Source organism: Zootoca vivipara, chromosome 15 (assembly GCF_963506605.1).
Source record: "Zootoca vivipara chromosome 15, rZooViv1.1, whole genome shotgun sequence".
Classification (NCBI taxonomy): domain Eukaryota; kingdom Metazoa; phylum Chordata; class Lepidosauria; order Squamata; family Lacertidae; genus Zootoca; species Zootoca vivipara.
In genome coordinates this window covers 15,894,135-16,038,313 of record NC_083290.1, presented here as the reverse complement: position 1 = coordinate 16,038,313, position 144,179 = coordinate 15,894,135, and the positions used below count along the sequence as shown (strand labels likewise).

The window sequence follows — 144,179 nt, the reverse complement described above, 5'->3', positions numbered from 1 at the left end:
TATGCTCACAGGGACCAACCAGAGAAACTAGGGAGCCAAACATGAGCACCCTCCCCTCTTGTGGTTTCCAGCCAACTCGCACCTGATTAGGTTCAATCCATGGCTTCTCTAGGTAGATGCAGCAGCAAAAAAAAAAAAAAAAAGCTAATGCAATTCTAGGCTGCATCAACGGAAGTCTAGTGTCCAGATCAGAGGAAGTCCTAGTACCGCTCTATCCTGGCTTGGTCAGATTCCACATGGAGGACCATTCTTAGTTCTGGGCAGACCAGTTTAAGGATACTGACAAGCTGGAAGGTGAGCAAAGGTGGGTGACCAAGATGATTAAGGGTCTGGAAGCTGAGCTGAAGGAGTTGAGATGTTTAGCCTGGAAAAGAGGAGACTGAGATATCTGAAGGGCTGTCCCATGGAAGATGGAGCAAGCTTGTTTTCTGCTGCTCCAGAGAAGAGGACCCAAATCAATGGATTCAAATGACAAGAAAGAAGGTTCTGAACAAACATTAGGAAGAACTTTCTGACGGGAAGAGCCGTTCAGCAGTGAAACGGACTCCCTTGGAAGGTGGTGGACTCTCCTTCAACACCCATCAGAAGTTGGATTTCTGTCTGTCAGGGATTCTGCAGCTGCGATTCCTGCATTGCAGGGGGTTGGATTAGATGACCCCGCGGTCCCTCCCGACTTGACAATTATGTGATGCTCTGCCTGATACCCTGGAGAGCTCCTGCCCCTCAGAGTCTAGGCGATCCTGAGCTAGATGGACAAAAGGTATGACTCGGTGCAAGGCAGCGTCCGGTGTCCTTATGGGTCTTCCAGTCTGCTCTGTGTGGCTCTTCGCCCATTGTCCAGCCCTGCGCAAAAGACAGTTTCTGGCAAAGGACGGGCCTGACTCACAGGCATTTCTTAAGTGGCTGAACGCTGAAGTCCTTCCAAAAGCATGCAAGATATTCCTGGCTTGTGGTGCACGCAGCTCAGGCGCTGAGGTCCTTGTTCGCTGCAGATTAGCCTTAGCCGGGCAAGTATTAGAATGATAAGACTCGTAAAACTGTAGAATTGGAAGGCACCCCCAAAGGTCATCCAGGCCAACCCCCTGTGATGCAGGAATCACAGCTTAACCATAGTACTGAGGAGCAGGCTGCCAAGGCATTATGGTGGCAGGGGGTGGAGAGAAAGAGAGATGAAATGCCACCTGCCAGGATACTGGACTAGATGGGCCCCCCCTTTGACCTGATCCAGCAGGACGCTTCTTATGTTCATATAGAACCTCCAGGTCCAGAGGCAGTCTACCTCAATTCCATTTTGGCTGTGCTCTGCCTCCCCAGTTGAAGGCAGCAAAGTTTCTGAATACCAGTTGTCAGAAGCCGCAGGAGGGGAGAGGGCTCTTGTGCTCGAATCCTGCTTACAGGTTTCCCAACAGAGTTACCAGTTTGGCCCCCGTGAAAAGAGGACGCTGGACTGGATGGGCCATTGGCCTGATCCAACAAGGACCTTCTGACTTTCTTACATTCCCCTGGAAATGTGCGTATCCTGATCTGGTTTTTCAGATGACACCGATCTATGCAGAATGTATCTTTGCGTTCTGTATTCAGTATACGGCCCTGAACGGCTGTTTTTGCGTTTTGTGTCCTCAGCAGATGTTCTGCCTCCTGCCCTGGCCCACACCCTTTCCCAGATCACAGGAGCAGAGTGTGGGTCACATCCCAGACTGCCAGGACCGGGGCACGGGGCAGTCTGCTGACAATGAACCCCTCTTTCCTGCCTGATGGACACCTGTCTGTTTCCTGCCTGTAGCCAGTTGCTGATCTACAAAAGGGTGATTCTGCAGCCAGCAGTGATGTCAAACCCTACCTACCACATGCTCCCAAGTCATTACGCAGGCCAGCAGAACTGAAAGTTCTCACCCACTGTGGACCAGCCTAGGAAAGCAAAATTGTTTCTTTGAAATCCCAATGCACTTTGATGCGTGCCAAAGGCTGGAGCACCCAATCCATCCCCAAAACAGTTTACGGGGCAGGGCTAGAGAAGAAGTCAACAGAAGTCTAGTGTCCTGCTCAAGGGAAGTAATAGCCCTGCTCTGTTTTCTGCCTTGGTCAGACCACACATGGTCCTGTGTCCAGTTGTGGGCAGCCCAGTTTAAGAAGGATATTGACAAGGAAGATGCACAGAGGAAGGCAATCAGGATGATGGTGGTTTTGGAAACGTAAGCCTTTTTGAGGAATGGTTGAGGGAGTGGAGTGTGTTTAGCCGGAAGGAGATTGAGAGGTGACAAGGAAGCCATCTTCAAACATTTGAAGGGCTGTCCCACCAACGATGGAGCAATCTTGTTTTCTGCTGCTCCAGAGGACCCCAACCAATAGATTCAGATGGCTAGAAAGGAAATTCTAACTCAGGGGTCAGCAAACCGTCCCTCAGACCTTGTAGGGGGCCGGACTATATTTTGGGGGGAAATATGAACGAATTCCTATGCCCCACAAATAACACAGAGATGCATTTTAAATAAAAGGACACCTTCTATTCATGTAAAAACATGCTGATTCCCAGACCATCCGCGGGCCGGATTTAGAAGGCGATTGGGCCGCATCCGGCCCCCGGGCCTCAGTTTGCGGACCCCTGTTATAACTGAATATTAGGAACAACTTTCTGATGCCAAGAGCCTTTCAACAATCGAACCAATTGCCTCCAAAGGTGGTGGACTCTCCTCCCTTGGAGGATTTTAAACAGAGGTTGGATGGCCACCTGTCATGAATTCTGTAGCTGTGATTTCTGCATTGCAGAGGGTTGGGCTAGATGAACCTTGGGGGGGTCCCTTAGAAACGTTTTATGAATCTATTATTCTTCCCACTTGATGCCCCACCCTGACAGCCATGGATGACTCTGGACCAATCCGACCCAACACACAGAGACTGTGGGGCAGAACTTTTGCACTTGCGATATCTGGTGCACTGGTGCGGCCAGTGCAAATCTAAGCAGGGGTGATCATCGTTGGCATTGGCTGATGGGGTCAGAAGCTCATGGTCGCTTTAACAGCACGCTTGATCTCACTGAGGAACTGGCAGTCCTCATCCTGGAACAGGGAAAGGGGACTCAAAAGACAGGTCCAGCAACACTTGCAATCTGATTAGGCGGTTAATGGGGTGTCAAAGTGAAAAGGGTTGGCTGTCTCCGCCAACACACACAGGCAGGCGCTGGAAGATGTGTGCAAGGACAGTCCAGAAGCCCACTTTGCCCAGCCTGGCCACTAGGATGTCTCCAGGATGCCCACAAAGAAGGCATGAAGGGCAATATGTTCCCAACTCCCCATACAACTGGAATTAAGAGATGAACAGCTGCTGAATCTGGAGGCTTCATTTACGGGCTATAGAATATCCTCCACAAGCTTGTCTAATTTGCCATTCGTGTGTGTGTGTGTGTGAGAGAGAGAGAGAGAGAGAGAGTACAGCCTACTGTTGATATAAACTTTATTTATATATTATATATTTATAACTCTCTGAAGGAGTACTTCACTCCAAAAGTCTTGTACCAATAACTCTTGTACCAGAAGAAGAGCCTGGTGAATGAGGCCAGTGACCCACATAGCTGCCAAGTCTCCCGTATTCCCCAGGAAATCCCCGTTTTTCCAGCTGTTCCTAGCTGAAAAAATGGATTTTTTTGTTTCCCCCCAGTTTATTCTGGCGCGGCGGCCATTTTGGAACTGGGCGGAGCATGCTCAGAAGCAACTTTTTGATGCTGCTCTGCCCAGTTCCAAAATGGCTGCAGTGCGACTTCTGGCGCGGCGGTCATTTTGGAACTGGGCAAAGCAGCATCAAAAGTCACTTCTGAGCATGCTCTGCCCAGTTCCAAAATGGCGGCAGCGCTACTTCCGGTCTGCTACTTCCGCGCGGTCCCCGACAGCAACTTGGCAGGTATGGTGACCCATCTAGTCCAGCCTCCTGTTCTCACAGTGGCCAACCAGTTGCCTCTTCTGGAAAGACCACCAGCAGGACCTGTACGCAAAAGCCCCCTCCCCTCCTGTGCCTTCAAGCAACTGGTATCCCGAAGCATCTGTGCCTCCGACTGTCGAGGCAGAACATGGCCATCATAGCCTTGGTGGCCAGTGACCATTTAAGTCTAGCAACCTTCTCCTCTTTACCGTTTCAATACCAGCAACTGACCCTGCAACTTCCTGTATGCAAAGCTTCTTAATGTTCGATATTTCATTGTGTTTTTAATATTCCGTTCAGAGCCGCCCAGTGTGGCTGGGGCGACATAGAAATAATAGTAAAATGGTTGTTGTTGTTCTTATTCTAAAGCCTGTGCTCTGCAAATGGCTGGAAATCTCGCACACCGCCTAAGGAGACTACATTTTCGGGGAAAGGGGCCTTCTCTACTTCTTCCTACCAGGGACAAGCTCCAGCAACAAAGTGGACCACTGGCATGCCTAAGCCCACAGCTGTGCTGCCTCGACGAACACTGGAGATGTTGAATATCCGATTCAGAAGTGTTCCGATTTCATGGTCACCATGACTCACGAGGGCCGTCCCTCTCGGCTCCCAAAGCATGTCCTGGGACCCCTTTTCAATTTGCGCTAATTGCCCAGATTTCATCACCTCTCTGAGGTCTCCACCCAGCGGGGCGGCCTAACCAAAGCGTGTCATCCCCCCCCCTACTTGTGCAGGGCATGTGGACCCCTCCGCCACATCTCCCGTCAGCTCTGAGTGTTCCTCTTACGCCTTCATGCTCTGTAACATTTCCTTGGCAGGCTTCCCCGTCTCAGACGTTCCTCGTTTTCTGTCTCTAGCTATTTGTCCCTCAAATTCCTCCCTGGCCCGTATCGCGAGGCCTGCCCCCGCTTGCCAGAATTCACACCCTCTCCTTTTCGCTCAGGGATACCTTTCCCATTTTTAATAGCGGGGGGCTTAGCCAGTGTGGTTTTGGATTGCGCCGTCTCCAAATAATTGGGAGGCAGGGAGGGAGAGGACCTCATCCAGCACAAGATGTTGCTGGGTGAATGCTTCGAGAAGGAACTGGGAGTGGGTCGGGGGCCCCAGATCCAACCTGCAAATCTCAAGGCCACAGCCGATTGCCTTTTCATCTGAAGTAGCAGATGACAATCAGAAGAGCCCAGAAGCCGGATCAGGGCAAAGGAAGCCCACCTTGTCCTCATCTCAACCACATGCCCCAGTGGGAAGCCTGCAAATAAGACCCAGGTTGCAATAGCAACTCTCCCCAGTTGCGATTGCCTCTGGCAGTGGAGGTAGAATATAAAAACAGAAGGGGCCAGGCTACCTTCCTAAGGGGCCGGATTGAGCACAGGGGCGGCCAGTAGCTGAACCCTCATAGGAGCAATGCAATTAATTTGAACATATGTGGAGGATTAACTCATCCCTTCCCTCAAACCTACTTCCCTTACTTTTATTTAAATGTTTTGTTTTATTTAAAGCTTAAAAAAAAAAAGCCTTGCTTTTCAGCCAAAAAAAAGGCTTCTGGGGCTGCAAATAAAAAGGTCCTTGCCCTCAGGCTGACAATCTGAACAAAAGACACGGCACAAAAGGAAAAGGGGTTGAGAGGAGGAAGAAAAACTCGACGCGCTACTTCTTAGTTACAAAGTTCTTACAAGTGCCCTTTCTGGCAAGGAGGGCAGGGGGAGAAGAAAGCTGGTCGGATCCTGTTCCTGACCTCGTCGTCGAATAGAAACTTGGAAGTGCTGTCAGCATTCAAAACATATTGCAGGATTCTCCCCCCTCTGCAAACATGCAGTCCAGAGTAAGCTCCCTGAAGGTTAATCAAGGAGATTGCAGCCTTTTTTGTCCTCCAGACAGAATGATGGTCATTCCTTTGCTAGCACATAAATAAGGTAGGTGTGTGTGTGTGTGTGTGTGTGTGTGTGTGTGTGTGTGTGTGTTTTAAAATAGCACAATTCCTAAGCCCCTTTCCAGCTTCGGACTGTAAACAGGATACAGTGATACAATAAGCAATCAGCTCACCGCGTACGTTGCATGGAGACAGCTGAGAACAGAACATTAAGAAACAAAACATCGCGTCGCCTTTCTCCTTTCTCGTCGCTGCAAGCAGAGGGGCTCCAGCCCAAGCCCCAGTCAGGGGCCAACAGCCACTTGACGTCTCAAACCCTGGGCACAAAAACTGCAGGAGGCTCGCTGGCTCGCACGCCAAGGCCGTTCACCAACGGTGCACGTGCACCAAAGCAAGTTGGTTCTGTGCAGTGAACACCCAGGAAGCTCTCAGACCAGGACCACCAGCCTAGATGGCCTGAAAGGGAGAATGCTAAGGTTACCAGATTTTTCCCCCCAATGAATCCGGGGACACTTTTCAACTTCCCTACTAAATACAGTAGATGGAATTTGTCAGGGGACTGATTTGTAAATCCGGGGACTGTCCCCGGGAAACGGGGACATCTGGTAACCTTAGAATGGGCAGATTCGTGGAGGTTAACAAAGCGATCAACAACTACTAGTCCCAAGGATTGGGCTCTGCCTCCATGGTTGTAGGCAGCAATGCTTCCGAGTACCAGTTGTTGGATATCACAGGGCAGGGAGGGGGGAGTGCGCTCTTGCACACAGGTCCTGCTTGGGGGGTTTCCCAGAAGCATTCTGCATGCAAGACTCCAGCCATCATGTTTTGGCCAAGTCAGATCTTTGGGTCAATGTGGCTCCATCTCATCAGTGCTCCTGGATTTCAGGTGGGGGGGGGCGGGGTGCTGCTGGGGCATGACCCTGTGTTCCTCTGCCACTGAGCAACAACCCTTCTTCCACCCAGCCCGGCCACAAGATGAACCAGAAAGGTATCATTGCAGAGGTCACTGAGGCTGTTGATGACTCCCATTCTGTGATTCTATGATCAATCAGGAAAGAACAAGCACACACACACGCGCACACACACACACACGTTTCCCCATGGGCTAGATGAGGCATCCCTAAACTGCGGCCCTCCAGATGTTTTGACCTACAACTCCCATGATCCCTAGCTAACAGGACCAGTGGTCGGGGAAGATGGGAATTGTAGTCCAAAACATCTGGAGGGCCAAAGTTTGGGGATGCCTGGGCTAGATCAGTGTTTCCCAGAGGAGAAAGCATCTCTCCTTGGGGGACAGTGGGATTACCAGGGGGGGGCACTAAGAAGCAAGGAGGTGCCAGGGAGGGCACTGGAGGTGGGTCCCTCCAAGCATCTTGATCTCTTATTTCTGAATGACCAGGCTACAGCCTCTAGCGAAACACCTTCCTTGCTTCATATTTAAAGTTTTAACGCTCTTGTTTCAAAGCTATTTTCTTCGGTCATGTGTGTTTGTATGTACGATTCAGAGTCATCACAGGTTAGCCAATTATTGGTAGCATTGCTACTGGTTCTCTTTTAATTACTTACCATATATTTGCGGAAGGTGCAGATTTGAGCACCTCTGGCAAGTAGTTATATAGAACTATTTCATGCTACAAATTCCCTTCACCTTTATGTTTCCTCAAGAACGCATAAAAATATGTTTCCTGCCATTTCTGGTATCACTGCACCAAGTCCCTCCATTCTGTTGAATTCATTAAACTCAATAGTTTTAGCTGGGATTTGAGTAAACGTGCAACTGATTCATTACTGCTTAGTGCAGAGCTTTCCAAACTGTGTGTCGTGACACATTAGTGTGTCGGCTGCAGTGTGTAGGTGTGTCCGCACAAACGCTCCTCCCGGGGCTGGAAAGGGGTTAGTTTAACCTCCCGTTTGCTAGTAAAACTGAATTACTGTGTCACGAAATGAGGCATGTCTAAAAAAAAAGTGCGTCACCAACATGAAACATTTGGAAAGCTCTGGTTTAGTGGGTCGTGCAAGTCACTACAGTGCTACCTCGGTTTACAAACACAATTGGTTTTGGAAGTCTGTACTTAACCTGAAGCATAAAGGTAAAGGGACCCCTGACCATTAGGTCCAGTCGTGACCGACTCTGGGGTTGCGCGCTCATATCACATTATTGGCTGAGGGGCAACGGGAGCTCGCCCCGTCACAGGGATTCGAACCGCTGACCTTCTGATCAGCAAGCCCTAGGCTCAGTGGTATAACCCACAGCGCCACCTGGGTCCCTTGCAACCTGAAGCATACTTAACCTGAAATGAACTTTCCCATTGAAAGTAATGGAAAGTGGACTAATCCGTTCCAGACAGGTCTGCGGAGTACTCAACCGGAAGCGTACTTAACCCGAGGTATGAGTGTAATTGGTTCCAGAAGTCCGTACTTAACCTGAAGCGAACTTTCCCATTGAAAGTAATGGAAAATGGATTAATCTGTTCCAGACGGGTCCGCGGAGTACTTAAACTGAAAATACTCAAACCGAGGCGTACTTAAACCGAGGTATGTCTGTACTCTGAATAATACTTTTGATAGGGCAGGGTAGGTGGCACTGGGGGTGAGTTTATGGGTGGCCCCAAAATGCTTGGAAATTACTATCCTAGAGCATTCGTACACCTTGGTGTTGTTGGGCTCCGACACCGTAGCGGGGAGGTTTTTACCTGTGTTCAGAACAAAACAAGTGTGCACAAGCGCTTTGTTCCAGCAAACATGTTTTTCCTTCTCAATGGCTCATGCTTCCCCCTCTCTCTTCATCGCCATCATCACGCAGAGGGGCCAGCCAGCCACAGGGCAGAGAGATCTGGGGTGGAGCGGAGGAGATTTTAGGCAGGGAGCTGTCCAGGGCTTTGCTTACACAACAAGCTGGCCTCATCAGCCGCCCCCTTTGAGGTTTCACCTGGTCTTAATTTTCATCTTGATTACCAGGGTTCTTGTTTGTTGATCAAACCAGGGCCGGGAGTGCGGCTGGGGAGTCTCAGAGGGTCCGGCGGTAGAACGGATGGGCAATTTGGGGCAGTCGACGAAGTGTGGGGAGAGACACCTGCAATAAAAAGCCTTCCCCACCCCCTCCGCTTTTCCCACAAAGCTAGACTGCCAAATGTGCAGGCAAAGTCCTGCCCCCCCCCCCCGGTTAGCCTCTGATCGCTCATAAAAGTTTCTTTGCAAATCCTTCCTGCTTGCATATTCATTAAAGTCCCTTCTGACTCACTGGTTGGGGTGGGGGGCATATGGGAACATGCCTACTAATCCAAGACATACCAATTGCGGGCTTAACACTCCGCAAGTTCTAGTGTTATAACCAAGGGAAGAAAACACAGAGTACCACCCCATGTCTATTGTACTTCCAGTCCACCCGCCTCCGAAGTTCAGGGTGGACAAAGGTGCCCAATTTCTCTTGGTTTCTCATTTTTCCAGTCTCACGTCCAGTTCCCAACCTTTCCACATCACTTTGTGTTTTCAAAACAAATTTTTTTTTATGTCGTGTGTCAAATTGCAGCCGAAACTGGGACCTTGGGCTGAAGGATAGATAATAAATTATAACATTATTTCTATATTTAAAATTTAAAAAAATCCCCTGCATCCCCAGTCTGGTTTTATAGCAAGAGCGATGGACATCAGTGACCCACAAGCTGTTATTAATTGGACATGCAGGAGTGGTGTAGTGGTTAGAGCGTTGAACTAGGGTTCAAATCTCCACTCAGCCATGAATCTCACTGGGTGACCTTGGCCACAGTCTCAGCATGACCTATCTCACAGGGTTCAAATGCAAATCAGTTGCAGGGGGTTGGACTAGATGGCCCCTGGGGTGCCTTCCAACTCAAAAAGAAAACATCCCATGACTTAGGACCTCTTCTTCCAGTCTCAGCTAGGAATGGACAGATTGTTCAATTTCTGCAAGCCATTTCCCCTGATATAATGCCGTATTTTCAATAATGTGGGGCATTTTAAAACACTTCCCCCTGGTACGCACATTGTTTGATCAAAGAATCATAGAATCATAGAGTTGGAAGAGACCACAAGGGCCATCCAGTCCAACCCCCTGCCAAGCAGGAAACACCAACAAAGCATTCCTGACATACGGCCGTCAAGCCTTTGCTTAAAGACCTCCAAAGGAGACTCCAACACACTCCTTGGCAGCAAATTCCACTGCCGAACAGCTCTTACTGTCAGGAAGTTCTTCCGAATGTTTAGGTGGAATCTTCTTTCTTGTAGTTTGAATCCATTGCTCCGTGTCCGCTCCTCTGGAGCAGCAGAAAACAACCTTTCTCCCTCCTCTATATGACATCCTTTTATATATTTGAACATGGCTATCATATCACCCCTTAACCTTCTCTTCTCCAGGCTAAACATACCCAGCTCCCTAAGCCGTTCCTCAAAATGGCCTTTAACCATTTTGGTTGCCCTCCTCTGGACACGTTCCAGCTTTTCAGTATCCTTCTTGAACTGTGGTGCCCAGAACTGGACACAGTACTCCAGGTGAGTCTGACCAGAGCAGAATACAGTGGTACTATTACTTCCCTTGATCTAGATGCTATACTCCTATTGATTCAGCCCAGAATTGCATTGGCTTTTTTAGCTGCTACATCACACTGTTGACTCATGTCAAGTTTGTGGTCTACCAAGACTCCTAGATCCTTTTCACATGTACTGCTCTCAAACCAGGTATCACCCATCCTGTATTTGTGCCTTTCATTCCCCCCCCCAAGTGTAGTACTTTACATTTCTCCCTGTTAAAATTCATCTTGTTTGCTTTGGCCCAGTTGTCTAGTCTGCTAAGGTCATTTTGAAGTGTGATCCTGTCCTCTGGGGTATTAGCCACCCCTCCCAATTTGGTGTCATCTGCAAACTTGATCAGGATGCCCTCAAACCCATCATCCAAGTCATTGATAAAGATGTTGAATAACTGCATGTGGTACTGGATTCAAAACTTGCAAGGTTTGAAGGACAGCTGCCTTAGACTGGTCACCCCAATCTATGCCACCTCAAATCCCAACAAATGGAAGGCTGGTTGTGGTTGCTGAGAGGCAGAGGGGGAGACACCCAGCAAAAGCTCAGAGACACTCTTGTCTGTACTGCTGGCTGAGTCCCTCCTCTGGCTGACCACTGTGAGACTAGTTCAGGCATAGGGAAAAATCAGCCCTCCAGATGTTTTGGCACTACAACTCCCATCATACCTAGCTAACAGGACCAGTGGTCAGGGATGATGGGAATTGTAGTCTCAAAACATCTGGAGAGCCGAGTTTGCCTGTGCCTGGATTAGTTGGACCTCATCCAAATAGGGTTTTCCCTCATGATCCAAGTTGTCATGCAAACAACACAAGAAGGGGTCCTTTTCAGTGGTGGCTCCCCTCCTGTGGAATGCTCTCCCTGGGAAGGCTCACCTGGCACCATCATTACACATCTTGAGGCATTTTTCCATGGATGGAATGTCTTAAGGCAATGGGTTGTTTTTTTTTAAAGAGGTCTTTTATCTTTTTCTTAATGCTGGTTTGCTTTTTGCTTAAAATAGTGTAAGCGATTTTGAGTCGCCATAGCAAAAAAAAAAGTTCTATTATTCTTATTCTTATTCTTTCTGGGCATGCTTGCCTTGCTAGATGGAAGTGTGTGTGTGTGTGTGTGTGTGTGTGTGTGTGGTGTGGCCAAGAGGTAAGTGGAATCATCCTCCAAGGGTGGAGGGCATAGCTGTCAAGTTTTCCCTTTTCTCACGAGGAAGCCTATTCAGCATAAGGGAATTTCCCTTTTAAAAAGGGAAAACTTTACAGCTATTGGGGGGGGGGGGCTAAATGACCTATGAGTGACTTCAGACTCTGCCTCCATTGTCTTTTTTTAAAGCTGCAGGTATAAATTCCAGGGCTGTCAGCAGGAGATTTGCAGGCAGCCCCGTGGGGAGGCTGAGAAGGGGTCTTGACTGGGATCTCCAAGTCCCTCTGCAGAAAGAGGAGTGTTGATGGCAGACGGACATAAACCAGAGCGAGATCTCAGCTATTTTAAATCCGGGAAATCCAGGCCAGGCCCAGGCATGAGGCTTAAGCGTTGGCAGGCCTCCCTTCTGCGTTGGGACACAGTCGGGGCGTTACACCGATGGGGGGGGGGAGAAGGTGCGGATTCGAGTCGCGACGCTCCCTCCGGTGACCTATGGCTCGGCCCAGCCTACCTCGCAGCATTGTCGCTGAGGACAGTGTGCGGGGACGACGACAGGGGCCATTCCACAGACATCGACCCGAGATCTGCAAAGGGCAAAGTGGGTTTAAAATGTAACCAAGGTGACGTCTCTCCCCACCCCCCACCCCCACCCCAGGAAGCTTTCAAAGATCCAGATGATCCTTTCTCCACCAGAGTAGGGAGTTTCTGAAATCCCAGGGCCTGAGCGTGCAATTAAAAGCTGCAAGATTTTTCGCAAAAGGTAAAATTAAATACCGCTGCCCGGCCTGACATTGTGCAGAGGTGGAGATGGCCATTGTCCATGAGGGCTGAGCAACTAGCATCTCTGTGCAGAGGGGATTTTGCTGGTTTGGCCCTTTCCCTTCTCTTCCCACACACATAAATATTCTCTAAGCAGTGCTTCCTTGGACTGGGGGGGGGGGCAGAACCATCCATCAGTAGCCTTTGTCTAATCCTCTTTTAAAGCCATCTAAGTTGGTGGCCATTACTGCCTCCTGTGGGAGGGAGTTCCACAGTTTAACGATGCTCTGCATGAAGAATTCCTTTCTTCTGCCCTGAATCTTCCAACATCCCCTTTCATTGGATGACCACCAGTTCTAGGGGTAGGAGGGAGGAAAGCTTTTCTCTATCCACGTCCTCCACGCCAGGCATTATGTTATAAGCTTCTGTGAAGTCACCTCTTATTCGCCTTTTCTCTAAACCTAAAAGTCCCAAACACTGCAACCCTTTTTCATAGGGGAGTCACTTCATCTCCTTGACCGTGTCTCATTTGTGGGTGAAAATCTGCAGAGGCCGGGCAACTGAGGCAAATCCCCAGGCTAGAGATAGAATTGCTTCTTAAGGACAACAGTTTCACAGCAAACCATTATGGTTTCTGCTTATCTGCACACACAAAAAGAGAGGGAAAAGAATCCGAATTCAAAATTACAAGTGATGGGTCATGATAAGATCGAGGGGCTTCAAGTAAAACAAGGTGTAAAAGGATTAAATTGGCCTAGCTGATACTTTACTACAGAGTGGGGGGGAGTTTTTTGAATCAGAGGGCCGCATTCCATCACTGACAAGCTTTCTGGGGCCACATTGCAACAGTGGCCAGAGCCAGGCAGAACAATGGGTGCGATGCTTGCCTTTCACACAGCAGGCTACATTTCGGCTATGCAGGTTTATTTATACACAGAGAGACACATTTATTTATTTGCTGCTTAATATTTCAAATCTCTCTCTCTCTCTCTCTCTCTCTCTCTCTCTCTCTCTCTCTCTCTCTCTCTCTCTCTCTCTCTCTCCAGGCAAGCGAGAGGCAGGATCGCAGCTCAAGGACTCACACCAGCCTGTCAAAAATCAAGAAAGGTGCAGATCAGGGATGGTGAAGGGTCTGGGGAGGCTCTCAAGGGCCAGTTAAAGAGATCAGCAGGGCCATGTTCTTTCTTGCCTGAACAAGAGTTCAAGGCTTCTGAACTTTATAATATATAAAAAGGCATGTGTCATTGAGATTTTGCTTAGAATTTGGGTTCTAAGATTGTACTGGGATTCTGAACCTTACAAAGCTCAGTCGTTTCTCTCTCCCTGCGCATTTCCTGAAGGAAGTCCTCACTTAATTTGGCCTAAAGCAACAACAAAAAAAAGGAAAAAGCTGTGGCAAATGTGGATTGGCCATAGTACATCGGTAAGGGGTTTTGAGGGAAAGGGAAAAAAGAATCCCCATAAAATTAGCAGGATTTCCCTGGGTAGCCCTGAACATTTTTAATGAGCAAAGGTTCTGCATTTCAGGCTGGAGCAAAGAAATACGCAGGAAGGAATCTTGGCTTTGGGCTAAACAGCCCCAGAGAGGAGCAAGAGAGCAACAGAGTCAGGGCAGAAGCAAAGAAAATATTCTGCATGGTGCATTATTATGCGATGCCCTGCCATCAGCTGTGGTCTCTGGCCTCTATGAAAGAGCTGAGACACACACAGGACTGTCGAGAGAAAAAAGAAGAGGAGAGACGCCTCCGTGGCAACGAGGGGGGGATGGATCGGCCAGTGTTGACTTATTTATTTCTAAGGATATTTGTATACTGCTGTGTCATAAAAGGTGTATCAAAGCGGTTTACAGCAACAAAAACATAAAAGCATATAATAAAGACCATTAAACAGATAAAAACAGACGTCAATTAACCACTGTGTGAAAAGATGCATTCTTAATTGCCAGCACAGACAAAAATTGGGTTTCCAGCAGGGATTTACCTGCTGAATCGCTAGTGGCAGGGAGTTCCACAGGACTGGGCCATGGACACAGTTTCTTCTTGCTGCCAAAGGAGCCTTGCCAACTCAGGGAACAACCAATGCTGCTGCAGAAGACCTCAGTGAGTGAACTGGGATATGAGTTCAAGCAATCTCCAAGATACCCTGGGACAAAGTTGAAAAGCCCATGTACAAGTAGTTCAGTGGCAGAACATCTGCTTGGCACACCCTGGATTCAGTATCAGGCATCTCCAGGTAGGAATGTCCCCATCAGTAAGGTAAAGGTAAAGGGACCCCTGACCATTAGGTCCAGTCGTGACCGACTCTGGGGTTGCGCACTCATCTCGCATTATTGGCCGAGGGAGCCGGCGTACAGCTTCCAGGTCATGTGGCCAGCATGACAAAGCCGCTTCTGGCAAACCAGAGCAGCACATGGAAACGTCGTTTACCTTCCCGCTGTAGCGGTTCCTATTTATCTACTTGCACTTTGACGTGCTTTCGAACTGCTAGGTTGGCAGGAGCTGGGACCGAGCAACGGGAGCTCACCCCGTCACAGGGATTTGAACCGTCACAGGGATTCGAACATCAGTAGTGCCAACTAAAGCAATATATGCAAATATTCCCAATTTGCATAATTTATACAAGGTGCAGTATTCCAGGGTGGGGCAGAATGTTTACTACAGTATGACCACAGCTCAGCCCATCCCACAACTGCACACTGGCTGGAAAGGGAGATGGGGTGGGGGTGGGGAGGGCAGACGGAATTGGTGTTTGGGGAAATCAAGGAAGGAATTTGGATGTTTTTTGGGAAATGGAGCCACTCGACTCAAGAGAGGCAGATGGGAATGATTAGGCTGCCCCGACTCCCTCCCTCCTTTCCACCCCGCCAAACCTTCCTGAGCAATTCAAATCAAATGCAATGGACGAAGACTGCTCGGCTTTTTTGGGAAAGGGCTCCGATGGCACCGTCTCTAGCACTCGAGATATTTATGACCAATTGTCAGCAAGATCGCATTGATGAATCCCACATTTGATTTCTCATCACGAAGACACGGCTGTTGGATCACGAAACCGGGCTCTGTTGCCCAGGGGTGCACAGAGGACACCGGCCTCTGCTGACTTATATAATCCTAAAGCTGTAGAGTTGGAAGGGAACCCCAAGGCTCATCTAGTCCAACCCCCTGCAATGCAGGAATCACTGCTCAAGAATCCCTGACAGGTGGCCAACCAACCTCTGCTTCAAAACCTCCGAGGAAGGTTTTGTCCATTCTACTGTTGAACAGCTCTTAACTTCTGAAAGTTCTTCCTGTTTGGCCCGAATTTCCTTGACACCCTGCTCTACCTCTCTTTTAAATCAGAACCAGTGAGGGCGGTGAATGTCCTGTGTGAGTGCCTGGAGGCGGTTGGAGGATGGATGGCGGTTAACAGATTGAGGTTGAATCCTGACAAGACTGAAGTACTGTTTTTGGGAGACAGGGGGCGGGCGGATGTGGGGGACTCCTGAATGAGGTAACTGTGCCCCTGAAGGACCAGGTGCGCAGCCTGGGAGTCATTTTGGACTCACAGCTGTCCATGGAGGCGCAGGTTAATTCTGTGTCCAGGGCGGCTGTCTACCAGCTCCATCTGGTACGCAGGCTGAGACCCTACCTGCCCGCAGACTGTCTCACCAGAGTGGTGCATGCTCTGGTTATCTCTCGCTTGGACTACTGCAATGTGCTCTAATTGGGGCTACCTTTGAAGGTGACCCGGAAACTGCAACTAATCCAGAATGCGGCAGCCAGACTGGTGACTGGGAGCAGCTGCTGGGACCACATAACACCGGTCCTGAGAGATCTACATTGGCTCCCAGGACGTTTCCGAGCACAATTCAAAGTGTTGGTGCTGACCTTAAAAGCCCTAAACGGCCTCGGTCCTGTATACCTGAAGGAGCCTCTCCACCCCCATCGTTCAGCCCGGACACTGAGATCCAGCGCCGAGAGCCTTCTGGCAGTTCCCTCACTGCGAGAAGCAAAACTACAGGGAACCAGGCAGAGGGCCTTATCGGTGGTGGCACTTGCCCTGTGGAACGCCCTCCCATCAGAGGTCAGAGAGATAAACAACTACCTGACATTTAGAAAATACCCAAAGGCAGCCCTGTTTAGGGAAGTTTTTAGTCTGTGAAATTTTAATGTATTTTGATGTATGTTGGAAGCTGCCCAGAGTGGGCGGGGTATGAATAATAAATAATAAATTATTATTATTATTATTTTAGTCATTTGAGGGTTGCTATCTTTCAGTTCAGTTCTTTGCATCGGCTCTGTGCCAATGCATGGATTTTTAGCTGCGACTCCTGTGTTTAAGGGAGTTGCATTAGACAACTCCACAATTGTAGGATTCTACAACTCCAATCATGGGGAAGAACATGACGGGGAATTTTGGTTTTAGACAGAAATGTGGAAAAACCTCAAGAACTGACCTAGTTTCTTCTCTTTTCTTTTTAAAGATAATTTTTATTAAATTTTCCAAATAAACAAAAAACTGACCTAGTTTCAATGCAGGAGGCATTCAAATTCTCCCAGTCCTATCAGAAACCCTGCATGGGACCGTCATTTTACATTTGCTGCTGCTGCTGAGATGGAAATCCGACGGCTTCTTCCCATTCTGGCAAGGAAAAAATAAATAAAACAAATGCAAAGTATAAAATCTTACATAACTTCCGCAGGCCTGAATCAGGAGAAATATTTTCAGACCTTTCATCAAAGGTATTTGAACACTCCAAAATTTAAACTTAATATGTTAAGTTGGAATCAGACAAATTTTGGAGATGCGGATAGAGTAAAGCAGACCATATACTTTTGGAACTGCTCTCAAACGTTTTGGAAATATGTGCAGGCTAATATTTCGGACATGTTAGGATATCATAGAACGGTAGAGTTGGAAGGGAACCGGGAGGTGAAAGTCTAGTCCAGCCCCCTGCAGATACCCATAGAATGTAAAACACTGTACAGTGGTACCTCGCAAGACGAAATTAATTCGTTCTACGAGTCGTTTTGTATTGCGAAAAAATTGTCTTGCAAAGCGCGGTTTCCCATAGGAATGCATTGAAATTTAATTAATGCGTTCCTATGGGCAAAAAAGAAGCGCCAAAAAAAAAGAGGCGCCGACTCACCCGCCACGGCCGGAAGTCTTTAAGGCTCTGGGGAGGGGGAAGCAGGAGGAGGGCCAGGGGTCTCCTCCCGCCGCAGCCTCCACTCCTTCAGGCATCGCCGCTGTTGCCGCCAAGGGCCGCATGGTGAGCCCCGCTGCTGCTCTTGCTGGATCCTGCCAGCCTGCTGGGGAGGAGCCGCGGAGGCCGCCATGACTGCCGAGGAGGGCAAGGCCGGAGCTGCGGAGGCCCCATGAGTGCCACACCACTGCAGGAGGCAGAAGCGGTGGCCGTCACCCCCGGCCGTGACGGCGGAGTCCTAAAGGTAAGCGGAGGCGGCTTCCCTTCCCATCACGAGGCTGCTTCGTCTTGCGAAGCACGGCCATAGATGACTTCGTTTTGCGAGTCTTCAAAAAAACCGTAAAACGCTTTTGTCTTGCGATTTTTTCATCGCGCGAGGCGTCCGTCTTGCAGGGTACCACTGTACTGCTATTGGGCTCTCTGAAGGATATTATCCTGGAAAATGACCGAGAAGTAGTATTCAACCTTAAACTGCTGCAAAGATTATGATACTAAAAACTGAAGAAGGAAGTATATCTCATACTGTATGTGAATGTTTAGAGAAGATCTGGCTTATATGAAGAATGATTACATTTAGACTGTAAGACGAGCCTGCTGGATCAGAGCAATGACCCATTTAGTCCAGAATCCTGTTCTCCCAGAGGCCAACTAGATGCCCTTAATGAGATGCCCACAAGCAGGATTCGAACACAAGAGCCCTCTCCCCTCCTGTGTTTTCCAGGAACTGGTATTCAGAAGTATTGATGCCTCTGACTGTGGAGGCAAAGCACAGCAGCCATGAATAGCCATGAATTTGTCTAATTCTCTTTTAAAGCCATCCAAGTTGGTCGTCATCCCTGCCTCCTGTGGGAGCGAGTTCCATAGTTTAACAACGTGCTGCGTGAAAAAAGAACTTCCTCTCTGCTGAATCTTCCAATGTTCAGCTTCCTTGGATGCCTACGAGTTCAAGTGTTACGAGAGAGGAAGGGAAGCTCTCCACGATCCATCGTCTCCATGCCAGGCTATCATTTTATTAACTTCTATCATGTCACCTCTTACTTAATAAATTATTACAAAGGAATACATATAAACCAACCTAATAGGTCCATGGAAAAAATGTTTTGTTATTTTAATGTTTTGGAATGAGTCTAAAAATAGTGTTTTATCTCATGCTGCCTTCAATGTGTTGGAATACTGTATTTGTCCATAGATTTCTTTATTTACTTTATTGGATCTAATAAAGAGAAAGAATTTTTTAATGTTCAAAGCCAAGTTCTCCCACCTGTCATGAAAGGACATGGACTGTGCTTGGTGCGTCCCTAGTGTTTGAAGATGCTCTGAAAAAAAAATAGATTTTATTGGAGGGAGGGGTAATAGAGTTTGTTGGATGGGTGCAGAGTTTGTTATCTTGGGGGAGCCTCCTAATACAGTCACATCTTGGTTGGCAAACGCCTTGCGACTCGGAACGTTTTGGCTCCCGAATGCCGCAAACCCGGAAGTGATTGTTCTGGATTGCCAACGTTCTTTGGAACCCTAATGTCCAATTGGCTGCAGGAGCTCCCTGCAGCTAATCAGAAGCCACGCCTTGGTTCCCGAACACTTTGGAAGCTGAACGTACGTCTGGAACGGATTCCATTTGCCTTCCTATGTACCACTGTATTATGGCCATCTCCCCTCAAAAAGGATATCGTAGAGCTTGAAAAAGGTTTAGAAAAAGGCAACCAAAATTCAGAGGGGATGGAGCAACTCCCCCATGAAGAAAAGTTGAAGCGTTTGGGGCTTTTTAGTTTGGCAACAAAGGTCCGTATAGTTAAAGCTATGGTTTTCCCAGTAGTGATGTATGGAAGTGAGAGCTGGACCATAAAGAAGGCTGATCGCCAAAGAATTGATGCTTTTGAATTGTGGTGCTGGAGGAGACTCTTGAGCAGGCGTCCCCAAACTTCAGCCCTCCAGATGTTTTGGACTACATTTCCCATCATCCCTGACTGCTGATCCTGTTAGCTAGGGATCATGGGAGTTGTAGGCCAAAACATCTGGAGGGCCGCAGTTTGGGGGTGCCTGCTCTTGAGAGTCCCATGGACTGCAAGAAGATCAAACCTATCCATTCTGAAGGAAATCAGCCCTGAGTGCTCACTGGAAGGACAGATCCTGAAGCTGAGGCTCCAATACTTTGGCTACCTCATGAGAAGAGAAGACTCCCTGGAAAAGACCCTGATGTTGGGAAAGATGGAGGGCACTAGGAGAAGGGGACGACAGAGGATGAGATGGTTGGACAGTGTTCTCAAAGCTACCAACATGAGTTTGACCAAGCTGCGGGAGACAGTGGAAGTCAGAAGTGCCTGGCGTGCTATGGTCCATGGGGTCAAGAAGAGTCGGACTAAACAACAACAAGAAGTTTGGAGAAAAAGGGAGTAACAGGTGACATTTTAGAAGTTTATCAAATTATGCATGGCATAGAGAGAGAGGACAGAGAAGGTTTCCTCCCTCCGATCATAACATGGGAATTCATGGACATCTAATGAAACAAACTGCTCGAAGATTCAGGGCATATAAAACAAAGCCCTTCTGCATGTGACACATGGTTAAACTATGGAACTCCCTCCCACAGGAGCCAGGGATGGCCACCAACTTGAAAGTGGATTAGACAAATTAACAGAAGGTAAGGCCATCATAGTAGCTATGCTCTGCCTCTGAGGCAATAATGCTTCTGAATACCAGTTGCTGGAAACTGCAGGGAGGGCTTTTGTGCCCGAAAACCTTCTTCCAGGTATCCCATAATGGGCATGTGGTTGACCACTGTGAGAACAGGATGCTAGAGTAGGTGGGCTTGATCCTGCAGCCTCTTCTTATGTTCTCAAGGAGAAATAAAGCTTGATAGTGTGTGTGAACAATACGTGCCAGATCTCCAAAGCCAAACGGGAGGTGCGGGGGGAGAAATAAGATTTCAAGTGGTTCTGGGTTGGGGATGGGAATGGGACTGCTGTGCTATGGAGTATCTCTGCCCCCTCCCTGTGACCAAAAGAACCCTGCAAAGCTTATGCAAATACTTGCCTGAATTTCTACAGCTCCTAGAATGCAGCTTTTCGTCAGGTCACCTTGGAGCAGATTTTTCTCCAAGCGTCTAACCCCCCCCCCTTTCCCAAGTCCAGGATTGGTGGGGGGACAGACATGGTGCTGGGAAGCAAGCCTCCCATTGGCCAGGCAGGAAGCAGCCAGCTTTGCAGGGTTGGCGCAGGAGAAGAGGAGGGACCAGGCTCTGCAACGGCGGCGCTGGGGCCCATAACCAAAGAGCACTCACTTGCCTGGTATGTGGGCCCCAGCCAGCCTCGGAGAAGGAGCGAGCGAGGGAGAGAGAAAATGGGAAAGGAAAACAAATGCTCTTCCCTTCGACACTGCGAGGCGGCTTTTTCGCTTAAACAAAACATGATGTCAGCCATTGTTCTCGTGAGGGGAGGCCTGCCAAAGGGGGCTGGCTGCGTCCCAGGCCTCCCCAGGGCCTGTCTTGGACCCCCAGCTCAAGAGACGGAGGGCAGTTGCCAGGAAAAGCGGCTCTGCAAAACAGTGTCTCTCTTTTTGGGGAAGGGGGGGGGAGAGCTATTATTAATAACGTTTTTGTTTTGATCCGCAGAGCATCGTTGATGTGCATGAAGCTGCCGGAGTCAGACCCTTCATCCATCTAGTTCAGTGGTGTTGTCTGCACAGGCTGGCAGCAGCTCTCCAGAGTTTCAGGCATGTTGTTATTTCCAGCCCTATCTGGAGAGTCCAGGCCCTTGTGTGTGCAAAGCAGGTGCTCTACTCCAGAGCCTTTTGCCCTCTCCTTAAATATTAGGTAAACTTCTGGTCCTCATGATTCTGAATAAAGAGCTGAACTCAATAGGAACAATGGAAGCTGTCTTATACCGAATCAGGCCATCAGGCCATCTTGAACAGCACTGCATACCCTCCAACACCACAACAGCAAAATTCAGGATACCATCTTCCTAGACTCCATTTTCCCATTTTTCTCACAAGAGAACAGGGCCCATTTTGGTAATCGTCAGTTTGCGCAGTTTTGCACCGCAATTTTCCACTGGGGGGGGGACATTTTTCAGGCACAGCAGCCCAAAACATGTGTTTTGGGGTGCTGTGTTAAGGTCGCAGTCCCCCCCCCCAAGCCACATTTTCCAGGGGGAAATCACAGCACAATATTGCACGAGATTATGGTGCTCAAAATCATCATCATCATTTTTATCTTGTCATTTTCCCAGACCGGGGCTCAAGGAGACTTATACAAATTGAAACAACACAGCTAAAATGCAGAAAGCTAAAAACGTATTTAAAGTAATAATAGCTGATAAGTAATTAAACTCTACAGTAATAGAATTAAAACAATGGGAAAAACAGATCTCTTAAAATACAGGTAATAAAAACAGTAAAACACTATTAAAACTCCTTTCACTTCATTTAAAAAAAACAGTTCCCAAACACCTGTTTAGGGGGGAAGGGGGGGAATCAGCTGATGGAAGGAAGGAGTCGGTCTGGCTTCTCTAGAAAGGGAGTTGCAAAGTCTAGGAGCAGCCACCGAGAAGGCCCTGCCCCGCACCAAGCATGCCTGTGAGGGGGATGGGACTGAGAGAAGTGCCATCCCCAAAGATCTCTGAGCCCAGGCAGGTTTATATGGGAGGATACAGTCCTTCACATAACCTGGGTGGAAAAAGCACCAGCGGGTGATGATGGGCATCTACTTGGGATGACAGACAAATCTGTCCCACCTCTCTCCTTTGCACTTCCCAAACCAAGACAGTAGCCAAAGCTCACACGTTCTCAATTTTTGTGATGCAGCAATCCTCCACACACACCAAAATAGGATATATAAGTGAGGGGAATGCACCTAAATTTATTTCATAGAATCATAGAATCATAGAGTTGGAAGAGACCACAAGGGCCATCCAGTCCAACCCCCTGCCAAGCAGGAAACACCATCAAAGCATTCTTGACAAGCCTCTGCTTAAAGACCTCCAAAGAAGGAGACTCCACCACACTTCTTGGCAGCAAATTCCACTGTTGAACAGCTCTTACTGTCAGGAAGTTCTTCCTAATGTTTAGGTGGAATCATCTTTCTTGTAGTTTGAATCCATTGCTCTGTGTCCACTTCTCTGGAGCAGCAGAAAACAACCTTTCTCCCTCCTCTATATGACATCCTTTGATATATTTGAACATGGCTATCATATCACCCCTTAACCTTCTCTTCTCCAGGCTAAACATACCCAGCTCCCTAAGCCGTTCCTCATAAGGAATTGTTTCCAGGCCTTTGACCATTTTGGTTGCCCTCCTCTGGACACGTTCCAACTTGTCAGTATCCTTCTTGAACTGTGGTGCCCAGAACGGGACACAGTACTCCAGGTGAGGTCTGACCAGAGCAGAATACAGTGGTACTATTACTTCCCTTGATCTAGAAACTATACTCCTATTGATGCAGCCCAGAACTGCATTGGCTTTTTTAGCTGCTGCATCACACTGTTGACTCATGTCAAGTTTGTGGTCTACCAGGACTCCTAGATCCTTTTCACATGTACTGCTCTCAAACCAGGTGTCTCCCATCCTGTATTTGTGCCTTTCATTTTTTGTTTTTTATTTTTTGCCCAAGTGTAGTACTTTACATTTCTCCTTGTTAAAATTCATCTTGTTTGCTTTGGCCCAGTTGTCTAATCTGTTAAGGTCATTCTGAAATGTGATCCTGTCCTTTGGGGTATTAGCTACCCCTCCCAATATGGTGTCATCTGCAAACTTGCTCAGGATGCCCTCAAGCCCATCATCCAAGTCATTGATAAAGATGTTGAATAAGACTGGGCCCAAGACCTGTGGCACCCCACTAGTCACTACAGTGGTACCTTGGTTTATGAACACAATTGGTTCCGGAAGTCTGTTCATAAACTGAAGCGTTCATAAACTGAAGCGAACTTTCCCATTGAAAGTAATGGAAAGTGGATTAATCCGTTCCAGACGGTCCGTGAAGTAACCGTTCATAAACTGAAGCGAACTTTCCCATTGAAAGTAATGGAAAGTGGATTAATCCGTTCCAGACGGGTCCGCGGAGTACTTAAACTGAAGCGTTCATAAACTGAAACATGGGTGTAATTGGTTCCGGAAGTCTGTTCATAAACTGAAGCGTTCATAAACTGAAGCGAACTTTCCCATTAAAAGTAATGGAAAGTGAATTAATCCATTCCAGATGGGTCCGTGGCGTTCATAAACCGAAAATTCATAAACCAAGGTGTTCATAAACCGAGGTTCCACTGTACTCTCCAGGATGAAGAGGAGCCATTGATGAGCACCCTTTGGGTTCGGTCAGTAAGCCAGTTACAAATCCACTGAATGGTAGCATTGTCTAGCCCGCATTTTACCAGCTTCTTTACAAGAATATCATGGGGCACCTTGTCAAAGGCCTTGCTGAAATCAAGATAGGCTACATCCACAGCATTCCCTTCATCTACCAGGCTTGTAATTCTGTCAAAAAATGAGATCAGATTAGTCTGACATGACTTATTTTTCAGAAACCCATGCTGACTTTTAGTGATCACAGTGTTCCTTTCTAGGTGCTCACAGAGTCCAAATCCTGCCTGCCTGCCTCTCTCCCTTGGCCAAATCTGAATTGCCACGTTCAGCACTCCTTGAACACACCTCTGCCAAGAGAGAGAGAGCGCTGTACGTCCTGGCAGAAAAATGTGACTCGCACTTCAAGCACTTGGAACTGCCAGCGTTCCCATCAGGACCCATCCTGTGCACACACACACACACACACACACACACAAACACAAAGAGTCACCACCAGTGGTGACTGTCACTGTGCCCTGTGCCAAGAGTCGCTTCTCCAATATTTTGCATGCAGCAATCTGATCCACAACCAACACATCCAAGGCAGAATTGCCAATGTTTTCACCAGCCCTCGCTCCAGCGCTACAGGAGCTCCATCTGCAGATGATTATTTATGTTTATTCTTGTTTATTTATTGCATTCACATGCCACCTTTTTCTACAGGAAGCTCCAAGTGGCGTATGTGCGTCTCCCCCTCCTCATTTAATCCCCACAACAGCCCTGTGAGGTAGGTTAGGCAAAGAGGCAGTGACTGCCCCCCCCAGGTCATACCCAGTGAGCTTCATGCCCGAGTGGGAATTCAAACCCTGGACTCTTAACCACTGCACCACACTGCCACCACCCACTTCATTTCCCGGTTGTAGAAAGCCCCCCTTCTTGGGGAGGGGGTGGGGGGAGAAATTTGATTCAGTTTGCATACAAATGCAAAACTACCTGATTGAGTTTCCAAAGCATTCCACAAACCAAAATGCACCCCTCCTTTGAAATTTGCATTGCTCCGAATTTTGCAATGTCATTCTCCATGAAAGAAATTTGTACTACAATGCATTGCACTGAAATGTGCAAAAATAAAATAAAAATTGCATCTCTTAGTGAAAATAACAGATTAAAAAATGTGTTAAAGGAAAGTCGCTTTGCAAAAAAATGTGTGCATTAGGTAAAGTTGTATACAGAAATGTAGAATCGTGGAACTGTAGAACTGAAAGGGATACCAGCGCCATCTAGTCTGCCCCCCTGCAGTAAGTTTATTAGAAGAAATTTACACTAAAATGCTCGTGCATTTTCACAATGTCTTTTTTAAAAAAATTGCACCATGATGTGGAAATGTAAAGAACTGAACTCAGTGAGGTTCAGCTGAGAGGCTGTGACTTTCCCCCAAGGTCACCCAGTGAGCATCATCGCCAAGTGGAGATTCAAACCCCAGTCTCCCCCAGGTCCTAGCTCGACACTCTAACCACTGCACCACACTGCCTTTTCTCACATTTCAGCTATGGCTTTAAGTCACTCCATCTGAGAGGGCTTTGTGGGGTTGAGATTAAACCAGCAAAAGGTCTGAGGATCTCAATGTCAGACGTTGCCATTTCGCCTCAATGCGTGCCGCTAACTTGGTTGCCATCTGCCCGTGCCTCAGAGATGGGCCAGCCTCTTAAGGTTGAGCAAATTAAATTAAAACTAACAGTCTGTAACCGAGTAGATGGTTCTCCCGGAGCCAAGTGCGCGAGGAGAAGGATCTGTGCATCTTTTGATTAAACACCACCAAGAACAGAATGTTCCTTGCAATTCCGAGCCCTTTCAGAAAACGCAGCGGTCGGATACATTTTGGGATCCATTCAAGAGAAGCGGCTGCTCGGGATTGTCTGAAATCACCCTAGTTACCCTGGAGGGGGGCGCAGAAGGAATGTCAAAACAGAGGGCCTGGCAGTCAACACTGGACTTGCATCATCAGAGATGATAGTTCAGCCCAGCTATGGAGATGAACTGGGGAATGAGGTGGGGACGAGCCATAAAGGAAAGGGGTTTACTGTAATTTATTTGTTAAGATTTTTAGACCGCTTTCTACCCAGGGTCCCCAAGTTATTTCTGACAGCGAAAATCCAGCCATTAAAACCAGATACTTTTCCAAATCAAGCCATACAACAGAAATGATACGGGCTAAAATATCTCCTCCAAGCACCCCTGGCAATAAATAGGTCTCGGGTGGCACTGTGGGTTAAACCACAGAGCCTAGGGCTTGCCAATCGAAGGTCGGCGGTTCGAATCCCTGCGATGGGGTGAGCTCCCATTGCTCGGTCCCAGCTCCTGCCAACCTAGAAGTTTGAAAGCACGTCAAAGTGCAAATAGATAAATAGGTACCACTCCGGCGGGAAGGTAAACGGTGCTTTCATGCGCTGCTCTGGTTTTCCATAAGCGGCTTAGTCATGCTGGCCACATGACCTGGAAGCTGTACGCCGGCTCCCTCGGCCAATAATGCGAGATGAGCGCTGCAACCCCAGAGTGGGTCACAACTGGACCTAATGGTCAGGGTTCCCTTTACCCTTTACTTTAACTAGAAGACAGATAGGAAAGTAAAAATGTAGGAATAATAGTTGTTGTTGTTTAGTCGTTTAGTCGTGTCCGACTCTTCGTGACCCCATGGACCATAGCACGCCAGGCACTCCTGTCTTGCACTGCCTCCCGCAGTTTGGTCAAACTCATGTTCGTAGCTTCGAGAACACTGTCCAACCATCTTGTCCTCTGTCGTCCCCTTCTCCTAGTGCCCTCAATCTTTCCCAACATCAGGGTCTTTTCCAAGGATTCTTCTCTTCTCATGAGGTGGCCAAAGTATTGGAGCCTCAGCTTCACGATCTGTCCTTCCAGGGAGCACTCAGGGCTGATTTCCTTCAGAATGGATAGGTTTGATCTTCTTGCAGTCCATGGGACTCTCAAGAGTCTCCTCCAGCACCATAATTCAAAAGCATCAATTCTTCGGCGATCAGCCTTCTTTATGGTCCAGCTCTCACTTCCATACATCACTACTGGGAAAACCATAGCTTTAACTATACGGACCTTTGTCGGCAAGGTGATGTCTCTGCTTTTTAAGATGCTGTCTAGGTTTGTCATTGCTTTTCTCCCAAGAAGCAGGCGTCTTTTAATTTCGTGACTGCTGTCACCATCTGCAGTGATCAAGGAGCCCAAGAAAGTAAAATCTCTCACTGCCTCCATTTCTTCCCCTTCTATTTGCCAGGAGGTGATGGGACCGGTGGCCATGATCTTGGTTTTTTTGATGTTGAGCTGCAGACCATATTTTGCGCTCTCCTCTTTCACCCTCATTAAAAGGTTCTTTAATTCCTCCTCGCTTTCTGCCATCAAGGTTGTGTCATCTGCATATCTGAGGTTGTTGATATTTCTTCCGGCAATCTTAATTCCGGCTTGGGATTCATCTAGTCCAGCCTTTCGCATGATGAATTCTGCATATAAGTTAAATAAGCAGGGAGACAATATACAACCTTGTCGTACTCCTTTCCCAATTTTGAACCAATCAGTTGTTCCATATCCAGTTCTAACTGTAGCTTCTTGTCCCACATAGAGATTTCTCAGGAGACAGATGAGGTGATCAGGCACTCCCATTTCTTTAAGAACTTGCCATAGTTTGCTGTGGTCGACACAGTCAAAGGCTTTTGCATAGTCAATGAAGCAGAAGTAGACGTTTTTCTGGAACTCTCTAGCTTTCTCCATAATCCAGCGCATGTTTGCTATTTGGTCTCTGGTTCCTCTGCCCTTTCGAAATCCAGCTTGCACTTCTGGGAGTTCTCGGTCCACATACTGCCTAAGCCTGCCTTGTAGAATTTTGAGCATAACCTTGCTAGCGTGTGAAATGAGCGCAATTGTGCGGTAGTTGGAGCATTCTTTGGCACTGCCCTTCTTTGGAATTGGGATGTAGACTGATCTTCTCCAATCCTCTGGCCATTGCTGAGTTTTCCAAACTTGCTGGCATATTGGGTGTAGCACCTTAACAGCATCATCTTTTAAAATTTTAAATAGTTCAGCTGGAATATCATCACTTCCACTGGCCTTGTTATTAGCAGTGCTTTCTAAGGCCCATTTGACTTCACTCTCCAAGATGTCTGGCTCAAGGTCAGCAACCACACTACCTGGGGTGTACGAGACCTCCATATCTTTCTGGTATAATTCCTCTGTGTATTCTTGCCACCTCTTCTTGATGTCTTCTGCTTCTGTTAGGTCCTTACCACTTTTGTCCTTGATTATGGTAATCTTTGTACGAAATGTTCCTTTCATATCTCCAATTTTCTTGAACAGATCTCTGGTTTTCCCCATTCTATTGTTTTCCTCTATTTCTTTGCATTGCTCATTTAAGAAGACCCTCTTGTCTCTCCTTGCTGCTTTTTGGAAATCTGCATTCAGTTTCCTGTATCTTTCCCTATCTCCCTTGCATTTTGCTTGCCTCCTCTCCTCCGCTATTTGTAAGGCCTCGTTGGACAGCCATTTTGCTTTCTTGCATTTCCTTTTCCTTGGGATGGTTTTCGTTGCTGCCTCCTGTATAATGTTACGAGCCTCCATCCATAGTTCTTCAGGCACTCTGTCCACCAAATCTAAATCCTTAAACCTGTTCCTCACTTCCACTGTGTATTCATAAGGGATTTGATTCAGATTGTATCTTACTGGCCCAGCGGTTTTTCCTACTTTCTTCAGTTTAAGCTGGAATTTTGCTATAAGAAGCTGATGATCTGAGTTACAGTCAGCTCCAGGTCTTGTTTTTGCTGACTGTATAGAACTTCTCCATCTTTGGCTGCAGAGAATATAATCAATCTGATTTCGATGCTGCCCATTTGGTGATATCCATGTGTAGAGTCGTCTCTTGTGTTGTTGGAAGAGAGTGTTTGTGATGACCAGCTTGTTCTCTTGACAGAACTCTATTAGCCTTTGCCCTGCTTCATTTTGAACTCCAAGGCCAAACTTGCCAGTTATTCCTTTTATCTCTTGATTCCCTACTTTAGCATTCCAATCCCCTGTAATGAGAAGAACATCCTTCTTTGGTGTCATTTCTAGAAGGTGTTGTAGGTCTTCATAGAATTGGTCAATTTCACTTTCTTCAGCACCGGTAGTTGGTGCATAAACTTGGATTACTGTGATGTTAAAAGGTCTGCCTTGGATTCGTATCGAGATCATTCTGTCATTTTTGAGATTGCATCCCATTACAGCTTTTGCCACTCTTTTGTTGACTATGAGGGCCACTCCATTTCTTCTACAGGATTCTTGCCCACAGTAGTAGATATGATAGTCACCCGAACTGAATTCGCCCATTCCCTTCCATTTTAGTTCACTGATGCCCAGGATGTCGATATTTATTCTTGTCATCTCATTTTTGACCACATCCAGCTTACCTCCATCCATGGTTCTTACATTCCAGGTTCCTATGCAATATTTTTCTTTACAGCATCGGACTTTCCTTTCGCTTCCAGGCATATCCGCAACTGAGCGTCCTTTCGGCTTTGGCCCAGTCGCTTCATCAGCTCTGAATCTACTTGTACTTGTCCTCCGCTCTTCCTCAGTAGCATGTTGGACGCCTTCCGACCTGAGGGGCTCATCTTCCAGCGTCATAACTTTTATATGCCTGTTGTCTTTGTCCATGGAGTTTTCTTGGCAGGGATACTGGAGTGGCTTGCCAGTTCCTTCTCCAGGTGGATCACGTTTAGTCAAAACTCTCCACTATGACCTGTCCATCTTGGGTGGCCCTGCATGGCATAGCTCATAGCTTCTCCGAGTTATTCAAGCCCCTTCGCCACGACAAGGCATTGATCCATGAAGGGGAGGAATAATAGTAGTAGATCTATTAACCCCTCAAAAGTGCAAACATAACAAAGAGAAAGAAAACAAAGAATCAGAAATTTAAATTAGCTTGGAAGGACAAAAGTACAAAGATACAGCACAGCTCGAAAGGGATAGTCAAGTATTAATTCATGCAAAGATTCCCTTTAGAAATAGTAAAGATATGTTTTTTAAAATATTCTCTACCTGTGAATCTATATATATAAAAATGTAAAAAGTGTGAAACTGTGGGCTCCACTTTTCTCCGAAACCGCTTGACCGATTGTCCTGGAATTTGGACACAACGGTCCATGCCACTACCCAAGTGTTTGCACAACCTCGGATTGCTCATATCTCATACCTGCGCAGGTAAACCTGCTTTTCCACAAACTAAAACAGCGCCCTCAAGTGGCATTATTCCCACAGCTCCTCCTTCACCTCCTCCTCCCTCCCCATGGAGTCTAGCCCACACCCACAAACCCCGCCTCTGCCACGAGATCCTGTAAAACAGGGGGACTCTGAGACTCAGGGGGATCTGAAGGGGCGCTATTACCCTCCATTTGGCAGACTAACGCACAGCAACGCGTGCAGGGCCAGCTAGTTGAGAATAAAGGGAGAAAAAAACTAGTAAAGACAACAGAGAGTAAAGTGGGAGTATCTGGTGGGGCTTACTTCTGAGTAACCTTATACAGAGGGTAAGCACCCCTGAACATAATCTGACCTGGGATTAAGCCCTGCTCAGGTCAAAATGCAGCAAAGGCTTCAGGTGTAAGTACGTGCGAATAAACCATATTTCAAAGACCCTGCAGCTTCCGCTGTGCCTTGATTTCCCCCCTTGGAATTTTGCTACTGCTAAACAGAGATGGGGGCGGCGGCATATAACACTATCTTAACACTTCATGGAGAAATACTCAACCTCACCTTACTTTAGTATCCTCTGAGAGGCACCTTCCTTGAGATCCAGCAAAATGTAAACACGTCAAGGGAAACAAATCTTTTGGTTTGGCTCCCCGGCTTGGCATTCTCTGATCGCTTATGCCTTACGCAACCCTTTAAGATATCAGCATGAAATTTCACACACAGGCTCAGGACACAAATCTGCAGGGCGAGTTCAAATCCCAGCTCAAACTCAACAGCCATTTTTTTCCAGGAGGGCTGAGGGACAGCAGAGTGTGCAAGAGTTTACGCTCCCCAGAAGAGGGACATCAGAATGTCAATTGGTGGACATGTTGACGCATAATTCTACATTTCAAGTTGGAACTGGCAGGGGCTGATGGAAATGGTGCCACAAAGTGTCCGGAGGGCACCAGGTTGAGGAATGCTGGTCTAGAACGGAAGGTGCTAAACCCCAAAGAACACAGATATTAACTCTAGCTTTTTTATTATATACTTTCACCAATAGCAAAAAATATATGGGGACAATCTGGAGAGAACAGTTTGGCAATCATATCAATCATAAGAAAAGCCTGCTGGATCAGGCCCATGGCCCACCTAGTCCAGCATCCTGTTCTCAGCATGCCTGTGGGAAACCTGCAAGCAGGATTCGAACACAAGAGCATCCCTCCTGTGGCTTCCGGCAACCGATATTCAAAAGCATTGCTGCCTCATTCAGCTTCATTGGATGTCTACGGGTTCTAGAGCTACGAGAGGAGGAAAACTTCTATTATCATGTCATCTTTGACGCCTAACTGCTGCAACCTTTCCTCATAGGGAAGCTGCCCTTGACCATTCTGGCTGCCCTTTTCCACCTCCAAACCCCACAGTCCTGCTCTATGCCCCCTCTCCTTGGGTGTGCGCCGTGTGGTGGTGTCTGCGGCCATGCGCAGTCCCAGAGCTGTGGCAAAGGTTCTTAAGACGGCTGCTCTGGAGCCAGGCACTTCCCGGCAGCTGCCAGACACACCCCATAAATCCATACCACACATCTTCTAAGTCCGCACACATGTCCCCTCCAAACTCTCTCTTTCTACAACCCCCCCTCCCAGCCCCTTCCCCAATGAATAAACATGTGTAGCTGCTCAGAGCCCAGGCGCTGCCCACAAGGAGACAGCAAGAGGAAAACACCTTGTGGCTCTGGCGTTTATCTTCCTGACACTCTGGATATCCTATCTGGCGTCCTCAGAAACTGGGCCTGTTTGATACGCACACGGGACTCTTGTGCGCACAATCGCCCGCCCCTTGTATATCTGCAGACACATGTTGACAGCGTGTCTGGATGAGGGCTGAGCCAAATGTGCTTGCTGTGTTCGGCAGAATGCTTTCTGCAGTGGCGATTTCTTTCTTACCCCCCCTTTTGGCAGGGGAACGTTCGCTGCTTTGTTTATTTATGTTACTGTATTTATATCCCACCTTTTCTCTCTTGAGCAACTCAAGGTGACGGACGTAGCTCTCCCCGCCTCCTCAATTAATCCCCACACAACCACCCTGTGAGGTAGGTTGTGCTGAGAGGCAGTGAGCAACCGCCAAAATAACTCAGTGACTTTGTGGGGAGAGGTCAATAGATTCATTCTCATATTGTTTAAGTTGTATTACAGTTTTAATTAAACTACTATTTTAAAAGATCTTTTAGCTTTCTGTATTTGAACTACGTATGTTTTAATTTGTGTAGGTCACATTTAGTCACAATCTGGGGAAAAGGCAGGATGTTGTTGTTGTTGTTGTTGTTGTTGTTGTTATCAGAAGCAAGAGAAGGGTTGAAACATTCCTATCCTACCTAAATGGTTAACCTGTACTGTGGGTTTTGGGAGGGATGTGTTAACAAGCCCTGTAGGATACATATGGTTGTAAATGACAGTCATGGTGATGAATAATTTATTTTTGGGTAGGCCGAGAAAGAAGCTTTCGATTTGCTCTCAGACCATTTCCTGAATGAATAGACGCAGGGATTCGAGCAGAAGGCCTTTTCTCCATGGCTTCAGCCGGATCTCTGAGTAACAGGGGTTGGTCAATGAGATCTTGGAATGTATGCATCCCGCTCTGGTGCTGGAAATGATGGACAGGTAACTGGGAAGCTGCTTCCCCATCAGTGTAGGTAGACAATACTGAGCAGGGTTCTTATTCAATTCAGCCCATTCTTTTCAACTGCTTCCTTTCTGGTTAGGAGTGACCTCTTTTAAAATTTATTATGAAGCATCCTGTTTCTGCTGGTTGAAGGATTGGATTCTATTAGAGAACACAGATTTGTTAGATTTGGAAGGCTTTGATAATATATTTGGTTGGCATTCATATCTGTGGTACAATGAAGTTAAAGTACATAGAGGATTTTTAAACCACACAATAAGAAAATCTCTATATGAGGTTTGGAATAGGTATAAAAATTTATTGGAACGTAAAACTCCATGGTGGCTTTCGCCACTGGCAGCTATAACTGTTAAAAAGAAAAATATGGAAAGAAATTGGGCCACCTATAAAGATTTACTTGTAGAAGTTGAAAAGAAATTAAAATTGAGATCATTTGAAGAGTTAAGAGGAATGCTGACAGATTGGTTGCAGTATCATCAATATTTAGAGAAGATAATAAAAATAATGGCTTTACAAATAAAAAGTCAAAACTGGAGACTGAGCTATTGGAGAGTAAAAGTAAAACATTGTCTAAAATGTATAATTTATTGTTAGAGTGGTACACCAAAAAGAAGAGGTCTAAACGGTGATTATTAAATGGGCTAAACATTTTGGATACAATATTCAATTACAGGCATGGGAAAGATTATGGGAAAAAGGTTTGAAATTCACTGCCTGTACAGCTTTAAAGGAAAATATAATGAAGATGATGTATATATGGTATCTGACACCATCTAAACTTACCAAAATGTACAGGACAAGTGATAAAGCATGTTGGTAATGTAGGACAAATGATGGGAATTTTTATCACATGTGGTGGACTTGTCCTAAAGTTAAAGCCTACTGGGGTATGATTTATAATGAGCTTAAGAAAATGTTTAAAAACACTTTTCCTAAGAAACCAGAGGCTTTCCTTTTGGGAATAATAGGAGATGAAATCCCCAGGAAAGATAACAATGCATTTCTTTACGCCACAACGGCTGCGAGACTTCTTCTAGCCCAGAAATGGAAACAACAAGACATTCCAACATTAGAAGAAAGGCAGACCAAGATGATGGAATATGGTGAACTGGCAAGACTATCCGGCAAGATCCGAAACCAGTGAAACCAAGTGTTTGAAAGTGACTGGAGTAAACTTATAGACTATTTGAAAGAACATTATAAATACCTGACTACATTAACAGGACTCGTTTGCAAAAATGAGTTTGTAACTCGTTTATAAGTGTATAAAAATCTTTAATAGTTAAATAAAAAAGATAAACAAGAAAAGCGATGCTGCACCTTTAAGCATGTAACCATGTGACGATTCTATACACCTGCATTGTATTTAACTGCTTGATATGAGTTTGAACACTAGCTGTGCCTGTGAATATCTTCTTTATCCTGAGCAAACTGTTTTGTATGATTGGGTAAGATATAGCATGAGATAGATGTTTTATCATTTCTTTGGCTTACCACACATTGTAATTGGAGTGTTATTTGTACTATGCAGCCCTTTGGATATATATCCGGAAATATATATCCGGAAAACAGGTCTTCTTTCGCCCACCTGCGCCATTCTCATCAGGGTGGTGGCTTCGATTCGCCTTCCCGTGATTGATCCATATACATGGTTTTGTGTTTCCAACTCAAGACCCTTCGAAGAACATTCCATCTAGTTCATCTTTGATAAGCGGCTTTGAACATTTTTCATATTCTCCTTTGAGCTACCCTCACCGTTGTGGCGACACAAGGTTGCCGTTCCATGTTTGGACTCATGCTACCTGTTGAATGGTTCATTAATCCAGTCTATATAATGTTTACTGTGCATGTGATTTGTTTAGCTACAGTTTTGCTTTGATCCATTCCTTGTTCACAGTATTCCCAGATCTTGACTTACATATGGCACCTTAGTAGGTTTGTTGTTTGAATGGTTACTAGCCTATCCCTACTCTTAGCTATTATTTCAGTAAATTTGGTTTTATATTGACCAGCCAGTTTGTGGTGTTGCTGTTTTGTTTTGTTGTACTATTATTGTTATGTATTAAGTTAACTGCAGCACTCCTTCTGGCCACCGTGGCTGCAGTTCTTACCATGCCCACTGTGGCTGCAGTTCTCACTCAGGTCCACAACATGCAAATGAAGGATTGAGAGTGCTGTTCACGGATTGGGTAGCTAGGGGAAGTTTGTTACTGTTGCAAGTTCCTGAGTACTATATAAGCCAGTTGGCTAAGCTACTATTCAGTCTGGACTCAGAGATAAAATAAAGAGCTGGTTGTTTTGAGAGCTGTGTCTTCATCCTTCTTGCCCACTATTCTACAATTATTATTGTCACCACATTTGATAGTCTGTGTATATAATTTGTTGTGTGGGCAGGCAGTCCCCATATCCAAAGGACCAACGGTCGGACTCTTTTACTAGGCAAGGCAGCAGGGTGGTGCAAGGATTAGGATGTCAGACTACAGGACCCGGGAGACCAGGGTTCAAATCCCATACACAACCTCATGAAGCTCTCTGGACACGACCCTTGGGGTCAGTGTCATTGCTTCTGGGCCTAGGCCTACCTCGCAGGGTGGTTGTGAAGATGGAACAGGGAGGGGAGAGACCTATGAACCCCACCTTGAGCTCCTTGAAAATAAAAATAACATCCCTGAATGTGCAAGGGCTCAGTGTTTCCTAAAAACCAACAGCCAATTAGCCTGCTAGGAGAGGCAGTCGGGCGCAGCGGATAAGGGTTGTGGAACTAGTAAACCAGAGTTCAAATTCCCCATTCAGCCACGTGAAGGTGCCTTAAGCAACAGTTGGGCCGGTTGCTATCTCACCTGCAGCCTAGCCTACCTCGTAGGATTGTTGTGCGGGCATGGGAACCAGGTCACCTTGAGGTCCTTGGAAGAAAAGTGAGGATGTTTCAGTGTGACAAATTAACAAATTGTGCCAAATTGGTAAAAAAAAATAAAGGTGTGTTTCTCTGTTTTCAAAAGATCCAATCACTTATAATACGTCTTTGCACATTGTCGTGATGCGGAACAAGCCGGACATGGTGGAGCTGTTGGTGCAGCGAGGTGTGGACATCAACCGGAGAAACTGTGTAAGCTGCTGCCATTTTTATTTTCATTATTAACATTTATATCAAACCTTCCCCCCCCACACACACACCAAGGAACTAAAAGTGGTGTAGATGGTTCTCTCAACTCTGTGAGGTAGATCAGACTTAGAGACGCAGTGACTGGCCCAAGGTTACACCCAGTGATCTTCATGCCAAGTGGGGATTTGAACCCTGGTCACTCCCAGCTCCTAGCAAGGAGAGACAAGGGGAGCAAGGAGAGACAAGGGGGTCTTCTTAAATGAGCAATGCAAAGAAATAGAGGAAAACAATAGAATGGGGAAAACCAGAGATCTGTTCAAGAAAATTGGAGATATGAAAGGAACATTTCGTACAAAGATTACCATAATCAAGGACAAAAGTGGTAAGGACCTAACAGAAGCAGAAGACATCAAGAAGAGGTGGCAGGAATATACAGAGGAATTATACCAGAAAGATATGGAGGTCTCCTACACCCCAGGTAGTGTGGTTGCTGACCTTGAGCCAGACATCTTGGAGAGTGAAGTCAAATGGGCCTTAGAAAGCACTGCTAATAACAAGGCCAGTGGAAGTGATGATATTCCAGCTGAACTATTTAAAATTTTAAAAGATGATGCTGTTAAGGTGCTACACCCAATATGCCAGCAAGTTTGGAAAACTCAGCAATGGCCAGAGGATTGGAGAAGATCAGTCTACATCCCAATTCCAAAGAAGGGCAGTGCCAAAGAATGCTCCAACTACCGCACAATTGCGCTCATTTCACACGCTAGCAAGGTTATGCTTAAAATTCTACAAGGCAGGCTTAGGCAGTATGTGGACCGAGAACTCCCAGAAGTGCAAGCTGGATTTCGAAAGGGCAGAGGAACCAGAGACCAAATAGCAAACATGCGCTGGATTATGGAGAAAGCTAGAGAGTTCCAGAAAAATGTCTACTTCTGCTTCATTGACTATGCAAAAGCCTTTGACTGTGTCGACCACAGCAAACTTTGGCAAGTTCTTAAAGAAATGGGAGTGCCTGATCACCTCATCTGTCTCCTGAGAAATCTCTATGTGGGACAAGAAGCTACAGTTAGAACTGGATATGGAACAACTGATTGGTTCAAAATTGGGAATGGACTACGACAAGGTTGTATATTGTCTCCCTGCTTATTTAACTTATATGCAGAATTCATCATGCGAAAGGCTGGACTAGATGAATCCCAAGCCGGAATTAAGATTGCCAGAAGAAATATCAACAACCTCAGATATGCAGATGACACAACCTTGATGGCAGAAAGCGAGGAGGAATTAAAGAACCTTTTAATGAGGGTGAAAGAGGAGAGCGCAAAATATGGTCTGAAGCTCAACATCAAAAAAACCAAGATCATGGCCACTGGTCCCATCACCTCCTGGCAAATAGAAGGGGAAGAAATGGAGGCAGTGAGAGATTTTACTTTCTTGGGCTCCTTGATCACTGCAGATGGTGACAGCAGTCACGAAATTAAAAGACGCCTGCTTCTTGGGAGAAAAGCAATGACAAACCTAGACAGCATCTTAAAAAGCAGAGACATCACCTTGCCGACAAAGGTCCGTATAGTTAAAGCTATGGTTTTCCCAGTAGTGATGTATGGAAGTGAGAGCTGGACCATAAAGAAGGCTGATCGCTGAAGAATTGATGCTTTTGAATTGTGGTGCTGGAGGAGACTCTTGAGAGTTCCATGGACTGCAAGAAGATCAAACCTATCCATTCTTAAGGAAATCAGCCCTGAGTGCTCCCTGGAAGGACAGATCGTGAAGCTGAGGCTCCAATACTTTGGCCACCTCATGAGAAGAGAAGAATCCTTGGGAAAGACCCTGATGTTGGGAAAGATTGAGGGCACTAGGAGAAGGGGACGTCAGAGGACAAGATGGTTGGACAGTGTTCTCGAAGCTACGAACATGAGTTTGACCAAACTGCGGGAGGCAGTGGAAGACAGGAGTGCCTGGCGTGCTATGGTCCATGGGGTCACGAAGAGTCGGACACGACTAAACGACTAAACAACAACAACAACAACACTCCCAGCTCCTAGCCCAGCACACTAACCATTACACCATGCAGGCACTATTCTTATTATTATGGAATTGACTGATCAGCAGCCTGCTCCCAGCCATTTAAAACACAAGCATTAAAAAAACTGGTTTGAGATCAATTACAATTGCAAGAATAAAGTGGGTTCCTAAACAGATGCATCTTGAGTGTTAAAGGGTAAAGAGGCACATCTTCGGTGTATGACAGGAATTGTACAGGCAGCGACCATTTTTCCGCCTGTCTGATTAGCACATGATCACGCTCGTCGCTGCCGATACAGAAGTGGCCCTGAAAACAGGGTTGAGGCTTGCTTATGCATGATCTGCCAATGCATACAGGGGGTCAGGATCGCAACCCCCACCCACCCACCCCAAATGGCCACCACCTGTGTAGTCTGGCACCCTCTTTCCACCACATGGCATTTTCCCTAACACAACCTGCCTGGGCGGGTTGGAACGATAAAAGTGTAAGCACTGATCAATCCAAATGTATTGTTACGAGATATATGATCTATATAGATAATGGATTACTTAGGCAAACAAGATGCATATATATTTAAGAACATTATTCTTTATTTTAGGTTAACTGAAAGAAATATGAATAATCATGCATTGCCGCAATGTATTCTCAACTTCAAATACTTCCAACACGGTTCTGAACACATTATTGGCATTACTTTAAATAAGGGTTAAGATATAAATGTGATAGAGGGCCATATATTTATTTTCTCTTTTTCTTATTTTCTCTTTCTCTCTTTTTCTTCCTTGGTTTGGCTTTTATTGTGTTTGATGTCGAATACTTTTAGTAAAAAAAATTGATTAGAAAAAATAGGAAAATGATGACGGTGGGGATGCTGCCAATAGTCATTAAACACACACACACACACACACATTAAACTGGCTGTTTCTTTATTGTCCCTGCCCTTCAGGAGCCAATGTGAAGGCCACAACAAAAAGATGGCAACACCGTCTTCTCCTCTATCATCTCCCTCCTTTGGAAGACAGTGGGAGGTGATGAAGAGGAGGCTTGGACTGTCAACCATTTCTGCTTCCAGGTCACTCAGCTGCTGATGACCCATGGGGCCAACCTACGAGTCCCTCACCCTCGTGTGCCTGAATAACTTCCAGCTCCGCTTTCCCCTCCTGCGCTTCCTCCTGGAGTTTGGGGCATCCTACAACTGCACCCTCCACGGGCCTGCCTGCTGCTCAGGCTTAAGGAGCATCTTCCTACCTATGGTGGTTAGAGGACGACACCTTCTCTGCTGACCTCTTTCAGAAGGCCAAGAAGGTGCTGGAGCTCTTGGCCTCGACCTCCCAGATCATCGAGCTCCCCAGCAACTTCCATATCAACCTCAGCAACTGCCGGTTCCATAGGAAGAGGATCTCGGACCTCTTCACCAGCCTGAAGGAGCTGGAACACTCCCCTCCTACGTTGAAGCACATGTGCCAGGTCTTCCTGTGGCAGCATCTCAGACCCTGTCCAGTCGAAGAAAAGGTCAAGGCCCTCCCGCTTCCCAACTTGTTGAAAATGTATCTCCTCTTTTTTTCCAAATAAAAATAAAAATGGAAATATTAATAAAACTAAGAGAACTCGGAGGCCTTGCGTTACCAGATTTGAAAAGATATTTTGAAGCGGCAAGCTGGATTTGGATTAAGGAGTGGTTGACATTGAAAACGCCAGATATTTTAGAGCTGGAGGGTTGTAATAAAATATACGGCTGGCACGGATATTTAATGTATGAGAGGTGTAAGATACATAAAGATTTTAAAAACCATACGATCAGGAAGGCCTTGATAGAGGTGTGGGAAAGAACAAGGGAAAAAAATAATAGATAAAACACCTTGGTGGCTTTCGCCACTGGAGGCTAATGCGACATTAAATTGTTATAAAAAAGAAAATTGGCCAACGTATAGAGAGATGACAAAAAATGAAAATGAAAATATTTTATTAAAGGACTATGAAGAACAAAAAAATGGGAATAACTTGGCTGCAATATATCCAAATAAAAACAACAGTTGAGAAAGATAAGAAAACTAAGGGATTTGACAAGGGGGTGTCGAGATTCGAAAGGGAAGTGCTTAATAGCAACGAAAAACTACTCTCTAAAATGTACAAATTTCTAGACGAATCAGAGATGGATCAAGAGGTAAAAAATAAATACATAAACAAGTGGGAGCAAGATCTAGGTCATGGAATAAAGACGGCAGATTGGAAAAAATTCTGGGTGAAGAATATAAATTTTACGGCATGTTACACCATAAGAGAAAATTTTCTAAAACTCCATTATAGATGGTACCTGGCACCAGATAGGCTAGCGAAAATGAATAAAAATACAAACAACAAATGCTGGAAATGTCAAAATAAGATCGGTACCTTCTTCCACATGTGGTGGACATGCCCAGAGATTCATAAGTTTTGGGAAATGGTACATATAGAAACCCAGAAATTAATAAAAACACCCTTTGTTTAAAAGGCAGAGGCCTACCTCCTAGGAATATTAGACAATGACATACCACAGGATAGAGTAAACATCTTTCTATATGCGTCAACAGCCGCTAGAATGGTTATCACTAAAAACTGGAAAGGGAATCACATCCCGGTGGAGGTCTATGCAATGATTTGATCTTTATTTCGTGCTCGAAAGCAATGTGTTATACCTTTATATTTCTTACCAGTTTTCTTTTCAATACTTGACAAATTTATTCCAATGTGTTAAATTCTTTATTCTTTTTTCTTTTCATTTAAATGTGTACATTTTAATAATTTTTTTCATTGTAATAAAAATATTTAATAAATAAAAAATGTATCTCCTCATAGACCTGAGATCTGCGGAGGCAGCTGTCTGACTCATAGCTGCCAAGTACACCGTATTCCCTGGGAAACCCCCATTTTTCCTTACCATTTCCCGGCGGTCTCCCGTTTGAGCTCTTCTCCCATAAATCTCCCTTAAATCCGCTCCTGCCGGCAGCCATTTTTCTGGTGCCGGTTTGCCCATCTATGGGCACCAGAAAATGGCCGTTGCTGGCGCCGGAAATAGCTTCTACGCATGCCCGGCGGCCATCTTAGGGATGGCCACATGGCAGCGGCCATCTTGGAGGTGCCGCTGCTGCTGCTAATCCCGTATTTTTCTACGGGAGACTTGGCAGGTATGGTCTGACTTGGACTTGAATTCTTGAATTGAGAGCCAGTGTGGTGTAATAATAATAATAATAATAATAATAATAATAATAATAATAATAATAATTTTATTTATACCCCAACCTCCCCAGTCATAACCGGGCTCAGGGCAGCTAACACCAATAAAATTACAGTAAGACATAAAAGAAAAGAAAACAATTAATTAAAATACAGATTAAAATACAATATTAAAATTTAAAATGCAGCCTCATTTTAAGTAGTCCATAAATCAGTGGTTAAAAGCGGTAGACTCGTAATCTGGGGAACCGGGTTCGTGTCTCCACTCCTCCACATGCAGCTGCTGGGTGACCTTGGGCTAGTCACACTTCTTTGAGGTCTCTCAGCCTCACTCACCTCACAGAGTGTTTGTTGTGGGGGAGGAAGGGAAAGGAGAATGTTAGCCGCTTTGAGACTCCTTAAGGGGAGTGATAAAGCGGGATATCAAATCCAAACTCCTCTTCTTCTTCTGGTCTCTCCCAGGTGCTAGGCCAACACTCTAACTACTACACTATCCAGATGTTGGGAGATTCAGAAAAGATAAAAGAAAGGAATTCTTCACATAAACTGTGGAACTCAATTCCACAAGAGGCAGCAATGGGGGTGGCTTTGAAAGGGAATTAGACAAATTAATGGAAGGTAAGGCTATTGACGGCTGCGAGCTATGATGGCTATGCTCTTGCCTTACCTTCCAAGTTCCGGACTGCAAAATCCGGGACCGGCAGCCATTTGACACCGGAAGTTGCGTCGATGTAACTTCCGGTGTCGCTTTGCCCTTCTATGGGCACCAAAAATGGCCGCCGCCGGCTTCGAAAGTCGCTTGTACGCATGTCAGGAAGTGCGTCGACGCAACTTCCGGTGTCACTCCGCCCATCTATGGGCACCAAAAATGGTGCCCATAGAAGGGCAAATCGGAAAGAAAAAAAATGGCTGCCGGCAGGAGAAAATAACGGAGAAAAACGGGAGACGAAGTGATACGGGGGACCACCGGGAAAAGGTAAGTAAAAAAGGGGTTTTCCCGGGGGAAACGGGAGACTTGGCAGCTATGGCTCTTGCTGCCAGAGCTGCTGGAAGCTGCTGGAAGCTGCAGGAGGGGATACAGCTCTTTGTGTTCGAATCCTGGTCTCAGGTTTCCCCACAGGCGTTTGGGCGATCCAGCAGGCACGTCTTATGGGCTTACGTTGCTGGACTCCAGATGTCAGGTCCATGAGGCATCATGGCCAAGGATCAGTCATACTGAAAAGGTCCATTGTGCTGTAGTGGTTAGAGTGTCAGACTAGGACCTGGGAGAGACCAGGGTTCAAATCTCCACTTGGCCACGAAGCTCACTGGGTGACCTTCGGGGGCCAGTCACTGCCTGTCAGCCTCGCAGAGTTGTTGTAGGGATTTGAGAAGGAGAACCATATATGCCACCTTGAGCTCCTTGTAGAAAAAGTTTGAATATAAATGCAATAAATAAAATAAAATAAAATGTAGTCTGGCAACATCCGAGGGGATAAAGGGTGCCTGATGGTCACATCTGCCAATCCCTGCATTGCTGGAGGTTGGACTAGATGACCCTTGGTGTCCCTTCCAACTCTACAATTCTAATAATAATAATAATAATAATAATAATAATTTTATTTTATACCCTGCCCATCTGACTGGGTTTCCCCAGTCACTCTATTCTGGGGCAATTCAATTATCCTGTAAGGCTCCTTAAAGTAATCAGAGTTCTATGATCCAATGGGATGTGTTTTCAGAAAAATATTCCATCCACTTTCTCAGCCAGGGAGGCAGGTGATTCTTGTTGCTTCTGGCTTCCATTGCCCAACACCCATCAATCACAATCCTAGTCTGACGCGAACATCAGAGGATGAATCTGACCACAGCCGGATACCTGTCAACAACGGCATCCTAAGGGTGAAGACAGGCGTGCTAAAACTGCATGGTGTTGTTTTTTTTCCTGTCCCAGAACAGAACCTTTTGGCATGATGAGGTTGAAGAGTAAGGGCAGCCAAGGAGTGTTTATTTTCCAGTGCCCAGGACAGGGATGGAAGAGAAAGCTGATTCAGTACACGCTTATCCCGGAATTACAGAAACCATCCTGGCTTCCGACTGGATCCTGGGATGTCTTGTTTTGGCTCCTGCAAGAGCACAAAAGATGCCTGTTTGGGGGGCTGTGTTTTCGTCTAACCCAGTGTTTCCCAACATTTGGTCTCCAGCTGTTTTCAGACTACACTTCCCATCATCCATGACCACTGGTCTTGCTAGCTAGGGGTGATGGGAGTTGTAGTCCAAAAACAGCTGAAGGCCAAAGTTGGGAAACACCGTTCTAACCCCTCACTGGGCACAGGACTCCCAAGAACTAACTGGAAGAGTCTCGGGGCATTGTCCAGACTGACACCCCCTGCAAAAAAGAAAACCCCTACAATACCCTATTCATAATTTTACAAACCTCTGGGTTAGCTTTCTACAAGGTGTGGAAGTCAACGCCCTTAGCAAAGAGCGGAAACTGGGAAATTGGTTAGTCAGTTCATCAGCCATGGGCCCCTCTAATTGTCAAGGAAAGGAAGGGTGGTTCCTTCCATCCATATGCAATTCTCTCCCCGCTACACCCCCACCCCACCCCGCCGCCATCATCTTCTTAATTCCCCTTTGTCTGCCTCCCTCCGAATAATCATGCCCAAGGCGCCTGCCAAAAATCATCGAATGGAACAATGATCTGTGGCCAGATGGTTGGGGAACCACAAGCCATCATGTGAGACCACAAACCCAGCGCTGAAGAAAGAGCCCAATGCAACGTGATCCGTGGACCGTGAGGCGTTTGGCTGGCCTGCGCAAGATCCGAGGCCTGGGAAGAGGCCGGGAATGGGATGCAAAAAGCAAGCCACAGTCTCGACGCCTGCCACAAAACGTGAGTTTCAGCGAAGGAGATTTTGCTGGGTTTTTTTGGGGGGGGGGAGTGTCTCAGGTGGCGGGGCGGCCTTTAAATTTCCAAGGGCGGTTTTCCATTCTTCACAAAGTCCAGATCAAGCACAATTCCTTGTGGGATTGCTAATGCGCCCTCACTGCTGGGCAGGGGGGCTGGCGTGACTCCAGCATCAATATAAGATGGGGAAGCGGGGTGGGGGGCCTCTTCGTCTTTTATTTATTTCCTAAAATTTATACACCTCTTTTTTTTTTGGTTGCTAAATAAATAAATAAACAAACCAAACCTTGGCACAACTCATAGTGGTTTACAAAAGAGAACAATAAAATTATCAATGAGAGCAATTAACCGTCAAAATTTAAGGCCTTCGAAAAGTTAAAATAATCAAGAGACTAAAAACAGAATTAAAGCTCACATCAACTTTCTGAACATCAGGGTAAAGGTAAAGGGACCCCTGACCATTAGGTCCAGTCGTGACCGACTCTGGGGTTGCGGCACTCATCTCGTGTTATTGGCCTAGGGAGCCGGCGTACAGCTTCCAGGTCATGTGGCCAGCATGACAAAGCCGCTTCTGGCGAACCAGAGCAGCGCACAGAAACGCCGTTTACCTTCCCGCTGGAGCGGTACCTATTTATCTACTTGCACTTTGACGTGCTTTCAAACTACTAGGTTGGCAGGAGCAGGGACTGAGCAACGGGCGCTCGCCCCGTCGCGGGGATTCGAACCGCCGACCTTCTGATCGGCAAGCCCTAGGCCAGGGGTCCCCAGACTAAGGCCCGCGGGCCGCATACGGCCCAAAGGCCTCTTTTATCTGGCCCGCGACGACCCCTGCTGCCTGCTGCCACGACCCGCTCTTACCGGCGCGACGATGCGCTTCCGGGTCGGGGGGAAATGCCAAAAATCGTTTGTGCACATGCATATGGGCCTTTCCCAACCCGAAGGGCACCGGAAATGACATTCCCCGGGTCAGGGGAGGCCCATGTGCATGTGCACAAACTATTTTCGGTGCTTTTTTCCGACCTGAAAGTGCGCTGCCGCGCCTGTAAGAGTGTGTGCGCATGCGCACTGGTGCGCACTCCCCCGCCTCCGGCCCACCGCACGATCGGTACGGTGGGCACCGGCCCAAAGCCGCATAAGTTTGGGGACCCCTGCCCTAGGCTCTGTGGTTTAACCCACAGCGCCACCCGCGTCCCTGAACATCAGGGTAGCCCCGCCTAAACGAAAGTGCTGCAAAGTGTACAGGGAAAGGGGCCTGACTGATATTATTAGGCAGGGAGTTCCAACGTTCTTACAAATGTAGAATGGGTTATTATGTGGCATTTGTAACAATGCCAGTCCAGTGGGCATATATGGGGAAGGCCATCTTGCAGGCAAACTGGTTCCCAAGTTAAGGATTTTATACATTGACAGTGCCCGGTGCCATTCATACCAAGACAGTACCAGTTCCTCTCACACGCAAGGTTTAATTCCGTCCTTCCTTTCCTTTTATTCTATCAGACGGAACCTCGTCCTCAGAACCTCGTGTGCTGACCCTCTTTAAACTCCAGAGCAGTTTAGATATCCGTAAACATTCTGCAACCGCAGCTGCTGACCCCATGGAGGACTCATTTCAATAAACCAAGCCAGTGTTCTTCTGGCTAGAGTTAACTAGGTTTCAATAAATAGCTAGCCGCGGGCTGTGTTTACTACTCCAGTATGTGTGTGTGTGTTTGTGTGTGTGTCCCCACACCTTTTCCTTCCTTTCTGCCAAGTTGGTCTGGATTCATTCTTTCGTCGGGGAAGACAAGCAAAGAATTTCCATCCCGCCGCCCCTGCAAATTTGCAGCGATTTTGATACCTCATTCATCTCTCGGCAATCTCGGAACAAGCCCTAACAGATCATTCAAAGTTAGCTTTGACTTCGCAAATGAAAATAGCTATGTACTTTTATGACTGGCCAGGTAGCGGGAGAGAGGGGGACGGCTGTGGGAGAAAATCCGAGTCTCTCTCCAGGATTTGGGGAAGTTCTGGGATGCGGTGGGGAGATGAGAGGAGGTGGGAGAGGGGCCAGAATTGGTTATAGATGGATGGTTCTTGTCTGCAGCTCAGCAGTTTTGAGGGGGGGGGGACACAACTCTGTAGCCCCACCCTGAAGCACAGGCCCTGAACACAACCATCTGGCTGCCTCACCCAAGTGCACCAGACAGTCAGTCCCTCCTTGCAAATGGGGCTGATTTGTCTCGTGCCTGTGTGTTCCCGTTTCCAGCACCCATGCGGCGTTTTGGGCCTGAACACATCCAGATGTGTCTGAGAGCTTTTTTTAAAAGCCAGCTGTGTCTCCCTGGGATACTCCGCTGGACAGGCTGAGAGGTCAGGAAGAGGCAGAGAGAGAGCTGGTCTCCATCTTTGGGGTTGGTCTAACGATTTAATAGGATAGCTAAGTGCAGGGTGCAATTCCAGAGACCGTGCAAGTCTGGATTAGGGCAATGTGCTCTACGTGGGGCTTCCCTTAGGCTTGATCCAGAAGCTGCAGCTAGGGCAGAACGCTGAAGCACATTTGCTGACAGGAGTGAATAGAATACCTGTGTGCTCAGAGATCTGCACCGCTTGCCAATTCGCTACCAGGCCAAGGTCACCATGAGTAGGTAAAGCCCTTAACAAATTGGGGTAAGTTTACCTGCAAGATTGCCTTGCTCCATATAGGCCCACTCAACCTGCTGCAGAACTGGCCCTGTTACAGGCGCCCCATAAGATCCGTTCCTCATTTGTAAGAACTTGGATCTCTTACGTGTGGCAGCACCTGCACTTTGGAACTCCCTGCCTCTTGACAACAGGCAGGAGCCTTCAGTGTACTTTTTTTAGGCACCTGCTAAAAATAATTTTCTTTTGGCAAGCCTACCCAGACATGCAGAATATTGGTGTACGTTTTGATCTGTTTCTAGTTTATTGTTGATTTTATCTTCAAGGGTTGTTCTGAACTGAAATTTTTTTATTGTTTTATTTTCCTTGTAAACCACTTCAAGGTTTTGTTTTTTTATTTAAAACAACAACAACAATCAAGTGGTACATAAATTTGGTGTGGGGGAGAATGGGGTTGGACTAATAATGATGGCTGTTTAATAGGATAGCTAAGGTAAAACCACATTTCCAGAAGCAGTGTAACTTCTGCATGCCCAACTTGAAAATAAGCCACCATCTCCAGCACCTTCTCCGTCTGAGCTATCCTCTGTTGGAAGCATAAACCTGGGTCTTTTGGTCTGATGCAGCTGGACCCTGGTTGACCTCTCCCTCCAGCACCCAGGACCCTCCCTGGCCTACACCAGCCCTGCTTCACACCTGCCTTGGGGGCTTCCCCCTGACTGGAACGTGCCTTTGGGCTGCAAGCATGCCTCTTACTTTCCTGGAGAGAGGCGCGTGGCTAATATGCAGAACAACTGGTTATTGTGCACATTCACCAGGCCTCATACCCCCTATTAAATAATGAAAATTATGAAATTCACTATATTAGATGGAACATCGTAAGGCTTTCTAGTCCCCCTGGTTGCAATGCCTCTAAAGGTAAAGGGACCCCTGACCATTAGGTCCAGTCGTGACCGACTCTGGGGTTGCGCGCTCATCTCGCATTATTGGCCGAGGGAGCCGGCGTATAGCTTCCAGGTCATGTGGCCAGCATGACAAAGCCGCTTCTGGCAAACCAGAGCAGCACACGGAAACGCCGTTTACCTTCCCGCTGTAGCGGTACCTATTTATCTACTTGCACTTTGACGTGTTTTCGAACTGCTAGGTTGGCAGGAGCTGGGACCAAGCAACGGGAGCTCACCCCGTCACAGGGATTCGAACCGCCGACCTTCTGATCAGCAAGCCCTAGGCTCAGTGGTTTAACCACAGCGCCACCTGGGTCCCTGCAATGCCTCTACAGCACCCCTATTCATTCCGCCTCCAGGGCAACATTTCTGCCTGCAGGGTAGTGCAAACTAAGGAAGCCAACATGGGCCGTTCTTTTGCAGTTGCTGAGGAAATCAAGCCCACCTCTGCCCAAGTGGGGATCCTGGGGAAAAACGGCCTACAATCCCTGCTTTGCTTCGGCTGCATGGAAAAGGCAGAGCTCCTGCCGCCTGTTGACAGGGGCCTAAGTCGCTCCATGTCGACGGTGTCAGATCTCATTTAGCAGGAGGCCTGAGCCGGCCGAGAACTTGTGTGGAATGGCCAGCGGCCAAAGCAAATATATTACACAGCCTGAGGCTGCCCGGCCAGAAGGGAAGTGGACAGAGAAAACACCTGCTGCTTTGAATCCACTTTGTGCAAAGGCTCTCCCCGCTCTACAAAGAGGCTGCTCTTTTGGAAATGGTCAAACAAGGGAGAGGGGAATAGTCTGTGCCCATCATCCCAGGACACCTAGCAGCCCCTCCTGCTCCCCCAATTCAGGGCAAGCAACACCCACTTCTGCGGACAAGGGGGAAAGCGGATTTCTGTTGAGCAACCCCCCCCCCCGCCTTGCCTCAGCTTCCCCGGGCTCATCAGTGAGCCTCCGAATCTGTTCTGGGTCCACCAGAAATACTTTTGAAATCGCTAACCCACATCGCTTCAATCAGTTGATTCCTGCATTGCGGGGGGGGGGGGGGTTAAGACTAGACGACCCCATATGAGTCCCTTCCAACTCTACAATTCTACTAATAATAATTTTATTATTTATCTGGCTGGGTTGCTCCAGCCACACTATTCTGGGGCAATTCAATAATCCTCTAAGGCTGCTTAAACTAGTAATCAAGAGATACTAAGGCTGGACATTTAACTGGTTTGACTGGGGGAAATGGGGTGGAGCGATTCTTCTAGGGCAAAGCCAGAGAATCTTTTTCAGCCAGAGAGCCACATTCCCTTTTGAGGGCCACATGCCTTGGAGGATCAAGATGGGTAGAAGGGCCGATACAGATGGGGAAAGGGTAAAAAACAACAACCCTAAGTATTCAGTAAATAGTTGTAACTCTTTGGATTTGAAAAAGAAAAAGTGGGGTATAAGTATTGCCAATAAATTGCTTGTTGTTGCCAATACTGTTGCTTGTTGTTGTTCTGTTTTGCAGCACAGGGGATTTTCTTTGTTGAATAAAAAAGGAAAGACTAGAACTTGTGGGCATCCAGCTGGATGTTGGAAGATTCGGAACAGATAACAGGTTTTATTCATGCAGCACACCGTTAAACTGTGGAACTCCCTCCCACTTGAGGCACTGAAAGCCACCAACCTAAATGATTTTAAAAGAGGATTGGACAAATTCTTGGAGGAGAGGGCTACTGATGGCTACCAAACGACGATGGTGCACTCGGTAATGCTTCTGAAGAGCAGTTGCTGGAAATCACAGATTCTGCTTGGAGATTCCCCAACTGGGGCAACTGTTTGGCCACTGGAGGAACGGGGCGTTGGACTGGAGGAGCCATTGGCCTGATCCAGCAGGCTCTGCTTACGTTCTTATGTAAAGGGAGAGAGGTGGAATTTCCATATTTGTCCCATTCCTTTCTTAGGCCAAGCAAGGAAGCGTGGAAGCTTTTGAGCTCCCCAGGACCCTTCCCCAGGCGAGATGTTTAGAACGCAAGAGAAAGGCTGCTGGTGTTAGTTGAGCCATGCTTGTCTACATCTGGTAAGTTTCAAGAGGCAAGTGTAGGAAGAGCTGGCAGGCATTCAAATGAGGCGCCTTCAGGTGCCTGCCGGTTTCACATTGCACCACGACCCCCCGGGACAGCAAATGCAGTCACCAGCTGTTTTAAGTTCTGCCTCTGTCCTCAGGCAGAACACACACCGGTTCCTTCCGTAGGTAGAGACGAGGATGAAGAGAAGTTGTTTACAATCTAGTAGTATATAAATTTTACGGAAGGAAATAAAATACTGTACATATATGTCAAAGAGGGTAGCTTCTCCTAACAGTTGGAGGGAACATTCCCTCATTGGATAAAGACCTGTCTTCAGGTGTCGGCAGTGGGATCGCAGCTATTTGAATACATACAGACCCAAACAGCTGCATGCCCATCATGCCTACAGCCAGAGCACAGGGTTTCCCCCAATCCTGCAGATCGTTGCTCGCTCCAAACAGTACAATTCCCGGCGCCTTAACAAACTACAGTTCCCAGGGTTCTTTGGAAGAAACTGGGCTTTAACTATGCTTCAAATATATGGTGTGCAGGCAGCCGTTTGGAAGAGAGCGTTCCACAGGGACATATTCCTCAGCCCAGCAAGACGAGGAGTCCCTTCCTTTTGCATTTATCCACCTTTGTGGCATCCCAACTCTGCTGCTGTGTATCATCGCCCAGGCCTGAAAAGGTGGTCGGCACCAGCCCCTCACTGGGTGTACTTCATGGTTTCGCCGTGTGTGTGTGTGTTTGTTTGTTGTGCAAGATAGAGGGGGCGACGTTTATTTTCTGCTGCGGGCGAGGTCTGCGGAGCCCATCACGCCCAACTTTCTAGAAACCCGGGGGCGCAGCCAACTCTGATTCAACAGGCGAATCTGGGACAGCGAGAAATCCAGCCAACAGCCATTTGTCTGCACCTCTAACAACAAAAGATGCAAGAGTTCCAGAAATGTTGAAGGCAGGGGGAATGTAACTCTATGTTCTCTCTTTTGGAAGGGGGTGGGTGGGTGGGTTGGAGAAGGATGTTCTTGTTGTAAACAAGCTCCTTGGTGACTGCGGAATGAACCCGTCTGTCCGTTTGGGGAGACACTGGATCCTAATGGTCTTTCAGTGACAGGTGGCTGCTCACCAGCCGCTGGGATCTATGTCACTCTCAACATGCCCCCCCACCACCACCTTAACCTCTCCTTCCTTGGAGGTTTTTAAGCGGAGGTTGGATGGTCATCCATCAGGATTGCTGTAGCTGAGACTCCTGCATAGCAGGGGCATGGGACTAGATGATCCTTGGGGGTACCGTCCAACTCTACCATTCTTTTTTCAAGCGAATGCCACGACCTGTGCCAAACTTCTCCCCTCGCTATGCAGCATGTTTCATGAATGACCCCAACTGCAGAGAGACAATGGGGGGAAAGGAAAGGGAAATGCCCCCTCTGGCTGCAAACGTGTTTCCCAAATGCGGAACAGCGTCGTTTCCTCCGAAAGGTTGGGGGACAGGAGGCTGCCCTGGTCCACTGTCAGCTGCATAAGCCCAGACCCACATTCCTGGCTGGGGTTATACAGGAATACGGTCACCAATCCAGGAAATGCTGGTTCAGCTCTCTTGGACCACGGCCTCCAGCCCTGCTGAGGTGCAACAGCCGCACTGTTCCCATGCCATCCTGGCAGCTTTTCTCCTGGGAAAGTTCACATGGCCACATTTGGCACCAGGCAGGCAGGCAACGGACGCGCCAAGGTCTCAGGGCAACCGACGCCAGGAGGCCCTTGCAATCTAGAGCTTCGATTCATTAAAGCACAGGAAATTCTGCCGCATCAGCGAATAAAGGGCCGTAGCTCGGTGGGAGAATCATAAATTGTTGAGTTGGAAGGGACTCCCAAGGTTCATCTAGTCCAACCTCTCGCAGTGCAGGAATCACAGCTCAAGAATCCCCGACAGATGGCCACACAACCTTTGTTCTGAAATCTCTTTTTTTTTTTTTTTTTTTTTAATAATAATATAACATAACATAACATAACGAAAAGGGAAAGAAAAAAAAAAAAGGAAAAGGAAAAAAGAAAAAAGAAAAAAAAAAAAGAAGGAAAATTAGCCCCAGCTTAGATCTTAACACATGGGTCTATCTCCATCAAATCCATTCATTTTAAATTAAAATTGGCTTCCAATCGCCAACATATCGCTTCTCTTACTATTATTTCCCTCTTTAGTTTGCTTTCCCTCTTGTTAAATCCAACTAAGTTTTTCCTACATGTTTTCTCTATTCCAGACAAATCACTAGCTCTGTTTTGATATTTTCTTTTTTGAGAAACTCTTCTACGTATCTCCATTCTGTTATTATTCTCTGTTTTGGTATATTCCTAATTGCCGCCGTCATTCTTGCTAAGTTCATAAACTCTACTACTTTAATTTGCCACTCTTGGATTGTTGGCGTTTCTGTTCCTTTCCATTTCTGAGCTAGTACTAATCTCGCCGCGGCACACGCATATAAGAAAATATTAATTCTATCTTTAGGTATACTTTCTGGGATTAAACTTAATAGAAAATATTCAGGTTTCTTTTCAAACGTAATTTTTATCATTTTCTTCATTTTTTCATATATCTCACTCCAGAATTTATATATTTTCTTACATTCCCACCAACAGTGGAAATACGTACCAGTTTTTTCCTGGCACTTCCAGCATTCTTTTGTTTCTGTCTTATAGATTTTAGCTAGCCTTTCTGGCGTCAGGTGCCATCTATATACGAGCTTCATCATATTTTCTTTAATTCCTGAACACGCTGTAAATCTCATTGTCGATCTCTTTGTTCTGAAATCTCAAAGGGAGTCCCACAGCTTCTGAATGAGTCCATTCCACTGCCTGCCATTTCAAATTTCCGCAGCGCCCCGTGCAAGACCAACATTCACCCCCATCCTGCCTCTCACCTTCCATTCTGGCCAATTCTGGGTATGTTTAGCCTGGAGAAGAGAAGGTTAAGGGGTGATATGATAGCCATGTTCAAATATATAAAAGGATGTCATATAGAGGAGGGAGAAAGGTTGTTTTCTGCTGCTCCAGAGAAGCGGACACGGAGCAATGGATTCAAACTACAAGAAAGAAGATTCCACCTAAACATTAGGAAGAACTTCCTGACAGTAAGAGCTGTTCGGCAGTGGAATTTGCTACCAAGGAGTGTGGTGGAGTCTCCTTCTTTGGAGGTCTTTAAGCAGAGGCTTGACAGCCATATGTCAAGAATGCTTTGATGGTGTTTCCTGCTTGGCAGGGGGTTGGACTGGATGGCCCTTGTGGTCTCTTCCAACTCTATGATTCTATGATTCAATTCACGCCATAGTTGCAATGCCCTGGATCACACTGGTGCAGAAAAACTGGTTGTTCTGCCCTAAACCCGCCCAGAACTGGACAGTCCTCCAGGTGTGGTTGGACCGAGGCAGAATAGCAAGGCACTATGACTTCCCTTGATCTGGACACTGGGCTTCTGTTGATGCAGCTAGAATTGCATTTGCTTGTTTTGCTGCTACATCACATTGTTGGCTTTGTGATGTGTTTTCCGTCTCCGATCCGTGGGGAGGTGGCAGGGTGGCTGTCCTGAGATGAACACAACCCTCTCTGCCTCACACCCAGTTGTTTTATCATGGATCCATCAGTCTGCATTTTCTCTCTCTCTCCATTAATGACTTCCAATTACACACTTGAAAAGAATCCACACAAACATAGGTTTCGCTAGGCATCATCTGCGCCATTGCCTTGCTTTGTCTGTGAGTTTTCTCTGTGGGCCTGAGACGGGACACGCTGAGAGGCTCAATCAGGAAGGAAAAGTATTCGGCGTCACTCGGAAACAACTGGTGGTGTCGAAGATGTGTGTGTGTGTGTGTGTGTGTGTGTTTAATTTCCTACACTGTGTTTTGGAACCGAAAGTGTGATTTGTTTTCCAATACTTCACTTCTGACTCATAATGTTCAGGGAAAGTGCCGCATCCTCCAACATTTCACAGACAAAATAATGAGATGCTTGGGTGACATCACACTACAGGAAACAGTGCGCCTGATACCAAGTCACAGCGCTGGGCTGCCTAGTTCAGAATTATCCGCCCTGACTGGCTCTCCAGGACAGCAGGCCAGGGAACCGTCTCCTCCCAGCCCTACCAGATCTGTTGGGGGAATTAGCCCTGGGACCTTCTGCACACAAAGCAAGTGTTCAATTGGACTCCCACTGAGTTGTGTCCCTTCCGCAGTGACACATGGCTGAAGGCTTCCTAAACAAACCCCTTACCCTATAAACCCCTTACCTTATAAAAAAGCTCTATTTCAAATAGCGATTTGCACAACCTATTGCGGAAGATAATAACACAGCAACGTTCAAAGCAGTCATTTCTATTCAAAATCCAATTGAAACTTTTTAGTTTAAGGAATTCAGAGAAATTTATGAACTTCCGATTCCAGCTCTTCAAAGCTGGATACTTTCCCACCTCTGGTGCCACCGTGCTGCCCCCTTGCCCCTTAGGGCCTCCCTAGGTAATCCCATCGCCCACCTGGGGGGTGCTACTGTCCACTTTATCCACTGGGTGTTGGGTGTACCCACCGTATGATCTGTGGAATAGTCCTTTCTCCTCCTCCTCCCTGCGCAGATCTACAAAGTAACAACTCTGAGACTGAGGAAGAAGAGGAAGCTAGCAAGTAGGGCCACCCCACAGACTGGTTGTGCTAAGCAGAGAGGACCAACAGGCAGGTGGGGCTAGCTAGGACAAGCTGAGGTTGGTGGGGCTGTGCCCTAATGGACCAACCTCCACTGGAAGTTGTGGTTGGCATCTGTCTGACTTGGGAGACAATGGAGGAGTGAGCCTTTTGGGGGTGAAGTCAAACTGTTGGAAGGTTGCAGCGCCTGCTGTGGTTGTAGAAACCCGATACAAGAGAGACATGTTTTCTTGCAGCTGGGGCAGATGAAGGCCTCCAGTCTTGGTGCTGCAGAGGCATCACAGAGTTTCTTCTCTCTGCACTCCTCCCAGTGGTCATTCCTCCTCTGGTCATTGCTGTGGTTGCACAACCTGACAGCCTGGGTCAGGGCACTGCAGTCGTCTGCAAGGGATTCCCACACGGTCGATGTTGCCAGCCTTCCCGTCAAATTCACAGGCATCTTTACAGTGCAGAGTTGGTCTGTCAACGGGCCTAGTCCTTGAAGCCAGCTCCCCATAGAGCACGTCCTTGGGGATCCTGCCCTCTTCCATTCTGTGGACATGACCGAGTCAGCGTAGACATCGCTGAGCTAGGCGCGAGAACATGCTGGGAATGTGGGCTTGGGAGAGCACATCTTTGTTTTGAGACTCTGTCCTGCCACGTGATGCCCAAAATCTTGACTCAGCGCAATGTGCATGTGGGAGGCATTGAGGTGCTGCTCCTGGCGGTTGCCAGTTGCCCACGACTCACTGTTCCAGAGACTCACTGTTCCAACGGGCACCTCAGAGGACTGCCAATAAGGAAAAGGGCTGCAGAACGCGCACACACTCATGTTTAAGCAACATGCCAACTCTTTTTGTTGTTTAGTTGAGCTTCAGACCATATTTTGCGCTCTCCTCTTTCACCCTCATTAAAAGGTTCTTTAATTCCTCCTCACTTTCTGCCATCAAGGTTGTGTCATCTGCATATGCCAACTCTAGTCCCTTAGAAAAAAAAAGCTCATACACAACAACATAGTCCTGCCCAGGAGGTGAGGGGAGAGGCTTCTCCACAGCTCTCCCAGGGACTCTGAATGGGGCTCAGACACACGTTCCAGGCCAATGCAATTGGGGATTATAAATAGCAATGAGATGACAGTCCATAGAGCACCATTGTTGTCCTGTGACAGGCAAAGTAACTCCTCCAAGCCACGGTTGATTAGCACGGCTGGCCACCATCCTTGTTTTCCATCCTTTCTGGAGGAGAAGTGAGAGAAACATTGAATCACTGGGCTGTGGCAGAGACCAAGGGCACGTTCCCGGGGATCATTAGGGAAAGGAATTGGAAATGTAAAATTATCTTCCAATAGGCATAAAAATGTAAGGCTGTTGTCACGCTGCAGTCACTCTAGCCAGACAACGGAATGGCAGGCAGGCGAGCAGTTTTAACAGAGGCAGGAAAGAGTTGGTGGGCTAGTGGGATGTAAAGGGAGGGAGTTGGTCAGGTGTAAATGGAGGTATGAAAGAAGTGGGTTTGGCAGGGTTGACGAATGGAGCAAGTATATATATATATATATATATATATATATATATATATATATATATATAAATGTAAACTGGGCTTTTGAGTTATTATCTACTTTTCTCCTAAACTGCTTCACCAATTGCGTTCAAATTTGAACACAATGTCCAAAGCGAATGTCCGAAGGCTCTTATAAGGTTTTCAAAGACACATGCCATACCTCCGCCAGGTGAAACCCCAAAAAACCCTGTTCCAGAACGCACCACTCAACCGAAAGTGCATGCTGGGAAAAGAACCAGTTGCAAACCAGCGCCCTCTAGCGGAGGCTACACTGGTACTACACCTATAGAACCTTCCCTCTCAGCAGCACCTCAGCTGCCGTTTATATACTAGGCCGAAGCCTTTACGGACTAGGCCGAATGGAGGTACTGACTCGCCTGGTTGGGGGTTGGGGGGAACGGGATAGGTCATGACACGGTGGGGCCAGTCACAGGGAAAACCTGGGAGTGGGGGATAGGTAATGGATCAATACAGGGTGGTGGCAGTCACAGGGATTAGCCACGGCAACGTAGAATTGTAGAGTTGGAAGGGACTCAAGGGTCATCTATATATTATATAAATCAAAAGTGCAATCCCAATGGGAATACAATCTGAACCTTTAATGGCTCCATCAATCTAGAAAGGGGGGGGTGTCACAGACCTGGAAAGAGTAAAAATTGCTAACTATGATTAGCTCAGATTCCTGCATTGCAGGGGGTTGTACTAGATCACCTCTGGGTCCCCTTCCAACTTTACAATTCTATGATTCTATGACTTACGATACAAAGCCAATCAAGGTTCACAGCTGGCTGGCAATGCTGGGCATTGTAGTCCAGAACATCTGGAAGGAATGGCCTTTGCAGTTTTAATTCAGCAAGAATGGGGATACTCCAGGGGGCTCCAGAAGGGCATTACAATGAGTTTTAAAGTACTTTCCATGGCACAGATAAAATGTAGAAAGAGTTCAAATCTCACCTCACTGCATACCCATAGTTATTAATTGAATTTATTATTACACTTACACCCCACATTTCTTTCCTCCAAGGAGCCCATTGGTGGCATGCACTGCTCTCACCCTACCCATTTTATCCACACAACAACCCTGCAAGGCAGGCTAGTCTGAGAGGCGGTGATTGGTCCCCAAGGTTACCCAGTGAACTGAACAGCTGCATGGGGATTCGAACCCTCATCTCCCAGGTCCTGTTCCGACCATTGTAACCACTACCAGTCCCCTAAACCGGTAAAATGGCAGCAATAACTCATTTTTTAAAAAAATAAAATAAAATGTTCCTATATTTATTGTCCACAAACAATGTCCCAATGACAATGTATTTTCCAGATACATATTTCACAGCAGCTTCATTTCACATCATATCAAACTAGAAATTATCCGTAAAATTACTGGCAAAATCAAAATTCCATAATACAGTCCAATTTTTTTATTTAAAAAAATGAGTCATATGCTACTATACTTTTCATACTTAAAACAATCCTTCAAAGGAAGCATTTGCCAAGACAATATTGTGATTAAATTGTTTCAACTTAGGGGGTGAATGAGTGTGTCAGTTTCTCATCCCCCACCCCAATCTTTCCAGTCAGAGAAATTTGTTGATTTCCTGCTATGGTTTGGGATTGCACTCACCCTGAAGGAGCAGATATGCAGTCTGGGGGCTTCTTCAGGATCCTGGTAACCTCAGTGGGTAGAAGCAGCTTCTATCAGCTTCGACTGGTGCAAAATCTATGGCTGTTCCCGGATTGGGAGCGTGGATCAGGCCAAAGGGGGCCCAGCTAGTCCAGCATCCTGTTCTCACAGTAGCCAACCAGATGAAGCGAGACACCCGCAAGCAGGATCCATCATCCCAGTTTGGACAAGCTAATCCCAGCCTGCCCCAAAGCCAAGGCTGCCATCACTACCCAGGCCTGTCCAATAAAATCAAGAGCAGCAGGTAAAAGAGACCTTCCTTGCAGGGCAGAGGGACGTTGGCAGACAGGTCACAAGCAGTTTGGATGGGTGAATTATTTTGGTACTGCCAAAGCAGAGAGCAAGTGGGGGTGATACATACTAGTGCAGTGACAAAGTTTCTTGTTTAACCGCTCTCCATCAATTAATACGTTGGCTGAAGATGCATTTGTTAGCCCAGGCCGATGTGTTGGGTTGTAAAGTTAAGATATCCAGTTTCCAATATTTTAATTCTTGCTTACAATGAGGTTTTACTATGTTGGGCCCAGAGGTGCTGGCTTGGGCCCAAGACTGGCGGGGACCCAGTATCGTGTCACACACGCAACAGACATCACACATCTGTGATGTCACAGGCGTGCTTCACCAGAAGGAGGCCAAGCACCTAAACCCAGCATTGTGCAGCATCAATGGCTGCGGCGCTTCCTCTCTTGTGCTAAGAAGCCTGCAACTGATGCCGTGCTGTGTTTGGCTCAGCGCTTGGCCTCCTCTGGCCCTCTAGTCCAGCACATAGCTGCCAAGTTTTCCTTTTTCTCGCGAGGAAGCCTATTCAGCATAAGGGAAAATCCCTTTAAAAAAGGGATAACTTGGCAGCTATGGTCCAGCATCCTATTCTCACAGAGGCCAGATACAAACCCACATGCGGTACACAAGCACAGCAACTCTCAGCAACACCTGCGATTCCCAGCACCTGATATTCAGAGGCATAATTCCTTGCTTGGACTGTGGACTACAGCCATCACGGCTAGCAGTGGCTTAACGTGGGTTGCCAGTGCCCGTGGCTGTGCAGTGTGATGAGTGGGAGAGAGGGAAATGGACAGAGCATGGATGAGCATTCAATTGCATCCATGTCACCCAGGAGTTCACAGCCGCACAGGTAAGAGTAGTTCCATTGTCTGGAGAGGTCACTTCCTGGTTTGCATGGATAAGGTGTTTTCAACAGAGCCCAGTGACGGAGCACACAGCTGTATTGAGGCAGCACCAGCTGTTGAAATTGTGCACCCTCTAAAAATTTTGTGCCCGGGGCAACCACCCCCTACGTTATGCCACTGGGGACTAGCAACTGCTGCTAGCCTTAACCTACAGAGGTTCATGTCCCAGCACCACAAACACATGTCTACTCTACCTCCTGAGGGCAGGTGATGTCAGCTGCCGGGAAGATTCATGAGGACATCCCGGTCCTGCCAAATGTGGTGCCCAGGGGGCCCATTTGTCCTGCAAATGGCTGCAATGTTTTAATGAGGCCAGTTTCCAGTGGCAGCATTGACTGCTGGCCAAGACGAACACCGCCGCGCATCCCCCCCCCCCAGCCCGCCACCTCCACAGCCAGTAGCTGCTTGATCCAGCCACTTTGGGCGTGAAGAGCAACTGCTTCCTCAGCAGCGTGACGGGGGGTCGCACTCCATAACCATAAAAAATGGCAGCTGTCGGCTGCTCCTGTGCAAAGGCGACGCGCCAGGCTGGGTCTTTGCCCGCGGATCTCAGCCAGGCCAGGAAGGGAAGGCAGAGATGGGGAAAGGAGAGGCAGTGGGGCTGACAGGCCAAGAGGTAGGAGACCCCTCGGTCGGAGGAGCAACAGGGGAGAGCCACAGCAAAACGCAGAGGATTGTAATGTTTTTATGGGTGCCATGGGGGGGTGCATCCCTACTCACAGTAGGGATGGGCAAAATTTGTCCACTCCGGTTTCACTTCATTTTCCCAGCCTTCAAAGTTCATTTCTCCATAGGCCCACATCGGTTTGCAATTTAACAAAAATCCTCATAAAATTCATCAGCGTTTCAGAATTATCCCGCAAATAATGAAGATTGGAAGCAGGAGGAGTGAGCAAGGCCCACTGAGCAGAGCTGCCCAGGATCAATTTGTGGCACTTATTAGATGGGTTATTTGTATCAATGTTTGGCCTCCACTCAGATCTGGACCAGGAACAATGTACAGCTGAATCAGGTCTCTGGTTCTGAATGAGGATCTATGGAGGGCAGTCTTGAGCAGGTCAGGCGCCCTGGCGCTGAGGCACGGAGATCGCTCCAGCGCCCCCGCCCTCGCAGTGCACAGTATGGCTTCTGCGCAGCTTTGCCGCGCAGCGCCCCGCCTGCCGGCCTAGCGCCCTGGCACCCCGCGCCACCGGGACTATACCTAGAGCTGGCCCTGGATCCATGTGCAACTAAGCTTTCCCTTAACTACTTTTTTTTGGGGGGTGGGGGTCATCGCCTTGCCCCTCAACCATAATTGCCTTGCACACAAGACCAGTTTCTGCCTTTTCCACAAAGTCCGCCAGCAGGACCTCAGCAGAACAGCTGCCCGCTCCCCACTTGTGAATTTCAGCATCTGGTATTCAGAGGCACACTGCCTCCTAATGCAGGATATTGTAATATCTAGAAGCAATCTAACCCTCTTTTCAAACAATCTCTGTCAGTGGCCATCGCTCTTATCTTGTGGAAATGAATTCTGTAGTTTTAACCATGCATGGTGTGAGAAAGCACTATCTTTTTCCTATCCTGAAGTTCCCAACATCCACCCTCTCTTTATAAACCTCCAACAAGACAGAGTCCACCACTGTCCGAGGGAGTCCGTTCCACTGTTGAACAGCTCTTACCCTCCAAAGGTCTTTCCTAGCGTTTAGTTGCAATCTCCTTTCTTGTCATTTGAATCCATTGGTTTAGGACCCCACCCTCCAGAGCAACAAGCTTGCTCCATCTTCCACCGAACAGCCCTTCAGATATAGGATGATGGCTCTCCTATCCCTTCTCTGTCTTCTCTTCTGCTGGCTAAACATCCCCAACTTCCTCCTCCATTGCTCATAAGGCTTGCTTTCCAGACTCTGGAGCAGGCCCATCCTAGCCATAGAGGCTAGTGGCGCGGAGAACCACAGCGCCAGGCGCTGGAGGGCGCTGAAGGGCGCCAAGTGAGCGCAGGGTTCCGGCGATCTGGCCAGGAGGACTGCGCTCCACTAGCTGAGAGGCTGTGCCGCGTCTCTCTCCTTCTCCGAGGACTCCGCGCTGCGCATCCTTCTCGTTTCCCCAGCGCTGGGTTCTGCTCAGTTGAGCTTCGCCACCAGCGTGCGCACAGCGCCCAAGCAGCTCTTGCTGGTCCCGCGGTGCACGCACTGGTGGCGAAGCTTGACTGAACGGAACCCAGCGCTGGGGAAACGAGAAGGAGGCACAGCGTGGAGTCCTCGGAGGTGGCCTCCCGCTGCTGCCGCGGTCCACTTGGCACTCCCGGGCCCTTGGAGAGGCTCTGGAGGGGGGCGCTGGAGGGACCGTAGCACCAGGGCGCTGGATGGGCTTAAGACGGCCCTGCTCTGGAGCCCTGCTCTGCACACATCCTTCTTAAAACTGTGGTGCCCAGAACTGAGCACACTATTGTATTACAGGAGAACGAGAAAAAAATATATTCTCCTTATCCACTTCCTCCACACTGTGCAGACTCCTAACACACCTTGGGTTTGTCCCCCTTCCTCATTTCAATACCTTTACTCTGCAATTTCCAACCCTACAATACCCTTTTGGAGGTGAGGCCACCAGAACTGTACACCATATTCCAAACGTGGTCACAGCATAGATTTGTATACCTGCATTAGGATACCTGTTTTCAGTTCCTGTCCTCATGGTCCTTAGCATGGAATTTGCCTTCTTCACAGCTGCCACACCCTGGGCTAACATCTTCATTGAGCTATCCCTCCCCAGAGACTCCCAAGGTCTCGTTCCTGCTCGCTCACCCCGCTGGTTCAAACCCCATGAGCGTCTATGCAAACTTAAAATCTTTTCTGCCCCGATGTGCATCACATTATCACTTGTTTACACTGAGTGGAATTTCTTACTTTAGGACCCATTCACTTGGAGAGGTTCTCCTGGAACTCTTGCAAACTTTGGGTTTCAACTACCCTGAACAATTCGGCATCCTCAACGGACTTGGTCACCACGCTGCTCACCCGTAACAACAGGTCATTGATGAGCCAGCTAATGTGTTTTGGATTTGGGGAGGGCTAAGTGCAACTGGAGGGACCCAGGTGGCGCTGTGGTTAAACCACTGAGCCTAGGGCTTGCTGATCAGAAGGTCGGCGGTTCGAATCCCTGTGATGGGGTGAGCTCCCATTGCTTGGTCCCAGCTCCTGCCAACCTAGCAGTTCGAAAGCACGTCACAATGCAAGTAGATAAATAGGGAAGGTAAACAGCGTTTCCATGTGCTGCTCTAGTTTTCCAGAAGCGGCTTTGTCATGCTGGCCACATGACCTGGAAGCTATACGCCGGCTCCCTCGGCCAATAATGCGAGATGAGCGCACAACCCCAGAGTCGGTCACGACTGGACCTAATGGTCAGTGGTCCCTTTACCTTTACCTTTAAATGCAATTGGAAGTGAGAGCTGGACCATCAAGAAGGCTGACTGCCAAAGAATTGATGCTTTTGAATTATGGTGCTGGAGGAGACTCTTGAGAGTCCCATGGACTGCAAGAAGATCAAACCGATCCATTCTGAAGGAAATCAGCCCCGAGTGCTCACTGGAAGGACAGATCCTGAAGCTGAGGCTCCAATACTTTGGCCACCTCATGAGAAGAGAAGACTCCCTGGAAAAGACCCTGATGTTGGGAAAGATGGAGGGCACAAGGAGAAGGAGGCGACAGAGGACGAGATGGTTGGACAGTGTTCTTGAAGCTACAAACATGAGTTTGACCAAACTGTGGGAGGCAGTGGAAGACAGGAGTGCCTGGCGTGCTCTAGTCCATGGGGTCACGAAGAGTCGGACACAACTAAACGACTAAACAACAACAAAGTGCAATTCAACCAGCCCTGAGATTCTGAAGGTGGGGCAATGCCAAATTAAGCCAGGGCTGGGAATTTTGTTAATTCCTTTAAATTGACTTATGGAAGAACAGCTAAATAGTTGACAAATGTTAAGACCATCGAGCTGATCTGACATGGGATTTCCTTACAAGAGACCTCCCCTCCCATTTATTCCAGTTCTGCTGGTGCAAAGACTGTGTGCGTGTGCATTCCTTTGCTCAGGACGCAGCCTGGATCGTGCCCGCTGCTCTTAACTTGCCAGATTAAATACTTGACACTCTCCCCCACCGACACACACCTTTCCTTTTTTAAACCCAGCGGCGTCCAGAACTGTGAAAAGGGTAGCCAACGAAAGCACTGATTTGTCAGATGAAACTGCCGTTAACAGGCCTGGTTTGGGAATGTTGTTTCTTTACATTTGCTCCGGTCCTATCTCACATGCCTGAACGAAGATAACGTTTGCCTCCCCTCCCGGTCCACTCGCACACATGCTGTGCAAGCACGACAGCTAGCTAAACAGGACCTCCACAATCGCAAGACAGAATTAACTCCCGTGATATTTAGCGATGTTCTTTGGAGGAAAAGACCACGGAGAACAAAAGCCATCAATGGCTACTAACCACCTGGTTGAGCCAACCAGTTGAAGCCGTTCCCAGGGTGTGGCTGCTATCACATGCTGACAAGCTTCTAGGAGCCACAGGTGAGAGCTGAGTGCAGGATGAGGACCAACAGTAGACAAGCTACCCCAGAAGCAGCACAATGTGTCCCCCACAACTCCCCAATTCAGACCCATTGAAATTAATGGACCCAAGTTAGCTATTAATAGGCCTATTCTGAGTAGGATTAGTATGGGAGACAACCCTTTGCTGTTGACTGTCCAAGTGTCCTATTTTCCAGGGACCATCCCGGATTCACAGAAGCCGTCCTGATTTCTGATTTGATCAGAGAATGTCCTGCTTTTCCTGATGATGTTCCTTACGATGCTGGAGGGTGTGGAGTTATTTGACCCCCGAGCCAAAGAGATAAGTAACTATACAACCTTTAGAAGACATCTGAAGGCAGAAATGTATGGGGAAGTTTTTGAATGTTTATATTATTATTATTATTATTATTATTATTATTATTATTATTATTATTTTGAAATCCCCCCAGATTGGCTGGGGCAACCCAGCCAGATAGGTGGGGTGCAAATAATACAAACTATTATTACAGTGGTACCTCGGAAGCCTAACGGAATGTGTTCCAGAAGTCCATTCGACTTCCAAAACGTTCAAAAACCAAAGTTCAGCTTCCAGTCAGCTGCAGGAAGCTCCTGCAGCCAATCGGAAGCTGCGCCGGACGTTCAGGTTCCAGAGAACGTTTGCAAACCGGAACACTCACTTCTGGGTTTGCGGCATTCAGGAGCCAAAACAACATTCAACTCGCAAGGCATTCGGGATCAAAGGTACAACTGTATTATTATTATTATTATTATTATTATTATTATTATTATTATGGAATAGACGTTCTTAAATGTTGGAAGGCATAAGAGACTACTCCCCTCTGCAAGTTGCAAACACTGATGGATGTTCTTCCACAGAGCCACTGGTCCCCCAATTTTAATGGGAGCTCTTTCCGTCCCCCGACTAGCCACTGACCCCAGACACCCGTTCAAGTGACAATAGCACCATCTGGTCCAGCTCAGCCTCCCTTTCCCCCGGTCCCCTCTCTGCACCCTCAAGCACGTAACCCGGAGACTTGGCCCCAGTCACAGGGTTGGATGGGGCGGGCGGGGGGGGGGAATCAATCAATCACCGGCCAATGTGGGACAGAGCTGGCCCGGGTCCCTGCCGCTGAGCCAGTGCCGCTGAGCCAGAGACGGAAAGAAAAGTGGGGTGCTGGCCGCGCCTGCCACGGACGCAATCTGTCTGCAATGTTTTCCTCCCGACTGGAGGGGATATTTATAGCCAAACCCCCTTTCCCTTTTGAACCAAGAGGAAATGGCTGGAATAGTTACGTACCTGGCCAATGGCTCAGACAAGGCCAAGAACCATACACAAGGCTCAGCCTTGGCCAAGCAGCACTTCGTAGCGCCAGTCTCTCCAGGGCCTGCCAGACAATTGCGGGGCTCGATGCCACCGCCACCGCCACCCTGTTCTTCCCCCCTTCCCGGTGGGAACCTTAAAGCACCCCTCGCAGACCTCCACCTCCCGGCCTAATAACAAAGTGGGCTTCCTGTTCTCTGTTCTCGGGCAGCCTGCCTGTTATGTTCGGAGAAGAAAAGGCCCCTTGCCAAGAGCTGGGGAGGCGGACACCTGGGTGCCCCCAGGCTTACATGGCAGGCCAGGCGGTTGTTTTCAGCTGCAGAGTGGCTTGTGGTGGCAGAGAGAAGCTCAGCACTCCCAAGGCCACAGTCCAGAGAGAATCAAGGAGCAGAAGTTGTCCTGCGAGGAAGAAAGCCCAGCAGGGAGCAGCCACATCACAGGCAAACTGATCCCGTTTCGGTTCCTTTCATATTCCCCCACTTATGTTCACTTTTCCATTCACATCAGTCGGCAATTTGGTTTTAGCGCTGGGGGCAGCAATGCTTCTGAACACCAGTTGCTGGAAACAGCAGCAGAAGAGTGTGTTGCTGTTTCGCTCGTGTTCCCAAAAGGGGCATCTAGGTTGGCCACTGGCCTGATTTTCTTTAGTACATTGTATTTTTGTTCTCCAAGTAAACTCAAATTAGGACGCGACAGATGCCCTTTCAGATCCCCATCAGCAGGCCCGGCTCACCCATTGACTCTAGTGGCGCAATGCACCACGGCGCCTGGGCAATCAGGGGGCGCTGAGGGGCGCCCCAGCAAGTGGGGGAGCTTCACAGCGGCCTCCCTTTTCCCTCCACCAGCCGCGCCGCGAGAGCAGGGAAGGAAGCGAGCGGAACAGGGGCACTAGGACCCTGTTCCGCTCTGCAGCGCCAGGGTCATCCCTCACCCCGGCGCTGCGTTTCATTGGTAGAGGTGACGCCACATGGCAGCACCTCTACCAATGAAACGCAGCGCCCTGTTGGCGGGAAGGAACCCGGCGTGGCCCGGCCTGCCCAGGCACCCCGCTCCACTGGGAGAAGGGAGGAAGGCCGCGCGGAGCAGCGGCGCCCCTTCCCCCACTCAATCCGGCGGCATCGAACAGGCAGGCGGCCTCCGGCACAGCGCGGCCCTGCTGTGAGGTGCGGGGGCCGCTGTGAGGCTCCCGGCGCCCGGCACACCAGGTAAGAGCTTTCCTTTTTAAAAGAGGGATCCCTGCACCAGGGCGCCCGATGACCTTAAGACGACCCTGCCCATCAGATGCTCTCTATGCCCCCCCGGCCACTGGACCGGGTGCATCCCAGTGCTGTCACCTTCCTGCTGCTGGGAGTGGGGACTTTGGGGTCAAGCTGGGCCGCGCCCTTCCTTTTTTATGAGGTGCAAAGGACTATGGAGCGGTGTGCCGAGGGGAGCTCTCCTCCTGGTGCTTGCATGGAGACGTTGCCGGCACCGGACACCTCCTTTGCCCAGCTCCCTGACGTCAGCCAAGCCTTAAACGAGTTTGTGCTTTGCCAGTTCAAGACGTCATCGTCCGACCTTGCTAATCCTGATTGGTAAAACCATTCTCAATGATTTCTGGCCCTCACTCGAAGCAACAAAATGGGATGACTCCAAAGAGTCAGAGAGTGCAAAGCGCTCATTATTTTATGACAACTAATTAACTAATTCACACTGCAATCTTCAACTCGGCACGCAAAGAGATGGACGGGTCGGGAAAGCTCTCCTGGCAAGGGATGGGGTTTTCCCCTATCGGGGGGGGGGGGTGTCACCTGATACCTGGGGCCAGAGCATAGGAAGAAGGCCTCCTTGGTGAGGAAAGGCAAGCCTAGGCCCTCCTGCAAGTGCCCCAAAGCTCCACTCAGCACCACCAGCCCCCAGGGAGGGCTTGGACAATGGCCCAGTTTCCCAGCTCATAAATCCAGACATTCCTGCCCTGCGCTCACAGCCAGCTGAGCTGTCACGAAGGCATTTGGTGCTGGCCTGCAAACCCACATGGCTGTCGACCAGGTAGCGAGGAGCAGCGGGGCGAAGCTGTAAATCAGCCCCAGAGCAGAGCGGCGTTGGCAACCAGTAGAAGGGCTAGCTCCGCGCGCTCTGGCAGGCTTGGCCAAATGTGGGGTTGAACGCACAGACCGCTCTGGCTGAACTTTCCCAGGGGTGGGTGGGGGGTTCCTTCTCCTCAGCACCTACCCCAAAGCCCCATCCCTCTGCCGCAGCAGCCAATGTCCTCGAATGCCCCACTGGAGCATCACACCTGCTCCTTCAAGAGGACTGGCTGCATGGGTGCTCATGGCTTGTTTGGGGTGGGGGACGGCCGTAGCTCTGCATGCAGAAGAAGGTGTCAGGTTCCACCCCTAATAGGTAAAAGGTAAAGGATCCCTGGTTACGTCCAGTCAAAGGCGACTATGGGGTTGCGGCGCTCATCTCGCTTTCAGGCCAAGGGAGCCGGTGTCTATCCATAGACAGCTTTCCGGGTCATGTGGCCAACGTGACGAAACTGCTTCTGCTGCAATGGAACACCGTGGCGGAAATCAGAACGCATGGCAACGCCGTTTACCTTCCTACCACGGCTGAGAGACTTCAGATAAGTGTGACTAGCCCAAGGTCACCCAGCAGCTGCATGTGGAGGAGCAGGGAATCGAACCTGGTTCACCAGATTACGAGTCCACTGCTCTTAACCACTACACCATGCAAAATGTCTCCAAACAGGATTTAAGTTGTTGACTTGATGACACAATGCAGGGGGCGAGTGAGTGAGTGAGTGAGTGAGTGAGTGAGTGAGTGAGTGAGTGAGTAAATAAAAAAATAGATAAATGGGCTTTATGCTGAAGCCTGCATTTTGGATACAGATTGAAGATGAAGATTGCAGAGTGGGTCAGTCACTAATAGGTGCTGTGCCTATCAAATTATGTACCATGGCTTCTGGAATGAGAACTGGAATGCCCAGCTATTACCCAGATCTGTATTGTGCCTTAAGTGTAACATTCAGTTTTTCTCCCTCTCATATAACACTAGAACTTGTGGACATCCAAGTGAAGCCGAATGTTGGGGTACAGGATGCAAAACCCCAAATTTACCCGCTGCTCCTGCAAACCTGCTCCTTTTCTTTGAAACCACGATGTCAAGCACTTACAAAGCCTTTCACATTTTGTTTTTCTTTCAGTTCCATTTGGGAGCCCGATGGGAACCCAAAGTCAATATGAAAAGATCAGTCAAATGCCTAGAAAGTGGTGGCACAAGGGAGAGGCAACCTGGACCATAATGCCCCGGGGCGTCTCCTGCCCAAGCAGCCATTCCTCATGTGCAGAGCTTGGGTGAGGCTAGCGCCAAAGACGTCCCTCTGGATCATGCCCCCAAACCCAGCTCCGTCCTCCAAGTTGTGCATGTCCACCAGGGCATTTCGACGGTTCCTGATGATGCTCTTGGAATGCTGTCGGGTGATGCCTGAGCCTGCAAGAACATGAAGTCATTCCCTCTCCCCGCCAGATCTTGCGATATTTCTGCCCTGTAAAAAGAAAGTCTCTGTGGGGCAATAAACACCCAGGCCAAGAAATGCCTTTGGCTTTAAGAGGGGTCCCCAGGGTGAGTGCCCCCCCACCCCACCCAGGGAGGCTTAACCAAAAATCACTGCTTGAGGTTAACAAGTTTGCTATGTCCCCAAACTGAACAGAGGCCAGAATCAAGCTCTTTATTTGGAGAGGACTGGAAGGAGTTTTGACAACTGAAATATGGTTCATCTCTCCTCTCTCATACGCACAAAAGCAGCCTGTCCCTCTTTCAAACAGCCTCAGAATCAGGGGAAACCACCATAGCACAGTGGCAGAGCTTTTACTCCGAATGCAGAAGGTCCCAGGTTCGATCCCTTCCTGGCATCTCCAAGGCTGGGAATGTTTGTTCCTTCCTGAAACTCTGGAGAGCCGTTGTTGCCAGTCAGTGTCAACAACAGTGGGCTAGATAGGAAAACTGGGATAAAGCAGCTTTCTTGTTCTCCTCAGCTCTGCAGAAATTGGGAGTTTTTGAGTCCGACCAGCTGTTTCTGAGACATCTGTCCTAAGCAATGCAGGGTTCTGTTGAGGTGGGAAATCTCCAGACTGAGTGCAGGAGGCCAGTTTTATGTTCTAAAAAGAGGTGCAGAGACTTCTCACGAAAGCGCTTCCAACGTAATCATTGGGCGCTTTAAATTCTTGCAGAAGCCAAGGGGGTACATGGACTCTGTACATGCTCAGGGTGCTCTTTGTTGCTGCTTCCGGAGTTGAGCTTTGCTGCCCCATAAAAGCCCAGACTCAAACCAACGCCCCACCTAAATATCTGGAAGAACTTCCCGGCGGTAACAACTTTTTGACAGCAGAACAAGACTCCTTTGGATGGTGGTGGGCTCTGCTTCCTTGGAGCTTTTTTTAAAGAGCGGTTGGATGGCCGTCTGCCCGGGATTCTCCCATTACGATTCCTGCATTGCCGAGGGTTGGACTAGATGACCCAGGGGGTCCCCTTCCAACTCGACAGTTCTACAACTCTGTGATCACAACTCCCCATTCGCCAATGCTTTTTTCTGGAGGTACTCAAGGGTACACAGTACCAGCACCTTCCCCCCCCCACACACACTTTACAAGTGTGGCACTTTTTTCTTTAAAAATACAGCACTGCCCATCGCCATCTCTGATCAGTCTGGCTGCTGGAATCCAACAAACATCTGGAAGGCCGCAGGTGCCCTGCATCCCAGTATGGGGCAGTGGTCCCAACAAGCCAGCGTCCTCCCTGCTCAGCCAGTCCCCTCGATGACCCCACTGCAGAGCAAAACGCAACTTGCCCTGTACCTGCCTGAGCTGGCGTCAGGCTGCGCAGGTGCCGCCAAAGGGAATGGGGGGTTTGAGTCCGGAGGCATCTCACTGGGGCACCTGGGCTTCAAGTCCTGGCTTTGCCTCTGGCACCCCCTCCCTCTTTCCCAGTGCCGAGCGTACTCCCCGCCAGCTGGCACCCGGCAGAGGTGAGCGGAGCTGTTTGCACAGCTGTTGCCTGCCCGAGCCGAACGCCAGCCCCTGGGAACACGGCGTCTAGGAAAGCGCCAGCTAATTTGAGAATTTCTCAGCGAAAAAAGGACCGGCCTGTCAGAGGGACCGGCTCAGGAATGTCAGCTTGGGAGGCGAGCCAGGCGTCCGGGGCCCTGTCCAGCGAGCGAGCAAGTGGAGAATGCGAAGGAAGGTGACCCTGCGTGTTGATCTTGTAAGGGGACCCGCCGGCTCAATTAGCAATGGAAACAAAAGTGCTAAACGTGTGAAACAAGCTATTAAAGTAATGGTTTTTAAGAGCGGGCGAACAGAGGCTCTGACAGCCGTGAAGGATGTCTGGGCAATCCAACAACACAGGGCCAGGATGATGTTCAAAGTCTGGGCTGAAACCTGCTGTTGAAAAGGGGGGGGGTGTAGGGGCTTGGTTTATCCCTCTGCCAGACCATGGTGTGGAGGGAGACGGACGATGATGAACATTAGCTCCATTTCTTGCATGCTTCTGCGATTCTGGCTCTAAGGAACGCTGCCAGATCTCACCCACCCACCTGCTTTCTTCAAGGAGCATTAATCCTGCACCCCGAAATGTGCAAAGAAGTGCACAGGTCACCAGGGGGCGCTATTGGTGTATCTGTTTCTAAAAAAAAACACGCACAAGAAAAATGGTTTCTCTTGGATTTCAAAAATTAAAAGCTGGAACAAATTTGCCACCCCGAACCCTTTTCAAAATTCTCTTCATAGGTTTCCCAAATACTCTCACGGGATTGTTTCTCACCGTGCCGATTATTCACCCAACATGCTATATAGGGGCACAGCTACTGTATATGCATCAATCTTGCAGATTTACTTAGCCGAACTCCCAAACAGACAAATTTCAAAAGTCTTGTGTTGAATTTCGAGCCCGCTGCCATTTTTACGCAAGTGTGGTTTATAAATATTTGACTAAAACTGAATACAATAAAAGGCCTGGTTTTGAAATGTGAGCCCGTTGTAGATATCACAATCTTGAGAAAAGGCTTTTTACTAAACAAGATAAGCTTCAAGGGTACAGCGTGAGATTTCTAATCTCAGGGTCATGGGTTCTAGTCCCACGTTGGGCAAAAAGATTCCTGCATTGCAGGCGGTTGGAGTTAGATGACCCTCGTGGCCCCTTCAAACACTACAATTCTATAGTTTTGCGGGGGTCAGGAGTATGCTGGAGAAATGTCCTACTTGTAAGAAAACACAGAACACCCCGCAGCGGTAAGGTAAGCTCAAAACTTTGCACCCACTGAAATTCTAACACGCCCTGAGAATGAAATACAAAACTGGGAGCCTCTTTCACAGTGGGATGGGGGAAGCTTTCAGAAAACGAAGGGCACATTGGAACATTCTGCTTTTTTAAAAACCTTCTGAGCTTCTCGGGAAGGATCCGAGAGGCTGATCCTACAATCAAAGCTGAGGATGGAAGGAGGAAGATGGACGGTTTGGATGGTTGACCTAGTCAGGCTGTCTCCTGCATCCCTCCCCACAACCTCTTCTCTCCCAGGACCCTCAGGGAGATATGATGAAGTGAACATGGTGAGGAAGATGACGAGGATTTTCATGGAGAAATGGCTGTAGAATCCGAAGACTCCTCATCTGAGCAGCAATCAGCCCCACAGCAGTTTTGCCAACCGGAACTGAATGACTTAGTCCATGATTTGGGCCTCTCCAATGCGGCAGCTGAGTTATTAGCGTCCAGGCTTCAAGAAAAACATCTACTGCATCACTCGGCAAAAGTGACATATTCCCGAAAGAGGGTCCATGATTTTCTGCAACTGAAGAGGGACCAGGATTTTCTGCAACTACTCTCTGTGATGGAATCTATGTAATGTAAGAATTCTATGCTATGTGGACCTCTGAACTCCCGACTCCCATCCCCTTATCATTTTAACAACTGTTTAAATCGTTTTAGAAATAGCACGTTTATGTTCTCACTTTGAGTTTTCCAGGTGTAGGGAATGGAATGCTAAGGAATTGGTGGACAGACAAAAAGCGAGTGAAATGTTAAAAGTAAGATTCCAAGACACCTGGACACCCAAGATAACGGACAGAAAATGTGTTTTAGCTCACTGACCTGTGACCTTGTGTCTCATGTATAACTTCTATGAGCTAATGCGTGTACATTTCCTTCAAAGCTATTTTAAAATGAACTCCCAATTTGGAGTTGCTGACGCTATAGCAATAGCTTATCCCCAAATAAAAATGGGTCCCTTCCTGACAAAACAAAAAAAACAAAAAACAGAAGATCACAAGACAAGCTTGAAGAAGCAAAGTTTTGCCTTTTGGCTCTAGGGAATGATCCAGAAATGTGGACCAAGGGCGCCCCCTCCTGGTCGAAAGGCAGACTAGCGTGCACATGTTTGGGTGTGTGTATGTTTTGGCTGCAGAACTGCATTGCAAAATTAAGAGAAGTGAGAATGTCAAAGGATAGGTCTGCATCTGATCGGGTACCGTTCCTGGGAATCAAGCAGATAGCCAGGCTCGCTTCCAGTGCCATTTATTGAATGCCAGTTAGGTCCACTTCTCTTGCTTGGGGAGAAGGGTGGCGTGGCACGGCATTGGCACCAGTGCCGTCTCCTCCTCATCTTCATCTTCATCCTCGCTTGCTATTTCGACAGCATGCTGAAAGGTGCCTTCCAGGGCCTGTGTGATGCAGGTGATGGGGCACGTCAAGCGGAAAGCCAGACCCCAAACGATCCGAGCCACAAGGCTCTCGAGGAACCGGCAGCACGCATTCAGCAGGGAAAAAACCCGAGCTATCAGACCCTTCGGAGCCTGGCAAGGAAAAGGCGAGGCCTCGTTAGGGACTAGCAACATGCCACACACACCCAGCAGGGCAAACAGCAGGGCTGGGAGGAACGGCTCATGCATTGACTCAGCCATTCATTTATATATACACCACCAGAGCCAACATGGTGTAGTGGTTAAGAGTGTCAGACTAGGACCTGGGAGACCAGGGTTTGAATCCCCCCTTGGCCATAAAGCTCACTGGGTGACCTTGGGGACCAGTCATTGCCTCTCTCAAACTAACCTACCACACAGGATTGTTTTGGGGATTAAATGAAGAGCGGGAGGAGAACCACGTATGCCACCTTGAGCTCCATCGGGAGAAAAGTGGGATATAACTGCAATAAAGGTATAATAAATATTGCAGCAAACCACATACAATAAATCACCATTTTAAACCATCCGAAATGATCATTAAAATGGCAAGCTAATCAAAATAATTTTAAACAGCAGAGCTGGCTCCCAAGCTCATAAATGGGTAAAGGTAAAGGGACCCCTGACCATTAGGTCCAGTTGTGACCGACTCTGGGGTTGCGGTGCTCATCTCGCGTTATTGGCCGAGGGAGCCGGCGTACAGCTTCCAGGTCATGTGGCCAGCATGACAAAGCAGCTTCTGGCGAACCAGAGCAGCACACGGAAACGCTGTTTACCTTCCCGCTGTAGCGGTACCTATTTATCTACTTGCACTCTGATGTGTTTTCGAACTGCTAGGTTGGCAGGAGCAGGGACTGAACAACGGGAGCTCACCCCGTCGCGGGGATTCAAACCGCCGACTTTCTGATCGGCAAGCCCTAGGCTCTGTGGTTTAACCCACAGCGCCACCCGCGTCCCTGCATAAATGGGTACTTCTGTCTATAAACACAATGACCAAATTAAAATCCTTATTCCTTCCTGCAGTTAAGTTGCTATGCTGGACAAAAGGAAGAAATTGCTCTAGGATGGCAGATCAGACGGGAAGCAGAGTGATCTGGCTGGTGATCTAGGGCCAATGTGGGGCCAGCTCTCCGCTTCCCAGAAGTGGGGAGGTGTGGGGGACAACCAACTTAGGATCAACCATCAGCCAGAGAAAGAGCGGCATTGCAGGAGCTTGCTCCCCCACTCCTACCACCAACAGAAATAACATAATAATAATAATACAGGGACCCAGGTGGCGCTGTGGTTAAACCACTGAGCCTAGGGCTTGCTGATCAGAAGGTCGGCGGTTCGAATCCCTGTGACGGGGTGAGCTCCCGTTGCTTGGTCCCAGCTCCTGCCAACCTAGCAGTTCGAAAGCACATCAAAATGCAAGTAGATAAATGGGAACCGCTATAGTAAACGGCGTTTCCATGTGCTGCTCTGGTTTGCCAGAAGCGGCTTTGTCATGCTGGCCACATGACCTGGAAGCTATACGCTGGCTCCCTCGGCCAATAATGCGAGATAAGCGCGCAACCCCAGAGTCAGGGGTCCCTTTACCTTTACCTAATGGTCAGGGGTCCCTTTACCTTTACCTAATAATAATAATAATAATTTATTTATACCTTGCCCACCTGGCTGGGTTTCCCCAGCCACTCTGGGCGGCTCCCAAAAGATATTAAAAATACAATAAAGCATCAAGCATTAAAAAACTTCCCTAAACAGGGCTGTCTTCAGATGTCTTCTAAATGTTGGACAGTTGTTTATTTCCTTGACATCTGATGGGAGGGGGTTCCACAGGGCAGGAGCCACAACCGAGAAGCATAGCTGCCAAGTTTTTCCTTTTCTCGCGAGGAAGCCTATTCAGCATAAGGGAAAATCCCTGTAAAAAAGGGATAACTTGGCAGCTATGCCGAGAAGGCCATTCTGCCTGGTTCCCTGTAGCTTCACTTCTCGAAGTGAGGGAACCACCAGAAGGCCCTCGGAGCTGGACCTCGGTGTCTGGGCTGGACGATGGGAGTGGAGACGCTCCTTCAGCATCATAACACTTTGAACAATCACAGCTTCCCTCCCCATAAAGAATTCTGGGGAACAGTTTGTCAAGGACGCTGAATCCCAGGACACATCGTTTTGTCAAGGATGCTGAGAATCGTTAGGTGACCCTCTTCCCCTCACAGAGCTATGGTTCCCAAAGGGAAAACAGCAACGGTCCAACCACTCTTGAGAAACTGTAGCTCCGCAAGGGGAATCCGAGTCTCCTAGCAGCCCTCAGCACCGTTAAGAAACTGCACTTCCCAGGGTTCTTTTGCGAGAAGCCGTACCTGTTTAAAGTAGCACGATGCTGCTGTAAGTGGAGAGGGCAGGTGGGGTCCCAAATCTGAAGGCCGAGAGCATCTTTCTCCTTTCCTCCATTGCAGAGGGTTGGAAGAGATTGACCCTTAGCGGCCTTCCCACTTCTACTTCTATGATTCCATTACTGGCTATTGTTGCAAGCCGCTCTCTGCAAGGCTCTGGAGAAGCTGCTTTTGATAAAGGCTTCCAAGTACATAGAAGGGTCCGGATTCAGCCCGACTCCCCTGCCCTCCTCCTCGGGACCCAACCTCCTTTGCGGCCCCCTCACCAAGCCCCGTAGCACTGATCTCCACCCGTGTTCCTTGGCTCCGTCCCGAGCCTTCCAGGCCAGCAGCAGAAGCATCATGGAAGCCAAGAGGATGTTTTGGGCCCAGCAGAAAAAGAAGTCGGTGGCCAGTTCGAAGGAGGCGTGGATCCACCGCAGGAGGTCCCACTGGATTTGCTTGAAGCAGAAATACCAGTCCAGGAGCCCCACCCGCAAGGAGAGAAGGTGCAGGTACAGGGTGCTCAGCCCGCCCTGAACCACCCCGGGCATCCCCTTGCCCACAGGTGCCGGGGACTGGGGTCCTGGCTCAGGGACTCGGCTGCACGGGTTCGTGTCTGCGTGGTTTTGGAGAATGTCCGGCTCCATCGAGGTGAGCCCAGCACTCGGAAGAAGTCTGTGAAGTAAAAAGACGTTGACCCATAGCGTAACGCGGCCCCGAACTCGGGCCCTGTTTGCGCGATTCCAGTCTAGCTGGCAACCGTGAGTGCATTGGCCTGATCCAGCAGGTTCTTATGTTCTTCTGTAACATCTTAAAAGGAGGAGCCTCCTTGAAACGTAGTAATTATTAGTACTAGCAGTAATAATATGTTGTTAATATTTGTACCCTGCCCATCTGACTGGGTTGCCCCAGCCACTCTGGGCAGCTTCCAACATATAGAAAAACCATAATACAGTGGTAACCTTGGCTCTCAAACACCTTGGTACTCAAATGCCGAAAACCCGAAAGTGTTCCAGTTTTTGAATGTTTTTTGGAAGCCGAACGTCCGATGCGGCTGTCGTCTATTGTTTCTGGGGTGCTTGCACCAATCAGAAGCTGCGCCTTGGTTTCTGAACATTTCGGAAGTCAAATGGACTTCCAGAATGGATTACGTCTGGGACTTTGTTTTTGCTATTTATTTATCGTTTTTGTTTTCGAGGCTTTTTTGGTTAATTTGTTTTAGTGACTGTGTGGAACCCAGTTCAGCTACTGATTGATTAATTTATTGATTGATTGTGTGACTGCGGAAATGGATAAAAGCCCCCCCTCCAAATACTGACTATCATCAGTGCACGTAAGGGAAAAAAAAAATAATTTTAATTTTTATCATCTACAATACTGTCTTATTTCTTTTATAGTACAGTACATTGATTATTGCTTTCATTTTATGGATCAATGGTCTCATTTAGATAGTAAAATTCATGTTAAATTGCTGTTTGATTAGGGGTTGTTTTAAAAAGTCTGGAACAGATAAATCCGTTTTGCATTACTTTCTATAAGAAAGTGCACCTTGGTTTCGGAATGCTTTGGTTTTGGAACGGACTTCTGGAATGGATTAAGTTTGAGAACCAAGGTACCACTGTAAAACAGTACACATTAAAAGACTTCCATGTATAAAATATGGGAATAGCTCAGTTGCTTGAGCAATCTCAGGGTCGTGGGTTCAAGCCCCATGTTGGGCAAAAGATTCCTGCATTGCAAGGGGTTGGACTAGATGACCCTAGTGGTCACAACTCTACAATTCTATGATACAGAGCTGCCTTCAGATGTCTTCTAACGATTACACACAGTTACTCATCTCCTTGACATCCTGATGGGAGGGTGTTCCAAAAGATGGGTGCCACTCCCAAGAAGGTCCTCTCATTATCCATCGTGGGGTAGTGGTTGGAGTGCTGGATCAGGACCTAGGAGACCAGGGTTCAAATCCCCACTCAGCTGTGAATCTTACTGAATGAAGGTGGCCTTGAGGGCCAGTCATGTCTCTCAGCCTAGCCTACCTCACAGGGTTGTTGGGGATTAAATGAAGAAGCAGAGAACCACATCTACCACCTCGAGCTCTTTGGAGGAAAAGGTGAGATAGGAAGGGAAAATACTGTCCTGACATTTTCTCCTATAGTTTCCTAGCAGTGAGAAAGGGACATTAGCCCTGACACACAAACACACAGAATGAAAAACGCTGTAGGCTGGAAAAATGGTCCCTAAGGCTTCCGTGCCGGTTTCCCAACTAAGGACAGGGTGGCTCAGGCCTGCATCTTGCTGGGCGCATACATTTGCCCACTGCCCCACACGGTGAACGCATGGGCAAAGGCCACAGCTCAATCCCTAGTGACGTCTGCCAGAAATCCTAGAGGGTAGCTGCCAGCCAGAGTAGACAACACTGAGCTAGTGTCTGGCTCAATGTAAGGCACCTTCTTATACCCTACACTGGCTCTCTTCGTAGAGAAGGGACTCCCTGAGGGTTTGAGAGCCATCAGCTACCCTCACCTGGTTTAGCTGGCCAGTCAAAGCCATTTCAGGGGCATGGCTGCTGTCACATGCTGGCAGCTTCTAGGAACCACACCTGAGAGCCGAGTGCAAGGGAGCCACCTCCCCTAACACCCCATACACCTGTTAAACAAATTGGTGCAATCAAAGAACTGTATATAAAGACGTAAACTCATGCATCCATATACCTTCAAGCACATACCCTTTGCTCTCTGTAGTCAATCCTCCTGTCTAGGCAATGGCTAAAGGGATTTATCAACCCAACACAGTCCTTGGGACTTCAGAGGCTGAAGTGGTCCCAGAAATGTTGTGCGACTTCCTGGACGAAGCAGCTGTGAGCTTCCAACATCCCTCCCAGCTTTATGATGTCACTCCATGACATCACTGTGCAGGTCCCTCCAGTGTGATGTCATTGCTGACCAGCCACTAGGGCTCCCCCACCACCACCAAAAACAGCAGTGCTCTGAGCTCATTACAGGCCTCAACCTTGTGCTTTGTGTGTATTGAGGGGGCCGTGACACTCTCAAGAGTCATAGTATCCTAGAATTGGAAGGGTCATCTGTTCCAACCACCTGCAATGCAGGAATCTCAGCTAAAGCATCCATGGCAGGTGGCCATCCAACCTCTGTTTAAAAACCTCCTAGGAAGGAGAGTCCGCAACCTCCTGAGGGAGACTGTTCCACTGTCAAACAGCTCTGATCATCAACGGTTCTTCCTGATCTTTAGTTGGAATCACCTTTCTTGTAACTTGAAGCCAATGGTTCGAGTCCTACCCTCCAGAGCAGGAGAAAACAAGCTTGTTCCCTCTTCTATGTGATAACCCTTTAGATATTTAAAGATGGGTATCATAGATAGCGCTTTAACATCTTCAAGTCAGTCAGTCAGTCAAATCTCCTGGAGGGGGTATAACAACCAAGGTACCTGTGGTTGCATGGTGGGGTCATTAGATTATTTTTGTCTGCTGTTCCCAGTGAAATAAATTCAATTTGTGGTATAAAGATAGACGTGACACCAGACCTAGCATTGCTGGGGTTTAAAGTCACCCAGACCCAGAAATCATTTAACAATGTTCCGCTCTCCTTTGTCTTTAACAGCAGTGAGAATTAAAATTACTAGCTGCCAGAAACAATGGAGTTTAAATGTTGAATCCTGGCATAATAGACTAGAGCAGGGGTTCTCATAGGAAGTGTGAGAGGAGAAGATGGCAATCAAGGGCAATCAAAGAAACGTTTGAAGATTTCAGTACAGTATAGTATAGTATAGTATAGTAAAGATAGGGGTGAGGTGTTGCTGGGTTTTTTTGCAGAATATGGATAGATCTCTTTTCAAAATGAGATTAAAAGCATCCAGTGATACTGCAGACAGCTTTCCCTCCAGACTGTGGCCAGTGACGCCACTTCCCAAACCGCCCACCCCTTTCCGCCACTCGGAGGCTTGTTGGACTACAGCTCCCAGCATTCCCAGCGCTGGCCCCGCTGATCAGAGATGATGGGCAACATCTGCTTCCTGGTGGGGAGAGGAAGCAAGTTTGGGAAAGGCTGCTCTGTGGTATTAACCCTCGCATTTCCATTGAGAGGTTCCCTCTCCGGTGGCAACAGAGCTGCCTCTTCTCGCCCAGCACGCACCTCTGAGCTCCTGGAAGACACCGAAGAGGGAGGCAGAGCTGCAGGGGGGGGGCAGGTCCTTCCATCCTTGACCGGCCCCGGGCAGGCTGAAAGCTGCAGCCCCAGCTGATCTGCGAAAAAAGAAGCGAAGCAGGCAGCTGCCGGCAGGGCAGACCTGGCCCATCAAACAGCCCCTCTGGCCCGAGGCCACACAGCAGGCCATGCCTCCATGCCCCTCGGCGCCCGTGGGGGCCACTCCCAGGGCCCGGCCTCGGAGCAGCGGCCCCCGCCAGCTCCTGCCTTCCATGCTGATGTTTGGCGTGATTGTGGCATCAAGCAGCCTGCTCCTGATGATCGAGAAGGGCATCCTGGCAGAGGTGAAGCCCCTGCCTCTGCACGCTGTCCACGGGGAGCTCCTAGCAAGGCGTGACGGCAGCGTCAGAGCAGCGAAGGAGGAGGATGTAGATGCGCAGGTGATACGCGACATTCGCAACCGGACCATCCGCGCCGCGTGTGGGCAAGCGGGCACGCCTCGCAGTGTGTGGGAGCTCTCGGCGGCGCAGCGGCGAGTGGTGCTCAAGCACCTCCTGGTGAGCGACAAGCACCGCTTCCTGTACTGCTACGTGCCCAAGGTGGCCTGCTCCAACTGGAAGCGCATTCTGAAGGTGCTGGGCGGCACCCTGGAGAACGTGAACACCCAGCTGAAGATGGACCACCGGAGGGACCTGGTTTTCCTCGGCGACATGAAGCCCGCCGAGATCCGCTACCGCCTCAAGCACTACTTCAAGTTCATCTTCGTCCGGGACCCGATGGAGAGGCTGCTGTCCGCTTACAGAAATAAATTCGGGGAGATCAAAGAATACCAGTTAAGGTACGGCGTGGAAATAGTGAAGCGGTACAGGAAAAGCCCTGGGCAAAGCAGCGCCGGAGACGACGTCACCTTCTCCGAATTCATCCAGTACCTCTTGGATGAAGAAGTGGAGAGGATGAATGAGCACTGGATGCCCATCTACAACCTGTGCCAGCCTTGCGCGGTCAGGTACGATTTCATTGGCTCCTACGAAAGACTAAATGAGGATGCCAATTACGTGCTAGGAAGGGTCCGGGCGCCTTCTTTTGTGCAGTTCCCAGAACGGCAATCGTGGTATAATCCAGTGACGCCAGAAACTTTGCATTATTACCTGTGTAAGACTCCAAGGGGGCTTATCAAAGAGTTATTACCGAAGTACATTCTGGATTACTCTTTATTTGCTTACCCACTTCCAAATGTTAGCAGTCAATTTTGCAGACAATGAACATTTTCCACTATGAAGGAGGTGTCCTATGCAATTTCCCAATTTTATCCCCTTTTTATATATTCAAATTGCCTTGCTGTTTTGCTCTACAGGTTGCCTTTACATTTTTTTTTAAAAAAGTATTACCTTTTATACAAAGTGTTTATGGGCTGCTGACTTAAGCACAGTTTTTAATGTGGTTTTTGTGTATTTTAGGACCAAAGCATTTTTTGTATCAACTGCAGCAGTCACATTTTAAGAACTGGAATAGCAGGAGACATGCATAGAATGAGGCTGTGTCAAGTATTATTTCCATTATTTTGTGTAATATAAATGTAGCATCCTCATCTTCAAAACATTTCTGCCCACATACATGAAGCAATGAAGTCAATTAACATGCGGCTTGTGTTATCTCAAGCACTTTACTTGACAGCTTCCACAAGTTGTACGAAACAGCATTTGCAGAGTATGCCTATGCATGTTTACTCAGAAGTAAGTCACACGGTGCAAGTTGGGAGATGGTATGACCTTGAAGGATTGTAGCTTTCAAAGTGTCAAGTATAGGGGAAATGCAAAATATGGGGAAGCCTATCTGCATTACTGGGGGTTGGACTACATGACCCTAGGGGTCCCCTTCCAACGCTACAGTTCTGTTTCTCTGATAACAGTAAGTGCATGTATGCAAATACACTCAAATAAGTTGGCTCTCCATACAGTTCAGATAATAGGATTTCTATTTTCCATGGTGCAGTAGTTCGGTCGGTTGCCATTATATTTTCTTCATTTTCATTATGCTTTATTTGCTAAGACTAGGGAAATAGTTTTAATAGCTTGGCTCAAAAATTAGCTCCGGCATAACTTTTAACCATGTAGTTAGAAAGCCTAATTTCTCCATTCTTATTACCTACATGCATTCACACAACTTTTTATATAAGCATTATGGTTATTAAATGTGAAAACAATTGAAATGGATGCATAGCTGCCAACCCTCCCTTTTTGCGGGAAACTCCCTTATTCCAAGCCACAGCTGTCAACTTTCCCTTTTTTTGCTGGAAATTCCCTTATTCCAGTGCCGTTTCCCGCTGCTATCCTGGATTAGATATACCAAGACCAGGCATCCCCAAACTTCGGCCCTCCAGATGTTTTGGACTACATTTCCCATCTTCCCTGACCACTGGTCCTGTTAGCGAGGGATCATGGGAGTTGTAGGCCAAAACATCTGGAGGGCCGCAGTTTGGGGATGCCTGCCGTAGACTGTCCCCGGGACAGGTGAGGCTGCTGATCCCTTATTTTCAAATCCAGAAGTTGACAGCTATAAATGGATGGCTCATGGATGTTTATTTTGTACCTGCTTTTTAAATAGTTTGTATGTATTTTTTAAAAAAACAAAACAAAACGATGCTGAGGACAATCGTAGTTGTGATCCAGAATCGACGTTCAAACTGAGTGCTGGGTACGACTATTTTATATTTTGGCGATGATTCATGTTCTTATACAGCTGCATTGTTTTATACTTTCTGTATATCCCATGGTCATGTTACATGGTAGTTGTATTCTATGTTATAAACCAGCACTGCTAAGAGTTGTCTCTTTTTTGTTTTCCCATGTCTTTTCTTCTCAAGAACTGTCTCTCGTTTCCGCGTGTTTTTTCTTCTCAATAAAAAAATGGGTGTGGCGCGAGCTAATTTTTATTCTGAAAAGTGTAGCCCAGAGAAAAGTGTTTTGAGAGCCACTCAACTAGAATATGGTCAGTTGTGTTAGCAGTTTTAAATTGGCATGTCGGTTTCTTGGCTAAGAGGGGAACACCTGTCTCTATTCAATTTATAACAAATTGGCAACCATTTACTGGATCATTCGTTCATTTATTCGCCACCAGTTTATATCTACGTCCAGTACAATCATGGATCTGCTGCTTCCTGGCACAAAAATGTGAACCCAAGGCACAAATCCCTAAGCATTTGTATTTGACACAAACACCCTCTGCATCAAACTGCATAATATACATGGACGCAGATGTGCTCTGTGATTTGATGGTGGTTTTCTGGAATCTATATACAGTATATATAAATGTAAAAATGTTGAAAGTGTGGGTTCCACTTTTCTCAGTAACCAATCGTCCTGAAATTTTGACACAACGATCCATGCCACTCCCCGAGTGTTTGCAGAAACAAAAATGCCTCACATCTCACACCTGTGCAGGTAAAAACCTGCTTTTCCACAAAGTAAAACAGCGCCCTCAAGTGGAATTTTACCGTTATGACCACAGCTCCTCCTCCTCCACCCCTCCCTCCCCTTGGAGTCTAGCCCACACCCACAAACCCCGCCTCCGCCAACTGAAAACAGGCCTTTTGCAGCAACAAGGCCCAACATAGGCTGCAGCAGGCTAGGCAGCTTCCCAGACTAGGCCAAGTGGAGGTAGGGGCCTGCCTGTGTGGGATGGGGGGGGCAAATAGGGGGCAGGGATAGGTAATGGGTCAGAACAGGGTGGGGGAAGAGACAGGGATGCGCCTATGTAAACATAACACACGAAAAACAGGGGGACTCTGAAGATGAGGGGAGTCTGAAGTGGGACTCTGTGGCTCCATTTAATAAACTGAGCCACCGTGGCAGGTTTTTTATGGAACCGAACAGCTCGGGCGCTTCGGAACACGCCTTCTGTTTAATAAACGCCTGGCAGCATTAGGCAGTCGTTCATCATTTCCCCTAACACGCACTTGGGGGCATGGCGAGCGGTTTTTGCTTTTTAATTTAGCGGGTGTTGTGTCACATGCAAGGCTCCGGCAGCCATTTTAAGTAAGGGCAGTCGTGCCTGCCCCTTTTAGAAAAAACCACAAAACACACAACAACGCCCAAATCATACAAAATGCCAAAATAAATGACAACCCCAAAAATAAAATTCAACAATAATAACTTCTGCTTCTCATGTTCTTATTTCAAAAAAAAATTTATTTAAATACAGTACATAAAAATGTTCACAATGCGTGCGCAGGGGCCAATGTATGGAGATACTGGGGGGAGGTGACAACACTCCCCCGGGGACAACAGAGGGCTCAGACAAAAATGCATGCTGGGAAATAGAACCCAGAAGCTGACAGTTCCTTCTCCAAGGGTGGGGGCCCAGGTATGGAAATACAGGGTGGAGGGAGCAACAATCCACAGGGACAACAGAGGGATTAGACAAAAGTGCATGCTGGGAATCAGAACCCAAAAGCTGACAGTTCCTTCTCCAAGGGTGGGGGCCAAGGTATGGAGAAACAGGGGGGAGGGGCCAACACTCCCGGAGAGAACAGAGGGCTCAGACAGGGGGTGGGGGGAGCAGGGGGCTCAATAGCTCATGAGTCAGGACAGGATGGGGCCAGTCACAGGGATGTGCTGGAGGGGTGGGGGGAGAAGGGGACTTGACAGCTCATGGGTCGGGACAGAGTGGGGCCAGTCACACGGAAGTGCTGCGGGGGTGGGGAGAGGAGGGGGCAGGATAACTCATGTGTACGGACAGAGTGGGGGGAATCACAGGAAAGAACCACAGCAACGCGTGGCCGGGTCAGCTAGTCACATATAAAAAGTCAAGAGGATGCATGAGGATATGTGCTTAAGCTCCATACTGGTGCCATAGAGTTATTTTTATTGTACAGTCCGAGGACACAGGTGTAACCTTTTCCTTCACTCTGGTTTGGGGAGATGCCAGGAGAAAACTCCAAGTATTCCATGAGGATCCGCACCCTGTAATGTTTTTGCACCATGACGGTGCCAGGAACCGGTGCCACGCCTGTGACTATTCCCAGTTTAGTCTATGAATATGGAAACAATCTAAGCGGTTTTGCTGGGAATCTGTATAAAATCATGCAAATTCTTTGGGATGTGTGTCTTAGATTTGTGTTTTGGGGTGCAGCGAATCACTGCATCTGTATTTTATTTTGTTTTTTGGGTGCAGTCCACAGGTATAAACATGAACTATAATTTGAAGGTGATTTTAATAGGATCCCTTGTAAAAAAAATCTGTAAGAATTGTATTATACTGTACCGTACGTGCTTCATTCCACCTGAGACAGCAAATCTCACAGACAACTCTCATCCCTCTGGCAGCAAATATACAACAATAAATTAAAGAATGAATTAAATAGCTAACCTTTTGTGACACCATCACACTATCTGCCTCTTACGGTTTATCTAGCCTAGCCCTGAAGCCATTTTTATAAGGGACGTGTTTTTTAGTTTCTTCTTTCTTTGTTTCTTTCCTCCCCTTTTTTACAGTCACATTTTATCAAAGTAATCACTAGTGAAAAGACCCTTTAAATAGATGTTCATTTTAGCTAGTTAATGTTAACAGATATTAACAATTAGACTTACTTTTGAGTAGTCATGTGAGTAGGATTGCACTGGTAATAATACCTTCTTCACTATAGTCTGAGGCTAGCAGTAATAATATAATATTGTAATTTTATTACCGGTATATTATATTATATTATAGCCATAATACTATCAGACACAAGAAAGTGTGTTTTAGACTTAATCTGTAAACAGTGTTCACACCATTTTTAGTAGGTGGTGGAGATTGTTATTTCCACAAAAGTAAAACATGTTTTGGATAATGCCAACCTTCCTTCAAAATACTGATCGTTATACAATAATAATAATAATAATAATAATAATAATAATAATAATAATAATCTATTATTATTTATACCCCACCCATCTGGCCGGGTTCCCCCAGCCACTCTAGCCAGCTTCCAACAAAACATTAAAATAAAGAAATCAAACATTAAAAGCTTCCCTAAACTATGGGAGATACAATGCTGAAGCAAATTTGAGGCAGTGCTAATTATTGAGTGCCCACTAGAGGTCTCTGCTGTTTAACACTTTCACCCCAACACACCTCCCCCCCAAAATCATTTCCAGCATTACTTTAAATTATTATACTGTAATTTATAGCTACTAGATTGAAATTTCCACCTGCATTGTAGAGAAAGGGGCAACGTGATAGAAGTGTATGCATGGAGAAAGTGGACAGATAGGTTTCTCTCTCTCCCAGCACGGGAACATCATGGGTTCAAGTCCCATGTTGGGCAAAAGATCCATGGCACAAAAACAAGGTTTGGGTTAGGAGACAATGCTGAAAGAGATATCCTCTCAAGTCAGCGTGTTCATGATTTGGTGCAATTGTGTGCATACTTGTTGCAGCTGCTTGTGTACCTCTGTGTCGAGTAAGGAACTAGCAACCAGGCACCACGTTCAGTCTTGTAACACACAGCCTCCCCCTGCTCCCTCCTTTCATACCATATCTCAGAAACTCTCTCTCCCCGTGTAAGCTATCAGTTGATGAAATCAGTTTTCCTTATCAGGAAGAGGAAGATTGCTCTCTCTCCCTTCTGAAGGAGCTCTGAAAGGAGATCAATGCTGTATCCAGGTCATCCACATGTGACATTCATAGCTCTTGACTGGAGGCTTTTAATGTTTAATAGATTATTTTATTTCATTTTTCTGTTGTAAGCCGCCCAGAGTGGTATAAATAATAAATTATTATTATTATTATTATTATTATTATTATTATTATTATTATTATTATTAGCATTATTAGCATTACCAACATAATAGTCGGGAATATTTTGCTTTTATGAACTATGGGTTGGGTCCATTGTTTGTTAGGGAACCATCTGGCTGGGTGGAGTTTAGGATGAAGTCTAGTCCTCTCTCCACTGGTGGAACAATTACCACTGATTCATGAGGACTCTGACCTCTCTCCAAATAGTTTGGAGGCTACCAATGGTGTAGGAGCCAAGGTGGAGTTGGTCCAAGCAAAGCTAAGCTGGATCCTATGTTAGCCCCATTGCCAGGTGAGGGGGGCAGGCAAAATATTGTGTCAGCTTGGAGCTGGTGCAGGAAAACAACAAACCAAGACACACCCCCATTGAGAGTGGTTCTGACACTCTTATCTCTCTCTCTCTCTCTCTCTCTCTCTCTCTCTCTCACACACACACACACACACCCTGCTCCATGCAGGGTTAGGATTGCTCTACCCAGCAGTGATCCTGTACAGTACAAACTTAATTTTTGACTACCGGTAGGTGCCACTGAGCTCAGACAGTCTCGATTTTGTATAGCAGTGTTTCCCAACCTTGTGCCTCTAGATGTTTTGGGACTACAACTCCCATCATCCCTAGCTAGCAAGACCAGTGGTCAGGAATGATGGGAATTGTAGTCTGAAAACAGCTGGAGGCACAAGGTTGGGAAACACTGTTGTATAGAACAGCGCCAGCCCTACCGCTGGGAGAGGGAGGCAACTGTGTCAGGCTGCGAGGGTTGGGGAGCAGGGATGAACCTCCTGGGTCATACCCAGGACAGGGCTTTGTATGCCATGTGGCCTGTCCTGCACCCCCCACAAGTAGCCCATTGCCCTTCAGGTGCATTATTCCATTGCAATTATTGAAATAAGTTTCCACGGCCATTCCAGTCAGCTTTTGAATTTAGAATTGGGGTGGAATCTTGACCTTTCCCTCAGGCAGCCAAATTATTTGGGTCTCTCCTAGAGTAGACATATACAGAACTGCACTGCTAGTTCCCGTTAAAATTAATGAGACTTCAGTCATGACTAATTTTTTCACATTGATTTCACTGTGAAATCCTAAGTCGCAAACTAGATTTGTCAGTATGTTTTTTAATGTTTCAATTATGTTTATATCATTGATGTTCTGTTATGTGTTTTTAATGTTGTGCACTGCCTTGGGGTCTTCTGATAAGAGATGGTATATAAATTGAATTATAATTATATCATTGAAACAAAATTAAAAAAACTCCTTCCAGCAGCACCTTAGAGACCAACTAAGTTTTTTATTTTGGTATGAGCTTTCGTGTGCATGCACACTTCTTCAGATGTTGTTGTTGTTGAGTTTCCAACTCAATGTTGAAAAGCAATGTCTATTATTAAACTCCACTTCTCTAATTAGGCTGCATGGCTGGCAAAATAATGCAAACTTTTGTGTAAACCCAAACTAAGCAGAAAATTTAAGTCGTCTACTGAAACAAAACACACATAGTCCCAGGTACAACTGACACTTTATTCCATAGTGATAGGTGTGTATATGAAGTACTGAAACTGCAGAAGACGAAAGAAAATGGAAAATGTGGATCAACATTTTCCAGTGTTAACAGACTATGGAATGCGTAGATGTTTGGCACAAAAAAATGGGCAACAATATACTGGGTTGTAATAAAGGTCTCTCAAAGGTAACAGTCTAAAATACTGTGGTAATTTAGTAGTCATATCTGTGCACAGTAAAGCAACACAATGCAATTGATTCATAGATCTCATACAAACTACACCATCAAGCATCCAGTGTCAAGCTTTCTGGGATTTCAAGTAAGGTCCCTGATATTTTGCTCACAGCTTCTAAGAGATGAAAAAATGCTCTTCAAAAAACAACAGTCTCTCTTTTGTATGGGTATGTACCAACTCCTGAGAAACATTTGATTCTTACTCAAATGGATTCTGCCCTGCCTATATTTAAATAAGTGCTGAGATTGTACCAGAGTTTGCTTTCAGTGAGGGAGAAGACAGGGAGGGCGATTTTGACAGTTCTTCACTAAGCTGAACATGATGTTCTGCCTGAGCTATGGTTCCATCTTATGGGGACTGTTGTGTTCCGCCTGTCCTTAACAAAAAATGCCACAGTAAACTTCTAAAACGGGGCATATCTGTGAAATATTTCAACTGAGTGTATACCTTGTGGTGTGGGTGGGAGTGGAAAAAAATGCCAAGTGTAGCAATATAAGGTGCATCATGTATACAAACTTCTTGTTGGCCTACGGAGGGGAACCTTAGATGACACCAATCACATTTTGTCCAACAAGGAAACCCACAAGTTGCATCACTTTCTTCAACCCCAAAATAAAATAAACAACACAAGGATAAAAAAAATTGAATGGGGGAGCTTATCTGGGGCTTCCAATTTTGTAACCACCAAAGTGGTTTTTTTGGGGGGGTGGGGTGGAGGAGTGTAAAGTTCTGGGCAGGTCATGGACGACAGAAGAAACAGTGGGACAAAGTAAGTTGCAGAATACAACAGTGCTAGGCTTGCCATCTTTTCATTTAAGCAGTTCCGAACATTGAATTGGGTAGTGCAAGGGAGGTCATTTTAGATTTTATCAGAAGCTAAGGGCCAGTTTATGTCGCTTTGTCCCAGCTCCTGCCAACCTAGCAGTTTGAACGCATACCAGTGTGAGTAGTTAACTAGGTACCGCTGCAGCGGGAAGATAAACAGCAGGCTTCCCCAAACTCGGCCTTCCAGATGTTTTGAGACTACAATTCCCATCATCCCTGACCACTGGTCCTGCTAGCTAGGGATCATGGGAGTTGTAGGCCAAAAACATTTGGAGGGCCGAGTTTGGGGATGCCTGATAAACAGTGTTTCCAAGGGCTCTGGCTTCCGTCACGGTGTCCAACTGCGCCAGAGGCAGCTTAGTCATGCTGGCTACATGACCCGGAAAAGATGTCTGTAGACAGATGCCAGCTCCCTCGGCCTGAAAGCAGAGATGAGCACCGTACCCCATAGTCAAATTTGACTGGACTTAACTGTCCTGGGGTCCTTTTACCTTACTTTTACCTTACCAGCTGAATCCAACTTTTTCCTTACCAGCTGAATCCAACAGGTGGCAAATGGACTCTTGCCAATCTAGACTACACTTCAAGGAAAGGGTGTTGCATTTTTTAAAAGAAATGCCCCCCCCCCCGATACACCTTGAAGAATTTAAACCATATCAGGACTGAGAGGAGGCCAGGCTGAACTACTCTCAATGGAAATAGCAGTTTTCTAAATACATGGTTATTTTCTATAATGGAATATTCAATAACAAAGTTTGAAGCAGTGGTGTGTAAGAAAGGTCTCACCATTTGAGCCTACTGATTGTACAACTGGCAAACTGCCAAACATAGGCTTAATTATTTAGGCAACACTTCAGTGCTTCAGGCCAAAATTAGGTAGATGTGGGCAGTAGCTGAAAGCAACAGCTCCATGCCCTTTTTTCTTTTCCCCAACCCCACCCATAACATTTAAGGATACTCACTGTGATTATGTTACAAACCTCTAGATAATGAAGGGGAGAATTGGCTTTGGCAATAGCAATAGCTCTATATTAGCTGTAGAGTCTAGTTCCAAGAGAATGGGATTATTTATATTCTTTGTGTGTGTGGTGAAAAAACATTACGACTAAGGCCTTGTGTTGTAGAATTTACCTTAGGAAATATTTCTTTCAGCTGAATTCCATAGTAAACAGTCGCACAATTAAAAAAATAGAAAAATCATCCAAGATATTCATTGTTCCGAGCACAACAACCTGAATGCTTAGACTGAGTAGTCATGGCAGCCTGTTGGAAGACAACTCTCTTCCTTATTCGAAGGAATACACCACAGTAAAAAACCAAAGCAAAACTTCTGCAGCTAGAACTCCTGCAATCTCTTTCTCACTACCAAAATGTCTCAGGAAGTTCACTGCTGGCTCTCAGAAGAACTCTGATCAAACAAAAATTCAAAACAAAAAAAACATTCCATGAAAAGTAAAGCAAAATACCCTAGGTGAAGGTGAGATGAAGAAGAAATTTGTTAACATCATGGGTGTCAGAACATTAAGTTCGAGATTCACATAAACACGTGGATTATTCTTAGAACAAGATTGATATAATATTTATTTATGAGCTATCTGCCTATCCAGTGGATAAACAAAGAGACAATTGTCTCATCTTCTAGGATACACTAGGATAAACTTACAAGTGGTTTAAGCCTTGCTGAAATTCAAGACTAGTATCAGAATGAAATCCCCCCTGAGAATCCTCCTCTGCGGTAACACTTTTCCCCTAGGTGCCACTCGTCATTTGCAATAGATTCCGCTCACGATTCTCTTCTAATGGACTTTCATGGCATGAGCAGCAACACAATACTGTGAAATAATAAAGCACAGTACATTTCACATTGCAGCTGGTACTCTAAAAAAGACTATGCAGAAGCCCAGGTTCATGATGCTATCGAATTTCTTTCTTTTTTTTAAGTTACTTTTATAATAGGGATTTCTGGAAGAGAGATGACAAGAGAAACAGAAGGCACAGGTAGAAGGGGAGGGAGAAGGAGAAGAAGAAAAACGAGAAAGGGAGACACAGAACAAAAGAGAAAAAGTCAGGGGTGAATAAAACCGAGGCTGATTTCTGCATTACTCTTAATGGAGCCCAGATGTCAGAACCAATGTCAGCTTTGCAACACGAGTATTGCGGCCAATGTAGATTTCACATGTACATTAAAAATGGATTGAAGCAAGAACTAATGTAAGCCTCATGCGTGGTGGCACGCTATGTAAATTTCAATCCCAACAGATGCCTTCAGCAAAGCACAAAAGCAACCCACCTAACACAGGCGCAAAGATCTTGCTTTAATGAGCAAGCACCCCAAAATTCAAGGGGAAATGACTAGAGGCCACCCAAGTGTAACAGTCTGATTTGAGGGCATGAAATCCATCTTAATGCATCCCCAGTTAAAGGCATTGGTATTACTCTGAGCCCTTTATGTCCCAGCTATCGCTCAAGCCTGAGGTTACAGAAGTTACATGGCAGTCACATGTGGTCCTTTTGTAAAGAAAAACAGCTGTGGATATCTTCAAGTCCAAGTGGAGGAATAAGCAGGGGAGGGGTTGCTAAAGCCTTTCACATCTAACCATTTCCAAACGCCCCCCCCCAATGAAATCCTCCTCAAGCTGCTTTCTTACCCATGGGAGAAAATATACAGTACCATGACTTTTCCCCAGAAGGTAGAAAAGATGCTTGAAGACCAATATTTAGTTTTTAAAAGTGGTCAGGAGGGAAGAAGAATTAATTAGCCTCTTCTGCGATTTCTCTTTTCAAACATGAAGATAACCCGTAGCTTTGTTGTTATTTCTAAAGTTCTTTTTTTTTTACCATGAATACCTGGGATGGAAGGTAGGCAGATCAATGGGGAAAGAAGACGAGAAAGCCCTTACGGGAACAAATTTGAAATTCCCATGATGAAGTCAACATCAGCAGAAGCAAAGAGTTGGACCATCATCCCCCTAACCCCTGCATTACATTGGGGCACAAGGTGGGCAGTCATCAGCATACTGCTGGACACAACACACCCTTACAAAGCTGGCTTGTGTGAAGGGAGGCTAAATTCGAAAAGTTATACTTTCTCTAGCACCTGTCCGCATGTGCTGTTAAGGGGACTTGCCTTGCCTCATACATTTGGAATCCTGCGCCTAAAGCAGGGGTCAGCAAACTTTTTCAGCAGGGGGCCGGCCCACTGTCCCGCAGACCTTGTGGGGGGGCCTGACTATATTTTGAAGAAGAAAAAACTATGAACAAATTCCTATGCCCTACAAATAACCCAGAGGTGCGTTTTAAATAAAAGGACACATTCTACTCATGTAAAAACATGCTGATTCCTGGACCGTCCGTGGCCCGGATTTAGAAGGCGATTGGGCCGCATCCGGCCCCCGGGCCTTAGTTTGGGAACCCCTGACCTAAAGCATGCCTTGGGAGTGAAATGTACACAATAGGGATCTGAACACTCTATAAAGTAGCATTTAAGACCTGGGTCATAAGGTTTGTGTCAGTTAAAAGTAATGTTAGATGCGGCCCCCTACGATCTGCTTTCTAGATCAGTTTCACACCAACTATATAAACCACCAATTGTCATAATGGTCTTCGGTTAAGTCCAGACAAACATGCAGCAAAGTCCTTTTACATCAGAAAAAAGCATATATATATATATATAAAATTACCACCTGAAAGGGCACCATTGTAAACAAAGGTTAGTAGCACAGTGGTACAGTAGATTGTCAAGGGAACCAATAAAAAGTGGGTACAGATTTGTCTGCCTTGCATGTACACATTATTGCCAGTTACAAGGGAGGGAGTCTGTAAACTCATAATTGTGAAGTTTTATTAATAAGGACAGAACAACATGTGAGTGCCCCATCTACTTTTTCAAGCTCTGTGTTCGCTATAGGGATCAACATGTGGTCCTTCAGTTTTTCGAAGACCTATTTAGGGGGAAAAAGAAACAAGAGGGGAAAGGTTGATATTTGCGAATTTCTTACTCTCACAGAAACAGTTTCTAAGTATAAGAGGTTGCGCTACTAAAATATTGTGCTTTGGTTCCATATTTACTTATGCCTCCCCCCCCCCCCCCCCCGCTGTTCTGACTTGGAAATCTCTATCTCTCTCTCTCTCACTCACTCACTCACACACACACAAGTCTACAGCTCCCAGATCACACTGGGAGCACATATTTCAGTCTGACAAGGGCTAAAAAGAGGCCTTTTGGGGAAGCACTTTCTGGATGCCTGGTTAAAGACCTCTCTCGGTCCAACAAATTGTTCAAAACTGGAAAGGGGATACAGGGTTCATCAGAGCAAAAAATGCAAGTGCGCTAATGGTGCGAACCAAGGAAAGACCTGCAGGTTTAAAATTTAAAATCCGGCGGTTTAAAATTGCAGCATGTGTCGGAATCACTTATAGAACTGATTTAACCAAACAATACTACAGTAGCAGCAAGTATCCCAAACCTGCACTCTGAATCCTCTACAAAGCAGAGATGATGGAAAACGTAAAAGAGCTATGAAGGATCAGCTAAGGATCAGGAACTGTAACCAGGTCTCCTATGCTTTAGTCATGAAAACACATATGAATGAGACAAAAATGCTCTGCGCTCAGGTACATCCTTGAAAATGGCAACCTTTGTGCCATCACCTGGAGCAGCTAAGAAAAGCTGTTGGAATTCACAGCAGAAGACCCATTGCTTAATTTATTTTTTGCTAGCACCATGCACATAAAACTTTCACCTTTCCACTCCTTTTTTCCTCTTTAACGCACCGAAGCACTTCGGTGCAAGGGGAAGTGGAAATGGCTAGTATTTGAAGGCACAGCTAAAGTAACGTTCCACGTCTTCTCGTACACAGCCACTATTTTTTTTTTAGTTTAGCATTGATCAGCACCTTATAAGAAGGAGCTTTTGTTCCATTTGCTTTTTTTTACCTTTGCACTTTCTGGATATTCCTCAGGGGCTCGGTGCAACAAGATATGACCTTTGCCAGGAATGTTTAAATATATACAGTTTGCGGCAGCGTCGTCAGGAACTGTAAGCTTGTCGTAGCGGTGGTCACTCATCTGCTGCATCATCTGTTATGGAAAGTGAAGGTGGAGAGACCTTTAGAGCAAGATTTCATCAGCTGTAAGGCAGAGAATGGGCTCTTCTGGGAGGGGGTTACAAGAAATAATTGCACAAAGGTACTACTGCTGCCGCAGAGGGGTTTCTAATGCATACCAAGCACTTCCAAGTACCAAACGTATTAGCAACAAGCAAAGTCATAACGAATTCCATTTGTACAATTTAGGACTGCATGCTTTCCAAGATGGCGGAAGGATTTCTTAAAAGCAAGTCGCTGAAAGTAAAACCTGCATTTCCATCAGTTTCTAGGAAAGAGCTATGGCATTTACAGGGGAAGTCTGCTGTACATGTTTACTCAGAAGCAAACCAGCTGAGTTCAGTGAGATTTACCAGTAGGTAAGGGTGTATAGGTTTGCAGTTGACAATAGCACATGCCCTCTATGGAAGTTTCAATCCTCAATATCAGTTACTCAGAATGAAGTGATAAACTAAGCTGGTAGAAATTCTGGACTGTTTCACTTCAGATTGCCGGCAGAAGCAGTGATACTTTTGATTGCCACAGAGGGAGCAGGAGTATATGGTTGACCACTATAGGGTAGGGAACAGTGAACTAGTTCAGTGTTTCTCAACCTTTTTTGGGCCACGGCACACTTGTTCCGTGAAAAAAATCACGAGGCACACCACCATTAAAAAAGTTAAAAAATTTAACTCTGTGCCGCCCTATATTATAATTATGACTGTAAGAAACACTTGCCAAATATTGCTTTCTGGCGGGTCAGTGTTGTGTATTGGCGGCCGCCAGGCTCGTTTGCACTGAGCTTTGGGAAAGAGGAGGAGAAATATTGCTTTCCGGCGGGTCAGTGTTGTGTATTGGCGGCCGCCAGGCTTGTTTGCACTGAGCTTTGGGAAAGAGGAGGAGAAATATTGCTTTCCGGCGGGTCAGTGTTGTGTATTGGCGGCCGCCAGGCTTGTTTGCACTGAGCTTTGGGAAAGAGGAGGAGAAATATTGCTTTCTGGCGGGTCAGTGTTGTGTATTGGCGGCCGCCAGGCTCGTTTGCACTGAGCTTTGGGAAAGAGGAGGAGAAATATTGCTTTCCGGCGGGTCAGTGTTGTGTATTGGCGGCCGCCAGGCTTGTTTGCACTGAGCTTTGGGAAAGAGGAGGAGAAATATTGCTTTCCGGCAGGTCAGCGCTGCCTATTGGCAGCCGCTGGGCACGTGACAATGCAAATCGCCCTTCTCGTCACCGCACGTCGCAGCACACCAGCCAGCGTCTCGCGGCACACTAGTGTGCCGCGGAACAGCGGTTGAGAAACGCTGAACTAGTTGATCCTTGCAACAGATTCATGCTCTTATATGCATTTAGCACCAATTAAATAGATAGATCTCAAGATCAAACAGGTAGCAGGAGGATGAGTTCGTTTGCAAATACTGTTCCTTTGGACAATATTTGGATTACCTTGGTTGGGAATTAATTTAGTTTGTGCTAGATCTGTTCATAGTAAATCTGTCTAGATTCCATTTAAGGTATATAATTTATCGTAGCATCATTTTCCTGGTATCAGTGCAAAAAGAACCTTCAATTGGATATGATCTGACACAAATTGGGTGCCTCACTCTTGAAGGGAAAAGGGAGATAAGTCCCTGCTATTGTAATTTTTTATGGAAGCAGTTGCTCAGTTCTCAGGAATGTATTTTGAGTCAGTTGCAAGCAATCATTTAAACCAGGCATCCTCAAACTGCGGCCCTCCAGATGCTTTGGCCTACAACTCCCATGATCCCCAGCTAACAGGACCAGTGGTCAGGGATGTTGGGAATTGTAGTCCAAAACATCTGGAGGGCCGAAGTTTGGGGATGCCCGATTTAAACAGAAGGCACAGAAACCAAACACCTTTTGATTTTGTTTACAGTATGTGACGACTCCTCAGAATATGTAACCTTTTACTGAGCGATACTTTCTGAGAGATGTAAGACCCCCAAGTGAAACAGAAAATTAAACCAAGACCAAACTCTGGAATAACAGAAGGCATTTGGAAAGAACATAGCATATTATTATTACAGTATTATTATTATTATTATTATTATTATTATTACAAATCCAAAGATGTGAACCAAATACAAACATAGAAACAACAAAGTAAATATCTTGTGTTGTATACTATCCCATAGTTTGTGCACATAGTTAAGTGTCTGTGGAAGAATATCAAACGAAACATTTTACGTTCTTTTATTTACCTTAATAGTCTAAGTCAGAGGTTTTCAACCTTTTTGAGTCCATGGCTGCCTCACCCAACTACACTCTTTTTTCGGCGCCCCTGTGGGGCTCAGGAGCCCAGTTATGTCACCCTTTGCTTGCAGAGCTGGCAGCCTCTCACCCTTTTTTTGAACACCCTCCCTTGTGGAGTGTTCCCTCAGCCTCCTCTCTTCTCCCCTCTCCTTAGGAGATCCTCTGGGCAGCCACTGCTGCTGCCCATAGTCTCTGAGCTGCCCCACCTGCCGCAAAGAGAGGTGCCTCCTTACACTGCCCCACAGGGGCCTGTTGACTTTTTTGTCCATTCCCAACAGCAAGGGCTGGTGGACTCCCTCACCTGCTTGCTTGCTTGCTTGCTTACTCCGAGGCCACCCCCGCTCCTGGCACCCAGCACCCCCTGGCCAGCCCCAGAGGCACTATTTGCCTGGGGAGCTTGTAGCAGGGCTGTTGCAACAAACAGCTGTGCAAGCCTTTGGGGAGGCAGAGACGCAAGAGGACATCAGAGGAAGGGAGCCTGATTGGCTGCTCCTGCAGGCCAATCAGGTTGCGGATTCCCTTCTGCCAGCCATCTGATTGGCTGCTCCTGCAGGCCAATCAGGTTGCGGATTCACTTCCACCTGGAGTTGGATTGGGTGGCTCCTGTGGACCAATCAGACTGCTGATTCTGGATCCTATTGTTCTATGATTCAGCTCAGTATATAACAGGAGGGAAGGGAAGAGGGGCAGAGGCCAGGGTTGCCCGTGGCACCCCTGACCATCATTCAAGGCCACGACACATTGGTTGAAAACCATTGGTTTAAGTAACTCACATTTGAAAAGAGGGTATAAGGATGGGCCCACAGCTGTGATTTGAGGAATCACATAGAAACAATGGAATCGAACTTATACCAGATCACATTATTTCTCCATCCATACCCTCCGACATTCCTTAGATGAAAATAGGGCCAACAGAAAAAAAGAAAGAGACAAAACACTTTAAGATAGCAGTGTTTTGTCTCTAATGTGACAACCTACAGGTCTATGCAAGTGGAGTCATAGCCATGTGGTGCAGGGGTGGCTCTGCATTTGAAGTCAGCAATGAGCCAACTCCCATCAGCTTGACTGGGAATCAAACCAGCAATTAAAAGCATTATTGGAGAATGCTGTGTGTGTGTGTGTAATAGCTATTAATATTTATATTTATATAGTCTCAGAATACCTTTTGCATGTGACCCTTTATACAAAGAAGTTTAAAAGATGTATGCATGTAGTGATGTATGGAAGTGAGAGCTGGACCATAAAGAAGGCTGATCATAAAGAATTGATGCTTTTGAATTATGGTGCTGGAGGAGACTCTTGAGAGTTCCATGGACTGCAAGAAGATCAAACCTATTCCATTCTTAAGGAAATCAGCCCTGAGTTCTTCCTGGAAGGACAGATCGTGAAGCTGAGGCTCCAATACTTTGGCCACCTCATGAGAAGAGAAGAATCCTTGGAAAAGACCCTGATGTTGGGAAAGATGGAGGGCACTAGGAGAAGGGGACGACAGAGGACAAGATGGTTGGACAGTGTTCTCGAAGCTACGAACATGAGTTTGACCAAACTGCGGGAGGCAGTGCAAGACAGGAGTGCCTGGCGTGCTATGGTCCATGGGGTCACGAAGAGTCGGACACGACTAAACGACTAAACAACAACAACAACAACATGTTCTTCAACACCATTAATTGTGGGGGACAAGAAAGTCAGCAAGGTCTCTAGCAAGACATTTCCCTCAGCCATACTGCCCACCTGCACACAAGCCCACCTGCATCTATTCCTTGGTATTTGCCAGCATAATTTTTCTGGGCATTCTGTCCTTCCTGTGCATGGCAATTTTTTGGTCTGCATTCTCTAAAGCCTGAGTCACGCTTTCCTGATGTCAAACAAAGAAATTTCCGAAGCCCCCAATCTCATTTTTCCCAATTGTGTTTTTTACAAGGCATACTTTGCCAACTGAGGTCTAGGATAACAAGGAATGCAATTAAATGTGCCCAGCAAAGACCCTAAACAGACTGAGTATTCTTCATTCACATGCTGTCATCCCAGCTCTCATTGTTCCATTGTGCCTCGAGCCCCATTCCAGTCAAATCAAAGTTTTTATTTTTTTAATGAGACTTCACATATTTAGTTTGGTGTTCCTTTCAGCTGCTGGAGACCTTATTTTAAACAGATGTTGTTCAGGGAAAGAGGAAAGAGTGAATGCAGGACAGCCAACTTAACTTGTGGTAGATATGGGGGAAGCCTTATTACGTGGGTGGCTAACCTTTCCCAGCAGGCTTCCATCACTCGCACCCACATGTGCATTCATCACACATACAGCAAATACACACTCACACCAGCACCATGCATGTTGCACACAACAAACACATTTACAGCATGCACACATGCAGGCACAAGGCACTCTCTCTTTAGTAAAGGGGGGGGCACCTAGGCCTCTAGGAGTTGGTTGCTATGCCTAGGAGTAGGACAATTCAAGAAAGCAGAATGATGCATATGCTATGGTAATATATCAATAGAATTGTAGTCGGAAGAGACCACAAGGGTCATCTAGTCCAACCCCCTGCAATGCAGGAATTTTTTCCTAAGGTGGGGCTTGAACACAACGACATGGTTGAAATATTATGCTGATATGCAGCAACGCCTCGGAGCCGTCGTGACTGCGGCCGTGCCTTGCCTCGCCCTCGCCCGCCCTGCCACCCCCTCTCGCCTGCCCGGCCCTCTCGTCCTCTCCAGCCAAGCAGGGTAGCCGCCAACGCTCCCAGCCCCCAAAGCACAAGGTGGCCTCTGCCGCCGCCGCCACGATGTCGTCGGGCCCGCTGGCCCTGTAGCCCCGCCCACATTCCCACTTCGTGGCCCCTCCCCTCACATGCCTTGGCCCTGCCCCTGAACGACCATGGCCTGCCGCCCCCCCCCCCTAGTTTTGATCCTGGCTACGCCCCTGAGTACACCTCATCACCACCACCACTGCTTCCCCTCCTCTCAAAGAAAATAGGTGCAGGAACTCACCATGAAGTTGTAACAGCAAGTCGCCAGGCGACTTGGGGCAGCCCTGAACAGATGCCGGTTTGACAACAGCTGCGTTCACCGCCTGCAGAGGTGCTAAAAACAGCAGCAAGCCGTCTCCCTAGATGGTTTGGGGTCACCCCCGATTCTGGTGTAGGTCGAATAAATGTGCTCCCTCCTCATCCGTTCTCTGACATTCAGGCAGATGGCTAGGGCAGCTCAGAAGGGCCCTCGCACAAACGTGCACGTGGGCAATGGTGGAGGACTGGCCAAAGAGCTTAAAGCCTACCGCCGCTACATGGGAGACGGGTTGAAGAAAAGGAAATACAAATTGGTCCTGATCCATAGCTTTACCAATCGCAGCTAGGAGTTGTTAGCAGCTAGGTGGAGTAATAGATATTAAAGAACACACTGGCCAGCTTCTATTTTGACTTGAAATGTTCATTTGGGGCTTCTCAGAAGTATGTAAAGGCAAGAAGTGGGTGGGTGGGTGGGGGGATGGAGTGCTGGCCCACAAGGGCGCCAACCTGAGAGGTGCGGGAACTGCACTCTGGTGTAGATTTGCACTACTCTTGACACGTGTCCCTGAGCTGCTCTGCTGCCTCTTCTGATATAACCTTGAAACAAGACGGCACCGGGGGCACAGCTTCAGCCATTGCATAGGAACTCCTGCAGAAAGCAAAAAACATGTCCAGGAAATGGCTCAAACTGCTGTTGCATTCAAGAAAGTTTGGAGAATGAACATCCTGTCTTTTGGAACATGAACAGCGGAAGAGAAGGGAAGTTGCTCCTCAGAAAAGCAAAGGAAAGCAAACAAGAACAAGAACAAGGGAAGCCAAGTTCCTATTTACGTTAAGCCAAGCGGACAGCTCCCCCAGTCACAAGAGCTGGCAAGCTCCGGGTGGCCAGAGGTACATGATTAGAAGAGTCCCAAACTTTTAACGCACATTCGTTTACTAGCTTAATTTCTCTGCTGACTTTTCTTTGCTATGGTTAATTGCTGTGCTCTCAGCATTTCTGTGGTTAGCTAAACTCTTTCGCAATCACAGATTTACCCAGTTTATTATGCAACAGCAGCAAAAATGAGAGAGAAATCTGGAAAAAAAAATGTTTCAGAAAATGTATAAAGGGACAGCGCTTCAGTGCCTGCTAGATGTTGCCGTAGTGAGGGGGCAACCCGGCTCACCCAGTAAAAATGGACCCCAAAGCCTGCCTAAAGTGACCCGCAGCTTAATAAACAATATCTCTGTGCTTGAGGAAGAATAGTGGGGAAAGGCAGAACTGATCATGTGAGGTTTCAGCATACTTTAAAAGCTGAAGGTTCTAGGAATGTTGCAGGCCCTGAAAACAGCATCAGCCTTTCAAATATTTTTATCCCAATACTGTCCACCCAACCAAAAGTCCTATACCAGTACAGTCATACCTCGGGTTACAGCCGCTTCAGGTTGCATCTTTTCGGGTTGGGCTCCGTGCCGAACCCGGAACTACTGGAACGGGTTACTTCCGGGTTTCGTCATGCGCGCATGCGCAGAAGCGCCAAATTGCGCATTGCGCATGCGCAGAAGCGCCAAATCGCAACCCACGTGTGCGCAGACACGCAGGTTGCAAACATGCCTCCCGCACAGATCACATTCGCAACCTGAGCGTCCACTGTATATGTATGTTCTAGGGTTGCTGTGACGGATGGGTCTTAGTTTAAAGGGCTTGGGAATATCTCCAGGGTGTCAAGAGTTAAGTTGCACTCACTCCGTTAAGAGTGACAGTTGGCTGCTGAAAGGCGGGACATTCCGCACTTTAAAAGGAGGGAGCAGCCATTGGTCAGGAGAAGAGGGCGGGGGAAGAGTGGTGACTGGAAGTTAGAGGGGGGGTGCCAGGATAGTGGTGGCTAGGAGAGATTGAGTGGGAATTATTGTTATTCCACTGAATGAAGACAGGATATTGTAAACAAAGGAAATACTGAAACGGATGTGTTATATTAAAAATAAAGTCTTGTTCTTGTTGTGCAAAGAAATGTCGTCGACTGTTTGATCCAGCAAGGCGGGCGGGCTCAAAAGGTGGTGAACTTGAAGAAAGGGACACTAGGACTTAAAGGGTGATAAAGTCAGGTCCTCGAGTTACACGGAAGAGGGGCGAAGGGACGAGAAGCTCAGGAGTGCCACTTTGTTGCCCTGTGTGCTGAGGTAACAGAAACAGGGAGGGACCCTAAGTGAGGGAAGCCCTGGACTTAAGGCAAAAAGGAGCATTATTCCCAGTAACCCAGAGCCAAGCCTGTAACTGGCCACGGTAGCTGGATAGGAGTACCCTTGTTGTTAAAAGACCTTAAGTGGAAGGGAAGATTGCTATTTTAGGCGGACCTCGAAGTACTGGTGGGACAGGAGTTTAAGAGAGTCCCGCTCTACGACACAGAGAAATAAAAGGCAACGGGGAATCTGAGAGTCAAGAGGAGGGATCCGTCTTAGTTGCCCAACCTGGGAGATTAAGACCATCAGCTGGTCTCCAATGTCCAATAATTGCCAATAAATAAGCATGATGGTATAAATCCCAGATTTGGAATTCCAAATCCGCCTTCCTTAATGTGTAATTGCATTTTCTGCAATGATATTCTCGGTACATTTGAACCCCCAACGACATTTCCTAAACAGGGAGTTTATCTCTTTCCAAGGAAGCCCCAATAACGTTGGCAACGCTGACTAATTCAGCGAAGGGGGGAGTTATTGCAACAACATTCATCGTTTAAAGAGGAACTTAAAAGATTGCTGGGTGACAATGCTAGACGATCTGAGCGAGCATGTGGATTCAGTGAAAAGCAACACCACCAAAATAGTGGAGGTGGTTAACCTGGCAGGAGAACGAATTAAAACAAAAAACCTAGAATAACTTCATTTGAATAATAAAATTAAGCTGGAGGAACACAGTAGTAGACCAGGAGATCAAAGCTGAGAATTTGAGGGGTGGAAGACAAATGGCTGACAATTCTCCAATAGCCCCAGGAGTTGTGGAGCAGGTGAACTGATCTGTGAGCCCAAGAAGGGCAGAAGATTCAGGCCCATGAGATACTGTGTTGCGTTTTAGCAGGTTCTCAGAAAAGGTGCAGCTTGGTCTTGGAAGCCAGGTGGGAGAGTCAGAGTACACTGTGACTCTTGGTTAAACATACCTATGTGTATTCCATCAGCATGCATGTCTTGCACACATATACTGTATGTAGACAAGGACACATTGTGCCGTCTTTGACTCTTTGTGGTTATACCCAATGCTAGTCCTACAAGGAGACCCATGAAAGTTAATGAACATGACTACCTTAGGTTCACTCATTTCAATAGGTCTACTCTCAGCAGGATTAACATTGGATACAGCTCTCTGTGTCTCGGGTTGTTGGGCTCTTACTCAATTGCCAGTGGTAAAATTCTTAAATGGCTGCTGTGCACTCTTCTACATTCAGAATGCTCTTGAGAAATTGTGCTAATTTGCTCTTTGCAGATACACTTGGAGCTAATTAGTGTTATTTGAATTACTTTGATATCCCATGACAAATGTCTCACTAGGAGAGTAATGTGTCAACGACAGCTATGCAATTAAGAATAATCAGCATCCACTACGCTGAAGTAGTAGAAAACTACCATTACTTCCAAAATTAACACAGCAATATGTTGGGAATATATATGAACCCCAGGATGAAAAGCATTTTCACCACATGCCTTTTGGAACAGCGTTTCCAAACATTTCGGAGCACAATTCAAAGTGTTGGTGCTGACCTTTGAAGCCCTAAATGGCTTCAGCCCAGTATACCTGAAGGAGCGTCTCCACCCCCATCATTCAGTCCAGACACAGAGGTCCTGCTCTGAGGGCCTTCTGGCGGTTCCCTCCCTGTGAGAAGTGAGGTTATGGGCAGAGGGCTTTCTCGGTAGTGCATAGCTGCCAAGTTATCCCCTTTTTAAAGGGAAATTCCATTATGCTGAATAGGCTTCCTCGTGAGAAAAGGGAAAACTTGGCAGCTATGGTAGTGGCAGCCACCTTGTGGAACACCCTCCCATCAGATGTCAAGGAGATGAGTAGCTATATAACCTTTAGAAGACATCTGAAGGCAGCCCCGTATTTGGAAGTTTTTAATATTTAATGTTTTATTATGTTTTTGTATATGCTGGAAGCTGCCGAGAGTGGCTGGGGCAACTCAGTCCAATGGGTGGGGTACAAATATTATTATTATTATTATTACCAGGGACCCAGGTGGCGCTGTGGTTAAACCACTGAGCCTAGGGCTTGCTGATCAGAAGGTCGGCGGTTCGAATCCCTGTGATGGGGTGAGCTCCCGTTGCTTGGTCCCAGCTCCTGCCAACCTAGCAGTTCGAAAGTACGTCAAAATGCAAGTAGATAAATAGGAACCGCTACAGCGGGAAGGTAAACGGCGTTTCCATGTGCTGCTCTGGTTCGCCAGAAGCAGCTTTGTCATGCTGGCCACATGACCTGGAAGCTGTCTTCGGACAAACGCCGGCTCCCTCGGCCAATAATGCGAGATGAGCGCGCAACCCCAGAGTCGGTCACGACTGGACCTAATGGTCAGGGGTCCCTTTACCTTTACCTTTATTATTATTATTATTATTAGCCAACCCCTGTTTAGATCTCTGTGTAGCAGTCCTCACAGAATCTACCCAGGAAATGTTATATGGCTCTACCTATTTGCTCCATTCTAATACAGTGGTGCCTCGACTTACGAACTTAATCCATTCCGAATTCACATTCGTAGGTCGAAAAGTCCGTAAGTCGAAAAGCGGTTTCCCATAGGAAAAAAGTAGTAAAAAATATTCGGAAAAATTCGTAAGTCGAGGAAACCGCATATAAAACCGCCAACGGTTTTCCGTTCGAGTAGTTCATAAGTCGAGGGACCACTGTATTCTCAGATAGGGTTTTAGATGCTAGAGAAATTTGCAAGTTGCTGCAGTTCCACCAAACATGTGCATATCTGTGCCCCTTGCAGACCCTCCCGCCTTCTCCCTCTCTCCCAGCTCCAAGAACACACTAAGTTCTGTCCAATAGACATCTGCACCAAGAACCCAACCCAATGAAGAGGAGAACAATTCAGTGGCACACAGTGATCAGCACCAGCCAGAAGTCTCAAGTGTAAAGCACGTTATCTCTCCATTTCTCTGTAAACTCAGCAGCTAGTGAACTGGAAAATAACTAGTATATAATATTCCAGAAAATATGCACAAAGTTTTGTTTTGGTTTTTTTGCTGGCGCCTACGCAATAGTACTTAAGCCTGAATGGGAATACAGATTGTCATATACAAAAGCCTTTTGGAACCAAGGGGATAGCTCTGAAGTGCCTGAAAATAACAGATGGCTTGAAGCACAAGAGAGGCTTCTTTGGTTAGCGGACTCAATATTGAGTAAGTCAGAGCCTCTGTCCACCTACGGCAAGCAGCACAGAAGTACATTGCCTGGTAAAGTTGATACAAGCTCTAGACTAGGAGTAGACAGAGCCTGGTAGCTGGACATCCATGTTTGCCCAGCCAGCCAAGTAAACAAGCAGAATCTTGGGATTTACATTTGAAGGAAGGGATGAGAAGGAGAGCATAATAGGAATAAAGTGGGTTTTTGTTCTTCCAGTAATTCCTAGTGGTGATTTTGTCTAGCCTGCGTCCCCAGGGCTAATGAAACTTTAACTGAATTACATCAGAAATAGGCATCCGTTCAAGTATTGCCTCAGCAGGACTCTAAGGGCTGCTAAAAAGTGACTCGAGAAACAAAACACAGGATAGTGGGGCCATTTAAAGCATAATACTTAGATAGATATCTATTGGCTGACTTCTTTCTTTCTTTCTTTATTTCTTTCTTCATAACAACCAGCATTAGCCACTAGACTAAATCTTGGACGAAAGACCTTCACCCACTGATCCTATTAAAGACACTGTAGATGTTGGAAGGCATGGATATTTATCAGGACCAGACCATGCCATTTTGCTGTCAAAATGACATGTCATCCCTATTTTTTTTTTATCCTGTGCATTCCACCCCACTCCATTCCAGCTGGACAGATCATTGAATCGTACTTCAACACTGGTGACCTGGGGGCAGGAGGCTAGCCTAGTGGTGCAGAAAGAAGTCTCCCCAGCTCAACGGATTTGCTGATCCAAAGCAGTCCAAGCGACCACAGAAGGCCAATTGTTGAACTCTTGCACAGTGAAGATTTCCTGTTCCTTCCAATTTCCATTAAGCACCTGCCCTAGAAATTGCCTGCTTTTGATAGCAGTCCTGCCTATCTCAAAATCTCCTTCCTTTAGCCTGAAATCACCAGTTAACCTCACTGTGCAGTGTGCGTGGCTCCTGACTTACACTGATGCACGACGCAATTCCAATCTTCCTCTGCTTTGATACTAGTTTTTGCAACTTTAGATATAGCAAGCTAGCCACGCAGGTATCATAGTAAACTTGCTCTTTCAGTAGGGTGGCATGAACTTTCTACACTGAAGAACATTGACTTTGAAATGACTTTCATGTGTCACTCCCAATAAGGAACAACAAAGAGAAGCACAGCCAGATTTTTTTATTTTAAAAATCCATCTTCTTTTGGCTACTCTGTCTGGCTTAATGTGCTAATTAAAAAGGTTTTTCTCTAGTACGGAGGTATTCCGAAAGAAATTAAAGCTCGTGATGGGGGCAGTGGAAGTCAAATCATGAATTTGAGAATATGCATGCTCTAGAAATGTCAACCAGCTACAGGGTTTCCAGAGTCAATTGGTTATTTTGCACTTTAACAGATAAACTGCTTAAAATAATGTCTTTCCGTACATAAAAATCGATCTTTTTTCTTCCAGTTAACAAGACAAATGTGTGGTTATTCGTTGGGGAGGGGCAAATCACCCTTACCAAATTTCCTAAATCTAGAGATAAACATAACATTTACAACTCCCTCAGCAACAAGTGTTATATTTTTAAAGTAGGCTACTAACCCTAGCACAGACAGCAAGCATCTGCCAAAACAAATGATCAGTGATTATGATGGCATGCTCAACCAGAGGGAATATTTCAAGCCATGTATTTTCAAAAAACAGGTCGGGCGTAACAATAACTCAGGAAATGTTCAGCCTTTTACTACCCATGTAAGTTTTTGTATATAACCCCCTCCCCCAAGCTCACACCATACCTGCCAAGTTCCTGCCGGAAAAATAAGGGATTGGCAGACCGGAAGTAGCGCTGCCGCCATTTTGGAACTGGGCGGAGCAAGCTCAGAAGCGACTTCCGATGCTGCTCTGCCCAGTTCCAAAATCTGTTTTTCCAGCTGGGGACGGCTGGAAAAACGGAGGTTTCCCGGGGAATACGGGAGACTTGGCAGCTATGGCTCATACCTCAGTACCAGAGGGCTCAAAATATATGTACTGGAATCACGAATGTATGATTTATCTGTCCCCTTGGGATTCTTGGTGTTGGCTGGATTCAAGTAATGGCAGCTCAAACTGCAGAATACCAAGCTGCCTTCAGGGAAGCCCTTCTACTGCTGGTTCAGAAACGCCATCTCTCTTTAGGCACCTAAATCAAGTTAAAGTGATGGCAAAGATCCAAACAAGAGTCACCATCTTTTCTCTGGACTTTCTCTCCAGCTTCCCTTACACTCTTTTGCTGAACAGGTCCCCAGCGGACAAGAGCTCACAGGAGTTTGGAATGAGATGCCACTGCTATTCTGATAAGGAATAGAAGCCACATTCCAGTCCTATTCCGAGTAATATACACTCTGTGATAGTGGGGGGTGGGGGCTTGCAACCAATACCGCTCGTACCGCTGAGAATGCACTAAGGCCAGATGATACAACAGACCCCATAAACAGGCTAGTTAATTTACGTGAATAATAGCAGGGGTCCGAAGATTTCTGACAAGGATGCTAACATTCCTACCTGCTTGCTCTCAAAAATCATAGCAGCACCCTTAACCCCACCCCCAAACCTGATGACTACTTTAGCATGTGCATTTTGGCCTGGGTTCAGATATTATAATTGAACACAATGGCGGCCTGCAACTTATGCAGTGACTGGGAAGAATGATGAGCAGGCGAGTACGGAACAATAAAAGCATGCCTAACTGCTATTTCCTTTTTAAAACACTGCTTCCTTCACTTCTGGCTTCAGCTACATCTCTAACACAAGTGGGGCCCGTAATAATAAAATGCTGCAGTGCAGGTGGTTTCTCCAGTGTTCTAGCCAGCGAGCAATGCCTATTTCAGGATACTCCATTTCATTCAGCTCTCTCCAGTTTCCTGTTACCTCCCCCCCCTCTCAACATACATTCTGCTTATTTTACTCCAAGTACAGTGGACCCTCAGGTTACGTTTCCTTTGGGTAACGTAACTTTCGGGTTGCAAACGCGGCTTCCGGGTTTCGCTGTGCGCGCATGCACAGAAGTGCTGTATTGTGCCATGCGCGTGCACAGAAGCAGCACCTCATGTTGCAGACTTTTCGGGGTACATAAGGACCCTCGGAACGAATTAAGTTTGTATCTGGAAGGTCTACTGTAAATGATAGCTTCCGCGGGGGTGTGTGTGGGGGTGTTTCTCTGCAGGACCACAGCAAGAGAGGGAAGTGTTATTTTCCCCCTGCACATCTGCTGTTATCCCCTAAACCAGCGTTTCCCAACCTTGGGTCTCCAGCTGTTTTCAGACTACAATTCCCATCATCTCTGACCACTGGCCTTGCTAGCTAGGGATGATGGGAGTTGTAGTCCAAAAACAGCTCGAGGCCCAAGGTTGGGAAACACTGCCCTAAACTATCAACCCCTCAAACTGACGTTACTAGCACTTTTTTTTTTAAGTGAAAAACCTGGTTGCTGAATAACAAAGATGTATTTAATATCACAGCTGAAACGGTTCTTTATTTTGAAGCTGCTGAGGCTGTTGACGCTTGCACTTTGCATAGGCTGGATTCCCTCTTACACGGAGTCTATAAGGAAACACAGAGTCTAAAAGCAATGTTATTAAAGCACAGGCTATTTTTTAGCATTCTTTACCTTGAGGGCTTTCTGCGCAGCTTCACTTGAACCGATAGCAATGAGGTTTGGCCCAGCCATACTGCAGAAACTCTTCAGATGCAAGGAGTCAGAAACAGGGACTGTAGAAACGGCATAATCCTGTATAGAAATCAAGGCATTTGCAAGGGAAATGCGTTAAGATTGGCAACCTCATAAACTAACACAATGATAAATTGCATTTCCCCAGTGCATTAATGAATTTGTGTGTCTTGAAGATACATGTAGAGTTAACTCTTAGAACCACAGCAATTTTTCCATGGGCAGTTTTGGGTCATTCCATGCGCTTCAGTGCCCCACTGTTTCAGGAAACAAGTAGGTTTTTTTATTAAAAAATGCTTCATTAACATGCAAAAGAAGTCTCCATAAAATTGACAGTTTCACTTCAAGAGCCTCTAAAAAAAGAAATGTTGAGTGCTAAGAGGACACAACTGTTTCCTAGTAACAAGCACCCTTCTCCTGAATACTTTCCATGGAAGCAGGTTATGCTGAAGCCAGCGGGACTGCCATTCTTACAATGTGGTTTGGATGGGAAATAATGATCAAAATAATATTACAATTATGATTTCAGAAATTATTGATTGATTACACTTTACTCCATTCTTCCTCCAAAGAGCTCGAGCATCCAATGTATGGCTCCTTGGAAGTCTCCCAGCTGACAAAAAATGTTATGATATTGTGGGGCAAAGGATGTGGGACATAATATTTTGATGGAAGACTGGGAAAGATTATGGAAACAGAATTTGAAATTTACAGCGTGTAATCTTTCAAGAGAAAATATAATGAAGATGGTGTATAGATGGTATCTTACACCAGTAAAACTAGCTAAGATCTATCATAATCATAATAACAAATGTTGGAAATGTAAGAAAGAGGAAGGATCTTTTTATCATATGTGGTGGACTTGCCCTCTAGTAAGGGATTTCTGGGAGAAGATTTATAATGAATTAAAGAGTGTGTTGAAAAACACATTTATCAAGAAACCAGAATCCTTTCTACTGGGTATAGTTGGAAAAGAGATTCCCAAGAAAGATGTAACTTTTTTTCTGTATGCTACAACGGCGGCAAGAGTATTATTAGCTAAGAACTGGAAGACTCAAGAATTACCAACAGTGGAAGATTGGCAAATGAAAATGATGGAGTACATAGAACTGGCTGAGATGACCAGGAGACTGCGTGACCGGGGAGAAGAAGTGACAGAAGAAGACTGGAAAGATTTTAAAGTTTATTTTAAAAAATATGGTAAAATTGTATATTGATATTAGATTTAGAAGTTCATAGAAACTGTGGGTATGAGAATTATGTTAAACAAATTGATGTATGAGAGATTTGAAATGGAAGGAGTTTTAAACAATGAATTAGAAATTGCTAAAGATGAATGAGAAATGAACCGCAGATAGGGGGGACTCGAGGAAGTCCCCTTTTACAATGTTAATGGAAAAGGATTGTGGTATATTGATTTTTGTGTTTTTATTGTCATTTTTTGTAACTTTTTTTCTTGTTACTTTTGTTTGTATTTGTTGTGTTTAAATTGTTGTGTTTATTTGTAAAACCAATAAAAATTATTTAGTAATTTAAAAAAAGGAAGTCTTATTATCACAAAATAAGTGTACTGTATATTATACAAAATACTCATTTAAAATATGCATTTCTAAAATAGTCAAATTTTTTAAAAAATGACTTTGGAATGTTTCTGGATTGCAACACTCAGAGCAGTGGGGAAATCATAAGTATAATCATGTTCCAATTAGTGTCTGGGATGTGCAAATTAGGTCAGTCTGCTTAAAAATTCAGACTGAACAAGCAGGTTCAGACAAAGAAGAAATATTGAAACACCAGCTTTTCAGGAATGCCGAACACTTTTTAATCAAAATGAAGAGCTGTAACCTGCAAATCATATGCATGTTTATTTGGACTTAAGTCCAGTACAATTCAATGGACTTTATTCCCAGTACCTGGTGCATATGATTGCAGCATAAGACATGTTTCTCAATTATATATTTTTCTCACTTTTTCCCCAAGTTCTCATGGAACCATGCCTTGTCACCATGACTCACCAAAACCCAGCGAGTTTCATGGTGCGATGGACCTTTGAACCTAGGTCTCAGCAATTTAAGACAAGCACTCTGTCCTCTATCCTCCAATGACACTGTATGCCTCAGCAGAATTTTATTTATAGTGTAAAAATGAAGTAAGAAAAGATGAACAATCCATTTTCCAGCCTCACAGCCTCAGAATCAGGTAAGGTACAAGATCATTCATGCACTTCAAGGTAATGTTGCCCCCCACCCCACCCCGTTGTTTTTTTTTGAAAGTGACTAACAAAAAATAAATATGATATTATAGCACAGAGCTGTAGTAATCTCTCTCATTTGTATTTAGTCCTTGCACTGTGTTGATGCCTTGAATTCTCCACAGAAGATGCCTCAGTACTGGCATATTTCTTGGCTCCTTCCTTTTACACAGTATGCAAAACTTTACCACTCACTGGACTCCTCATCCGAAGGTCAACCTGCTACTCTGCTCACCTTAAAGGTGTCTGCCAGAATTTCTGCACCACGTCGATTGGTCCGCTTTGAAAGACCAACAAAAAATTCCCTGCCTGAGGAAAGAAAATATTAACAGGCATGATTGAGTTCATATGCAGTAAGATAATCTACTGTTTTTGTCCAATCTTGTTGAAGTTAACAGCATTTGAGTAAGTAAACTGACCAAAGAAATGTCCTTTGAAAACATACACACACAATCTTGCAATATCAAGTTTAATTACTGTATAGTTTTAATTTTTTTTAGAAATTGTAACTTACAAGTATAACATCATCACCTCCTTCAGATAGACAAAAGGATAACTACTCCAAAAAGCCAGAAGGCTTATACATACATAGAAATAAGGCACTGGACCCTTTGAAAAGTACTATTGTTCTTGCCTGGTCTCCTGTCCTTTTGAGATCAGCACAGTAATCTGTGCTGCACCTTGGTTGTGTGGGCACGATCATCTCAATGAGCTACTCATCTCAGGGTGAAGCCAGCCTTTTTCCCATCACTTTTGCTGCCCATTCACTTGACCCTCCTTCTGTGCAAAATCAGCATAAACTCCCAGAGACAGCAACTGAGAGAGAGCCCAAGGTATCTGGAGGTTCCCATTCCTTCTTTGTTCAACATTGCACTGCTCACTAGGCTCAAAAAAGGCAGGTGCACAAGCAGCAACGGCAATGAGAAAGTCACTTCCGACGTAGAAGGAGGTGAGGTTGTGGGCGGGCCACGAGCCCGAGCACGCGCTGGGAGAATGAGTGCCATTCTCACAGCCCATTGGCTGGCTCCCAGACGCGGCGCTCCCTTGGCGTGCCCAATTGGGACGCTCCAAGGGGGCATGGCTCGCTAATTTAAGCGAGCGCGCGGCTGGGATTCAGTCTCTTTCCTGATCCCAGCCGCTTCGCTTTTTCTTCATTGGAGAACACCCCTTTTAATTGCTTCTTGTTGTTTTTCTATCTTCCAGGTGCTTGGCGGTTCCAGCCTGCAGCGCTGAGTAGCAGCTGGTCGGCCACGGGCAGCTGGTCGGGCAGCTGCTGTTAACTTCAACAAGAAGTTTCGCTTGCTGGCGGCTCTTTTCTCACTCGCCACGGCCGTCTCCGCCGCCGGCGCGCCGCCACCGCCGTGCTTGGGCGATTGGCGCTTGCCCGCGGCTGCCTCCGCAGCCGCCGGGCTCGCAGCCACCGCTCCCTTGTGCCTCAACGCTCTGGGCGCCTCCCGCCCAGTCGCCTCTCTGCTTGCTCTGCGCTCGGAGCTTCTGGGGCTTCCCGAGCGCCACAGAACAGCAGTTTATAGAGCCGAGCTGCAGCTGATCGCAGCGCTGGCGCTTTCGCGCACGCTTCCAAGGCTCGCCTCCAGCCGCCCTCCGTTGCCTTCAGGTCAGCCGCAGGGCCTACCGCCGCAGTCGCGCTTCCAGGGCTCGCCTCCAGCCGCCCTCCGTTGCCGCCAGGTCAAGCCGCCCGTCCAAGGCTTATTTTGGAGACATCATCTTGCTTACAAGTTACAAGTACTGTATTTATATTTTACGTTTACAGCGTTGTCTGATGTTCATTGGCTTGAGCCGAGAGTTTGAGCAGGGTGTGTGTGTGTGCCGGCCTCTGCTGTTTTCATTAGCTCGGCTTAATTTTGCTTAGTTGTTATCGGTTACCAGGGTAACGTGGACTGCCATGTTACATTTGCGCACGTGCTCGGCGCCATTTTGAGTGTGGCTTCGCCTCACTTCGGTGGCCATATTAGGAGGGACAACCCCGGCCTAGTTTTCTACTGCAGGCTTGCAGGGCAGCAATCATTAACGGGTCAGGTTCATGCCAGCCCCCCCACAAAATAATAATAATAATAATAATAATAATAATAATAATAATAATGAGAATAGTAATAATTTATAAGAATAATAATATTTAATAAGAATATATATATATATATAAAATAACACCAACTGTGGGCAGCATTCATGAATGGCAGGGGGTTGAGCTAGGTCACCCTAAGGTTCCCTTCCAATTCTACGATGCTTTGTGTCCTAGCAATCAAAGCGACAACTGCCAATTTCAGGATGATCCTCTGGGCCCCTTCCAACTGCTTACGCTTATTGTGCTCTTTTATATACATATACATATTTTATTAGTTTTACAAAAAGAAGAAACTCAACACTTTATCACAACAAATACGAGAAAAAATAACAACAACAACAATAACAACAAGTCCTTTCCCCTATGCTTATTATGCTCAGTTCATTTTGAGTTAATTAATTCACATCAACACAATTAATTTAAATACCACCTTTTACCCCCCCCCTGGAGTTTTATTCAGTGTTTCATTTGCTTATAAACAGTGTTTACTGCCTTTAGCCTCTTTTAAAGCTGTGGTTTGATTATTACTGTCTCTGTTCATGGTACCACACATTTAGCTTAGTTAATCCAATATCTTTTATGGAAATTTCATCATAAGGAATCCTAGTATACAACAGATTGGGATCTCTTACGTTATGAGTTACATTAATTTGCAGTTGCTTTGCGTTTTAAGTTGGCCTAGTTTTACTTCAGGCTTGCGGATATCTGCTAGTCTTATTCAAGATGCATTTACAATATTCTTTAGGTTAGCTGGGGCCTATGGTCATTTGACTTCACAACAATTCGATTCACCATGGGATCTTTCATTTTACTTCACAACAATTTGATTTATCATAGGAATTAATTGTTAGTGAAGCTGGGGGGATGTGCTCGCTCATTTCAAGTTAATTAGCTTGCTTTTAGCCATCTACACTCATACCTCGGTTTTGAGTGCACTTCGGTTTGAGTACTTTCGGTTTAAGTACTCCACGGACCTGTCTGGAACGGATTAATCCACTTTCCATTACTTTCAATGGTAAAGTTCACTTCAGGTTAAGGACGCTTCAGGTTAAGTACAGACTTCCGGAACCAATAGTGTTCTTAAACCGAGGTACCACTGTATTCACCTCGGGTAATCTCAATAACAGGGGAATGGCTTGGTGTAACTGTTTTGTTCATTTACTTTCTTGATTGATTACATTTCGTGTTACTTTATTTGCATTCGCGAGGGTCAATTTCGTTGTTGGGAAACTGCTCTGCTTATCTCTGACTAGTAGCAGTTAGCTCACCTTGTCAGACCTCGGTTCGGTGGACTCCGAGGTCGTGGGGTTTTTATCCCTACATGGGCCACTATCATATTCTGCATTGCAATTTCAGGATGACCCTCTGGGTCCCTTCCAACTGTTTAGGCTCACTATTCTCAGTTCATCTTGAGTTAATCAATTCGCATCGGCACAATTAATTTAAAACCACCATTCACTGTCATCACCTGAAGTGCGTGTTTGTAATACCAATGTGGCAGGTCTGATCCCTGTTTGAAAGCTGCATATCCCTGCATTGCGGGGGGTTGGACTAGATGTCCTTCAGGTTCCCATTCTAGTTGTGCTGAAAACCTCTTTTAATATCAATTTCTTTGGTTTTTCCTGTCTAGTACAATAATTTGAAATATCGGTGCAGAAACATAGAAAAATTGTCCGATTTATTACTCAGTTTCAAAGCCTGGCTAGTGCTACTGAGTGTCATGCTTAAAATATTAAGTTGCGAACAGAGCAATATGCTTTGTTTAAAATAACTGGATTTATTTAGGCTTTCATTGCTCCGGTGGAACGCATTTTTTCGGATCCACTACTACCTTTATTGTCCCTGACTTCTAGTAATAATAATAATAATAATAATAATAATAATAATAATAATAATAATTAATAATAACAAATAAATAAATGAAGATTTAATAATAATAATAATATAAACTCATTTTCACTTGGATTGTCCTAATTGCATTAACAGTTTTGGCCTGTTGGATTGCACTCAATAGGGTCGCTTACAGATTCTCGGTTGTGGTCCAGTATGAGCAATACTGATCGATGCCTTTTGTGCATTATTATTGTGGTAATGTTTGCATAATTAAAAAAAGAGAGAAGAAACCAAACAAACCCTTCATGTATTAGACTTAAGCTTTTCAGTAATTTAAGCTGTGTGTCGCACCAAACTGTTGGGCCGCCTCCTTACTATCTTACTGTTTCGTGACTACTTCAGCGAAAGCAATATCGGTTTGCAATCTTCTTATTTGATTAGAACCACATGGACTCGTCAGGCTGTGTCTATACTTGGTTCCTGATTAACCCACTCCTTTCCTGTAAATTGCCTGTGTACATTCTGCCCATTTGTTGTTCACATTGATGGCAGTAGAAGTAGTGCTTTAGATAAGAAAGGAGAAGTGCACCATTAATAATGATTATAATAATTTCAATATGTAATAATAATAGTAAGCACCGTGCTGATATTGACAATCACAAATATCTTCCGTGTATCAGTTATAATTGGACTACTGCTACTATAGCAATAATACATATGTAATAGTAGTAATAATTAAAAAACAACAGCAAAGCTTCTATCGCAATTTGTGCTTTCTATCGCCTTGTCTTGGGCCCTGGGGTCTCTTGAACTTCACAAGCCGGGCCGGCCATTTGGACTTCATTCCTCTTCATATGGGTGTACTCCTGGCTTAACTTACTGGATCTCTACAACGGGGTATCTCTCTGGCAGAACAATTTGTAATGCTTTCCATATGATCAGGTTCAAGCAGGGCTCCACAGACACCAGTGGGCGCGTGAAGTTGGTGATTACATACAATTTAACCTTTTCAAGTTTCTTCTCATAGTAGTGGCACTTCACCTGGTATGAAGGACTTCAGAGATCTCTGCGTTTGTCTTTGGATTGATAGTCGCGCTGTCATCTGTGTCCCGGAAGAACAGGCGTTGAGTTCCAAGAGGATGTTGCTCCCGCTGCGTGCATTTGTGCAGTTTTGCCTTAAGATGGGACTTAAGTCCAAAATCATTGGTGTCAGACTTGGTGGCCTTTCGGCTAGCCTGGGTATTATTACATGCTATTTAACCTTTGGAAGTTTCTTTCATAATAGTTCCAGTTCACCCAGGATGGAGGACTTCAGAGATCACCACGTTTGCTTTGGGATGGATAATTGAGCTGTCATCGGTGCCCTTGAAAAGCAGTCCAAGATGATGTCACTCTCACTCCGTGCAATCGTGCAGCTTCACCTTAAGTTTCTCTTCACCTTCCCAGCACATTTATTCCTGGGGTTACTAATGGCATCGCGATGCCTTGCCTCGATGGGCTGTGGGAGTAGTGGCATATTGGCTCGGTCCACTCTTATGGCTGATTTCATTTACTTTCGGTTCAAAACCTTTGTTTTCCCTCCCACCGCAGATCAGGTGCTTTAATACCTTGCCTGACTGGGTAACCTGAGCGTGTGGTTAAGAATTTTACTAGTCTGACGGCCGCTATTCCTCTCTTAGCTTATAAATTGAATAAGAATCTGTGAAGGACGCCATGCGATTCCTTCAGTTGAGGACACCCACGCCTGGGCCTTTCCTCATCCATCAAGATGGGTTTGTGAGCCCTCCGCCCCCGACCAGTCTGCCAAAGGCACTCTGTTATCTGACCTAACACTATCCGATTCATAATTATTGCTTCACATTTATCAATCAAAAACGGACCGGAGAGGGAAAGGTTCCAGCGTGTATTCCTTTCGAATTGGGTCTGCTACAGCAGTGGTACACAAGGGCCTCTCACCGGAGAGAATAAAAGATTTCGGTCACTGGAAGTCCAAAGCTTACAAGGGTCACCTCCGCCGCACAATGTGACTAAGTAGTTGAGTTTGACAAATCACTTACGGTACGTTCTTTTGCTTTGTTCTCAGGAGATAATATGGTGAATATCTGGATGGTCGATCACAGTACCATGCACCGGGGTCGGGCGCGCGACCATGATTGGAGATTGCGTCCCAGTTTGGGGCTACCTCCACGGGTCAAATTTTCCTGGTTTACAAGGGGATGGATGTGCTGGACGAACTCCTGCCAGCTGCGTAGGCCAGGTCCACCTCGCAATATACCCGTTTTCTTGGAAATGCAGTGGAAATGATTTGGCTTACTGTAAATGTGTTGATTTGCATTGAAGATTTGACAGACTTTGTTGAACTGGTGGCTGCCCTTTCAAAAATCTCGACTTTCTTTGCTCTTCACTGCTGGAGAGATGCATTTCTGTGCGACTTTCAAACCCCTCTGCTATTGATAAATCGAGGAAGTTCTTGGTTCCGGCAGTGGCCAGAACAGCTTCAGCCTTGGATGGACAAACTATCTTGCACCCAGCCATAGGATGCTGCGAGGCCACAGGGTGAGTCCTAGTTGATGTGCATCACAGGACTCACCCAACGGTGGTTAACCCTTCACAGACTGCCAGCACTGCGGGCTGGAGTCATATGATGGCGTACATCAAGGGTGTTCGTGGATCTGGCAGTGGCCAGAAAGGTGTCAGCCTTGAATGGACAAAAAACTATCTTGTAGCCAGCCATAAGATGCTGCGAGGCCCCAGGGCGAGTCCTAGTTGATATGCATCGCAGGACTCACCCAACGATGGTTAACCCTTACCAACGTTGGTTAACCCTTCACAGACTTCCAGCACAGTGGGCTGGAGTCATATGACTGCAAGGCGTCCCTGTTCCGTGTTGATGGCGCGAACCTCTCGAATGAGGGAAATATTGTTTGGCTTGTCGACATTTCTTTTGCTAATAGGTATTGGTCACGGCTGTAGGGGTATTGGCGGCGAGCCCGTTGGGCTCGATTGGCGGTAGGCATTGGATTATCGCTGAAAGGTTACAGGTGGGGGGGAGGTTGCTGCCATCACCTCCCCCAAAATGCTGAAGGGTACTCCCTTAAGGAGTCCGGGGCGTGGCCTAGTCCGAAGCCGTGGTAGGTGAGGGCCAAAAGGCACGGCCCCTAGCGGTGGCCCCAGGGTGAGTCCTAGTTGATGTGCATCGCAGGACTCGCCCAACGGTGGTTAACCCTTCACAGACTGCCAGCAGAACGGGCTGGAGTCGGATATAGACTGTTAGATCCAATGCCTATGCCAATACCTCTCTACATCCGTAATCAATAAAGTTGTGGCCTTTTAATGCCCATTAACCTTATGCAATTTGTCCAGTGTCCTTATTTACTCTGGGAGGGATCGGGGTATCGCCACACAAAGAGCAGCGGGGCCTGGATAATTGACCTTTGGTGCAATCTTAATACAGTCGTACCTCGGAAGTCGAATGGAATCCACTCCAGAAGCCTGTTCTAACTTCCAAAACGTTTGGGAACCAAGGCGTGGCTTCCGATTGGCTGCAGGACGCTGCTGCAGCCAATCGGAAGTCACGATGGATGTTTGGGTTCCAAAGAACGTTCGCAAACTAGAACAATCACTACCAGGTTTGCAGAGTTCGGGAGCCAAAATGTTCATCTCGCAAGGCTTTCAAGGTACGACTGTACTAACATTATTTTTCCCAAGCAACCTATTAAATAAAGCAGACTAATAAACATGCACACAGAAACTCGGGGCACCTGTGTGATATGAGCAACTCCTGTTGATAGCACTTTTAAATTGTTTTTAGATATTATTAATGCTTTTGTTTTGTTTGTAACTTTGTCGTCTTGCTGCTTTGCCATCTCAGGCCCCTTTGGGAGGAAGGGAAATTAAATAAACAACAACAAACTTAGTTTACTTCTCCTAATTCGCTTGTCATTCTGATGTCAGGAATTTTATTGCATTAGGAAATTATTTCCTGTGTTCAAAGTCTCATGTTACTGCAAATTAACTAATGAAAATGTAAGGAGAAACTGGAAATGGTGTCTGTGCAGCCGAAACATTAAGTGGCAGAGTTTCGTATTTTATTTTACTGTACCTGTAAATAAAACATCTCCTCCATCTAGGGTTGCATGTTCATCTGTCATCTCTACAATGTTCAGGTTAAGGCTTTCAAGCGCTCTCTTCATTACTTCAACCTGTTTGGAAAAGGACACATTTTAGAATTTCATTTAAAGGCTGCAGCCCTAGGCACAGTTTTGAACCATGAACATTGTTCGGCTTTGTATCTGCTGTACTGGAACATCCACAAATCAGACTGAAAAGAGATGTCTGGAAATTTATGGTGATATACTTTTTAAGCCAAGTTTAGAGAACCAACTTTCAATCTGGCATAACCACACTGGTGATTGGTGTCATTAGGAAAGTTTTAATTAGTGAAGAAATAGCATGGAAAATTAAGAAAACAAAACAGATTTTTTTGAAAATGCTAATAAACCAGGAAAACTTCTGGCATGGCAATTGAGAAAAAGTGAGCAAAACAATTATGTGAATAGGAGAAAGCAAATGTCTCCGCTGCCTGTGATGGCATAGCAATACCAAGTGAATTGGCTGAGATTAAGTGGAGATTCGTTTAACCTCCTTGTACAGGAGAGATGAGACAGATGAATTTAAGTAGTGAGAGAACTCATAAGACAGGCCATAATTCTTCAAAAAAATCTATTCGGCTGCAAGTGTCAAAGCTTAAATATTGAATCAATATGAACTAGACTTAAAAAAAAAATTCACTCATAAAAAAAATTGAGTGCAGTGGTAGAAAACAGTGAGTTCATTTTAAAAAACCCTAAGCCATGAGCTGAGTTCGATGCCCATTAATAATATTATGAACCATTTCAAACTTTAAAATATCTCTCTCTCTCTCTGGGTGAAAGCTAGGTGTAACACTGAATAACTGTGACCAGATATAGATAGATGATAGAAATATAAAGGTAAAGGGACCCCTGACCATTAGGTCCAGTCATGACCGACTCTGAGGTTGCGCACTCATCTCGCATTATTGGCCGAGGGAGCCGGCATATAGCTTCCAGGTCATGTGGCCAGCATGACAAAGCCGCTTCTGGCGAACCAGAGCAGCGCACGGAAACGTCGTTTACCTTCCCGCTGTAGCGGTTCCTATTTATCTACTTGCATTTTGACGTGCTTTCAAAACTGCTAGGTTGGCAGGAACTGGGACCGAGCAACGGGAGCTCACCCCGTCACGAGGATTCGAACCACTGACCTTCTGATCGGCAAGCCCTAGGATCTGTGGTTTAACCCACAGCGCCACCCGCGTCCCCGATAGATAGATAGATGATAAATATGAGAGCACAATGAAGGTTAATTCTTTTCTCCCTGCATCACTGCTTTCTGCTCAAAATGACCACCCCCAGTTGCTAATGGGCACAATGTAACCCCATTATACTTGTCTCTTCTCCCCCCACCCCAACTGCCTGCAGTGGACTATTAGCAGCGTCAGGGGTGGGGGAGAAGATTTCAACAGGAAAACCTTCATGACCTCAGATTCCAGCAGTGTCGCAGACAGAACGGAGTATGACCAGGAAGGCATTGAACCCGAGCCGTTTAACTGAGCCTGAACTTAACTTAGGTACCCCTGTGCCCAGATCAAATACTGAAGCCCTTGAGTCAATTTATCCTTCCTTAGAAGCATCTAATCATAGAACTGTAAAGTTGGAAGGGAAGTCCAACCAGGGCCGTCTCAAGCAGGTGGGGCGCCCTGGCGCTGAGATTGCTCCGGTGCCCTCGTAGCGCGCAGCACGGCTTTGCCGTGCAGCGCTCTGGCGCCCCGCACCGCCGGGCCTGAGTCCAACCCTCTTACTTTAGAGTCGCTAAACTGCTCAAGGAATTGGGTGGTCGGTGCAGTGGAGAATGGGCTTATAATATCAGAACTGCCTCAGCTGCTATATGCAAAACATCTATCCCTTCCACATTTGTGCTTTAAATGAAAGCCATTTCTTAAAAAGTTATTTATTGGTACTCGGTTATCTCACCTCTGGCAACAAAACAAATGTTTTCAAAATGAGAACAGAAATGACAGATTGATGAGCAGAATGGAGGGAGGGAAAAGAAACAGGGAGATGAATCCTTTATTTTCTTAGCTGCAAACAGCGTACAATATTTTATAAAATTGGCTTGAAGCTGAAAACGTTGAACAAATGCCGGGATCTGTGTCAGGCATAGGCAAACTCGGCCCTCCAGATGTTTTGGGACTACAACTCCCATCATCCCTGACCACTGGTCCTGTTAGCTAGGGATGATGGGAGCTGTAGTCCCAAAACATCTGGAGGGCTGAGTTTGCCTACCGTATGCCTGATCTATGTTTTTGTTTTGTTTTTTTAAGCCATAGCTCTGCTGGTCTTTGCATACACTCTAGAAAATGGCCAGCAAAGAAGTATTCTTTTCTTAACCCAACACAGGACGTGAAATGTCATTCCGTGGGGGCTGAATTTCTCCCACTGTGAATGCCTTGTTCAGAACTTATAGACAACAGGGAAGTATGTTAAAAATATATTTCCCTGTCCCTTAAACCCTGTTCTTTGAGAACAAATGGCAATGCTGAACAAGCCTATTAGCACCACCTCTAAAGAAATACCTGATATTATTAGTGAAACAAACAAGCCAGCAGTACTGGAAATTGTTAATGCTCTAGGCTAGTACGGTGGTACTTCATGTTGCGAATGGGATCCATTCCGGCGGCCCATTCGCAACATGAAAGGGCCGCAACATGAAGTGCCGCATCTGCGCATGCGCATGACGCAATGTAGCGCTTCTGCGCATGCACACAGGTCATGGATACCCCAAACCCGGAAGTAACCCGTTCCAGGACTTCCGGGTTCGGCACGTCCGTAACCTGAAAAGACACAACATGAAGTGGACATATCCTGAGGTATGAATGTATTAGGTATTGAGGCCCCATCACTGCCTTCCACAGGGATGCCCAGTCCTTACTGCTCCAGGTCAAACAGATGTTCAAGCAACTCTGTGAGTTATGTTTTCAAGCTCTAAACATGAGCTTGCAGCATGCATCCAAATCTGAATTTCTTTCTCATTTGTAAGTGAAACTCTTAATTTTCCTATGTGACTGTTCAACTGTTTTGCTTCATCATCACCACCGCCACCATTTTATTATTTATACCCCGCCCATCTGGCTGGGTTACTTCCATGAACAAAGCATGTTTGTATGCACATAACATTCAGGTGTTCTGCTTGGTTTAACCGATCTCTCTTTCTCCTTCGACCAATCCTAAGCATAAAGTCATAAGGATTCACAGTTCTGCTCCCCACATCAGTTTCACTATCAGCACCCCCACACACACACATGCTACAGTTTTTGACAGTTCCTTTAATATGAAAAGCGTTTAACGCAAGAGCTATAAAACAGGCATGTGAAGGGCTCTTCATACAACATCGCCACTTAGGTGTGTGCTATTTTTAGCCTGTGTGATTATTACATTAATGGATTACAGCTTTATACGTGCATATTATTTAGAACAAGGGTGAAAAAAATATAAAAAGTCTGAGGCCTAACGACGAAGGAAGGGAGAAATCTGGTCGAAATGTACATGATGAAATACGGGAATAAGGTGCGGGAGGCATGGAAAACTTTTGCCGATAATTAGTGTAAGCTTGCTGCAAAATACCAGTAAATGTTTGGTCCTTTTTTTGCAATGAAAAGTATTTATAATTCATGAAGCTTCCTGAAAGCTCAGCTGTCACATTCTACTCATTCCAAAGTGCATGGGTAAAAAGAGAGTATAATGGACATTTCAGCTGGAGCTACTATTGCCCTTGAATAACCAATATTCCATTAAATTGCTAATAAACCCGCTTGAAGATGTAGATAACAATCAAGCCATACAGGAGGCATTCCTTTCCCCTGACACTGAGGTGTCAGATTTGACTTTGTACAGTACTGCTATTTCTGTGCTATTTGTTCTGGGCTTGATGCAAGGTATTCAGAACGCTTGCTCCATTCCAGTGATCACAAGCTGCTCTGTTTTAAAGGGCCCAGAATATCCTTTAGGTGTTGTTTACTGCCGAGTCCCTTATTTTAATTATTATCGTGGTTTTTCGTGTTGTTTGTTTAAAGCACCTAAAATGAATGAGGTACTCTACAAAAATAGTTTAAAGGAAATATAAAAGGCTTTGCCTGAAGCCTTACTATCAAATTAATTAAAATACAAAGGCAGAAAGGAGGAGAATTAAATAATAATTTAACTGCGAGAATGATGTGATTCTTCTTGCTTCATATACAGTATGAAAAGCTAGAAATGCAATGGCAACGTTTATTTAATATCGCAGGAGGAAAAGGCAGCTTATTTGTACTTGTGTGTATGTACGCCTGCAAGAATACAAACAGTATCAGAGCAAGACTAAACGCTGCAATTCTTAGATTGGGGCCTCTTCAAATTTCCATCTAGATTCCATGTTTCCTAAAACATTTCTGTCCTAAACCAGGGACTGAGAACCTTTGGCCACCCAATTGTTGTTGGACTACAATGCCCATCATGCCTGGCCATTGGCTTTGCTGGCTGGGGCTGATGGGACTTGGGAGAATAACAACCTCTGGGAGACCTCAAGCTCTCCATCCCAGCTCTAAACTTTTTGAAATGTTCCTAACTTCTTCTTCTGCATATATTAGTCTTCGGTTGGTCTGCCACAGACCATACGCTTTGGGTTGGCACTTTGAATACGTGAGATGGGGTGAGCTCCCGTTGCTCTGTCTCCCAGCTTCTGCCAACCTAGCAGTTTGAAAGCACCTCAGTGCAAGTAGATAAATAGGTAAAGGTAAAGGGGCCCCTGACCATCAGGTCCAGTCGTGTCCGACTCTGGGGTTGCGTTAATTTTTCTCCTCCCTAGCATATCATGAACTGCGAATCCCATGCAGCAAGAAATATCCCAGCTTGCCCAGTTAATTAGCGACTTTGCTTTCCCCAACGTTTCAGCTTATAACAACAGAAAGGGAGTTGTTTGTTTGGAAAATAGGTGACATCTTTCGGTTTTTATACATCTATCCTTCCTTGGAGCAAACACAGCCTTAAGCTTTTGTGAACATTTGATAAATCTCTTAGCAACTAGTCACTAGAGTGGTTTCAGCCAACAATGGGCGATTCACAGTTTTAGCACAGGGTTGTCTGCCAAACGGCCTGAATAAACTCACATTGCTAGACACTACGGCAAAATGTACCCCGATCTCTTCGAAACTATTAAATCAGAGGAAAGCTAAGCTGCGTACATTCCACCAGCTCAGTTGACGCCTGGAGAAAACACAAATGTCTACTAATCCTATGTCTCTCTTTTCAATGCCACATAGGACTTACACCCAGGTAACTCTTCTAAATCTTGCTCTCTCTTTTTTTTTTTTGACAAAGTAGTGCTCTCTGTTCCTCTTAATTAGAACAACTGTACTTCTGGTTGAAAATGCTTCAAAACTACTCTATGCAAACCAGGGGCAAGAATAAAATTAGGCTTCTGAAAGTGAGTCAAAAGATTGCAATGGAGACAGCCTTAAAGACCTGTTTATATGACGGACACTGTAGTCATGACATAGATAGGACTGCCATGTAACATGGAATGAAATAAGTCATGCGAATGCTGATGCCAGATGCAGAATTCAGAGGAAACAGGGGGCTTGCATTATTTATTTATTTTTGGGTGCCATTATGAACACTCATTAAAGCTGTTCTCATAGCAGCGTGCAAAGAAAGGGCTGACTCATCCTCATTCTGCCAGTGGTGTCGCATTTCCAGAAGCGCCTCCATGAATGGCAACGGCAACTGTAAGTCAATGTGCCATGACTCAAAACGTAGGCAGCTTTCCAGGTCATGTGGCCAGCATGACTAAACCACTTCTGGCGCAACAGAGAGCATGGAAACGCTGCTCACCTTCCTGGCGCAGCAATACCTATTTATCTAGAGTGGTGCCTCGGGTTACAAACACTTCAGGTTACAAACTCCGCTAACCCAGAAATAGTACCTCAGGTTAAGAACTTTGCTTCAGGATGAGACCATAAATCGTGCTCCGGCGGTGCAGTGGCAACAGGACCCATTAGCTAAAGTGGTGCTTCAGGTTAAGAACAGTTTCAGGTTAAGAACGGACCTCCGGAACAAATTAAGTTTGTAACCAGAGGTACCACTGTACTGGGGGGCAGGGGTAGGGAATCTGAGGTTCTTCATATGTAATACTAACTCCCACCAGTGCCACCCAGTATGGCTAATGGTCAGGGATGATGGGAGATGGATGGCCAGCTCTGCACTAGAAAAATTGGAAATTCTAATCATTAAAAACTTTTTGTATGCCTGTTGTCTTTGTCCATGGAGTTTTCTTGGCAGGGATACTGGAGTGGCTTGCCAGTTCCTTCTCCAGGTGGATCACGTTTAGTCAAAACTCTCCACTATGACCTGTCCATCTTGGGTGGCCCTGCATGGCATAGCTCATAGCTTCTCTGAGTTATTCAAGCCCCTTCACCACGACAAGGCATTGATCCACTAGAAGGGGACAACAGAGGACGAGATGGTTGGACAGTGTTCTCGAAGCTACGAACATGAGTTTGACCAAACTGCGGGAGGCAGTGGAAGACAGGAGTGCCTGGCGTGCTATGGTCCATAGGGTCACGAAGAGTCGGACACGACTAAACAACAACAATCATTAAAAAAAACGTTGAGGTGGTGTGGGGAATAGCTACCTAATGAGATGATGCGGCAAGAGTAGAGATAATCACTCGGAAACGCTGCTTCATATCTTGACTGGGATCCCTTGTTGATCATGGGGGGAAATAACCCACATTCCACAAAGCAGTAAATTCTGCCTTCACGGGCATGAGTGACTTCATTGGAAAATGCAGGCTAGCCTTAAATGATCCTCTTTTAACATCTAGCTCTCTTCCAGATGTTATTCCTTTTACAAATATCGCACCAACTTAATCTTAACTACCGGTATATCCCCTTAAAGAAAGAAGTTTGCAGGGCCACCAGTAGCTTTGGATGATCGGAGTGCAGATTAGCCAGGATTTTATTGGGCAAGCTGCTAACTTTTATTCTAATCTACATAAATGCAGATAATTTACACAATTGTTTCCTGTCCAATGCTCCAGGGATGTGGTATGTTGTATATCTAAAGAAAACCCATCTGAGGAAAAACGGGCTCAGCAGAATGGAGAATGGCCTGTAGTTATAATGGGTTCAAAACTGTAGCTTTTTAAAATGATATTTGATACACTCAAGATATATTGCATTCTCTCACAATTACTAAACAAGAACTTTGGCTCAAAACGATGGTCTGGTTTGGATACACCCCCAAAACGAATACTGTAATAGTTGCATTGTGGAAGATAATGAAATTGAGCATGCCACTGAAAGCTTTTTGAGGAAGGCTAAGTCAGAGGTCTCCAAACTTGCTGGGCTTCGGGCCGGTGCCTGCAGCGCCAATCGTGCGGTGGGCCAGACAGTGGGGGAACGCAGGGGAGTGTTCGCCCATATGCATGCGCACACACTATTTTCGGCGCACTTCCAGGTCCCAGGAGCACCGGAAATAGCTTGTGCACATGCGCACGGGCCTCCTCCGACCCGGAAGTGGGCCGGAAATGATGCTTGCGCATGCGCGCAAGCTATTTCCAGTGCTCTGCGAGGGATTCGGTTCCTACAAGTTGGTGCCCCTTGTCATGTCTTGAATACCCTCCCAAACCCCGCTGTGGTCAAATTTGGGACGTTCATTATTTGGTCCTCAGCAAGCCGATTCATGCGAGGCAAAAAAAACTGCAGCTTTTGGTTGGTTGCTCTGGCGCAAGCCACCCAACTCATACCAGAACGCCCAACACCCAGACAGGGGGGCATTCCAGGATCCAATCAGAAGCCGGGATGGCTTCTGCAATTCTGGAATGTCCCGCTCAAATCGGGACTGTTAAAGAGATATGGGCTTGGGGCCGCCAGGGTCACATCAATAGAGCTTGCACAATTACAGAGGGAAGAGGATTCTATGCACGCATTGTGTATATGTAGCTTATTTATTCTTTTCCTATACATGAGGAAAGAGCTAAGAGGTCCCCCCCCCAAATTGTACTCTTCTGCTTCAAACTGCAACTTCAGCAACCTGGCATTCTGGGTCTGGAACATTTGGGTGTGATTTTCCAGCACAAAGTCCCAAAGCATTGCTTGTTTAGTAATGCAGTAGTGATCATTAACAAAACAACCTTTGAATCTTGAATTAGGGTTGCCATATTTCAAAATGTGAAAATCCGGACACAAAAGTTTTTTGAACTAAAGATCTACACTTCGCCTACATCTACACTTCCAGCATGGGATTTTCCTGGACATTCAGCGATTTCCGCCAAGACACAGTTTCCGATGGCCAAATTCTGGCTATGTCCAGGAAATTCCAGATGTATGGCAACCCTACTTGAATGCAACCGATTTGCAGTTAGCAATGAGAATTAGCTGTAAACATTATAACAGACTCTCTTAAACATGTTTCATACATCACTCTGGAAGGCATGTTTTATTTAAAATCATATCCCCCTTCTTAGTTTTTCCATTTCAGGTCTCAGGCGAAATGAGTAAGGATATGTTTCAGAGTCTTCTGTTGCCCCCCCCCCCAATCCACAAGCTTTCACTTATCTGGCTCCCTCTTTTGTAGAGATTGGTTATACAAAGCTTTGCCGTAGTCAAATGTCCCATAGCTTTTGTTATATCAATGTTTTATGAAGAAACCCTTGGACATCTAATAAAATATTTAACATTATGCCAGATAGCATAATTAACACGGTTACTTGTACAAATTATTTTCTTTCCTCCACAAACATGACAGAAACTCATTATTTAATTACCTTTTTTTAAAAGCTTCTGGCTCAGGCAGCTCCATTTTTTGCTGAATTTTCCCTTTCTCCTGAATGCTAATCTTTCATTTCATACTAGAGATTCAACCACAAAATAGGCCTGATATCTGATGACACGTTTTCTTAAGCAGATAGCCTTGAGCACCCCAAGGTTAGTAACCTTGATTGCTTTATTCATACAGTACATTGTCAAAACGCCTTGCCAAATCAATGTCTCCTCTTCTCCTTCTGCATGCTGTAGTGGGGGTCCTCCCACCACCTGAGCCCATTTTGGGGGGGGGCATGGGGAGGATAGGGTGGAAACCTTGTTACTCTCGTGACTAGTCCTTGTGCAAGTTTCCACCAGTGGGCATACCTGCCAAGTTCCTCTCTGAAAAATAAGGGACTGGACCAGAAGTAGCACACCGGAAGTAGCACTGCCGCCATTTTGGAACTGGGCGGAGCATGCTCAGAACAGCCATTACCAATAGCCTGTCATCGATTGCGGAACGCAAAGCAGCTGCCCAAGTTATGATTGCCCCCATCGCTCCACCTCCCTCCCCAGTGGGGGACCTTTTGGCTCTCGATCCATGGGAAGGCACTCCTCAGACCAGTTCTCTTAGCCTTGAAAAAAACAAAAACAGTGGACATGTGGGAATAATGCAGCCACATCCCAAAGCCATCAAATGGTGCTTCCGCGCTCCTCTCTCAAGTGGTATGCGGGCACCATGGCAACATCGGCTAGGCCTAACGAGCCAGGGATGTAGAGTCAGCACTTCTCCACATACCACACAAGATAGATGATCCTCAGAGGCCAAGTCAGCCATGAGGAACATCTCCCATACATCACAAGTTATCCATTCCTCAGAGGTCATGCCAGTCATGGGGAACATCTCCCCATCCATCTTTAGTTATTCATTCCCCAGGAGCACAACTTCCCATGAGAAACAAGCACACTATGGAGAACAATAGGTCTGCGCATATATGGGCATAAGAGGGTTCTGCTGATATTATTGGATAATGCTAGATAGGGACCCAGGTGGCGCTGTGGTTAAACCACTGAGCCTAGGGCTTGCTGATCAGAAGGTCGGCGGTTCGAATCCCTGTGACGGGGTGAGCTCCCGTTGCTTGGTCCCAGCTCCTGCCAACCTAGCAGTTCAAAAGCACGTCAAAATGCAAGTAGATAAATAGGAACCGCTACAGCGGGAAGGTAAACGGCGTATCCATGTGCTGCTCTGGTTTCCCAGAAGCGGCTTTGTCATGCTGGCCACCTGGAAGCTGTACGCTGGCTCCCTTGGCCAATAATGTGAGATGAGCGCGCAACCCCAGAGTCGGTCACGACTGGACCCAATGGTCAGTGGTCCCTTTACCTTTACCTTTAATGATTGGTTTATGGCTTGTGCATATGCATTTTCTATACCTAAATAAATATGTGGTCACGAGAGAGCTCGGGGCTCTCGTCCCACGACTGGTTGGTTCTATCAGTTGTCTGTCTTGTCTTCATGAGAGCCCACCGCTTGCAACAAGCCTTGCTGCTACATCCTTCGCTGCTACACATCTGGCTGTTTGTTACACCCAAACACACACCTGTGCAAAACACACACAGGATCAATAACCCCCATAAGGACAAATAAGAGATACAAAGCCTGAAGGAAGTGTGAAGAAAGTCTAAATACCAATAAGGGAGGCAGTGTTCAGTTAACAACTAGTTAGCCAGAGCCAACAGCCACATAGCATGAAGACATTGTTCTAGCATTCGTTGCTAGAACAGAAGGCTTTTAAGCCTGGCCTCTCCAGCTCCACACAGAACAAAGCTGTAAGGCCATAAATGTTACCTAGGGAATTGGTCTACTTGTCAGGGTTAGCTTACGTACAGTATCCTTTTCTCCATGCAGAGGACTTCTGCATCTTGTAGGTTGGGGGGGGGGGGAGAGTGAGACTCTGTTACACTCCTGATTATATCACAGGGAGTGTGACAGGGTCTGAATTGGATTTGCAATGAACTGGGCTATTTTTCTAGGTTCCCCCTGCCCTGCAGGTTTTTCTAGGCTGGTATGTCCCGTTCCCGTTACTGCTTTTAAATGGTTTTTAGAAGTCTGCCTCCCAACTGAGACAGGGAAAAGAGCAAGAGCATAAATGTAAAGGGGCCCCTGACCATTAGGTCCAGTCATGGACGACTCTGGGGTTGCAGCGCTCATTCCGCTTTACTGGCCGCCAGAAGGGTACTTATTTATTTACTTTGACGTGCTTTCGAACTGCTAGGTTTTTAGGAGAATGCAACAGAGGGGGAAATGGAGACACACATTCCACCAAGTGTACATACCGGTATACTTAAGCTTGGACATAAATACTGCAAAGTGATAATAGAAAATTTCAGCCTTCGTTTGCATCTCTTGGGTTTGATCTACTGTAAAGTGCTAATTCCCCGTGGAACTACTGATGGGCCACGACCAATTGTGCAGCAGAGTCTATTTTAAGTGATCTGCCAGTGACTGGAGCTACTGCTGCTACTAATGTGCAATGCAAAGTTAATTATTCTAATTAATGATAGGGAAGTTAGCATATGGCCAACAATTTCATTAGCGTGTTTTTTCCTTATTAAGAACCTTATCCTTAATCATCTCTTGGCACAGAGCTTTCAGGACATATGATAAACTTCACAAACTGCATCACACATATCACAGTTCTGAGCAGTACTACTTAATCCATTTAAAGCTGTCCTCATAATGGATGCTTCCTAGTACGACATCAAAGGATAGGCTGTGGAGCCTGAGTGAGGTGCTTTGGTCCACTTCTTCTCTTTTCCCTTATGTGACCCTAAAGGACCCCTGACCATTAGGTCCAGTCGTGACCGACTCTGGGGTTGCGCGCTCATCTCGCATTATTGGCCGAGGGAGCCGGCCTATAGCTTCCAGGTCATGTGGCCAGCATGACAAAGCCGCTTCTGGTGAACGAGAGCAGCACACGGAAAAACACAGTTTACTTTCCCGCTGTAGCGGTACCTATTTATCTACTTGCACTTTGACGTGCTTTTGAACTGCTAGGTTGGCAGGAGCTGGGACCAAGCAACGGGAGCTCACCCCGTCACAGGGATTCGAACTGCCGACCTTCTGATCAGCAAGCCCTAGGCTCAGTGGTTTAACCACAGCGCCACCTGGGTACAAATTATGTTAACACCATACACTTGAAGTCAACTCTCCTGTTCCCCCCCCCCCTTTGCACTCCTCTTCTTCACAAAACCAGGTAAGAAGTCCAACACATTATGAGGGAAAGGAGGGGGGGGAACACGTTGTTTTTAACAGTCACCCAATGTTTCAAATAACATATCCAGTTATACAATACAATAATGTGTGCATATACCAGTTGTGTGCAATTGTCATCTACCAGTTCGGGTCTCTCACCCAGAATCACTTAATACAGGCAGGCATCCCCAAACTTCGGCCCTCCAGATGTTTTGGACTACAATTCCCATCTTCCCCAACCACTCGTCCTGTTAGCTAGGGATCATGGGAGTTGTAGGCCAAAACGTCTAGAGGGCCGAAGTTTGGGGGTGTCTGACTTAATACGTTGTTTGTGTCACACTTAAATAAGGTTTGCCATATTTCATAAGTAAAAACCAGGACAACCCGAGAGTTGTTGAGCATTTATAAGGAGTCTTTTTTTAAAGACAAACCCCAAAGCTTCCCCCCTTCCCCCCCATGCCAAAAACCCCCCCACGATTTTTCAATTGAGTTTCCCAAGATTCAGGACAAAGCACTACCTTTCGGAAATGCTCCCCCCCCCCCAATGTCAGTCCCACCTTTGAAATCCCGGTGTTGTAACCACAGGCAGGCAAACTTGAGAGTAAGCACCACTGAACTCTATAGGCCTTGCTTCTGAGAAGGATCAGGCTGTAAAAGTGGTAAAGGCATGGGGGTGGGTGGGCTTCAACCCTTTGAAGTGCTTGGCTTTTCCATGGGTTATTGGACATTTTGGAATTGGGCTGATGATCAAATTAACAGAACCGAAGGTGTAACGGTGTATATATGGTGGCAATAGCATACCCCGTTTCCTTTTTTAGTGAGACTCCTTGATATTGAACTGATATTGCATCTGTATATACACAACAGAGCTGCAAACCAAGAATTTTAAGCTGATAAATCACCTTCCTTTAAAGAGATTAAATCAACCGATTTCATTGAAAATAAAATTTGCAGATTTCAGAACTCAAAAACATAGACAATTTTTTTTACAGGAATTGCTGCAAAATTGCTGCCTTTGATCAACAGGACTTAACCTAAACCACAGGACTCATCATGGTTTGGCTCCAGTCAAAGCTGGACTATCTAACCCAAGAACCATCAATTAATTCATTTACTTTAAATATTTATACCTGCCTTTCAAAGACCAAGTAATCTCCAAGCGGCATAAACAATGCCAAAACTCCTCTGTGGACTGGCCTCTTTTTATTTTATATCACCCTCACCATCACTACAATTGTTGCTTTCTTCAGTTGCGACGGTTGGAAACAAGACCTTCAGTCTCAGTATTATAGCAGAATTGTCATGAATTGTGGGTAAAAAAAAAACCTTGGTGTAAATTCAGACAAACAGATTTTCCCTTCTCCAATGGACACAGACTATTTATATTGTCCACTAGAATTGTTCAATCTGGTGATTGCAACCTGTGTTCCACTGTGGGCAAAATGTTTGTTTGAGAATGCCCTAAGGAAAGCAGGTGGGTGCTTCTGCCACAAGCACAAACTGAAATTCAGCACATCCTCCACCCAACCTCCTTTGCAGAGCAAGTTCTTATTGTCAACTGTTTCACAGACTAGAAAGTAAGCAGAATGGAGACAGCAACATTCCCAAATAACGCTGACCCAAGAAAATGCTTTAAAAGGAATTTGAAGCCTTTGCTTTCTAGGTCCAAGTCCATCACTTGGTCCAATGAATATACTTTAGCACTCAGTCAGCAGTTTAATTTCCATTAATTTATTATCTAAAAGTTAGCCTTTAAAAGAAAGCTGCAACTTCACTAACTGAACTTTAAGCATGTTACTATTTGTGTGTTCCTTTTTAATTCATTACCAATTATCTCACTTCTCCATTGGACACCTATAAGCAGTGGGAAGTTTCAGGAGATATATGAGGGAACTGAGAGAGATCTATCGCCAAGCAGGTTTGGCAAAAGCCAAATGCCAGATAAGATTTTAAGTTTTAAATCAGTCATTTCCGAACATAAGGGTCCCACCACATCAATAAAACACTTGCAACTGTTTATTAAATACCAGTCTGATAATACAAAAAAAGTCTCATTTTCCCACTGTGCGGGAACTTGGTGGGATACAGAACGGATTGAAATACCCTTGAATATCCTAGTTGCGCTAATCTAATCTAATCAAACTCACCCCACAGAGTGTTTGTTGTGGGGGAGGAAGGGAAAGGAGAATGTTAGCCGCTTTAGGTAGCATATTAGCTCCTTCGGGTAGTGATAAAGCAGGATATCAAATCCAAGCTCTTCTTCTTCATGGCTGAGTGGGGATTTGAACCCTGGTCTCCCAGGTCCTAGTCCAGCAGTCTAACCACTACACCACACTGGTGAGTAGAGGAGGGAGGTCAGTAACAGATACAGGAAATCTGCACCCTTTAACAGACCTTATATGCTCCAGAGAACTATATCCAAACCTACAATAGAATCCAGTGCTTCCTGAAAATTCTAAGATTTGAGGAAAACTTTCTGACCTGTTATCGGATGCAGATTCTTTACCCTTACACCTAAAAATGTTTACATTTAGTATGTTGATGAGTGAACACATCCCACCTTAAATGGAGTTAATCTAACCCTCGCGTTTCTGCATGAATCAATTCTAGGTGTACCTGCCGATCGGAAGAAGGAAAACACAGATCAGTGACTCATGCAGAGATGTAGCAGGCAGCCCCTCATGGCAATGAGAATTCTACCACACTTGCGCGCTTTAGCAGCGACGGAATGACCCAATATGATATGGCAAAAATACCTACTCCTAGTGGAGGCTGTTGGAATATAGGCAAGCCCAGAACGTAAATGCAGCAGACAGCATTGTATGTGTTGGGGGTGGTTGTTGTTGTTGCTGCTGGGGTGTATTTGGGCGTATCTCACTGCAACTACTTTCCTTTCCTTTATTTATTTATTTATTTATTCATTCATTCATTCCAAGCAAGTCTCCTGAAGCACATTACTATGCACCAGGACACAGTCTGGAAATTGCATCCTACTAAAATCACAGACACATTCCTGCAAATATATGCTGAAGATTTCCATAGTACCTAAGTGGATTTAACTTTTTAAAAACTTCATGCATGCAATGCATTTATTTCCCAATATACAGTAATCAGTACTCCATGGTAGATTTTTGTTGGATTTAGCAGCCTGTTCTCCCCACCCCCTTTAGCTGCTAATCCATTTGAGCCATTTCCCAAATCAGACTCTGCTGACTGCTTTTATTTCATTTTCTGGCTCACTGATCTTATCCCTGCCTGTCTGAATGGATTGCAGAGGTGGTTCTTGACATGACTGTCTTCTGTCCTGGAAACCAATTACAACTCGTAGGCTATATGAGAAAGTTTAACAGGGCAGAATATAATGGACTTCATGTTAATAAAATACTGCTGAAAACACAAAAGCAAACTTTAGGTCGCATATCATCACTACATAAATTTAAAGCTTCTGCCCAAACTATCTATCACACAACATCTCCACAAGATTATGGAGGAAGAAATGGAAAGATGTATTTGTATATGCAAACAAATCCACAATGCTTATATAGAGGGGGGAGGCACAGTTTGTGAATCTCTCTCTCTCTCTCAAAATAGTTCAAGCATTCTTCCTATACAAAGTGCAAATATACATTTGAAAATTATACACCGGAAGAACACCAACTTTTCCTTTGTTTGTGGTTAAGGTAGAGGAAAGAGGCTGGGAGAGAAAAATATTGCCACTGCCAGCCCCCACACTTTGGCTCCCAATAGTCTCCCCCATCTGTCTGCAAAGTTCTACAGCTGCAGCAGAACCAGCTGGAAGTATGGAGAGTGCTCTGGGCAGCCAAACACCACCTGCCCCATAGATCTAAAAAAAGCAAGACTGCTGCAGTGCAGTGAACCCACACCACAGGAAGACACCAAAGATGTTCGTCCCTTTTGGATTTCCATTTCAGAGTCCTCGCACCTGCTCATCGATTTGGTGTCCCTGAGGCATTGTTAAAAGAGATTTGCCTTTGTTTTTATCTGGCTGATAGGGATGCTCCAAGCATCAAGAGTGTTGGTGACTACCATCTGCCTCCCCCACAGGGTGAGAGTCTGCCTGTGGGGAAGGGATTGGGCTCTCTAGGTTAAGAAGCTGGCAAAGACTGCTTGTATTGCTCCAGGTGAGAGATGGGGTTGAAATGCATACGTTTTAGTTTGCTTTTTTTCTGCTCTTCTTATCGAGTGGACCTAATTCTTTGCACAGGACTCTTGGAGAGGGGTTTTTTTCTTTTAACTGAAGTGTGAATTGAATGGATAGAATCATAAAATTGGAAGAGACCACAAGGGCCATCCAGTCCAACCCCCCTGCCAAGCAGGAAACACCATCAAAGCATTCTTGACACATGGCAGTCAAGCCTCCGCTTAAAGACCTCCAAAGAAGGAGACTCCACCACACTCCTTGGCAGCAAATTCCACTGTCAAACAGCTCTTACTGTCAGGAAGTTCTTCCTAATGTTTAGGTGGAAGCTTCTTTCTTGTAGTTTAAATCCATTGCTCCGTGTCCGCTTCACTGGAGCAGCAGGAAACAACATTTCTCCCTCCTCTATATGACATCCTTTTATATATTTGAACATGGCTATCATATCACCCCTTAACCTTCTCTTCTCCAGGCTAAACATACCCAGCTCCCTAAGCCGTTCCTCATAAGGCATTGTTTCCAAGCCTTTGACCATTTTGGTTGCCCTCTTCTGGACACGTTCCAGCTTGTCAGTATCCTTCTTGAACTGTGGTGCCCAGAATTGGACACAATACTCCAGGTGAGGTCTGACCAGAGCAGAAAATTACTTCCCTTGATCTAGACTCTATACTCCTATTGATGCAGCCCAGAATTGCAGCCCAGAATTGCATTGGCTTTTTTAGCTGCTGCATCACACTGTTGACTCATGTCAAGTTTGTGGTCTACCAAGACTCCTAGATCCTTTTCACATGTACTGCTCTCAAGCCAGGTGTCTCCCGTCCTGTATTTGTGCCTTTCATTTTTTTGCCCTAGTGTAGTACTTTACATTTCTCCTTGTTAAAATTCATCTTGTTTGCTTTGGCCCAGTTGTCTAATCTGATCAGGTCATTTTGAAGTGTGATTCTGTCCTCTGAGGTATTAGCCACCCCTCCCAATTTGGTGTCATCTGCAAACTTGCTCAGGATGCCCTCAAGCCCATCGTCCAAGTCATTGATGAAGATGTTGAGTAAGACTGGGCCCAAGACAGAACCCTGTGGCACCCCACTAGCCACTACTCTCCAGGATGAAGAGGAGCCATTGATGAGCACCCTTTGGGGTGGGGTTGGGGTTGTAATGTGGTTGATGAGTGATTGGATATGTGGAGGTTGTGTAGTTAGATTGGTGTTATGTAATTAATGTGCAGGTGAATAATTTTGGAGAATGTGGGATAGATTCAACTAACCCAGTACACTAGTGGATGTCAGTTGCAAGGTCTTCCTCAATGGCAATGGGGCTTTCCTCCCCTCTCCCACCCATGCCTCTCCCACTCTTGAGGGTCAGGAGAACCCCCAGAAGACTATGCAGGAAGGAGAGGAAGGATCATTCCAACAGCAGCAGAAATGCCAAAACGAGAAGTGTGTGCTGCTGAAATCCTTCCAGTATTATTTTGTATCAGCATTCAAATTTTCTAGACAATATATACTGCAATTAAGTTTCATAAATAATTTACTTTTGTGATTATTTTATTCATGCATATAGTTTTATTTGTTGTTGCTTAATTATGTTACTTAAAATGTGGAATTATTATTATTAGTGGTAGTAGTAGTAGTAGCTGCAGGGTGGTTTAGATTTTAATGTGGACTATATACCGGGGCATTTTCACCGATGCTTTTTTGTTGGGATATGTTGAAATATCAAACTGTATGTAAAGTACAGAGCAATTGAAACTTATGCTGAGCTGGTAGGGAGAGGGTTGGATTAGGTGGAGATATACCCTTGCTCAGCTTTCCTGAATGAACTGGCCTTCTACCAGGTAACTGACTGTGCAGGTGAGTGGAAGAGTTGTCAGTGGGCAAAACAGGGCATTTCAAAGGTGGGGAGAGATGGGACTGAGCTGGCCCTGGATCCACTGGATTCCCAAGCCAGTCTCACCACCATTGTGCAATGCCATCAGGTCCACATCAGGCTTGGTGATCTTGCCCCTGACCTTCTGCGGCTGGTTGTGCGAGCTGTAGAGCTGCAGGTGTAGCAATATCTCTGCCGCTTTGCAAAGCCCTGGCAGCATGATGTGCATACGCAAGTTTGGACTGTGCCCTAAATAAAAATGGATGGAATTTATGCATGAAATGTTGAATGTTTACATGCAGAATTCACCACTTTGTTCAGGATCAATTCCATTTCTATCAAGAGTTTTTTCACAACAGAAAAAAATGTCCGAGAGCTTGCGATCTCTCACCTGAAAGAGAGCAGAGCATGGCACACGTGCACTCACCTGAAAGACCCACTGAACACAATGGGACTCTCTCCAGAGTAATCATGCACTGGCTACAGATTTTTAGGAAGAAACACCAAAAGGAAATATATACTAGTGTGGAAGGCTAAGCAACTGTTCACCTAATAAAGTGAACGGGGATACTTTGCTCCCCACAAAGATACCTATACATCAATGTGAAGAAGAAGAAGAAGAAGAAGAAGAAGAAGAAGAAGAAGAAGAAGAAGAAGAAGAAGAAGAAGAAGAAGAAGAAGAAGAAGAAGAAGAAGAAGAAGAAGAAGGGGAGGAGGAGGAGGAGGAGTAGTTTGGATTTGATATCCCGCTTTATCACTACCCGAAGGAGTCTCAAAGCATCTAACATTCTCCTTTCCCTTCCTCCCCGACAACAGACACCCTGTGAGGTAGGTGGGGCTGAGAGACTTCAGAGAAGTGTGACTAGCCCAAGGTCACCCAGCAGCTGCATGTGGAGGAGCGGAGACGCGAACCCGGCTCCCCAGATTACGAGTCTACCATTCTTAACCACTACACCACACTGGCTCTCTCTTGCCAGGTGCATTTTATGACAGGCGCGGGTCCAATTGCAACCACACAGAGGTCTCTGGGTGCCAGGTTGGCAACTGACATCTCCATCTGGCTGGCCCCTCCAGCTTTTGTAAGCAGAACAACTTATTTATTACATTTATATACCACCATTTTTTCCTCCAAGGAGTACATGGTTCCCCCCCCCCCTTCCTCAGTTAATCCCTACAATGACCCTGTGAGGTAGGTTAAGGGGCTGTGACTGGCCCAAGGTCACCCAGTGAGCTTCATGACTGAGTGGGGATTGGAACCCTGATCTCCCAGGTCCTAGTCTGACACTCTAACCACTACACCACACTGGTTTCCAGTGAAAGATGTCCTCTGTACGTTCTGCTGTTCTTCCAAAGGCACATGCACCTGTGCTTTAAATAACCTACTCGGAATACAAAGATATGTCTTCAAGCAATATTCATGGCCAACTTTTCCACTGTGCATGGAAGTGTACCTTTTATTCCCTGCACCTGTGAAGTTTCCTGTGGTTGTTGTTTCTAATTATTGCTGGCAAACGTGATGAGCATCACTCTTGATCTGGCTTCATTAAAAAGAAACCTGCTGCGGTTTCATTTGGAGCCATTACTACTTTCGAAAAGAGCCTGTCCATTGATAAAATGAAAAAGCTGTCCCTTCTAAAATTTCGGGCAGGGTAGAAGACACAAAGAAAGGAAAATTATCTTTTCAGTCCAGCCAATTATTTCTAAAAGCAAGCACCCTGCCACAGCGCATCTGTGTGCCCCACAATTGAAAACTGATTCATGCCCCCCCCCAAAAAAAGCTCATTCAGATCTACTTTTTCTCCCAATCTGCAATATCGTGCTGGCTTGGCTTGGCGAAAGACGGGCGAGGATGGGAAGGCTTCAGAGTTCACAAGAAACCATAGCTGTCAAGTTCTCCCCCTTTTTTAAGGGAAATTCCCTTATGCTGAATAGGCTTCCTCGCGAGAAAAGGGAAAACTGGACAGCTATGCAAGAAACGAGAGAAGAGGCTGCCTTGGTGCTGAGCATCTTATTCCTCCAGCATCTCTCCTGCCTCCCTCCTCCCAGCACAGCCGGCCACGCCTTACAGCACAGCATTCCCCACACCCAGCGCGCGCGCGGAGGCGATGAGGATGACGGCGGCAGTCCAGGAGCCCCTCGCAGGGCGTGCTTCCCACCCCCACCTCGGTCCGGCTGAGAGGAAAGCGCAGCCTGCCAACGCTCTGCCAGCCCATCCAAAGATGCTGGACCCCCACCACCCCCACCAAGGCGCTTCTTCTACCCTCTTTCCCATCTCTCCACACTCCTTTGCCCATGGTGGGAAGTTGCTTTCCCGCTCTCCACACTCCTTTGGCCATGGTGGGAAAGTTGCAGCGACCCCCGCCCGAGAAGTGGGGATGGGAGAGTCAGAAAGAGAGCCCCCCCCCCCGTTCCAGCCCTTCTCAAGTCGCCCCCTCACAGCGCGCCCCGCCCCGGTACCTCTTTCCTCCTGCTGGGCGCGCCCGGGCGCGTGAGGAGAGCAGTCTCCTCGCACACGACAGCCACGTCCTCGACGAAGACGCAGTCGGGCAGGCTTTCGTCGGCAGGCAGCTCCAGCACCTGCAGCCCCAGCTTGCTCTTCAGCACCCCGACGTAGAGCTGGTGCTCGCGCTCAGCGCGCGCAAAGTCCACCTCCTTGCCCTTCTCGCGCCTCAGCGCCTGCTGGCACAGGGACTCCGGCAGAGCCCGCACCAAGGCATGCGTGCAGCGCCCGAAGGCGGAGGCACCGCTGCTGCCCAGCCCTGCCATGTTTGGGAGAGCAAGAGAGAGGAGGAAGAAGGGGAAAAGGAGGAGGAAGAGGGCAGCCGGGACAAGAGCAGGAGGCACCACCACAGCCCGCCTTCTCCTCTGGCTGACGCTGCCAAGCTTCCCCCACCTCTCCTCCGCTTTCCCTCCCACCACCAGCTGAAGCACCCTCCCCACCGCCTCAGAATAGGAGGAGGTGGGTGACCAAGCTTCGGATTGGCCACGCTTGCCTCATCGCAGTCCTGCATCCCGGGGACTGTCCATTGGCTGGGCGCTTTGGTCGGGGCATCCAATTGGCTAGAGGCAGCAGAAATTACCTGTGCGCTGATTTACAACTTTCTTGCACATTGACCTCAACGATCTGCAGTATCATCGCCTCCTGGATAAAGTGTTAGGCTTCGTTATGTCGGAGGAGGGATGAGCTCATTGCATTTCAAGCTGCTAATGTGTACATGGTCTTAGATATGGGCTGGAGAGACATGAATTGACCATTTACCTAAAGCCATGGACTCTGGACTCACGAGGATGGGTTTGACAAAGTCTGAACTTCATGTTCCCATGTGTAAACACATAATCATTATTTTGTTCCAAAGTGCCTGCATTAATTAAGCACTGTAATAAGGAGTGACCTAATTCAGAGAGTTGGTGAGAGTAAGAACTGCAAGTACTCTGCACAGCAAGTAAGTTAAAACAAAGTGCATATTGTGACTTCCATTGGCTGTGAACAAGTACCAGTAGATTTCTTTCATTAATTCAACCATTCATTCATTCATTAATTCAGCAATCTAGGAAATCTCTCCCTCACTGCAGATTTAAATTTGAAAACAAATGTTTAGAATTTTGTCAAAGAGCTGCCTGGGTACAAGGGTTTCAAGCTTGGATGTGAGATTTCAAGTTATACTTTACAGGCTACTTTTTAACTCTGGAGATCTAAGGAGATGGCCATGTTATCTGTGCAGCAGACAAACAGTCTGGCCAAACAAGACATCATGTTGGAAATAATGCATTTTCCAATCCTATGATTCCTTCATAACCATATTGTGGGGGCTGAGGGGGCACTTGCAGAGATGAACCAGTAGGTGAGAGGAGGTGCTCAACCCTCCCCCCCCCTCTCTCAAATGCCCTTTCAGCATTCAATAATTTCCCCAAAACTGGGGGGGGGGGGGGCGTTGCCTGAAAGAGAAACTTATAGAAAATTGGCAGTTGAGCTTTCCATTGCAAGTGACCCCAAAGATAATGCACAGTTTCCTTTGGGCTGCAAAGGCAGCCTTGTTACTTAGAATCCCAGTTATGGTTTAAAGATATGAGAGATCCATGACAATGATTTCCCATGTTTCTTCCAAACCAAGCATTGGTATCCGGAAAAGAAGACCCCCAACTAAAATCAGGACGAGGACTCTTTCCACAGTATAGAAATAGAAATACTTTATTGTCACTGTACCACTTGCTTACAGTGAGATTAAACGAGCCCCCCCCCCCAATCTCTTCAGTCCTTGTTACACTCTGTGTACGTCATATGACCACCAACCCCGAACGTCAGCTGCAATGTTGCTGTCTTCCATTCAGCAGCTTCACGGCCCATGGGTAGAAACTGTTCTTTAACATGCTTTAAAAAGGTGCTGGCCAGGGCGCGAGTCATTCCTGAGAATGTTCCTCACTCTTCTGAGGCAACGGTCTCCCACGGTATCATGTGCTGTCTTCACCACCCTCCGTAGGGACTCTCTGTCCATGGCTGTCAAACCAGCATACCATAGAATCATAGAATCAGAGTTGGAAGAGACCACAAGGGCCATCCAGTCCAACCCCCTGCCAAGCAGGAAACCCCATCAAAGCATTCTTGACATGTGGCTGTCAAGCCTCTGCTTAAAGACCTCCAAAGAAGGAGACTCCACCACACTCCTTGGTAGCAAATTCCACTGCCGAACAGCTCTTACTGTCAGGAAGTTCTTCCTAATGTTTAGGTGGAATCTTCTTTCTTGAAGTTTGAATCCATTGTTCCATGTCCGCTTCTCTGGAGCAGCAGAAAACAATCTTTCTCCCTCCTCCATATGACATCCTTTCATATATTTGAACATGGCTATCATATCACCCCTTAACCTTCTCTTCTCCAGGCTAAACATACCCAGCTCCCTAAGCCGTTCCTCATAAGGCATCGTTTCCAGGCCTTTGACCATTTTGGTTGCCCTCTTCTGGACACGTTCCAGCTTGTCAGTATCCTTCTTGAACTGTGGTGCCCAGCACTGGACACAGTACTCCAGGTGAGGTCTGACCAGAGCAGAATACAGTGGTACTATTACTTCCCTAGATCTAGATGCTATACTCCTATTGATGCAGCCCAGAATTGCATTGGCTTTTTTAGCTGCTGCATCACACTGTAATGCTGTATGAGAGTATAATTCTCATGTTTGAAAATCACATACTCACAGCACTGGTAACCTGCTATTAAAAGGTAAAGGGACCCCTGACCATTAGGTCCAGTCGCGGCCGACTCTGGTGTTGCGGTGCACATTTCGCGTTACTGGCCAAGGGAGCCGGCGTACAGCTTCCAGGTCATGTGGCCAGCATGACAAAGCTGCTTCTGGCAAACCAGAGCAACACACAGAAACCTGCTATTAGCCCTACATGAACCTTGCGTCTTTTCTAAGAAAAGCAATGAATTATGGTGCAACCTCAATCAATCACTTCTTTCTCCCAAAATTAGTGGGACCACTAATTAATCCCAGATAGATGAAATAATATTTGCCTATGGGAGCAGTCTTAAATATCCCCACATTTATGCTCTTGAGGGTAGACAGAATGTGTGGACCAGGTAATTCTGGACAATCATAACAGAAGCTGGAAGAAACACAACCACAATCATGGGCATGGTCATTATCTACAAATAAATGTTAGATCTGGCAGTGTGGACAGCTGTCTGAACCAGCTCGCAGATATTACGAATTGAAGCTGGAAGATCCTTCAGGAAGAATATCCTTTAATGCCTCATGTGAACTGAAACTATCACCGCAACTAGAAACTGTCCGTCATTCTGTGGCACAGCCATTTTTAGGCGCACTTCCAGGCAGAGATAATTCGCAAGTGTCACATTACAGAATCAGCTTTACTATCACCTTCAAATGATATATAGTGGATCTGCATTCCAATTGTTTCCAGTTCAAATGTACTTGCAGGATCAAAGCTACCGCCCTAGCACCAGCCTTCCTTTGAGGCGCATTCTGTTCACCTTCCCGTTGTAACAATTCAGGTGATAAAAAGTTGTCATGTGAAAAGATCCTTAGAAGATGCATGGGGTATGTCTATGTCATCCAATGCAGTTAAATTAACCTGGCATTTTGTCTGCTGCCGTTTTCTACATTCGGATGAATAGCAGTGTCAGCAAAACTGACAGCTAGGCAGAGAAGAAGGGGAGGGGGGGACCTGCTGTCAATGGTGATTGTTTAGAAATCAGTTTTGATAGCAAATCCTGTGTATCCTATTGTAAAAAAAAAAATACCGGGCACAAAGAAGTCCCCCCATCGACACATACAAAAATGCGGCAAGACCTTTTGGAATAATACTTGAAATGTTTATTACAGGACATTGTACATGTTGATTTCACTGATTGGGATGAACAACATTTGTTGTATGAACTCGTTTGTTGTTTTTTGTAATCTGAAAATAAACAATTTTTAAGAAACGCAGATTTACAACTTTTAAATGTTGGACACACAGAAAGCAACTTAATCGGCCCCTGGGTTATCTCCTCAGCTTCCCCTTCTAGCATATCATCCAACATGATAGAATACATGGCATAGCTAAGAAAACATGCAAATGATTAAACTGTACTTTTCGTGTGTGCTCTTTATGATAATGGAGTTCTGATCTCCCAAGATCAATTAAGAGATAAAACTGGGCAAGCAGCCCCTCTTCTCATGGCTACTCTGGCAAGAATTTAATGAACAAATCCTTTTTAGAGAATGTGACTCAGTATATAACCTTTTTCAAAAGTTTATAAACAGAAATAGAAAATAAAAATATCAAATTCATGTAAATTTGTTTTGGATTCTGAATTTAAACATCTAAATGGTACTAAGCTGATGTGGGGAAAAGATATTGACTACATTATGGATGGAGACACTTGGACCAGACTCTGGCATCACCATATAAATACATCTTGGCGAAGAACAGGGCGTCAACATTAAAAATTATCCATCGGATACGGATTACCAACATTGATACCAACCTGTATCAATGTTGGCCCCACAGTATGCCAACATCTTCATGGCAGATTTAGAACGTTTCCTAAACTCCTACCCACTCAAACCTCTCTTGTACCTGCGATACATTGACGATATTTTTATTATCTGGACACATGGACAACAGACCCTGGAAACCTTCCACCAGACATTCAATGACTTTCACCCCACCATCAACCTAACAATGAACCAATCTATGCAAGAAATACATTTTTTGGACACTACTATAAAAATACAGGATGGGCGTATAGACACCACCTTATACAGAAAACCAACTGACCGACAAACATATCTACATGCTTCTAGCTACCATCCCAAACATACCAAACAATCCATCGTATACAGCCAGGCCTTACGTTACAACCGCATCTGTTCCAACTCTACAGACAGAGAATCTCACCTAAGAGATCTACAGCAAAACTTTTTAGAACTAAAATATCCACCTGATGAAGTTAAACAGATCAACAGAGCCAGGCTGATACCTAGAGAGAACCTGCTGCAAGACAGACCCAAAAAAGAAAATAACAGAACACCACTAGTCATCACATACAGCTCCCAAGTTAAAACAGTACAACGCATCATCAGAGATCTACAGCCTCTCCTGGACAATGACAGCTCCCTTTCTCAAGCTCTGGGAGGAAGACCTTTCATTGCCTACAGACAGCCACCCAATCTTAAACAACTCCTCACCCACAATAATACAACCACCAGACTTAACATGGACACTGGTACCAGAGCCTGCAATAAACCCAGATGCCAACTTTGCTGCCACATACACCCGGACAACATCATTACTGGCCCCAACAACATCCAACATACCATCTCAGGACTATTTAAGTGCTCATCTTCTAACATTGTGTATGCCATCAAATGCCAACAGTGCCCTTCAGCTCTCTATATTGGACAAACAGGCCAAACCCTACGCCAAAGGATAAATGGACATAAATCTGACATCAGGAATCACAAGACAGAGAAGCCAATAGGAGAACACTTCAATCTCCCAGGACATTCTATACAAGATCTCAAAGTAGCTGTCTTACTACAAAAGAATTTCAGAAATAGACTGGAAAGAGAAGTTGCTGAATTACAACTTATCACCAAGCTCAAAACCATGGAGGGACCTGGTTTGAACAGAGATATCGGATTCTTATCTCATTATACATAATAAGCGATCTTCAGCCATCTCAACCCTTGCTTTTTCATGCAAAACCATTTGCAGTCGTATTCGGTCATCAACAGCTATCAGTCAGTCAATCACCCACTTCCACCACCCTTCTGAGTGATCCCCCCTCCCCTCCCCCTCCCCTCCCCACCCCTTCTCTACATAAGTGCCTGGGGACTTCTATTTCACTGTATCTGAAGAAGTGTGCATGCACACGAAAGCTCATACCAAAATAAAAACTTAGTTGGTCTTTAAGGTGCTACTGAAGGAATTTTTTTATTTTACTTTAACCTGTTTAAGGACAGCTATATTAAAAAGTGGAAGGAGGTAAGTGGAGATTTAGCAAAGTGGGGGAAGCTTAATTTGTCACTCTGGGGTAGGATTTCGATGATTAAGATGTTGATCCTTCCAAAGATGCTTTTTGTTATTTC

General features: G+C 46.3%; 2 protein-coding genes and 1 pseudogene across 2 annotated transcripts; 2 read left to right on the top strand and 1 right to left on the bottom strand.

The window, feature by feature from the left end:
* Positions 1-35,592: 35,592 nt before the first annotated feature.
* On the top strand, positions 35,593-39,256 carry LOC118097262 (ankyrin repeat and SOCS box protein 6-like; annotated as a pseudogene).
* Positions 39,257-78,464: 39,208 nt separating this feature from the next.
* On the top strand, positions 78,465-81,398 carry CHST14 (carbohydrate sulfotransferase 14). The gene has a single exon (XM_035140202.2). The coding sequence runs from the start codon at positions 78,753-78,755 to the stop codon at positions 79,824-79,826; it is 1,074 nt and encodes a 357-aa protein (XP_034996093.1). The 5' UTR covers positions 78,465-78,752; the 3' UTR covers positions 79,827-81,398.
* An 8,032-nt stretch (positions 81,399-89,430) lies between these two features.
* Positions 89,431-138,498, bottom strand: LOC118097163 (N(G),N(G)-dimethylarginine dimethylaminohydrolase 1). The gene is made up of 6 exons (XM_035139845.2): positions 138,046-138,498; positions 117,559-117,658; positions 109,776-109,849; positions 107,230-107,349; positions 92,836-92,979; positions 89,431-91,841 (listed from the first exon to the last, which is right to left on the bottom strand). Exons 1-6 carry the CDS (start codon positions 138,352-138,354, stop codon positions 91,725-91,727), a joined length of 864 nt encoding a protein of 287 aa, XP_034995736.2. The 5' UTR covers positions 138,355-138,498; the 3' UTR covers positions 89,431-91,724.
* Positions 138,499-144,179: the final 5,681 nt, after the last annotated feature.

Coding starts and splice junctions, on each gene's coding strand:
- CHST14 (XM_035140202.2), top strand. CDS start 78,753: ATGCCTCCATGCCCCTCGGCGCCCGTGGGGGCCACTCCCAGGGCCCGG.
- LOC118097163 (XM_035139845.2), bottom strand. CDS start 138,354: ATGGCAGGGCTGGGCAGCAGCGGTGCCTCCGCCTTCGGGCGCTGCACG. Junction 107,350..109,775: donor TTCTGGCAGACACCTTTAAG/GTGAGCAGAGTA, acceptor ATTTCTATACAG/GATTATGCCGTTTCTACAGT. Junction 91,842..92,835: donor AATATCCAGAAAGTGCAAAG/GTAAAAAAAAGC, acceptor CCCCCTAAATAG/GTCTTCGAAAAACTGAAGGA.